This window comes from Pan troglodytes, chromosome 11, assembly GCF_028858775.2.
Source record: "Pan troglodytes isolate AG18354 chromosome 11, NHGRI_mPanTro3-v2.0_pri, whole genome shotgun sequence".
NCBI lineage: Eukaryota > Metazoa > Chordata > Mammalia > Primates > Hominidae > Pan > Pan troglodytes.
Window position 1 is genome coordinate 82,813,163 of NC_072409.2, and position 117,215 is coordinate 82,930,377.

At 46.8% G+C, this 117,215-nt stretch overlaps 1 protein-coding gene, 1 long non-coding RNA gene and 1 other non-coding gene across 8 annotated transcripts; 1 reads left to right on the forward strand and 2 right to left on the reverse strand.

Moving 5' to 3' along the window:
* Positions 1–10,384: 10,384 nt before the first annotated feature.
* LOC101058154 (uncharacterized) lies at positions 10,385–24,123 on the reverse strand. Of its 2 annotated transcripts, XR_001720714.3 has the most exons (4): positions 23,323–23,433; positions 12,894–12,943; positions 11,411–11,472; positions 10,385–11,043 (listed from the first exon to the last, which is right to left on the reverse strand). It is a non-coding gene; the product is annotated as an uncharacterized LOC101058154 (long non-coding RNA). The 2 variants fall into 2 exon arrangements; XR_001720715.4 differs by lacking the exons at positions 11,411–11,472; positions 23,323–23,433 and adding an exon at positions 24,041–24,123 and having other exon boundaries at positions 10,936–11,043.
* Positions 16,044–16,169, reverse strand: LOC112204476 (U4atac minor spliceosomal RNA). The gene has a single exon (XR_002938118.1). It is a non-coding gene; the product is annotated as a U4atac minor spliceosomal RNA (small nuclear RNA).
* On the forward strand, positions 22,840–79,634 carry B4GALT1 (beta-1,4-galactosyltransferase 1). 5 transcript variants are annotated; one of them, XM_003312037.6, is made up of 6 exons: positions 22,840–23,611; positions 54,929–55,164; positions 69,689–69,876; positions 74,174–74,296; positions 76,404–76,508; positions 76,696–79,634. In XM_003312037.6, exons 1-6 carry the CDS (start codon positions 23,200–23,202, stop codon positions 76,826–76,828), a joined length of 1,197 nt encoding a protein of 398 aa, XP_003312085.2. In that variant the 5' UTR covers positions 22,840–23,199; the 3' UTR covers positions 76,829–79,634. The 5 variants fall into 5 exon arrangements, 4 of the variants coding, with proteins under 4 accessions (XP_003312085.2, XP_016816202.1, XP_016816203.1 ...); XM_016960713.3 differs by having other exon boundaries at positions 22,975–23,611; positions 76,404–76,552; XM_016960714.4 differs by lacking the exon at positions 76,404–76,508 and having other exon boundaries at positions 22,975–23,611.
* The last annotated feature ends 37,581 nt before the right edge of the window (positions 79,635–117,215 follow it).

Here is a 117,215-nt window from a genome sequence, read left to right on the forward strand (position 1 = left end):
TCCAGCCTTGGGGAAGCCAGGCTGCCAGAATGAGGCTAATGGGTGGAGAGAGAAGCAGATGCTAGAGTCTGGTATTGTTGGAATCCCTGGTTCCGGCTACCCCCAAATGCATCCTATGAGCCAGCCAATAAATATCCAATTTTCCCTAAGCTTGCTTGTGTTGAGTTTCTATTCACTTGCAACCAAAAAAGAGCTTTAGCTGGGTGCAATGGCATGTGCCTGAACTCCAGCTACTTGGGAGGCTGAAGTGGGAGGATTGCTTTAGCCCGGAAGTTCGAATCCAGCCTGGACAACATAGTGAGACCGCCTGTCTCACGAAAAAAAAAAAAAAAAAAGAAGAGTTTTAATATACCTCTTAAGACATCTAGTAAATCATGAAGTCTCCCATCTGTCTGTCCAGGTCTCTCTGAAAAGCCAAACACTCTGTCCAAGTCCGTCTCTGAGACACACATACACATGCATGCACACACAAATAGAATGACAGCAGCTCCCACTCCAGCTGGAGGGAGCTGTGGCTCCTTCTCTGCCTGGGCTGCCTGCACATGCCTATACTTCTCCACACACACCAAAAGACAGCTGTGTCAATGCCCAGGCCACGGGAACTGCACTTGCTAAACAGAATGTTATCCCGGAAATCTGTGCCCTTCTCTGTATGCCTCTTGTCCTTTTTTCACTGCCCTATTCAGTAACTTCACAAATATATAATGAGCACCTGCCAAGAACCATGTCAGGCCTGGGGCAACAAACAGTCCCTGCTGTCAAGGAACCCGCAGGCTTGTGGGGCCGTCATGCTATCAAAAGGCAGCTCCAAGAGAGACAGCGGGATGAGTGTCAAACAGATGTTTCAGCCAAGTATGGCAGGAGCTCAGAGGAGGCCTCATCACTTGTTGCCTGGGACAGACGTCTGGCTGGTCTGCCCGCCTCCCACCCCAGCCCTCCCTGTGCACTGCTGCCAGAATGTCTTCCTGAACACAGCTATGTAAGTCCCTCTCTCTCTGCAAGCCTGAGTCCACACTCCTTAGCCTGACAAAATCCTAATCCAGATATTGCTTCAACCTATTTTTTCAGCCACACCATCCACTGTTCTCCATTCACAAACCTCACCCACAAGTCTAAAGAGTAAAAAGTAAAAGGATCAGTTTGCAAAAATCCACTATAGACATACAGATTGGGTGTGTGTGTAGGGGAAACAGCACACTTGGGATGCATTTGCAGACCTTGTTCCAGATTCAGGTCTAACGTCACCCCCATCCCCAGGAAACCTTCCTTGCTTCTCCAAGTGAAATTAACCTCTTCCTTTTCTGAATCTATATAACCGTCTCTGTACACCTCTGTTAGAGCACAGATTGCTCCTGTCTTTTTAGGAGTGCACATATTTTTTATCTGTTTGTGGAGACAGATGGTGTCCTATGGAGTATGGTACAAAGTAGGGATTCAAAAGCTGTTTGCTGACTATTTGGAACCATGTGAAACACCATTTGCCATTCATCAGATGGACTCTGGCTGCTGAAGTGCCCAAGTTCCTGTCATGAGCTGGCTTTACCTACTCCTTTGCACTCCGAGGATGGTGTTTTCACTCCTGAGCTGATCTCCTGTATTGTTACCTCTGTCTGATCTGTCGTTTGTCATCTTCTTGTGAACCTGTGGCCACTGAAGTTTGAATTCCCAGCCTCTCTCATTTATTCCTTTATTCAGGAAACCATTATTGATGCCTCATTGGTGGCCAGTTCAATGCTCACTATCAGGAACACAAGGATGGTGTCCTGCCCTGGGATCCCTGACTTGGGAAGGGTAGGGAAGAGGTGGAGGGAAGACAAAGACATGAGTGATGGGATACAAGGAGAAGTGATGTGGCCCGAAGAGAATAGCAGGGAGAGTGCTGAGGGGGTCACAGCAGAAGGCTTGGGTTGGGGAATATGGGTTAGGGAAAGTCGTTGACACACCCACATCCATACCAACTAAATTGTCTCTTCCCCTACACTCCTTAGCGTATTTTAACTGGGCCCTTGATTGCCACAGCTGCAAGCTCTGGCCTCCCAATTCCAGGACCTGTGCTGATGGAGTCAGGAAATATTTGAATAGCCTCGGTACAGCTTATTCCACCGCCCTTCCCAACCCTCCTGCCCATTCTCTCCCATTTCATCCCACACAAACACAGAAATCTCAAGAGCTCAACACTAATCCCTCCCAGACCTGGGATCTGGGATGCTACCCCCTGGACTCTCTTGAATCACCTCTGCTGCAGTTCATACCCAGGACACTGGGCTCAGGAAACCACTCAGGCTCCTGAGCTGTATGGGGGACCTGCTTTTCCTGTCCCTAGGGCTTGGGGCCCACCACACACATCTGTGATGTCCCTAAATTATTATAGGGGCTCTAGATCTACTGGCCAATTTGCTAAGGTGCTTTGCCTCTGTCTCTCTGGGTTCCCGGTCCCACCCTAGGCACCTCCTCCACCTTCCTGCGTGCAACCACTCCCCTCAGCAAACGTGTGAGGCTGCCAGACCCTGCTGAAGAGCTGTAGGCCCTGCTGGCAGGAGACAGGCTAGCTCCAGAGAGTTGGCTGGAGGGGAATGCAGCAGATCACATTTCCTCAGCTCATGCCAAATAGTATTCAGACGTAGCTTTTCAGACAGACACAAATTGCTCATCCAATAAACACAGAAGGGCTAATCCCAGAACATTTATCAACGTGGGGAAAGATGAGAGAAAGGACAATCACAAGAGGCCTTTGAGAGCCGATTCAGTGTGGCTGGCGCAGAGGAGGTGGTGAGACTTCCATGCACTTCTGGGGTTTTCTCCTTAAAGGGCCTGAAACCCAGCACCGGGGCTTTGGGATTTGCTGTTGTTGGGACATACAATGCCCATATTAGTGTATACACTTCTCTGTGGTGAACAGCAATTAAGAAATCTATGTGGGCCAGGTTGCCTTTGTGAGCAGACAGCCCTCACCCCCATGTGACAATTGTCAGGTGGGAGAGCTGGCTGCAAGGACTTCATCAGCTGCCCCCAATGTGCATGCACAAAATGTGCTCATGCCTCTTCCGTATTTCCAGGGTTCACAGGGGACAGTCCCTCCTGAGCTGGAACTTCTTGCTGACAGGTGTAAGAACATGGGGACCAGAGACGCAGGGTCCTCTGCTCGTATCAGAGTGCTGGCCAAGCAACTGAAGTCCTTTGACAGCCCCTTTCCTGCTAGGCCCTTCTAACTAGCTCCATGAGCTTTCCCCCTCCAGGGATTCAGCCTGGAGATTACAGAAATCGGGCCCTGGTCTAAGGCCAGAGAGAGGAAGGACTAGGTGAAGCCTCTGCAGGCAGCCTGGGTCCTCCCACTGCCTGTGCAGAAACTGTGCCATACCACTGGCACTCTGATGTGTACCCAACAGAGTGGGAGGTGGGCCGTGGGAAGGAGGAGGCAATGACTAGATTAGGGTAAGGTCATGAAAGTAACTGCTGACTTTTATATAGTCAGAATATTTTAAAAATTAAAGCTGAGAGAATAAAACTTTCTATGGGGCCAAACTATAGCCTCAGCTGGCAGGGACTCTGTGGCCCCAGAGCTTGATGGGAACAAGGTGCTTTCTGGCATATGGCTGGTCCTGACACAATCAGGAAGTCGAGGGGAATTCCCAGGCAATACTCCCATGATCCCATGAGGCACATGTGCTATTTTGGATATTACTTTCCAGATAAGACACAGTGAAGTTAGGTAACCTGTCCGGGTCACCCAGTTCAAGACTGGGAGGCTTCAGAATCTAATCTGACTCATACTGCACACAGGTCTATGGAGAGATATGGGGGTTTCAGGAATATCCAGTTGTGTGGGACTCCTTAAGAGGGTAGAGTTTGGAGGTCTGGGGTCCTCAGGGTTGGGATGCTGTCTTCAGGGCACAATGCTCAGGCAGTTTCCACTGAGGACCTGGGGTCTCTATAATTAGGGTGACTAACCCTACCAGTTTCCCCAGAACTGAGAGGGTTCTTGAGATTTGGGACTTTTCATTTTATAACTGGGATGGTCCTAGGAAAGGCAGGACAAGTTGGTCGTCTACCTGGAACAAAACGACTGGGCACAGATCATCGCCATGGACTTCGGGACCCACCTGCAGCTCAGCCAAGCCACACATCCCCAGGCTGGGGACCTGGGGAGTGGCATGCTGATTAGGAAAATGGGCAGAGTGGCAGCCAGCTGGGAACAGCTCCCCCAGACACTTGGGAGGGCCAGGCTGTGACTGCAGGCAGCAGTAAAGCAGGGCTACCGTGGCCCCAGAGCTTGACTGGAACAAGGTGCATTCTGGCATGGCTGATCCTACACAAACAAGAAGGTTGAGGGGAGTTCCCAGGTGAGGAATTCCCGGCAGGCAGGGAGCATGAACCAGGTGGCTTCCACTCTGCCTGCAGGAAGGAAATTTCTTTTCTGGTTCCTGAAACTTCACTCCTATCAGGAATGGCCTCTCTCCTACCTACCCACCTGGGGGACTCACACTGACCTGCATTTCTAGGCTCTTAACCTTCTCTCCCTCTCTGACTTTGTCCTGCTTGTTGTAGAACTGTGTTTATTCATCAGTCTCTTTCTTTTTTGTTTTTTTGTTTGAGACAGAGTCTCACTCTGTCGCCAGGCTGGAGAGTGCTGTGGCCCGATCTCGGCTCACTGCAACCTCCACCTCCCAGGTTCAAGTGATCTTCGTGCCTCAGCTTCCTGAATAGCTGGGACTACAGGCGCCCGCCACTGCCCCAGGCCAATTTCTGTATTTTTAATAGAGACGGGGTTTCACCATGTTAGCCAGTCTGGTCTCGAACTCCTGACCTCAAGTGACCTGCCCATCTCAGTTTCCCAAAGTGCTGGGATTACAGGTGTGAGTCAATGCGCCCAGCCAGTCTCTTTGCTTTTGCAGATCTGAAACTCACTGGTACAACACTTGGAAGATTTTTAATATAAGGGGATTGAGTTCTAAGGCACAGAAACCATGGGCAGAAATGCTAATAGGCTTCAGGAAAGACCAGAATGGGGGCAAAGAAGCCTCAGGAATATGGGTATTTCTCTTTCATTTCTATGTCCACTTCTCTGTCTGTGGTCTGTTTCATTCTCTCAGCTTTCTTTGCTTCTCTGTGCATTGGCAGAAGGTGGAATGTTTACATCATCTCAATTCCAGCCACACCCAGAGGCCGACTAGCTTTCCGGAATAGCAAATCTAAATTCTCAGGAGAAATCATCTGATTAGCCCAACTTGGGTCACATGCTCACCCCTGGCCCAGACAGCTGTGGCTGGAGGCTGGGGTCAAGCAGTATCAACATGGCTACCCAGGACCCTTCCTAAAGAGGGGCAAGTTTGTGGAGAAAGGAGTCACCCTGAGCTGGCTAGACATGTTTGCTCTCTATCATATATGTTTCCTGAACTGGTAGGTAACTGTGCCTTCTCTTCCCAGAGTTTATAATATTTCTTTTGTGGCTCCCTGGTGGTCGGCTTGATGTTAGTCTCATTCTGGAATATTTAAAAAATTAATTTGGATAATTGTGGGAAGCTATTTAACAAGCCAGGTCTTAAACAGTGTGGCCCATTATCTCTACCTTATACAGCACCCTATCATTATCTCCTTTGCATGATGGTTTAGGGCGTTGCAGCTCAAAGTGTGATCTGTGGATCAGCAGCACTGGTATTGCCCAAGAGCTTGTTGGAACTCCAGAATGCAGTTCCTACCTATTTGAATAGAGTCTGCATTTTAACAGCTCCCCAGGTGATCCACATTAAAGTTTGGTGAGCACCTGGAGGAGGTTCTTGTCTTTTCTCTCCTATTAGATTGAAAATTCTGAGGGCAGGGACTGTATTTACAAACCTCAATTGTCCACTTCCTATGTGTAAAGTAACTTGCTTTGTCTTGCAGGCGACAGAGCTTATCAAATGCAGTTATGAGCGAATTTTAAGCTCAGGATAGTGGTTGAAGAGGGTAAATTAATTACAGTAGTCCACCCTTATCCTTGGGTATATGTTCTCAAACTCCCAGTGGATGCTGGAAACTGCTGATTGTATTGAACCCTACATACATCCTATGTTTGTGTGTGTGTGTGTGTGTGTGTGTGTATGTGTGTGTGGACAAGAGTGACTTTATTTTATTTTGTTTTATTTTTCAAGATTGATGACAATTCTTTTTCTTTTTTATATTTCCTTTTTTATTATTATTATACTTTAAGTTCTGGGATACATGTGCAGGATGTGCAGGTTTGTTACATAGGTATACATGTGCCGTGGTGGTTTGCTGCACTCACCAACCCATCACCTACATTAGGTATTTCTCTTAATGCTATCCCTCCCTTAGCACCCCCAACCCCCAGCAGGCCCCAGCGTGTGATGTTCCCCTCCCTGTGTCCATGTGTTCTCATTGTTCAACTCCCACTTAACAAGTGAGAACATGCGGTGTTTGGTTTTCTGTTCCTGTGTTAGTTTGCTGAGAATGATGGTGTCCAGCTTCATCCATGTCCCTGCAAAGGACATGAACTCATCCTTTTTTATGGCTACATAGTATTTCATGGCGTATATGTGCCACATTTTCTTTTTTCTTTTTTCTTTTATTATTATACTTTAAGTTTTAGGGTACATGTGCACATTGTGCAGGTTAGTTACATATGTATACATGTGCCACGCTGGTGCACTGCACCCACTAACTTGTCATCTAGCATTAGGTATATCTCCCAATGCTATCCCTCCCCCCTCCCCCCACCCCACAACAGTCCAGAGTGTGATGTTCCCCTTCCTGTGTCCATGTGATCTCATTGTTCAATTCCCACCTATGAGTGAGAATACGCAGTGTTTGGTTTTTTGTTCTTGCGATAGTTTACTGAGAATGATGATTTCCAGTTTCATCCATGTCCCTACAAAGGACATGAACTCATCATTTTTTATGGCTGCATAGTATTCTATGGTGTATATGTGCCACATTTTCTTAATCCAGTCTATCATTGTTGGACATTTGGGTTGGTTCCAAGTCTTTGCTATTGTGAATAGTGCCGCAATAAACATACGTGTGCATGTGTCTTTATAGCAGCATGATTTATAGTCCTTTGGGTATCATCCTATTTTTTTTATTTGATAACCAAAACAGCTACTAATGGGTAGCTATCTAATGAGCAGGAAATATACACAGTATGGATAAGCTGGAAAAAAGGATGATTCATGTCCTGGGTGGGATGGCAAGGGACAGGGCAAGATTTCGTCACACTACTCAGAGCAGTGTGCAATTTAAAACTTATGAATTTTTTATTTCTGAAATTTTCCTTTTAATATTTTTAGGCCACGGTTAACCTCCAGTAACTGAGACATCAGAAAGCGATGGATAAGCAGGTACTACTGTACATGTTATCTGAATTTTCCTTTAATCCTGCAGGAGGTGGAGGGAAGTTGGGGGTATAGATGAAATAAACATGGCTAAATGTTGATTTTTTTTTTTAAGTGGGGTGATGGGAACTTGGAGACTTACACTATTTTCTCTATTTTTGTATATTTTTAAAATTTTCCACAATAAAAATTATAAGGAATGGCTGAAGACATTGTAAGAGATCATCTCGCTTCTCAAAATAAGTTAGTATCCTAGCCAAATGAAGTAAATCCAAGGCACTAAGAGAATTTCCGAATGAAATTGCTCAATCCTTGTCAGAGACTTTTGGAGGATGAATATAGCGGGGAGAAGTTTGGAACATTAGTCCTGTGTAAATGATTTTTTAATTTTGCAAAAGGAGGAGTGGTAATCAGTTTCCTTCTGTTACTTCAAATCAGCTTATGGGGGGAAAAAAGGGAGGAGTAATTCACCAGGTTACATAACTGGTCAGTCCAGGGGGAGTCTGATACAGCATACCAGGGTGTAACCCTCTAGCTTCCTTTTTGGCTTATTTCTCAGATAGGCTCTTTCCATATAATGGCTGTAATGAGATGGACAGCGTACCTCCAAAATTCATTTCTATCCGAAACCTCAGAATTGAGCTTATTTGGAAATAGTCTTTGCAGATGCAATTAGTTAAGTCAAGATGGGGTCATACTGGATTAGGGTGAGCCCAAGTCCAATGACTGGTTTCCTTATAAGAGGAGAGGACACATCAACAGGAGAAAATCATAGGCAGAGAGAAGTCCATGTGAAGATGAGGGCAGAGACTAGAATGATGCTGCTACAAGCCAAGGAATGCCAAGGATGGCTGCGAGCCACCAGAAGCTAGAAGAGGCAAGAAAGAATTCTTTCTTAGAGTTTTCAGAAGGAGCGTATCCAGCCTGGGCAACAGAGTGAGACCTTGTCTCCACACAAAAAAAATTTTTTTAATTAGCTGGGCATGGTGGCATATGCCTGTGGTCCCAGCTACTAGGAAGGGTGACAGAGTGAAACCCTATCTAAAAAAAAAAAAAAAGAAAGAAAGAAAAGAAAAAGAAGAAGAAGCCTGTCCCTGCTGACACCTTGATATTTTGGACTTTTAGCCTCCAGAACTGTAAGAGAATCAATTTCTGTTGTTTGAAGCCACCAAGTCTGAATAATTTGTTAGAGGAGTCCTTGGAAACTAAACTAATATAACACCCTTGATAACTCCAAACTGGCCATTCCAGAGGAAAGGAAAAGCCTTTTACTCAACATTTGCAGCAGAAGTCCTGGGAGAAGAAGGGACATTGCTCATTAGTCCTTCTTGGGCCACATGTTGATCCTTGAACAAATCAACTGTGGCCAGAGGGGTATAGTGCTCTGATTGGCCAGATATAAGTCACCCAGGCCATAGCGACCCCATAGTTAGCCTGTCCCAACCACATAGGGAAGAGTGGGAGTCTCTAACAGAACGAGTAATGTTGAAGAGGAGGCACAAAAAATCAATACCTGTCCATTACAGGAAGACGTTGATTCTGCAAACTACACTCTTATCTAAGAATAGTTTGTGTGTGTGTGTGTGTGTGTGTGTGTGTGTGTGTGTGTGTGTGTGTGTAAGACAGGGTCTTGCTCTGTTGCCCAGGCTGGAATGCAGTGGTGCAATCACATCTCACTGCCACCTCAACCTCCTGGGCTTAGGCAATCCTCTCACCTCAGCCTCATGAGTAGTTGTGACTACAGACACATACCACCACCACGCCTGGCTAATTTTTTTTATTTTTAATAGAGACAAGGTCTCACTATGTTGCCCAGGCTAATCTTGAACTCCTGGGCTCAAGCAATGCTCCTGCCTCAGCCTCTTGAAGTGCTGAGATTACAGGCATGAGCCATTGTGCCTGGCCAAGGATAGACTTTTAAAGATGTAAAGGAAGTGGAGATTTCTCAGAACAAGCCAGAGCAAAGACTATCACATTTCTTTTTTTAACAGGTCCCTAAACTGCCAGATCACAGTGCTGCATTTGATAGTCTGTTGGCAAACTGGGTCGGCCTTTAACAATCTATGGCATGTTATTCCTGTGACTAAAAAGGAAAATATGGGTTGGATGATAGTACAATTAAAGGGAAATTGAACTTTTTTAAATGACTGGAATGAACCTTTGCCATTATACTTGTCACTCAACAGGCAATCCCCCATCTTATTTTGGAAAATTTTCCAGTGTATATAGTACTGGAGGGCTCAATGCCCTAGCTCCCACCATGGAGGCAGAAAGGGGAAGATTCGTTCCTCCCCTACCTAGCAGCTAGGGCTCAAGCATGTGAATTGGCTCAGTCATTCCCACTGAAGACTCTGAATTCTTAGGAGTGACGCTAAGAGGCAGGAGTGGTGTCGAAATTATTCATGGAGGCAGCAGCATGAACGGTCCTGTAGCAGTGATGTTAAATAATCATGGGCAGCTGTGGCCACGGCAGAGCAGTGTTATAATTGACTGTTTTAATAGTCAAAAACTCTGGTTGGTACGTTGACTTTATTCAAAGGATTCAAGTCAACTTATAGGAATGTTTCCACTGTTCCAGGATACTGCCTTCAGCCCTGTCTTTTAGTTTAACATGAACATAAAAAAGTGAATGTTGTTTCAGAAGACATTGATGAAAGTATGATATTGGAAATTGCGGAGATGATGGTCCTGCTCTATTCTGTTGCTTAGACCCTGGCTGGAATGCTGCATTCAGTTATGGACCCTACTAAATGCCCAGGTAGTCAAAGCCCAATCAAAGAAGAATAATCGGGACAGGGAAGGAACTCAATAAGGAAGCATGAAGAACAATGGAAATGGAGCTGGGCATGGTGGTGTGTGCCTGTAATCCCGGCTACTCGGAAGGCTGAGGTGGGAGGATCACTTGAGCCCAGAGTTCAAGACCAGGCTGGGCAACATAGTGAGACCCCATCTCTTAAAAAAAGAGGTAGAATTGATAGGTAGCCTGGTGAGGAGTTGTCTTCAGGTTGGGAGAAGGTACATGGCTGATCTCTTTAAACAACAGAAAGACCATCACGTGGAAAAGGATTCAGTTTATTCTCTGGCTCCAAGGAACAAACTTGATATTACTGAGGAAGATATAGACATGGATTTTAGCTTAATGCAGATGCTCCTTTACTTACAACGGGCTTCATCCCAATAAACTCATCGTAAGGTGAAAATATTGTAAGTTGAAAATGCACTTAACATATCTAAGCTCCCAAAGATCACAGTTTAGCCTAGCCTTCCTTAAATATTCTGAGAACATTTACATTAACCTATAGTTGGGCAAAAGCATCTAACACGAAGCCAATTTTAGAAATAAAAGGTTGGTCTTCATATGTTGCTAGCCTGGAAAAGATCAAAATTCAAAATTTGAAATACAGTTTCTATGGAATGCATATTGCTTTTGCACCACTGTAAAATCAAAAAGTTGTAAGTCTAACAGTAAGTCAGGGACTGTTTATAAAAGAAGGCTTAATAGTTGGTTCAGTGATAGCCACAAGGGAGCAGGCTGCCTCATGACATAGCGAGCTCCCTGCCACTGGAGGTGTGCACACAAAGCCAAGAGAACTCTCAGAGAGTGTATGGTGTGTGGAAATCCTCACTGGATGAAGTTAGGGTCGATGTCCTTCCATATTCTCTCTGATGCTGAAATCTGATGAAGTCCATAGCGCAGGTTGGGAAGAACAGGAAACTGGAGGAAAAGAGACCAGATTTATTACAAATTGTGAGCTGTTTCGGAGTACAATTCCCAGCCACCATTCTAGCTCCAGAAAAAGAAAAATTCATGGAGGGTTGCATTATTCCCAATTCTTCACCATTCCCTATATCCAGTCCCTTTGTCATGTGACTTTGAAGTTTCTCCCACTAGAGGCAGAATATGATAATGTTGGGTTGGCCAATCAACTTGTTTTGGCTGATAGAATGTGGGTGGAAGTGACCATTCCAACCAAAGGCTTTATGAGATATTGGGGCTTTTTGCTCACCCATCGTGTGCCATGTGAAAAACATGCCCTTGGTGGGCATCACAGAAGAAATAGAGACACATGGCATAGACTAACCTAGCCGACCTGCAGAGCTACTACATCCTTAAGCAGAGCTGTCCCAGCCAATCCATGGACACCTGAGAGAGAAATACATGCTTTATTATTGTATGGCACTTCAATTTGGTCATTATTTGCTAAGCAGCATTATTATGGCAATAACTAATTAGCAATTAGTTATGGGATATTCCAACAATTTTAAGATACAGCAATTGAAGGCAGTTGCCAGGCTTCTGTTGGCCTTTCTAGGATCTGAGAAAGCAGCACTTGAGGCAAATAACCTATCCCAACAGACTGTAGACATATCCTGTCTTGGGTATAGATGTTGCTGGAAATGGATGACCAAAGTCACTGAGCAGGGCCTGGACCCAGTGCTATGGCACCTGTGTACAGGTTGGGATAAAGGGGTGAGAGGAGGAAGCAGACCCACTTCGGGTCATGAGAACAAGTATAGTTGAGCACTCAGAACAAAATATAGATGGTAATAGCATCCTGATATGCAGTTTATTTGTGTTGTGACAGATTAAAGATGGCCACAAATTCTTTCCTACATCTCTTATCAATATGTGAAGTCTATTTCCTCTCCCCTTGAATCTAGGTTAGTCCTGTGACTTATGTGGATCAACAGAATGTAGGTATGTATCACTGTATAACTTCTGAGCCTTGGCCTGAAGAGATCTTCTGGGCCAGGCACAATGGCTCACGCCTGTAATCCCAGCACTTTGGGAGGCTGAGGTGTGTAGAAAGCTTGACCCCAGGAGTTTGAGACCAGCCTGGGCAACATGGCAAAACCCCATATCTACTAAAAATACAAAAATTAGCTGGGAATGGTGGCGCACACCTGTAGTTGCAACTACTCGGGAGGCTGAGTTGGGAGGATCACCTGAGCCCAAGAGGTGGAGGTTGCAGTGAGCCAAGATCACACACCAGTACACTCCAGCCTGGGTAACAGAACAAGACCAGACTCTGTCTCAAAAAAAAAAAAAGTCTTCTGTTTCCTCCTATGCATTCAGAATGCTCCTTCTGAGAACCCAGCTGCAATGCTATGAAGAGGCCCAAGCAACTCTGTGGGGGCCCACCTGGAGGAGGAGAAGTGAGACACCTGGCTAACAGTTCCAGCTGAGCTCCCAGTTGGCAACTAGCACCAACTTCCAGCCATGTGAGTAAGGTCATTTGTACCTCCAGACATTCTACCACCCCACCCAACACTCTGTGAAGCAGAAAACCACTGGGTTAATGGTTAATGCACATAACTGTAAGAAATAATAAATTGTTGTTTTAAAAGATTCATTTTGGGTAGTTTTGTTTTGTTTTGTTTTGCATAGCAATAAATCAGGCATTGGCAAACTTTCTGTAAAAGATCAGATAGTCAATATTTTATGTCTTGCAGGCCAGATGATCTCTGTTGCTACTACTTAACTTTGCCATCATAGTATGAAAACAACCGTAGAAAATACACAAACAAAAGAACATAGCTGAGTTCTAATACATTTTCACTTACCAAAACAGACGGTGGGCTAGGTTTGGCCATGGAAGCTAGTTTCCCAACCCCTGCAATAGATAATTAAAACAAATTAACACCCAGAAGTGGGGAGCTTCCATAACAAAAATCTAAAACATATAACATTGACTTTGGAATCAGGAAGCTTGCGGAGTCCTGAAGGGTAGGAAGGAGGATGACAACACAGCGAGGAAGTTGTTGGGAAATTATTCAGGACCTAAGTGACATAGTAGTAACATGTAGTAACATGGATAAGAGAAAATAATTGAACTTGCCGCCTTGGTATGGAGATTTCTAGGCAAAATGTTCAAAATGCCAACTTACTCCCTTTAGCTGCCTGTGAAAAAGTACAGGAAGAAGAAACTATTTTGTTTCAAGCAAAATTTTGAGAAACTATAGAGGGCCCAGGGCATTATCTACAGCCAGAAAAAAGAAATGCTCAAAGTAAATTAAAACCTAGAGGGAATATTAATTCTAAGACCTTCCCCATAAAATGGGGCCTTAAGGTCACGGATGTGGCTGTAAGACTTTTTTGTTGTCGTTTCTCAAATGTTATATTAGTTATTTTTTGTACTCTATTAGTATATTATTGGCATATAGTAATATATGGGTAGCAATTTAAAAAAACAATTTAGATTTGGGGGTACATGTACAGGTTTGTTATATGAGTATATTGCATGATGCTGAGGTTTGGGCTTCTAATGATCCTATCACCCAGTAGGTAGTACCTGATAGGTAGTTTTTCAACTCTTGTCCCTCCACCTCTGCTGGAGTCCCCAGTGTCTATTGTTCCCACCTTTGTGCCGTGTGTACTCAATGTTTAGCTCCCACTTATCGGTGAGAACATGCGGTACTTGGTTTTCTGTTCCTGCATTAATTTGCTTAGGATAATGGCCTCCAGCTGCATCTATGTTGCTGCAAAGGACATAATTTTGTTCTTTTCTATGGTTGTAAGACTGTTGAGATCTCAGAAAGACTTAAAACAGTGCCTCCTAAACCTCTCATGTAGACTAAAGTGCTTCTAAGAGTCTTAAAGTTTTGGTCCACAGCACTGTAATTCACAGCCTAAAGGAGGGAAGGGCTTATCTTGAGATTTGGGGGTATGGTTTGAGTAAAAATAAAATTAATGGAAAGTCCACAGTTTTTTCCCCTACAAGAATTGTACCAGTGTAAGCAGTAGTGGCTTGAGCTAAAACAGACAAAGATAGTTCAACGTGAAAAGAGCACACCAGGTACCTAGTGAAGCATCTTGAACAAGTTACCGGACTGTGAACAAAGCCTATTTCTTTTGGAAGAGGAGGAATGACTCAAAGGATGGAGCCAAGAGCTCCATCCAAGGGTAGAGATAAGAGCCTCAGAGAATCACATTCCCTGCCCCTGGAGCAGGGGCAACTGGTGACAAGTGCATGGTTAGTTCTCACATTTGCTAATGGCTGTTATGTGCCTCTTATTAATCTCCTATTCTAAATGGGAGTGTCTATTGTGGTTTTCTTGTCCTTGTATTTCCATTATATGTTAGATGTGTGGGGGAAAAGTCACTTAAGTAGAAGTTGCAAGTTTAGTACAAATAATTTGTTTAGACTACAGTCATACATTGCTTAATCATGGGGATTCTTTCTGAGAAATGTGTCGATAGTCAATTTTGTTATTGTGCAAACATCAAAGAGTGAGTCTAAATCCAGATGGTACAGCCCACTATACATCTAGGTTATATGGTATGGCCTATTGCTCCTAGGCTACAAACCTGCACAACATGTTACTGTACTGAATACTGTAGGCAATTATAACACAATGATAAGTGTAACTAAATATATCTAAACATAGAAAAGGTACAGTAATAATACACTGTAAAATATAAAAAATAGTATACATGTACAGAGCAGCTTTATTATAATCTTATGGACCCATCATCCTATATGCTGTCCATTGTTGAATGAAATGTTGTTACGTGGCACATGATGGTATTTGAGAGTAAATTTCCGATATGATGCCCTATTACTCCAAAACCCTTTTGTGTATATTTCCAGTGTAACCACAATATAATCATCAAAACAGGAAGTTAACATGGCTACATTATTATCATTTTATGCTTAGTCCCCATCCAAGTTTCACTGGTCATCCCAATAATATTCTTTTTTTTAATTTTTAATTTTTTTAGTGACAGGGTCTTACTGTCATCCAGGCTGGAGTACAGTGGCTTGATCATAGCTTACTATAACTTCAAACTCCTGGGCTCAAATGATTCCCCTGCCTCAGCCTTCCGAGTAGCTAGGACTACAGGTATGCACCACCATGTCCAGATAATTTTTAAAATTTTTCATAGAGACAGGGGTCTTGCTATGTTACCCAGGCTAGTATCAAACTTCTGGCCTCAAGCAACCTTCCTGCCTTGGCCTCCCAAAGTGCTGGGATTATAGGCATGAGCCACCACACCAGGCCTCCAATTATATATATATATATATATATATATATTTTTTTTTTTTTTTTTTAGACAGAGTCTTGCTCTGTCGCCCAGGCTAGAGTGCAGTGGTGTGATCTTGGCTCACTGCAACCTCCACCTCCCAGGTTCAAGCGATTCTCCTGCTTCAGCTTCCCAAGTAGCTGGGATTACAGGTGCACACCACCATGCCCAGCTAATTTTTGTATTTTTACTAGAGACGGGGTTTCACCATATTGTCCAGGCTGGTCTTGAACTCCTGGCCTCAAGTGATCTGCCTGTCTTGGCCTCCCAAAGTGTTGGGATTACAGGCATGAGCCACTGCTTCTGGCCCCCAATAAGATATATATATATAATTTTGAGACGGAGTCTCACTCTGTCACCCAGGCTGGAGGGCAGTGGCACGATCTCGGCTCACCGCAACCTCCACCTCCCAGGTTTAAGCGATTCTCCTGCCTCAGCCTCCTGAGTAGCTGGGATTACAGGCATGTGCCACCATGCCCAGCTAATTTTTGTATTTTCAGTAGAGATGGGGTTTGGCCATGTTGGCCAGGCTGGTCTTGAACCCCTAACCTCAGGTGATCTGCCTGCCTCAGCCTCCCAAAGTGCTAGGATTACAGATGTGAGCCACCATGCCCAGAGAATATTCTTTATAATAGAAGGATCCACTTTAGAATCACATGTTGCATTGTTTTTTTCCTTCAGTTTTTCATTTTTCCAAAAATTACACCAAGCTAAAGCAAAGCTCTAGTTGAGGCGGGTGTGTTGTGTAGATGTTAGCAGTACTGCCCTCACTACATGCTCTTTGGACAGTAGTGCAACCCCAAGAAAAGGATGGTTAGTTATTTCTCTTTATTTTCCTTCAATTGTGATGAGAACATTTTCTCAGTCTTTGACTATCATGACCTTGACATTCTGGAAGATTTCAGGATGGTTATTTTCTAGAATGTCTCACAATTTGGATTTCTCTAATGTTTCCCATTAAAATTATTAGCATTTCTTAAGGCAGTATTTGAAATTAGGTAAATATATTGCTACTCATCAAATTCCATTTATTTATATCACTATGGACTCATAGTTTATTTTGTTCAACTGGTAATAAATTGTTTCTATCAATATTTATTTTCATTCTCAAATTTTTCCATATTTGGTCAATGGGAGCCCCTTCAAACTGATTTCTGTGTCTTTTTGACATAATCTTATCATTCTTTGAGTTCTTCCTCACTTTCTGACACAAGAGTTTCCAGGTTCATCTTGTAATATTCCTAGCCAGTCCCTGGAATCAGCAATCAGCCTTTTCTCCAAGAATACCTAGGTCCTTTTATTGGAGAATGGTGTTTAGAAACCAAGACTTGGCTGCTAGATGTGCTCATGGCCTTGGGAAATTTCTGCTCCCAGACAATACACACACACACACACACACACACACACACACACACACACCATTCTTATTTCATCTATCACTATATTGAAAATCATGAATTCACACCAATTTCTCAAATTTAAATAATGTATCAAAGGATTCATTTTAGTTTTCTCCCTGTCTATATTTGTAACTACTCTGACTGTCAGAAAGTTGGGTAACTCTCATCTATATATAGTTGCTTTTTTTTTTTTTTTTTTTTTTTGAGACGGAGTCTCGTTCTGTAGACCAGGCTGGAGTGGTGCAATGGCCCGATCTCGGCTCACTGCAACCTCTGCCTCCCAGGTTCAAGTGATTCTCCTGCCTCAGCCTCCCGAGTAGCTGTGGATTACAGGCACGTGCCACTAAGCCCAGCTACTTTTTGTATTTTTGGTAGAGATGGGGTTTCACCACGTTGGCCAGGTTGGTCTCTAACTGCTGACCTCAGGTGATCTGCCCGCCTTGGACTCCCAAAGTGCTGGGTTTACAGGTGTGAGCCACCATGCCCGGCCATATGGTTACTTTTTAATCAGCGTTCCTGTGTTCAACATTGTCTTCATCACATCTTGGCTTCAACACCCTGTACTCGGTTGCCCTACTTCACAGGAGACTTCCTACCATGCTCAGGTCCTGAGGCCCTTTTTGCTCTCCTGGGCTTTGACCCTCTTTGCTGGGCTGCTATCCTCCCCACCCCCACCCTTACCCCTCCCTGTCCTGGTTGGGCTTTGACACCCTGTCTATGCTGTTTGGACTCTTATGTTGCTCAACCCTACCTAGTGACTTTTTAACTGAATTTCTCAGGAAAAGGGAGAAAAAAAAAAGGAATAAGGTAATTTGTCTCTATAATCCACAGGTCCCTCTTTTATCTTTATTTTTTAGAGATGTTACCCAGGCTGGTCTCAAACTCTTGGGCTCAAGCGGTCCTCCCACCTCAACCTTCCAAAGCACTGGGATTACAGGCGTGAGCCACTGCACCCGGCTATCCATATCTCCCGTCCCTGAACCTGAGGAATATACCTGTGAAACTGTGTCCCAAAGAGTTAAAGAAACCAATGACTAACAGAAATTCCTGAGTTTGCAGGATGGCAGATAAGAAAAGAAACAATGTGCTGAAATGCCAAAACTCCCTCTGCTTGAGATAAAAGAACTGGCTGAAATCAGTTGGAACAAATAGGGCAACTGGGCTGTTGCACAGAAAGAGCTTTCTGGTGTCACAACCCAAATTTCCACCACGTTTCATTCTAAATCCCCCTGAATTGCACATGTGACCAGTGAAGAGGCATGAAGAAATAATTGTGCATGACTGAGGACTTTCCAGACCTCCCCTTTCCTTCCACCAGTTACTTACTAATCTCAGAATCCACCCCCAAAATTTTTCTGATAAAAACACTACCTTAAAGCCAGCCCAGGGAGACTTGAGCCAGCCCAGGGAGACCTAAAGTCACCACAGGGAGATTTCAGCTGGACTCTTCTATCTCCTTGTTGGCCTACCTGCAGTATAAAGTTTTTCTTTTCTCAAAAACCTGGTGTCACAGTATTGGTTTCTAGAACATTGGGCAGTGAGTGCTTTTGCGCTTTGGTCGGTAACACCTGGATCTGATTTAGACAATACTTTGGACCTGAAGTCTTAATTAGTTGAACCTTTGGGGGATTTTAGGAAGACACTAATGTATTTTACCTGTGAGAAGAATCTAAATAATTTGTGGCCATTGGGCAAACTACTGTGGAATAAAGGTGCCTGACAATTCTTTGTCCCTCCTCCCATCAAGAGGTGGAGTCAGCCAGGTGAAATGGCTCATGCCGGTAATCTCAGCACTTTGGGAGGCCAAAGCAGGAAGACTTCGTGAGCTCAGGAGTTCAAGACTAGCCTGAGCAATATCGCAACATCTCATCTCTACTAAAAATTTTAAAATTAGCTGGACGTGGAGGCACATCCCGGTAGTCCCAGCTACTCGGGAGGCTGAGGCAGGAGAATCACTTGAGCCCAGGAGTTTGACGTTATAGTGACCTATGATCACACCACTGCACTACAGGCTGGTTGACAAAGGAAGATCCTGTCTAAAAAAAAAAGTAAAAACAAGAGGCAGAGCCAGTTTTACTCCCCTTGAATCTGGACTGCCCTATAAACTTGTTTTAAGCAAAAGAATGCTTTAGAAGTGATGCTAAGGCTGGGCTTTCAGGGATCTCCATCTTCTGTATTTTTGAAATGCTCCTTTTTGGAATGCTTCCTCTAGTTTGTGAGGAAACCCAAGCAGCCACATGGAGAGTCCTTTGTGGAGAGATCCAAGTGGAGAATGAAGGCCCCATGACCCAACCCATTCTGAGTTTCCAGCCCCCAGACAGCCCCAACTGCCATTCACATGAGTGAAGCCATTTTGGAACTTCCAACTGTGCCAGTGCCTCAGCTGACACCATGTGAGGCAAAGCTGCCCAGCCAACTGCAAAACTGCGAGAAATTGTTGTTTCAAAACAGTAAGTTTTGGGGTAGGTGTTACGCTGCAATAGATGACTGAAATAACTGTCTACCATGTGCCGGGCACTATTTGATGCCCTTCTGATCCATGAGGGTAAAAACAGAAATGTAACCTGACAGGTGCAGAAGAGGGCGCCATAGGAGGGCAGAGGAAAGCCAGCTGCAGGGAGAAGCAGGGAGCTGGTGATTCTGGGCAGATGAGCACATGGATGGGCCAACGGCCAAGCCCCCATGCCAGCTTTTGGCCAATCTGCACTGCAACTTCCTCCTCCATTTGTCTCGCCGGATGGGATTAATTTTTCACCTGACGAAGTAGAGAGTGGAAAAGAGCTGGAGACAGTGGGGAGAAAGTTTGCCTGGTCTGTCTCACTAGCACCAGTTCATGTCTGGACTGCTGGACAATGTTGTCCCAAAGGTTTCTGGGCCATCTGTATTATTTGTAATTGACTGCTTCTAGGTGCCTGTGGATCAGGGGCAGCTGAGACTAGTGCTCAGGCCTCAGTGGACTCTGCAAGTTCCTGAGGGATAGGCAATCACCAAGTGTTGTTCCTTTTCCTCGATTTCTGGCCACAGTGTGTCCTGGGACAGGTCTGTGATTCTTAATACCCCCCGCAGTCCTGTCTCCTGGCTATCATCTATACCAATGGAAGACACATCCCCATTTCCCCCTCCACTTAATTTTCAGTTGCAGGACTAATCTGACCCACCCTCACTCATTGGCCAGGCCGACTTTACCCCTAGACACAGGATGCTGGGGTCAGCTTCACCTTTACCAACTCCTTGGAGAACTCCACTTTACGTTCTAAACTAAGTTAGCAATAATTTTTCCCTTCTCTCCTTCCCACATCATTAAGATGATCACAGTATTTAAAAAGTATTTTAACAAATATCGGCCGGGCACGGTGGCTCACAACTGTAATCTCAGCACTTTGGGAGGCCGAGGCAGGCAGATCACGAGGTCAAAAGATTGAGACCATCCTGGCTAACACGGTGAAACCCCATCTCTACTAAAAATACAAACAAATTAGCCGGGCGTGGTGGCAGGCACCTGTAGTCCCAGCTACTTGGGAGGCTGAGGCAGGAGAATGGCGTGAACCCAGGAGGCAGAGCTTGCAGTGAGCCAAGATCACGCCACTGCACTCCAGCCTGGGTGACAGAGTGAGACTCCGTCTCAAAAAAAAAAAAAAAAAAAAAAAATCTAGGGGCTGAAGATACAGTAGTGAACAAGAGAGAAATTTCCTGTTCTCATGAAGCTGATCTTCTAATGAGGGAGGCAAGACAACAGAAAATAAATGCATAATGTTGGGTAGTTGATATCCACTCTGAAAAAAATCAAGCAGGTTAAGGCCGGGCGCGGTGGCTCACGCCTGTAATCCCAGCACTTTGGGAGGCCGAGGCGGGCGGATCGCCTGAGGTCAGGAGTTTGAAACCAGCCTGGCCAACATGGTGAAACCCGTCTCTACTAAAAATACAAAAAATTAGCCTGGCGTGATGGCAGGCACCTGTAATCCCAGCTACTCAGGAGGCTGAGGCAGGAGAATCGCTTGAACCCGGGAGGCAGAGGTTGCAGTGAGCTGAGATTGCACCATTGCACTCCAGCCTGGGGGACAAAAGCAAGACTTTGTCTCAAAAAAAAAAAAAAAAAATTCAAGCAGTTTAAGCAGATTTGGGCAGGAGGCCATTCTGCATAAGGTAGTCTGAAAAGGTCTCTGTCATAAGGTGACATTTAAGAGACCTGAATTGAATGAAATATTGGGGACAAGTGTTTCAGGCTAAATGAACAGCAAGTACAAAGGCCCTGAGGCAGGAAGAAATATGGCAAGTTCAAGGAATAGCTATCAGGCTAGTGTGGCTAAGGCAGGTCCAGCATGGTAGAGTGACAGATGTGGGTGGGGAGGGAAATAGGAATCAGATTGAACAGGGCTTCTGTGAATTTGGTTCTGAACAAAATGGCATGATCTGATTTATGCTTACAAAGATTTCCTGGATGCTCTGTGGAAAACAGACTAGGGAGGAGGAATGGAGGAGGTGGAAGCAGGGTGACCAATTAGTAGCTGCCATATAACCCAGGGCAAGATGATAGTGGCTTGATCGAGGATGGTTACATCAGAGTTGGCTGGTGGTGAATTTTGATGTTTTGAAGGTAGCACTGACAAAGCTGGCTGAGGGCTTGCAAATGGCATTGAGAGCAAGAGAAGCACATCAAGGACACCTTTTAGATTCTGGGGAACTGAATAAACAATAGTATCACTCTCTGAGGGAGGTAAGAACGGGAGTGGTGTGTAAGGAGTAGGTTGCTGAGGGCAAGATGTATTGTGTTTGAGATGCCAGTAAAATAAGCAGTTGAATCTGGAGGTCAGGGAAGAGATCTGGGCTGGAGACAAATCAGTGATCAGCATTTGGATATTATAAGTCATTCCGAGGGAGTAAGTGTAGACACAAAAGAACATCATGGACTATGGCCGGGGCCTTCAGCAACTGGGGAAGAAGTCCAGAGAGGAGACAGAAATGGCCAGTGAAGTGAGGAAGATCAGAAGGACCTGGTGTCCAGGAAGTCAAGTGAGGAAAGTTGATTCTGTATGATCACAACCAAAGTGTCAACTCATAAGCCTTATTTTCTCATCTGTGAAATGGACACCATAACACCACCTACTTCATGGCAGATAGTACTGGCACACAGCAAACTCTCAAAATAAGGTAGCTACTGTTATTCCCTGCTGGTTGGCTGCCAGAGCCCTCAGCTTCCCTATCCACATTACTGACAGCAACTCCATGAGTCTTTCTCTGGGGTGAGGTGTCTCTGCTCACTCAGGGCCTGAGGCCTCTGGGTCAAATCGAGGTCAAGTGGCTTCAGTGCCTAAGTCACTCACCCACACAGCCTTCAGCCCTTACTTGCAAATCAACAAAGGGTAAACCTGTGGAAAACATGGGTTTTGGAGCCAGAATTCTGCCTCTTGCCAGCTGTGGGCTCTTAAGAAAGTTTCTTAATTTGCCGGGGCCCCACTCTACGACATGGGGAGAACTGCTACTTCATGGGACAGTGGGTAGCCCAGTGTAGACTGTAACGCCGGCTGATCTCCTGCACGCTGGCCTGGGAGTTAGAGGCTTCTTGCTGCTCTCCTCTTCAAAGTATACAGGGCTCCCGCCACACACACATCTGGAACCAAGCTGGTCTGAGAGCCCCTTATAGCCCAGGCTACCTGATGGGGAGGCACAGAAGTGGCAACCCGTCCACTTTATTTGCCGCAGGACCCCCCGTTAAGCAGCGGGGTCCAGCCGGGCTGAGTTAGGGACGGGGTTTCGAACGTGCCACTCCTCGCCCGGCGTCGAAGCCCGTTTCGGGTAACCTTTTTTCTGCCTCTCTTCCTAGCCCACTAAGGCCCACTGGCCAGAACGCCACCGCGGCCCCAAACCACTCCAGATAACCACCCGCCAGCTGTCCTCTCCGTTCTCTCCGCCGCCGCGCTGCAGGCCCAGGCTCGCACCCGAGTCCCTTCGCACCCCAGGAAGTGGCGCGGCCTGTCGAGGGCAGCGTGGAGGAGGAAGAGGGGGCGCGGCTCAACGCGAGCGAAGCTCCGCCGCAAAGGCTCGGGAGGAAGAGGGCGGTGCGCGGCCAAGCGTCGGAGCTCCAGTCATACTCCGGGGACCCCACGAGGGCGCCCCGCCCGCTGCCCACCCTCCCGAGGCCCCGCCCAGCGCGCCCATCCCGCCACGGGCTGCCCCGCCTTCCCGCCCTCGTCCAGAAAACCCCGCGCCCGGCCCCGCCCCCGCCTTCGCCGGGGCCCCGCCCCTCCCCTCTCCGCCGGCGCCTCGGGCGGCTTCTCGCCGCTCCCAGGTCTGGCTGGCCGGAGGAGTCTCAGCTCTCAGCCGCTCGCCCGCCCCCGCTCCGGGCCCTCCCCTAGTCGCCGCTGTGGGGCAGCGCCTGGCGGGCGGCCCGCGGGCGGGTCGCCTCCCCTCCTGTAGCCCACACCCTTCTTAAAGCGGCGGCGGGAAGATGAGGCTTCGGGAGCCGCTCCTGAGCGGCAGCGCCGCGATGCCCGGCGCGTCCCTACAGCGGGCCTGCCGCCTGCTCGTGGCCGTCTGCGCTCTGCACCTTGGCGTCACCCTCGTTTACTACCTGGCTGGCCGCGACCTGAGCCGCCTGCCCCAGCTGGTCGGAGTCTCCACAGCGCTGCAGGGCGGCTCGAACGGTGCCGCCGCCAACGGGCAGTCCTCCGGGGAGCTCCGGACCGGAGGGGCCCGGCCGCCGCCTCCTCTAGGCGCCTCCTCCCAGCCGCGCCCGGGTGGCGACTCCAGCCCAGTCGTGGATTCTGGCCCTGGCCCCGCTAGCAACTTGACCTCGGTCCCAGTGCCCCACACCACCGCACTGTCGCTGCCCGCCTGCCCTGAGGAGTCCCCGCTGCTTGGTAAGGACTCGGGTCGGCGCCAGTCCGAGGATTGGGACCCCCCCGGATTTCCCCGACAGGGTCCCCCAGACATTCCCTCAGGCTGGCTCTTCTACGACAGCCAGCCTGCCTCTTCTGGATCAGAGTTTTAAATCCCAGACAGAGGCTTGGGACTGGATGGGAGAGAAGGTTTGCGAGGTGGGTCCCTGGGGAGTCCTGTTGGAGTCGTGGGGCCGGGACCGCACAGGGAAGTCCCGAGGCCCCTCTAGCCCCAGAACCAGAGAAGGCCTTGGAGACTTCCCTGCTGTGGCCCGAGGCTCAGGAAGTTTTGGAGTTTGGGTCTGCTTAGGGCTTCGAGCAGCCTTGCACTGAGAACTCTGGTAGGGACCTCGAGTAATCCACTCCCTTTTGGGGACTGACGTGAGGCTCCCGGTGGGGAAGGAGACTGACCTCTCGGTTCACGTGTCTTGCCATAGAGCCACTCTCCTGAGTGGGTTTTTCTCCTGATCGTTTGGGCCAAGTGACTTCTCTCTGAACCTCAGGTTTCTCTTCTGGGATAATAAATGGTCACCCTTTCAAGGGGTTGTTTTGGAAGATTATGTGAACAATGTAAATAAGGGCTTAATTAATGAGGGTAAGCCCTCAGTAAATTGTCACTGTGTGTTCATTTCTTCCTCTGTGTGGATCGTGACCGAGAGCCCTTCCCCCTAGCCTCCTCCCGGTATGGGTACCCAAAACCTAGGTGAGCAGGGATCTCTCCCAGGGGCAGAGAGCTTGTGTACTCTGGGGGCTAGAGGGCTAAAATATAACCAGTCAACACCACGTTGCCCATTTCTGGTACTTCCGGTAGCAGCCTGAGTCTCAATTATCTTGCCCAGATGATCTGAACTCTGACCTCTAGCCTGTTTCAGCATAGGCAGAGAGCTTGAGTAGGTGAGTTTGCATTCCTCATAGCAGCAGGCTGAGCCTAGTCTGGACTTCTCTTTGACCTGTAACCTACAGGCCCACAGGCCCAAGGCAACCACAGGTTGTTTCCAGGGTTACCACACAGGTGGTCTCTCATTTCTAATGCTAGGTTTTAGATAATTGTTGTGAGTGAGGGGCCCTGGCAGGCAGGATGACATCCTGCGGATAGGAGTTTTCTGTCACTTTCCCACAGAGCCCTGGCTACTACATACTCTTGCTCAATTTCGCCAGTAATTGCGTCAATGTGTTCATATCAAGTTTGGGAAGAACATCTTGGAATTGGTCAGACATGAACTGTGGTAATAATGGGGGCTTGTTTTTTTAAGCAGATAATTAAATTCCTTTGCATTTGATGATTATTCTGGGAAGCAGACTAGTCCCATAAAATGAAATGGACTCTGCCTTGCTGCTAAGTGTCTGACTTGAGACATGCTATCGAGTTTCTCAAAATCTCTTCCTTGTGTAAAATGTGGTTGTCGATGATTACCTTACAGGGGTTTTTTTTAAGACTAAATGAGATCGTGTACATTAAATACAGGCACTCAGGCTGGGCATGGTGGCTCACGCCTGTAATCCTAGCACTTTGGGAGGCTGAGGGGAGTGGATCACTTGAGGTTAGGAGTTTGAGACCAGCCTGGTCAATATGGTGAAACACCATCCCATCTCTACAAAAATACAAAAAAGTTAGCCAGGGGTGGTGGCATCCCAGCTACTCAGGAGGCCGAGGCAGGAGAATTGCTTGAACCTGGGAGGCAGAGGTTGCAGTGAGTCAAGATTGTGCCAGTACACTCCAGCCTGGGCGACAAAGCAAGACTGTCTAAAAAAAAAAAAAAAAAATACAGGCACTCAATACACCGCATAATAATAATATAGTAATAATATTTGCTTAGGATCTTTAAAAAGTTTCATTTTTTTCAGACTCCCACGGAAATGGCTCTGCACAGCAGAGTGAAGGGGGAGAGAGACTGAGTCTCCAGGCCAGAAAAAGGCCAGGTTTTTTGCTTTTGTTTTTAGTTGTTGCCTGGATATCGCACAGAAAGAAAAAATAATTAGCAAGTTAAACAAAAGTACCGCAAAGTTGATTACATTGGTATTTGAGTATCACATCTTCTCTCGGAAGCCTAAGAGACAAGGTCGTGACCATATCTCTGCTTAGTTTTGTTTTGTAATGGTGTTGCTAGTGATCGGCTTGTCACCAGTTACTGGTGTTTCTAAATGGACTACAATTGGCTACTTGAAAGGACTTCCTGAGAAAGAACATTTTGGAGGACGAGGAGAGAGTGCCTTCTCTATTTTGGCTGCTTTCATGTGACATGCAAGGGACCATGACGTTTAGGCTGCTGCTGAGGCAGCCCCAGAAATGGGGGCCGAGAGGTCTTTTCTTCATTTTAATAGGGTCTGTAGGTTTGGGTGGTTAGGTACAGTTCTCAGAGTGGAGGTTCCTGGCTATGAGGCCTTGAGAAAGCTGAAAGTCTCCTTGGGAGTGTGTGGGTGGGGGGAGTCGAGCCCATCTGTTCATGGGCAGGTGTCAGCCAAAGCCCTTGCGGGTGGTTTTGAGGTTGGTGGGAGAAAGCATCCGTGGGGTTTAGAGTTGTGGCCTTTTCACTACTTGCAGTTCCTTTCCCCGACTTGGCTTTACTTTCTGGTGTCCAGGGGTCTGGGCCAGATGCTGAGATTCCTCTCAGCTGACAGGTGTGGGTTATGGGCAAACCCTTCCCTGGAGGACATAAGGCACTGCTGATGGGTTGCTGTTGGAGTTGTCAGGGCCTTGGAATAGTCTTCAGATAGACTTGGGTTAGTGTGACCTGGGGCAGGCTGCAGGTTTGGAGCCATAGTACCCTCCGCCCGCACACCGGGCACCCTGCTGTGGGCTAATGTGATGCAGTGGGAAGGGGGGCCTTTCCTGAGGATTCTACAGCTTTCTCCAGGGAATCCTCCCACGTAGTTTAGGCCTGCAGGTGCTATGCTATCCTTCTTTCCTAACCCTGTCTCAGGTCCTCAGCGGGGCCATGCAGCATCCACTTATAACCCTGCAGCGAGGCCCTCTTTTCTGGCTACCTGGGTGTTTGCCTGCTGAGATGGGAGGAACAGTGGCCTTGGGCTTCTTCCCCCTGTCATGTTTATCTCTGCTCAGATTGGGCAGCAGCTCAATGGGACTTGACCAGCTGTGGCACTGCCAGTCTGAAGATGAGTAGGGTGATGGGGGGAGGTGGGCAGTACCTGAAGCTGAACTGGTGAGAGAGGCAGGCTGGCCTGGGGGCTCAGCTGGGGCCTGGGATGGTTGGTACAGTCCCCTCAGGGGGGTAGGGGAGTGAGTGTTAGACTGCTTAAGCCTCAGAGGCCGCTCTTGCCCACCTATGCTTTGAGGAGATCCTCTTCATTTGTTCAAAGGGAAGACTCTGATCTAGAGATGGGCACTTGGACCAGCAAACAGCAGCTACAGGTAGCCAGGGCACCCGAGGAGCACTTGCTCATGAGCCGGTTTCCCTGGTTTTATGGGGGCTGTTGCTGAGCGTCTGCCAGGGTTTGTGTCCTAGCGCTTGCTGGTCTTTGCTGGGCTCTCAGCTCTCAGGTGTTTCTCTACCAGCACGTTTCCCCCTCCCTCATATGCACACATGTGGACACAAGCAGGCTGCCCAGGACAGAGTGTACTTTGAGGCTTGGGAAATAACTCTCTCTCGCCCTTTTGGGGATGAGCCTTGGAACCTCATCACCTTCCGGCTTGGGGTGGAGCTTCATCCTGGGGGTTGAAGCTTTAGGCTCAGATAACTAGTCTTGTAAGCCAGTTTTGTCCTGTTGTTTTTTTCGTGGAAAATAATGTATTGACGTATACACAGACATTCTTTGTCTAACAGTCTGAGATTGAGAAATACCCTCCATGACTATTTGGTTTGCTTTCATGGTGAAACTTGGTCGCTTTCTTAGACACAGCCTATGGCAAAAAGAGTGATCCCTGGCTGCTGTAATTCATTCCAGACTTTGAGCAAACACAAGGCACCTCCTCCACCTGCAGTGGAGCCTCTGATGAACCAAGTGGAAACTCCTTGGGGAATGGGGAGTAAGAGCCAAATGTGGGATTGGAGTTAAACTGCGGCTTCTTAGAACTGTAGCATTCCACGATGGGATTGTCTAGTGCTCTTCCTGGAGGTTACTATTCAATAGTTGGCTAGTGCACAGGTTCAGGGGTGACCTGATATGCCCTAGCATTTCAGAAGAAGATCCCTGCAAGGTGTGTCTTTTGGTCCATCTGAAGGGTCTTGTATGGTGATCTTGTATGGATATCCATGATGGCTAAGGCATCTGATAACTTCATTCCTTCAGTTCCAGCAGTGCTCCTGTATTATGCTGGGCACTAGAGCTACAAAGAAGAAAACAAAGTGCCTCCTCTTCAGGAACTCTTAATTTAGGCAGGGGAGGCATAATTGAACAGTGCTGAGGTCATCTAGGGGAACCAAAGTGTGTATTTATCCCCTTCCCTATCACTCCCCTCCCTCCTTCATTTCTTCCTTTCTTCTTTCAGAAACTCCAAGTTCATATCAAAATTGTCCAGCCCTGGTTTTATTTGGTTGTGTGAAAATTTTCCTCTAATTTCTGAAGCTATGCATTAGTTCTGCTGAGTAATCTTTAACTTGCTGCTTTATAATGATTATAATGAGATATCACTGGGTATTATGGTCTTTGGGTAGCAGCAGGGTAGGGATTTCCAGGCTGGGACTAAGCTAATTTATGGGTTGGGAATTATGGGGCAGTTAATAGCAAGGCAGTCCAAGCTTTCCACAGATTCCACCCTAGGGACCATCCAGACTTAAGGAACAGGGCCGGCAGGCTCATCCCCTTTGCACTCAGCTGGGCTATGGGTGTGTGTTTGTGAAAGAGGTTTATTCAGTAGTCATACCTGCTGATTTCCCTGCTATCTGTTTACCCAGTGCCTCCTGTACCTTGTTTCTTACTCTTTGTTCTCTGCTCTTACTGTGAAGAAGCAGAGACTGGAATTCTGCTTGAACCCACATCTACCTGGAAATTCCAGTTTTTCTTATCCAGTGGAGCAGCAATCCAGTTGTCTTAGGACAAATGGTCTGCCCTTGAAGCTTAAATCCTTTGAGGGCCTGGCATGGTGACAGTTTTACATTTGGCTTTGGTATAGACTGGTGTGGTCCCTGGGCAGTGAGGTCACTGTAAGGCCAGCCAGCCAGACCCTGGCTCCTAGGGGAATTAACAAGGCATGGGATTAGACTCACAGGGTCCCTCCTGTCCCTAAACTTGGTAGGGGTTCCTGGGAGCCAGACTGCGATTGAGATTGTAGAGACCTGAGACCTGAGTTGTAGGGGCCTCTGTGTTGATCTGGGCCATTGCCGGGTGAGCTGAGGCGGTCACTAGCTCAAGGAGTGATCTCAGGATATTGTTCTGTAAGTCAGAGACCTCCAGGTTGGAGAGTGGGGCTTGGGGGTGGGGGACAGGGTTTAGTGGGGAGCTGGTTCTGGGTGAATGTGGCCTAAAGGGATTTGTCCTTAGAAGACAGAGGGGTGAGTCACACACTCAGTGTTTCAGGTTCCACTTTGCGGCTTGGCCTCAGCCCGCCCCTTCCCTGCACAAATGAAGGCCAGGGGCTATATAATTGGCTGTTGCTGAATTCGTTGGCAGTGATTTTAAAGTCTGGTCTGGGTGTGTTATGTAGCTGCTTCTCTATCCACTCCCCACACCCGCTGCTTCTCCAGAGCCCCTCACAAAGCCCAGGCAGAGAGAGAGAGAGAGAGAGAGAGAATGACTTGCCTCACAGAGATGTTCGGGATAGGGATAGGGGTATGGGTCTTTGCTTTTGCCTTTTGAGGGGGGATAATCTCTTCCTTCATTTTAAAAGTAAAAAGTAATGCAGGCTCATTGAAAATAATTTGAAAAGTTGAAAGAGATATAAAAGCACACCCAAATTCCTATCACCCAAAAGAAACATACCGGCATATTTCCTACTAGTCTTTTTCATGTTTAAGAATATAGCTGATATATTTTTTTTCTTTTTCTTTTTGAGACAGGGTTTTTGCTCTGTCACCCAGGCTGGAGTGCAGTGATCACGGCTCACTGCAGCCTCGACCTCTCGGGCTAAGCGGTTCTCCCACTTCAGTCTCCCGAGTTGCTGGGACCACAGGTGCACACCGCCGTGCCTGACTAATTTTTGTATTTTTTGTAGAGATGGGGTTTTGCCATGTTGCCTAGGCTGGTCTCGAACTCCAGAGCTCAAGTGATTCACCTGCCTTGGCCTCCCAAAGCGCTGGGATTATAGGTGTCAGTCACCACACCCAGTGTTATAGCTGTTGTCTTTATAGATGGACAGATAGATTGACATAGATTCATGTAGGTAGCCTGGTGTTCAGCATTTTTCATTTAAGATTCTGTCACAGACTTGACCCTATACCTTTAAAAATCACAAAGGCAGTATCATAGTCTGTCAGCTGAATATGCCATAACTTAAAAAAATCATTCAACTGTTGCTGAACACACACATATACATATATAGTTTTTGTTTTTTCTTAGTGATGTGATGCTTGTGCAGAAAGCTTTATGTACTTTTTGGATGGTTTCTGTAGGAGAGCTTTCTAAAAAAGGAAAAAAAGTGTTGAATGTTTTTTGAGAAGGGCTAGATTTTCAAGCCAGTCTTACAAAAGGATAGACTCATTGGAAATTCCAGATTTGCTTAGTGCTGGCAGATGAGTATCACTTATTGCTGAACAATGTGTCTAGAATTCTGATTAAAAAAGAAACTAGGTCCAGGAAGTGCCTGGGGGCAGGGGCAAAGGGCCAGGCTGCAGGATAGGCTCTTAGGATCTGGCTGAGCAGAAATCTGCTGTGAACAGAATCGGTGGGGGTGATGCTTTCTCAGTAACTTCTCCATTTGTTTCTTTAGCAGCTAAGTCCCTGTGCTGGACTTCTGTGGACTACTGTGGCTCTGGGGCTGTGGTGGTGGGTGAACAACAGCTAGCTAAACCAGTGCTGTTGACATCATTGAGATGTGACGCACAGGAAGGTGGGAGCAAGCTTGCAAATCAGATTCTGAGACATATAGCACAGCTCTCCCACCTCCAGGTGGTCCTGAGATCTAGGGAGGAGCCATAGTGAGAAACTTTAGGTTTCTAGGAATTCTCTTAGGGAGAAGCTCTCTTAGGGAGAGGCAGAACCTGGTTCTCAGTTGGGGCTGATTCAGGTGGGTTAGATCAATAAAGCCTCAGGCCAGTGTGCCAGGCTATTCCCAAGGAGTATACTTTGAAGTTACTCCCTTTAGAATGTCCTCAGTGGAGATAAATTCTCTCTGAGGAGCAGTTTTGTCTGCCGGGGTCATTTGGCCCAAAGCCTGGAGTGCTAGGGCGAGGTTGCACTGAGGGAAGGGGCAGGATTATGTCAGCAGTGTGGCGGATACGGTGTGAGGTCAGGCTCCTTCCTGCCCCACCACGGGGGCCTACAGGTCGTGGGGAGGGTCCCTGGCAGGGGATTCAATCATTGCTTGGCCCCATGACAGAGTATATTCTAAAATTGCCTTAAGTTTTTTCTTTCAAAGCTTCTTCCTGTTTTGCATAATGGCCTTTTGCCTTTGACATCCTGAAACCGCAGAGCTGTCATTGGTGTTGCAGGACACTGCCAGCTTGAAAAAAATCAACAACAAAAAAAGAAACAGGAAAGGATGTGGAGTTCAGGGTGCGGCCTAGGGAAGCTGGTATTTGCGTTATGGGATTGTGGGGATGTGGTATTAAGGTGTTGGGTAGCGCCTGACATTTAGAGGAGTACTCTGGGCAGAGTCGCTGCCTGCCCAAGAATAGGTAGAATTGAGTCTTCACACCAAAGTCAGGAAAGACCCCCTCCCCCCAGGAAGAGAATGAACCGGGACTCATTTCCTCATTCAGCAAACTTTTATTGGTAACTACACTATATGAAGTGTGAGAGATAGACATGAACAAGAGAGGCCCCCACTCTTGGGCAGTCCCTTAGTAGTAGTAGATAGACTCTGGCAATATGGTGTGGTCAGGGAGAGGAAGCCTGGGTGCTTTGAGGGTACTGAGGAGGTGCAGGGAGCCAAATGGGTGGTCTGGGCCAGGGCCAGAGTCAGAATGAAGGACCTCTCTTCCAGACGTTGATTTTAGCATCTCTGTCTCTCAGTATGTTTGAACAGTCTCCCTTATTGGAAGGGCAGGAGTCTACTGCTAAAAGTAACCTGCGATTTCCTCTACTTGCTGTCATGTGGAAAGAATACTAAAGCTGAAATTCCAAAAGTTGCACACCTTTACCAGCAGGGCAGGAGAGGAAAGGAAATGGAGGCAGAGTGAGCTGAAGATGATAAAAGAAAGAGAAGGTGGTGCAGTTTGGACTGTTATGGACAGAGGAAGTCTGAGGGTAGCTGGACTGAGGGATCAAAGGGAGGCAGTTGAAAGGGAAGAGAGCTGCAGAGAGGGATTTCTTGGTCTGCAGAGGGTAGGAGCAAGCATTGAAGGCTGCTGGAGTGAGGATTCCGAGCTCTGGTCTTTATTCTTTTTCTAATTCATTACATCATTTTAGGCAAGTCCTAACTCCTTTGGTCTCTGTTGTCTTTCTGAAATTTGAGTGGGCTGGGCCTGCTGGTCTTTAGCCTCTGTCTTTCTCTACCTCCTAGATTCCAGTTTGGCGAGTGGGGGGGAAAACCTGGTTGTATATGCAACATGAAAGGCCTCTGGAATTCCTTTTGAAGCTCACTACCCATGAGGCTTCTGCTAAGGATTTCATCATGTCTGTCTAAGCAGACATAAAAATTTTAGCAGGTGGATGACCCGTAGAAATGGCACAAGGAATGTTTCTTTCTGTCACACTGTGGTATTTGATTTAAGAAAGTTGTTATCCTCTCTGTGCCTCAGTGTTCTCACTTGTAAAATGGCAATAACAGTATCCACCTCATAGATGTTATGAAATACAGGTAGTAGCCACGAAAGGGCTTAAAACAGTGCCTAACACAGAATAAGTTGTGAATATATGTTATTTATTATTGGTAGTATAATGCTTATTTGTGAAGATTTTGGCTTTTGCTTTATAGGACCTTTTTTTTTTTAGTTGAAAATACAATGTTACCATGTTAAATGTTAAAAAAAATTCTACTTACCATTGTAACAGAACATGCTCCCACTCCTGTAACAGAGCTTGCTATTACTTTTCAAATGCATACATATTCCAATGCATATATTCCAATGCAGTGGTAGAGTGAAACTGTTTGCATGCAGCCATTTTTATCCAACATTATCTTATAAAATGTTATGTTGTTTATGATTATCCTAATTATCTTTTGTTGCTGTCTAGTATCCTTATAGATATTCCATTAGCATACACTATTCTAGGTTTCACTATCGTAGATAATCTAGATATGAACATTTTTGTAGTGTGTAGCTCTTTGCGTCAGTTGAATTACTTTCCTGGGATAAATTCCTGGGGAAGAATTTCTAGGCCAGAGGATATGGTCATCTTGACAATACTGATTCACATTGCTGCATTGCTTTCCAAGAGGTTTGGAATCATTCACAGGTTCTAAATTGGAAAATCCTGGCTTTTGAAGTATGTGGATTCTAAGGGCGAGTTGGATCTAGCTGGAGCCTCACACTGACACTTCCAGCCAGTGTGTGTGTGTGTGTGTGTGTAGTTCCCTATGCTGGACACCGTGTGTGTGTGTGTGTGTGTAGTTCCCTATGCTGGACACCGTGTGTGTGTGTGTGTGTGTGTGTGTGTGTGTGTGTGTAGTTCCCTATGCTGGACACCATGTGGCCTTTCTGGACATTAGGGTTTTCCTGTGATTGCCTCAGAGCAGTTCCTGTTGAATTCACTCTGTGTCCACAAAAGGAGCCTTACTGTGGCTCTTTCAACACCCACCTACCTTTGCCAAGTTGGTTTACAGAAAGTAAGAACATTCTTTCCTTCTTCCTTGATAGGTGGCGCTAAACTTATAGCATGGGGCAGGCTCTGGCTTTAAAAACCTGACTTAAAAATAATGGTGTTGATCAAAAAGTTTGTGGATCGGTTTTTGGAAACACTGCATGTAGCCATCCATAGAAACTTATATTCTGTTGGGCTAGCCTGGGCGCCTGATCATTTAACTCATGTGGATGAACTTCTGTGTAATAGCCCTGGTGTATGGGATCCAGAAACAGGGCCCTAATGAAGAAAGGCTTTTAAATTATGTTGGATAAAAATAAGTTGTTACAATAGCCCAAAGTCTGCAAATATGAATTGCCAGTTCTGTCCTTGTAGTCATCCACCATGTGCCTGCATCTTTTGTAGACTCTTGTAGATTCAGAAGCCCACTGAATTGCATAAATGATGGAATGATTTTAGACTTAGTGATTTCAGTGACTAAAAGTTTACAGATCCTGGCCGGGCACAGTGGCTCACACCCGTATTCCCAGCACTTTGGGAGGCCGAGGTGGGTGGATCACCTGAGGTCAGGAGTTTGAGACCAGCCTGGCCAACATGGTGAAACCTTGTCTCTACTAAAAATACAAAAATTAGCCGGGTGTGGTGGCATGCACCTGTTGTCCCAGCTACTTGGGAGGCTGAGGTGGGAGAATGGCTTGAACCTGGGAGGCGGAGGTTGCAGTGAGCCCACATCAGGCCACTGCACTCCAGCCTGGGTGACAGAGTGAGACTCTGTCTCCACCTCCCCTGCCCCCCGAAAAAAAAAAAAGTTTACAGATCCAGCAGATGGGGCATATTCAATTTGTGACAGCCACTCCCTTCACCTTATAGCTATGTCATATGTCTTCTCCTTTGACTGCATTCTGCAGCAGTCAGTTGTGACTTAATATGGCACTCTGGGCCCACTGAATTAGGTCAGAGCTGCTAGTAGTATATTGTTCCTAGAGACCTAGGGCAAGATTTTCTTACTACATAAAATGAGGGAGATAATTTCTTACCTCAAGATGTTGGTAAGAGGAGTGAATGAGATTAGTTATATGGTAATATCAGTACTCTGAATGTCTTTTGATCAATGCCTAACTCATCTTCTTGGGCACAAAAGGCATACAGTCAGCACCCTTAGGCCACATATAAAATTCCTCCAAATGCAGGTTTTCATCTGCCTTGGGGCAGAGTCAAGAGAAAGAAGAGGAAGAGGCGTGAGGCTCTGACCACAACTTAGGGACAGAATATAGCCCAAAGCGAGTACCCCAGGCCACAAGGAGAAGGCCGCTATCTTGTTGAATCCACAGCACTGGAAACTTGGAGTGTGTGTTCCCCTGTGTCAGTTACACTGGAATTTTATGGCTGCTCACATTCGTCCCTTCAGGTGGACGTTGTTCCATCAGTATCCTGGGCAAGAGGCCATCATAAACCACAGACAGCTGAGTGATTAGGAAGAGGAGCTGAAGAGGGAGCATTAGATGTTTGATTGAGTCTTAGGTGAGAAAGTATATCATTAAAACAAAAAGATAGATGTAGGCGGGCTCAGTCTTGTGTGCCTGGTGTGTTGGTAGAAAAACTAAAGCACAAGCCTGTAGATAACCTGCTTTATTCTACCTCGGGGTGGTGTTGGAATCCAGGATGCCAGACCCTAAAGTCCAGCTCTCTTTCCAACCTACTGAATAATCTGAGAGAAATCATGTTCTCTCTCTGGGCCTCAGTTTGCCCATGTATAAAATGAGATGAAGGATTGGCTTGGATGCTCTCTGGAGTCTCTTCCTGCCTGGAGTTCTGACATAGCCATGTACTCCTGCTCAGCATCGCTAAATGGCTTTGTGGTAGGACCATTGAGTGCTGCCTCCATTAGGGCCAGCTATGTAATGCTGGGGTGGCTGTCACTGGGCCCTAAGAGCCAGGATTGGTCTTACTGGAGAAATCCACATCCACCTAAACTTAAGACCCAGGGGTGTCCAATCTTTTGGCTTCCCCAGGCCACACTGGAAGAAGAATTGTCTTGGACCGCATATAAAATACACTAATTATAGCCGATGAGGTTAAAAAAAAAAACTCAATATTTTAAGAGAGTTCATGAATTTGTGTTGAGCTGCATTCAAAGCCATCCTGGCCGCATGTGGCCCATGGGCCATCGGTTGGACATGCTTGCTTTAGACCTCCGAGCAATTCTAGTCTCTAAACAGGAAATCAAAAGTCAAGATGAATAGATAAGTTGGTCAGTGTGAAAAAGTAATTGGTGGGAGCCACTGTAGATGCAGGGTTCTAGGCTCCATCAACAACCACCTACATCACTGAACAAAAGATAATGCTTGTTCAGCACTTATTACATGCCAACCATGGGAAAAATACTTCAGATGCATTGTTTTCATGAACTCTCACAGCAGCTCTTTTTCTTGCCCAAATGCCCCGTTAGAACCTCCAGTACAATGTTAAATAGATATGCTAAGAGACAACATATGTGTCTTGTTAGGGGGAAAATATCCAGTCTTTGACTATTAAGAATGGTGTTAGCAGTGGGTTTTTCCTAGGTACCCTTTATCAGGTTGAGGAAGTTCCTTTCTATTCCTGGTTTGTTGAGTATTTTTATCATGAAAAGGTGATGGGTTTTGTCAAATGCTTTTCTGTGTCTGTTGAGATGATCATGTTTTTTTTGTCATTTATTCTATTGATATGGTATATTATACATTGATTTTTCAGATATTAATCTTGTATACCTGGGATAAATCCCACTTGGTCATGGTGTATAATTCTTTTTATTTGTTGCTGGATTGAGTTTGCTAGTATTTTGTTGATTTGTATTCATAACAGATAGTGGTCTGTAGTCTTTCCCTCCCTCCCTCCCTCCCTTCCTTCCTTCCTCTCTCTCTCTCTCTCCCCTCCCCTCCCTTCTTCTCCCCTCCTCTCCCCTCCCCTTCCCTTTCTTCTCTTTCATAGTTGTTTACCACTGTCAGAAAAGGTCTGTTCATTTTCTTTCGTTGTGAGATCTTTGTTTGGTTTTGGTATCAGGGTAATACTGCCTCAAAAAATGAGTAGGGAAGTGTTCCTTCCTCTTCTGTATTTTGAGAGAGTTTGTGGTCGGTTTTTATTAATTCTTCTTTAAATATCTGGTAGAGTTCACCAGTAAAGCCATCTGGGCCTGATGTTTTCTTTGTGGAAAACTTTTTGATTCCTAATTCAGTTTCTGGTTATAGGTCTATTCAGACCTTCTATTTTTTCTTAAGTCAGTTTTGATAGTTTGTGTCTTCCAAGGAGTTTGCTTCATCTAAGTCATCTGATTTGTTGGCATACATTTCATAGTGATTCCTTATGATCCTTTTTATTTCCGTTAAAGTTGGTGTAGGGATAGTCCCTCTTTCATTACTGATTATAATAATTTGAATTTTCTTTTTTTCTTAGTCTTGCCAAAAGCTTGTCATTTTTATTGATCTTTTCAGAGGACCAACTTTGAGTTCATTATTTGTTCTCTTTGTTCTTATTTTTCTGCTTCATTAACTTCTCTAATCTTTATTCTTTCATTCTGCTTGCTTTTGGTTAAGTTTGCTTTTTCTGGTGTCTTAAGGTAGAAGGTTAGGTTACTGATTTGAGATTTAAAGATCATGCTCTTTAAACGTTTTGATAGATATTGTCAGTTTGCCCTCTGGCTTTCTCTCATTAACAGTGTATAAGAGTGCTTATTCCTCACACTCATACCAGCCCTGGGTGTTACTAACCTTTATATATTTGCCAGTATCATATTCAGACATAGTATCTTGTTTTAATATGTTTCTCTGATTACTGATGAAGTTAAGCAAATTTTCACGCGTTTATTGGCCATCTGTCTTTCTTTTTTCATTCTTTCTTTCAAGATGGGAGTCTTTGCCATGTTGCCCAGGCTGGACTCGAACTCCTGGGCTCAAATGATCTTCCTGCCTCAGCCTCCTGAGTAGCTGGGACTACAGGCGTGAGCCACCATGGCTGGCTTGCCCATTTGTATTTCTTATGTGAGTATTTTTTCTTATTTTTTGAAGTGGAGTCTCACTCCATCCCCCAGAGTGGAGTGCAGTTGTCTGATCTTGGCTCACTGCAACCACCGCCTCCCAGGTTCGAGTGATTCTCACACCTTAGCCTCCCAAGTATCTGGGACTATAGGTGTGTGCCACCACACCTGGCTAATATTTGTATTTTTAGCAGAGATGGGGTTTCACCATGTTGGCCAGGCTGGTTTCAAACTGGCCTCAAGTGATTCACCTGCCTCGGCCTCCCAAAGTGCTGGGATTACAGGTGTGAGCCACTGTGCCCAGCTGACTTTTTTTTTCTTTTTTTTAACTCCTTTTTTTTTTTTTTTACCCTTTTTTTGGCCCATTTTTTTTTACCCTTTTTCTTTTAACCCATTTTTCTATTAGTTTTAAAAATATGTTTGCAGGAGCTTTTTATATTGTGGATTTTTCTTGTTTATTACATATCATTTGTAAATATGGTCTCTCCATCTGTCACTCTTCTTTATCTCTGGTTTCTTTAGCTATATAGAAGTTATGTTATGTTATGTTATGTTATGTTATGTTATGTTATGTTATGTTATGTTATGTTATTTTTTGGAGAGGGAGTCTTGCTCTGTCGCCCAGGCTGGAGTGCAGTGGTGAAATCTCGGCTCACTGCAACCTCTGCCTCCTGGGTTCAAGCGATTCTCCTGCCTCAGCTACCCGAGAAGCTGTGATTACAGGCACCCGCCACCACACCCAGCTAATTTTTGTGTTTTAGTAGAGACGGGGTTTCACTATGTAGGTCAAGCTGATCTCAAACTCCTGATCTCAAATGATCCTCCCAAAGTGCTGGGGTTACAGGCGTGAGCCACTGCACTCGGCCAGAAGTTTTGAATTTTTATGTGTTTAAATCTATGTTTTCCTTTATGACTTCAGGTTGCTTTCATACTTAAGCAGGTCTTCACCATCCCAAAATGATAAAATTTTTCTCCTGAGTTTTCTTCTAAGTTGGTTCGTTAGAAGCCACCAACTTGGCTTCGACAGCAAAAGATGAACAGAATTTCTGTTCAACTCTCATGCTGCAAGAAGCTTTATGTAATACTCCAGGGACCCTTTAAGGTCCCAGAGTTTTCCTCCAAATCTATCAGTGATTCTAGTGGCTAAGAGTAGAAATGTGAAAATTTAGCCATGTGTGCTGATAGAGCTGTAGTAATTTGTAAGCTTTGAAGTTCTAAGGACTCAGGGGAGAAGGGAAAGTAACATTTATTGAACATCTATTAGCTCAATAAGAACATGCGATAAGTATGTATATGTATTATTTCACTTACATCTGAAAGGAAGGCATAATTATCCCCACTCCTTAGAGAAGGAAATTGGAGCTGGCTACATTTAAAGTAGTCCTGACACCAGAGAGATATTGCCAGGAGTACATGGCTGGCTGAGTGCCCAGATGGCCCATAGGAGTAGTGGGCCCTCCACAGTCCAAGGTCTGGTTCTAGGTGGAGAGAGAAGGATGTGCTCGTAGTCAGCACCGCAGCTCCAGAAAATCTGCTGGGGCTCCAAAACTGATTAGAGGGGCAGCTGACTCAGTAATAAAACTCCCAGGAGACTTACTTACATACTGGAATGCAAAGTTGCAGCTTTACTGGGAAGATTAGAACTGTTGTTGAGTAGCTTAGAAATCTCTGGCTGAATTCACTGCAAGGGAAGCCGCAGGATAAGCTAACTGCTGGTGAGTCAGCAGTCAGAGCAGGGAAGTGAATTTAACATTAGATGGGTCAGTCTCTCGTGGCTGATGAATTCATCCCCACAATACTGTACACCTGCCTTAGGGACCTTTGTCTGGACTAGGGGTTGGGGTCCCCCTCCTTTGTACAGCCCTGGAAGGACACATCCAGCTCCATCCGCCATCTCTCCCTTACTTATTTCCTTCCTTCCTTCCTTCCTTCTTTCCATCCAGCCATCAAGCTTCCTTTCATGGCCAATAATCATCATTGGGGTCTACTCATGGACTCTCTTGCCTCATGTATTTGTTTTATTTTGTCCTCATTCCCACTTCTATTTCCCAGGTATATCATAGGCAACTATTCTAACGTATTTATAGTTTGTGTATCTGTTTTTGCTCTTGCCAAAATGGAAGCCACTGCTTTATACATAGATGTATTCTTAACTTTAAAAAAAATTTTTTTAGATTAACCTACAATAAAATTGGCTTTTTGGCATATAGTCTATAAATTTTAACACATACATATTTTTGTGTATCTACCACCACAATCAGGATACAGAACAGTTCCATCACCCCAAAAAAATCCCTCTTGTAGTCACATTCTCCTCCCACCCTTAATCCCAGGCAACCACTGATCTATTCTTCATTACTATTGTTTTGTCTTTTTGAGGATGTCACATAAATGGAGTCACACAGTATATATACATTTTTTTAAACATATGTAAATGGCATTTTATAGCTCATTTTGATTATATGTTTTTCATCCAGTTCTGGTTTTTTTTTTATTTTTAAAAAGTTTGACATAACTTCAGACTTACAGAAAAGTTGTTAGACTAATACAAAGAATTCCTGGATATCCTTTGGAGTCCCTAAATGTTAACATTTTACTATATTTACTTTTTCCTTCTCTCTCTCTCACTCTCTCGCTCTGTGTGTGTGTGTGTGTGTGTGTGTGTGTGTGTATCTACCTGTAGATAGATAGATATTAATATAATTTTAGATAGATGTATCTAGATCTCTCTCTCATATATATGTGTGTGTGTATATATATGTGTGTGTGCGTATGTGTGTATATATCTATATCTATATCTATATATATCTCCTTTTACCCTTAAATATTCAGTGTATATTTCCTAACAACAAGGTGATTTAAAAATATATATATAAACATAGTATAATTAACAATCAGGAAATCAACATTGAAACATTTCTGCTATGTCATCTACAGGCCTTAGGAAGACTTTGTCAGGTGCCCCAATAATAGCCTTGATGGTAGAAGAAAACCATGTGTTGTATTCAGTTGTCATGTCTCTTAGTGTCTTATAATCTGAAATAATTCCCAAGCCGTTTGGATTTCATGACAGTGACATTGTTGAAGAGTACAGGCCAGTTATTTTGTAGAAGGTCTCTCAGTTTAGGTCTGTCTGATGTTTCCTCCAGATCAGATTCAGGTTATTCACTTTTGACAGGAATACCACTGAAATGATGCTGAGTTCTTCTCAGTGTAACGAGATCTAGAGACACACACTGTCAGTTTGTTCCTTATTGGCAGTGTGAACCTTGAGGATTTCATTGTAGTGGCATTTGGCATTACTCCATTATAGTTACTATTTTACCATTTTAAATTAAAACTATCTGGCCGGGCGTAGTAGCTCATGTCTGTAATCCCAGCACTTTAGGAGGCTGAGGCGGGCAAATTGCTTGAGGTCAGAAGTTTGAAACCATCCTAGCCAACATAACATGGTGAAACGCCATCTCTATAAAAAATACAAAAAATTAGCCTGGCGTGGTGGCACATTTGTAGTTCCAGCTACTCAGGAGGCTGAGGCACAAGGCTTGCTTGAGCCTGGGAGGCGGAGGTTGCAGTGAGCCGAAATCACGCCACTGCACTCTAGCCAGGGTGACAGAGTGAGACTCTGTCTCAAAAAAAAAAAGTAAATAAATAAAAAAAATTTTAAGTATCTTATGGGCATATACTTATCCTGTTACTCCTCAAACTTTCATCCACTTTTTTTTTTTAATTTTTTTTCTTACCTTTCATCGTTTTCTTGATATCCACTGGGTTTTAGCATCTACAAATGATTCTTGCCTGAATCAGTTATTATAGTAGTTGATGGTTTTCTAATTCCATTATTCCTTCTATGTTTGTTAATTTTGGCATTCTTCTATAAGGAAGAGCTTACCCTTTTTCCCTATTAATTCATATATTAATGCAGACCTATGCATTCTTACTTCATTAAATCATAATCCTTTACTATCATTATGTATTCTGATGTTCAGACTATCCCAGATTTAGCCAATAAGATCCCCTTCAGGGGAATGGTCTTTGGGATTCCTCTTTAGAGGTTCCTGGTTCCTGTTTTCTTTTGACATATCCTATTACTCTTTGAGCTTTTTTTTTTTTTTTTTTTTTTTACTTTTAGGCACAGCAAGAAGTTCCATGGTCCTCTTGGTCTTTCCCCAACTCAGCCCTAGAGGCAGTCACTTCTCCAATGAGCTCTAGTTCCTTTTAGTAGAGAATCATAATTAGAAAACAAGAATCAGTGCCAAGTGTGCACCTTTGTTTTTAAGGTCCATCCACGTTGCCGTGTATATGTCCAGCATGTTGATTCTAACTGCTGAATAATACCTCATGATTGTCATCCATCCCAGTGTTTCTTTTTCCCTTCTGTAATGAGGGACTCCTGGACTGCCTCCAGCATTACCTTCACAAATATTGCTGTGAGGAAAATCCTTAAACGTTTCCTTTATGGGCAACGTGTGAGCATGTTTATGTTGATTCAGGGGTGCCAGACACAGCTCCAGAATGGCTGCCTCAGTTTACATTTCCACCAGCAGAGCATGACAGGCTCTGTGTCTCCGTGAATAATCAGCATTAACCAGCTTCCTATTTTTTGCCAAACTAATAGATGTGCTAGGATAACTCTTTGTTTTAACTTGTTTTTCTCTGATTACCAATGAGCTGGAGCATTTCTTCATATGCCTGATGGTCTTTGGGATTCCTCTTAGGTAAATTGCTTATTCATTATAATCCTTTGCCTGTTTTTCACTGGAGTTCTTATATTTTTCCTGAAGATATGCAGGAATTCCTTATACATCCTAGATATTAATCCCTTCCTGGTCTCAGACATTGCAGATATCTTCTGAATCTGTTATTTACTTATTTATTTACAATTTTTTTTTTAAGAGTTGGGGTTTTGCTCTGTCACCCAGACTGGAGTGCAGTGGTATGATCATGACTCATTGTGGCCTCGCAATCCTGGGCTTAAGCGATCCTCCCACCTCAGCCTCCTGAGTAGTTGGGACTACAGGTATGCACCACCAGACTTGGCTAATTTTATTTTATTTTTTAGAGATGGGAGTCTTAATATGTTGCTCAGGCCAATCTTGAACTCCTGGCCTCAGGCAATCTTTCCACCTCAGCCTCCTGCATCTATTATATATATGTTCACTTTGCTCATGCTGTATTTTGTTGGAACATAAAACTGTTTTTCCCATTGTTTTGTGCAGTCTCTCACCAGCACTCTTCTTTTTCTGTAACTGTGTTAATGCCCTTTGTTCTTCCATATGTTAGGTATGCTGGTATAGTTGAACTCTGCTGACTCTCCTCAGCAAACAGTCTCTTTTTATGACACCTTATCCTCTACTGAATTCTCTCTATCAAGAATGACTTGGCCAGGCATGGGGGCTCATGCCTGTAATCCCAGCATTCTGGGAGGCCGAGGTGGGCAGATCACCTGAGGTCAGAAGTTCAAGACCAGCCCGGCCAACACGGTGAAACCCTGTCTCTATGAAAATACAAAAATCAGCTGGGCGTGGTGGCGGGTGCCTGTAATCCCAGCTACTTGGGAGGCTGAGGCGGGAGAATCACTTGAACCTGAAGGGGAGGTTGCAGTAAGCCAGGATGGCACATTGCACTCCAGACTGGGTGATGGAGAGACTCCATCTCAGGGGGAAAAAAAAAAAAAAAGAATGACTTGTCTTCCTCTTAGAGTGTGAGGTCTACATACAAATATTATTCTTGTATTCAGCAAATGTATGTCATAGGCCTAGTGTGTGTTAGGAACTGTGCTATCACCAACAAAGTTTAGAGAGGTTATAAAACTTGCCTGTAGCTTTTTAGAGGGGGAGGAGTGATTTGAAACCTAGGCTGTAATTCCTTCCTCCTGTGATTCCTTCCTACTGTGTTGCCTTCCCTTGAAAATTGCATTTGGGGGCCAGGTGTGGTGGCTCTCGCCTGTAATCCCAGCACTTTGGGAGGCTGAGGCGGGTGGATCACCTGAGGTCAGGAGTTCAAGACCAGCCTGGCCAACATGGTGAAACCCCGTCTTTACTAAAAATACAAAAATTAGCTGGATGTGGTGTGTGGTGACATGCACCTATATTCCCAGGTACTCAGTAGGCTGAGGCAAGAGAATCACTTGAACCCAGGAGGTAGAGGCTGCAGTGAGCTGAAATTGCACCACTGCACTCCAGCCTGAGTGACAGAGTGAGACTCTGTCTCAAAAAAAAAAAGAAAAGAAAAGAAAAGAAAGAAAATTGCATTTAGTTCCTGTAGACTGTGTGTCAAATGTCTAAATCTCTTCTAACAAATGGCCTAAGGAGGTGCAAAGCGAAGCATCCTCACCAGCATCCTGACTTGGCAGTGAGGCATGGGACCCTGGAGGGAGTAGTGGTAAGTGTGACTCTGGAGTTCTTCCTGGGCTACTTGTCAGTGACTGGCTCCAGATTGAGAGGAGAGCCCAGAGGACACAGGTGGCTGCCCCAGCCTGGAGGTGAAAGTCTTAAAATAAAATGCCAGATGCCTAGACCATTCTAATCCTTTCTGAGAAGCTGAAATCATCCCTTCTGGAAGCGCTCTAGTTCTAAAAGGACAGATATACAGCAAGATCTTCCTGGGGCTAATATGGGGTTTATAGGCAAGTAGGCCTCAGAGCCTTTCCCTGGTAGTGATATCTGTGGGCAGGCACAGTTTCCCCACTTTCCAGAAATTCCAGCAGAAGGAGTGAGAAGGAGGAATCTGCCCTTGAGTGAGGACCAAAGAAAGCAGAAATTCCTCTTGGGACTTTTTCCTCCAGAGACCAAACACTTGGGAGCTTGTTTACTGGGCTTTAAAAGCTTGTGACCCCCAGTCACTCTTTCTTGACCCCAAGGCTTTGCATTTCTGTGGCTTCCCCACTGGACAGAAGTGGAACTGTCATGCTGCCTGTTCTGGGGTCTCCCAGAGGTTTCCCCATGTCCTCTCCTTGCTTCTACTGCCCCACAGAATTGGGGATCTGTGACCACATATGGTATAGAATTAATGCTTGAGAATGGTTTAGATCAGTGATGTCAAATAAGATTCACTTTTATGCCACCTCCATCAGTTGAAGGCCCCCCGGGCCCCTAAATTGGAAAAGATTCTGAGACAGAATCCCCGTGGGTACAGCGCAGGGACAGTAAAGGCACGTGTGCTGTGATTTGCTATCCACTGTGTGGATGCATCCAGGAATATCAGAACCCTGGAAGATTATTTAAGGGGAAGTTAGGACAGCTTTTTTGCCAATCCAAGGGTGTTCTTGAGGAAGTCTGTCTTCCTGTATGGCCTTCAGTTTCTTTCCTGTGTAACCATGGGGCCAACACATAATTCCCACAGCTCTATTGGCCCTTGTCTGCCAGGATTCTCTAGGGTCTGGTTCGAGGTGGATCCTGGCCCTTTGAGGTGGCAGAATCTGATCATGGTGCTGTTTCCTTAGATTTAGGCCTTGATACCCTTGGCGAGAGCATCCTGGGCTGAGTGACCACCTGAGGTTTTTCTGGTGATTTTGTGACCCATGTAAAACTTTGAGCTTTGGGATTATTCTCTCAAGGAAATAGTGACATTTGGTGAAGAGCCTGTTTGGTGTGGCTATGTGAGGCTTAGCCAAGAAAATGCACCATTTTTATTAGGAGGTTAGGCCATCCATTGCCACAAAGTGTCAGATGCTAGGCCTAGAGCCTGGAGAAAACTTATTTTAAAATTGATGGGGTGCTGGAGGGGTTGGGGGGTGGTGGCTGTAGCTCATGAATCAGGTGCTAAACCTAGAAACAAAAGGCCTCATGTGGCAGACTGTTTCTGAGCACAGATGAATGGATGAGCAACTGGCGCAACTTTGCCCAGTTGGTCCAGCTTCCCACTTGGCCACCCAGGCTTGCTGTGAAGACCTCGTCTGGCAGAAATGAGAGTGTTTTTGCCCCACCTTGATCCTAACTGTAATTTAAGACTAAAATCTTAGATTCTAAAACATCAAAGGCAAGATGGCTCCCAGCTCTGTGAGCTCAGCTTCTCACCTCTTAGTTGAACAAGTGCAGTGTGGGTCAACACATGATTGCTGCTCTTGCTGCCAGGAACTGTCCCAGCATAGAAAGGAATGGGACACAATCCCTGCCATGAAGATTCTAAGGGAGAAAGCAGGCAGGTCGACTGGTGCCTCATCTCTGCAGGGCTCCAGCCAAGGTTTGTGAAGGATTTTGCAGGCATATGGAGTGGGGACTGATTGATCCCGAGAGGGGACTGGGGAAAGCTCTGAAGAGGGGATGACATTTGGTTTGAACTCCAAAAAATTGTTGCTTTACCTGTTTCCTGAAGTTTTTGAGGTGGCTTATAAGAACACATACCATAAAAAGGACCAATATAAATTTAAAATCAGAAAAAGAGAAAATGGGCTGGGCATGGTGGCTCATGCCTGTAATCCCAGCACTTTGGGAGGCCAAGGTGGGTGGATCGTGAGGTCAGGAGATCGAGACCATCCTGCCTGGCCAACATGGTGAAACCCCGGCTCTACTAAAAATACAAAAAATTAGCTGGGTGTGGTGGCATATGCCTGTAGTCCCACCTACTTGGGAGGCTGAGGCAGGAGAATCGCTTGAAACCTGGGAGGCGGAGGTTGCAGTGAGCTGAGATCGCACCACTGCACTCCAGCCTGGGCGACAGAGTGAGACTCCTCCTCAAAAATAAATAAATAAAGAGAAAATGGAACTTAGAAAATTAAGAGGAAGAGTGAAAAGGTAGATATTTAGTCAGGCACAGTGGCTCATGCCTGTAATCCTAACACTTTGGGAGGCCAAGACAGGAAAATCTCTTGAGACCAGGAGCTTGAGACTTGCCTGGCAACATCTCAGGTGAGACCTTATCTCTACAAAAAATTTAAAAATTAGCTGAGCTGTGTGGCTCGTGACTGTGATCCCAGCTACTCAGGAGGCCGAGACCACAGCCCAGGAGGATCGCTTGGGCCCAGCAGTTTGAGGCTGCAGTGAGCTGGCACCACTGCAATTCAGCCTGGGCTACAGAGCAAGACCCAGTTTAAAAAAAAGAAAATAGATATTCAAACCATGGGTCCCAACGTAGTTATTATATTTGACCATTTGCAAAAGCTGAAAGCAAAACATGTTACACATTTTCCGAGAGGAAAATACACAGTAGTTCCTGAGTGTAAGTTGTTTTTCTTGACCTCATTCTTAAATAGCTTCATGAGGGTGGGAGGGAAGTAGTAGTTAATAAGTGAACCTGTAAACCAGCGTTTCTCAAAATGTAGTCCAGGGAATTGCATCAAAATTGCAGTTACCTACAGTGCTTGTTAAAATGCAGATTCCCGGGCCCCTGCCCCAGGCTTATCAAATCAATCTGGTGAGTAGGACTCAAGAACCTGTAAATTCACATACTTCTGCAGATGATTCTTCTTGCACTGCACAGCATGAAAGCCTCTGCAATAGACAGAAAGCTACCAGCATTGCGAAAGCAAGCTTGAGTGCTTGGCCTTTGAAGGTTGAGTGGGACTTTAATGAGGGAGAGAGCAAGGCATGAGAAATGGCAGTTCCACTGAGGTCAGTCAGTGGTTCATTGCTGACGAAGTCACTTTTAAGTCATGTTTTGGAAGAACTACCAAGTGTGGCAGGTCAGGCATGTGGCAGGACTGTTTCTGAGCACAGATGAATGGATGAACAACTGGCCCCACTGTGCCCAGCTGGTCTAGCTTCCCACTTGGCCACCTAGGGTCTGCTGTGTGGACCTTGTCTGGCAGTCTCCTTTAATTTATTTTTTATTATTTTTTTCTTTTTGAGATGGAGTCTTGCTTTGTTGCCCAGGCTAGAGTGCAGTGGCATGATCTCGGCTCACTGCAGCCTCCACCTCCCAGGTTCCAGCGATTCTCCTGCCTCAGCCTCCCAGGTAGCTGGGATCACAGGCAAGTGCCACCACGCCCAGCTAATTTTTGTATTTTTAATAGAGACATGGTTTTACCATGTTGGCCAGGCTGGTCTCGAACTCCTGACCTCAGGTGATCCACCCATCTCAGCCTCCCAAAATGCTGGAATTACAGGTGTGAGCCACCGCACCTGGCCTATTTTTTTTCAGCAAATTCTTTGTTTTTCTCTCTGTTCCCAAATGCAGGGTACTGAGACCACAGATGTATTCTGTTTCCTGTTGAAAAAATGTTTCTCACTTAGCTGGGTGTGGTAGCATGCACTGCAGTCCCACGGGAGGCTGAGGCGAGAGGATTGCTTGAGCCCAGGAGTTCAATAGTCATGCCATTGCACTCTGGTCTGGGTAACAGAGCGAGAAACTGTCTCTTAAAAAAAAGAAAAAGAAAAAGAGGTCCTAGGGAAAGAAACAAATAGTGGCTTGGATGGTGAGTTGGTGGAAAGAACAGTGGGTGTTGGGGGTGTTGAACTTGTGTTTGTGTGTGGTGTACCCAAGACATATCATGTCAGCATTAAGAATAGACTATTCCTGTTTTCTGGTCACTGAGTTATATGTTTTGACATCCTTATTTTGGAAGATACTTCCTTATTAGGAATGGGATAGGGAGGGGGTCACCTTTCCCATCTGTGGGTCATATTTTAAAATATTTATTGTTCAAGTTTAAAGATATAACCAAAGGTATAAAGAAAAATACCACAAACATCTGATTTAAGAAACAAACCAGCCGAGCGCGGTGGCTCGTGCCTGTAATCCCAGCACTGTGGGAGGCCGAGGCAGGCAGATCATGAGGTCAAGAGATCGAGACCATCCTGGCCAACATGGTGAAACCCCGTCTCTACTGAAAATACAAAAATTAACTGGTCATGGTGGTGTGTGCCTGTAGTCCCAGCTACTCGGGAGGCTGTGGCAGGAGAATCGCTTGAACCCAGGAGGCGGAGGTTGTAGTGAGCCAAGATTGTGCCACTGCATTCTAGCCTGGCGACAGAGTGAGACTCCGTCTCAAAAAGAAAAAAAAAAGAAAGAAATCATTTCTTACACCTTCGAAGCCTTCATGAGTTAGATTTTGAAACAGTGCAAAATGCTTCACGTGAGAATCGAGAGTCCCTTCTGGTGGCTCTCCATCCCCTGCTCTTCTGTCAGGTTTTCTTGTAGGTTTATGGAAACCTTTGTTACTTGTGCAGGTGGCAGAGAAGCAGAGAGGATAGCTGCACGCCACCCACACAGCTAGGATTTATTGGCGTACTCCCATGTGCATGGCAGCCAAGTGGACACAACTCTATGATGAATCCTCCCAAGAGAACTGAGGGGCCCTGATGGAGGAGCTGCTTCTTTGCAAAGCTTTCCTTGACTCTCTTCCTGTCCCCTAGTTGATTCCCCTTCTGTGCTAGTTTTAGCTTGTTGTTTGTTACCTGTCACACTCAGCAGTACTGTTGGCTTTGCTGGTCTCCTTGACTACTGGGGGCAAAGACCTTTTTTTGTTGTTGAGACAGAGTCTTGCTCTGTCGCCCAGGCTGGAGTGCAATGGCGTGATTTCGGCTCACTGCAACCTTCACCTCCCAGGTTCAAGAGATTCTCCTGCCTCAGCCTCCTAAGTAGCTGGGATTACAGCTACACCACAACCGGTTAATTTTTGTATTTTTAATAGAGATGGGGTTTAGTAGAGATGGGATTTCACCATGTTGGCCAGGCTGGTCTCAAGCCCCTGACCTCAAGGTGACCTGCCTGTCTCAGCCTCCCAAAGTGCTGGGATTACAGACGTGAGCCACCACGCCCGGCCTGAAAGACCTCTTCTTTACTTGCTCACCCTGCCGCCCACTCCCCCACCAACCCCTGCATGCCCTATACCACCTGGCACATGATACATACTAACTGGGTACATGTTTGAATATGAATGGATGTGGTGCTGTGAATGCTTAGGGGAAGTGGGTGAAATGCTTAAGAACCAACCTTGAGTGGTCTGGGAAGGCTTCCTGGGGGGGTGGTGTTTGAGCTAAGGCCAGGCAGCTGTTAGATTTGTTAGATTGAAGCCCTTGCAGACTTAGAGAGCTTGTGCTCTTCCCAGAATGACGGGTGAGCCACGTACAGTAAATGGTGCTTCTCATTTCTAGCCCAAGGGGCCTCAAGGGGCACCGTGATTTCACGAGAATGCTGCAAGCAAATCTTTTCTCAAGCTGGGGAATTTGGTGGTAATGCGTGGCTCAGCTTGCGGTGCGCACCTGGCCTTTGGAAGACTGGTACAGAGAGAAGCGGCCCATCCACATGAGCCTGTGGAACAGCACTGGTGGGGGAGCTGGTTTGTGAAGAGGGGCTGTGCAGTGTACTGTCAGGTCTGAGACCCAGGAAGAAATTCCAATATCCCAACTCTCAGAATCACAGAGTTCTAGGCACTGCCTAGTTCCACGTGTTCCCAAATGTTTCCTGAATACTTGAATTTCCTGTCCAGGGAATTTTCAAAAGAAACTTAGAGGCCTGACCCATGGCTGCCAAGGAAGGATTTTTTTTTAAATTAAATTTTAAAAATCAGTCCAGCATGAAAATCTATGATGATTTCATAAGAGAAAGGACATTTTAATATTCAAAGAGTAAGAAGCACTTAATCTTGGAAGAAAGGGCATTCCTATACTTTGATTACCTTTAGTTTAATGAAAAAACACCTACATGGTCTTTACTTCTGTGATTTCATTCCTGGGCTAGTGAAACATTGTCACAATAAAGCATCAGGCCAACGCTTCTTTCGACCTACTGGCCAATCAGTTGACAAACAGTGACTAGATGTTTCAGCCTATTTTGCTGAGGCTAAAGGATTGAACTAGTGCTTCAGCCAGCATGAAAACCAGTCAGGAGTCCGTGCTGGTGTTGGCTTAGATTAGCAGGGCCTTTGATGCAGGGACATGTATGTGTTTGGGTTTGCTGTGCCAGGCAGGGGAGCAGTGGAATTTGTCTGAATTGAGCTCACACATTGAAGTTGTTGAGCGACTTACATGCAAGGCCATGACCTGGACTCCCAGCCGAGAGGCCCACGTGGCGGGGCTTGAGCTGGGGGAGCCGAGGACAGCTTACATCTGCTCATCTGCTTACGTAACCCTGCCTCCCAGCTTCCAGAGCCAAGAAAACACACAAGCCAGCCCAGCGGGGCCGAGAGCCTGTGGTAGCACACGCCATGCGCCGCACAGCAAGGGCGCCTTGGCTCGGCTTGAGGCCTGTCATGAAGCCCTCAGCCCTCTGCCTCCTCCCAGAGCCTCTCCCCACCACCCCAGGCAGTGGCTCTGAAACCTGGTCACAGGTCTGCATGATTCTGAACAGAGATAGCCGTTGCCTTCCTGGAGTCTGAGCTCTCTGGAGTTTCTCACTGGGACAGAGCCAGGTGTGTAGCAGAGCATGGTCCCTGCAGTATGGCAGGAGGTGTGCAGGGCATTCAGGAGGCCTCCTGGCTGGCACTCGACCCAATTAGTCATTCAACGCCAGGTCTGGGGCTGCTGTCTGTTGTCTCAAAGGTGTGAGCTGCAAGATCCTTAGAGTTGTGGAGAAAAAATTGCCAGATTGGCAAGAAGGGCAGGATTGGGGGTCAAGGTGTCTCAGTGTGTTGGAAGCATGATGGGGGTTGTGCAAGGGGCACAGCGAGTTCAGAAGGGAGCAGGAGAGTGAGAAGAGGCTGTTCAGTGATAAAGCTCTGTACAGAGCCATTGGAGGAGCAAGCTCCTTGACCATCCTTAAACCAGGGTAATTTTCATTTAGGTTCTGCCACACGCTCAGCAGGGAGCTCCTGGAAGGCAGGATTTGTCTTGTCCATCCTCCCTCCCTACCTCAACCCACTCCTCCTTGGGCTGGCACACAGTAGGTACCCAGAAAGTATCAATTGAAACAAATTGAAAGTGGTCTTGATACATATCACAGGGCAAGTTTGCAGTTAACAGACATTTCAGAGTAAAGACTCTCTGGCTTGGTGCTCGATCGGCTTCTGTGGGTTGTCAGCATGCTGTGGACAGCCCCGGCATGGGAGTGAGTGGGCGTGTGTGTGTGTATGTGAGGGTGAGAGAGCGTTAGTGTGTGTGTTGGGGTTGGGGAGAGAGGAGGGGGAATAGAAGATGGACCACCCGGGTATCAGCTTCTGCCCTGGGGAGATGGTGGTGTCAGTTGCTGAGGGAATCCTGAGAAGCAGGTCTGGCTGTAGGTGGTGATGGTGGTGGGGTTGCATGAGAGTCCATTTGGGGCAGGTTGAGTTTGAGGTGCCCATGACATATGGCTAGCCATGTTCTGTTGGCTGTGAGGTCAGGAGAGAGACATGAGATGGAAACAGAGGTTTGGGAACTGTCATGTGCTTAAACCAAAGACCTGGGTATAGGGAGAGTGAGAAGAGAAGGGGGCAAAGATGGACATCCAAGAAAGAAGCTGAGAAAGCCTAGGAATTTGAGGTAAGAGGAGACGTAGGTAACTGTGACGCTTGGTGATCAAGGCTTCTTTCCACCTCTCCTATGCGGGACACTCACGTCTCCTGTCTGCTTGGAAATTCATGCTGAGGGCAGGGAAGGTGGGAGCAAGGATTTGTCTAAAGATCTTGCTTTGGATCCCTGCACTCCTCCTGGTTTACCAAGTGTCACTGGACACGTCAGGGCGTTCTGAGACCTTAGAGAGCATCCAGTCCAGTCCCTGCAGTTTACAAATGAGGAAACCAGTACCCTGAGAGTGGCTGTACTATCCACTCTCAGGATACCAAAGATCATCTGGAAAGTCACTGGTGGAGCTGGACCGGGGCCCAGGCATCTCTTCTCCTGTCCGGGGCTCTTGACTTCAGGACCACCTTTCTGAAACCCATGATGGGGCAACACCAGGACACTTTCCAGCCTGCAGGTGTCTGTCCCGCGGAAGCGAGCCAGGCCACGTGTGAATTCCTGTTTTCTGGGTGGGTTTCAGAAGGTACGAGCAAGTCGGCAGGGTGACAGCCCAGGTGCTTCTTGGGTTCCCCAAAACGCGGTTATGTTTAGCAGCATCCTCAGAACCAAAGGTGGGGTGGGGGCTGCAGATGTTGTGGGGGCCCTCTGAAGTGAAAAGAGCCCTGTGACAGATCTTTTCTTCATGTTTTTCACAAGTTCACTGTGCAGCAGGGCACCCCCAGTAGGCTTTGCCCAGGGTTGGGTGTTGGGCAGCCCAGGCCTGGCTGACCTTGTGGGGAAGGGTGTGAATGGTGGGAATCCCCGAGGGCCCTCTTTGCCCGAAAGCCCTAAGCCTTGACATCAGATGCCCATCAGATGGTCCATCGGAGCCCTACTACCCAGCTTGCCCAGTGAGAATCATCTGGGCTCCTTGTTAGGTAGCCATTTAGGTCCTTCCCAAAATCCACAGACTCTCTAAGGGAAGGGCCCGAGATGCTGTACTTGTACTAACTTCCTCAAGCAATTCTGGTGATAGGTTTGGGAAAAACTTGTCCAGGGTGACCACTGACTGAGTCCTGGTCTTCTCTGAAGAGCACAGTGCCTGCTCACTTTAGGGCACCTTGGGAGGTGGGAGCTGGCTCAGCAGGCAGTCTTATAAGGGACTGAGCTTCAAGGCCTCTGTCCCTCCAGGAGGGAGGTGCATGACCAGAGAGGGAGGCCTGAGGATCTTCTTCCCTGCCCCAGAGGGTCTGCTGCCTGAGCTCTGTGATAGCGCAGAGAGTAAAAGGATCAAGCTTGATTGAGGCCTATCTCTCAATGCAAAAGTTTGCTAGTTAAGAGGAGAGTGGAAAGGGCATTTCTGGCAAAGAGAAAAGTGTGGACAGGCATGGCTTAAGGGATGGGGAGGGAGACGGACAGAGCTGAGAGTGAAGGGCCTTTTGCTCAGCTGTGGGCCTTGGCCTTCCCTTGTGCAGGGCCACACAGCCTTAGAGCCACTGGAGGTTTTAGTGGGAAAGTAATATGGTCGGGGCTGTATCTCAGAAGAAAACAAACTAATGGGAACAGGTCCTGTGATGGTGGACCTGGGTCAGCTACGGAGGGAGGAAGGATGTGAGATGTGTACTGGGGAAGGGGATGGAAGTGGCAGCTATCTGGTGAGAGGAACCAGGCCCACAGCTTTTTTTCTCAAGCTGTTCAATTCAGAAGGGCGAGTGATTCCGGGAGTAGGGGGTGCTTGGAGAGCCACGCGTTATTGATAAACAGGGCAGGCTGAAGCCTGCTCACTGGCCCTGGGCGGGTTCTCACCAGCATGTTTCAGGTTTTGATCTGTGCTTATGGTTGGTGTTCCTACCTGTTCTCTAGGTTCCTTCCTTTGTTCTTGTGGCTCATTTGCTTCACAGGTGAAGCTGGTTACACTAGAGTAACAGTTCCCAAAGTGTGTTCCCTGGAAAAATGGTTCTGTAGCCAAATAAGCTTGGGAAATGGTGGGTTAAATATAACGAAGGGGGTTTTTCGACTGCACAACTTCTCAGAGCCTTTGGTGTGTGTTGTGACTTTGCAGAAGCAGGATTTAATACGCAGCATTCCCGTTCTTATTTGACCACGAGACATGTTTTTCCATTAAGCATCTTGCTGGGTCTGATGTTTTCTGGAACCCATTTTGAGGCGGTCTGGTCTGCAGAGAGTATGGGGAGCCTGGGTTCAAGTCTTGGCTCTTGACTCTCAGCAGAGCCTTGATTCCCTGTGTTGCCTGGACTGCACCACGTGTACCACATACCCGGTATGTGACCTTTTCCTCATCCCTCTTCCCACCTGCCGTTACCTCACAATCCACAATCTGCACCTCATCCATTTTTCTTCTGAGGCAAGCACTCTCTTACTAACTTACTTCTCTCATCTGCATCCATGTTCTTCTAGGCCAGAAACTTGGGAGTCATCCCTCCCTCTTTGTTACTTCTTCTTCCTCTTTGTTACTTTATCCCCTCTGTTACTAAACATTCTTCTGTGTTTCCAGCTATTTCTTTTATTTTCCCTCAGTCTCCTTTGGGGTTTCTTTGCCTCCATCTCTCCCAGACCTAGGTTCACCTTCCGTCGAGTCCCTTCCTGGGACATGGGCACTCATGCCACTCCTGCTACCTTCCACTTCGAAGCTAACTCCCTCCACACTGACGTCCCCAACATGCATGCATACACACACACACACACACACACACACACACACACACACACCCTTCCCCAGTTAGGCTAGAATCAGAGAGATGATGTCAGCCATTTGTCCAAGGCCACGCAGCTGGGAGGTGGCAGAGCTAAGTCTCAACCTCAGGGGTTTTGAGAAATTGCCTTCTCATCCGTGATCACTGATTTCTACAACAGCCTGTCAGGAAGTCTGGGTAGAAATTACTTCCATTTTACAGTGGAGTCAGAGCGGGGAGGGTCCTGGGCAGGCGAGTGCTTCACAGAGTGACCAACCATCTAGGTTTGCCCCGCACTGAAGGGGGTTTCTGGGGATGGTTGGTCACCCTAATGCTGGATGTGGTGCCTGATGCTGGGCAGGAGGGCCCTCTCCGTGGCCATGTTGCCTCCCAGGAGGAGACATTTCCTCTGCAGCTGCAGCCTGGCCATCTGATGCAGCCTGTGGAGCAGTGGCGAGTCCTGTGGCCTGCTAACTTCTCCCTCCCTCCACCTCTCTAGTGGGCCCCATGCTGATTGAGTTTAACATGCCTGTGGACCTGGAGCTCGTGGCAAAGCAGAACCCAAATGTGAAGATGGGCGGCCGCTACGCCCCCAGGGACTGCGTCTCTCCTCACAAGGTGGCCATCATCATTCCATTCCGCAACCGGCAGGAGCACCTCAAGTACTGGCTATATTATTTGCACCCAGTCCTGCAGCGCCAGCAGCTGGACTATGGCATCTATGTTATCAACCAGGTGAGGCCTGGGAAGGTGGAATGAGAGAGGGTGTGTGTGCGTGCAGATGTGTATCAGATGTGTGTGTAATGAGGGCAGGGGAAGGGGAGTGATTTCACAGACACCTGGCACTTACAGCGAGGAACCAGCCCCCCAGCCACCACCAGTGCAGATGAGGTAAACGCCAAACAGTGTGCTTGCCTGTTGCTGTCAACTCTATAGCCAAGGGAAATGCTGGAGTGTTTTCGTTGTTCTGTTTTTGTTTTCTGGAAGTAGCCTTCCAGCAAGATTGGGAAAAAAGACAACCCTAATTATTCCAAAGTACACACTGATTATTCCCTGGCTTTGTGTAGCTGTGTATTTTCCTTTTAAAAATAAAACCACCATTTAGATGTCAGACTTTTAGGTAACTAAAAGTTTATCCAGTCAGTCAGAGTGTGTCTCCTGGGGCACCTGGAGACAGTGCCCTTAGTTCAGGCCACATGCCTACATGCCAGTCCCTGGTGAAATATCTGGAGAAGTCTGATTCGTGGGCCATCTGAGAGTTATGTGGACTGGGCCGAGTCTGAGAAAAAGTTTCTCACTGCTCGTCTGATCCATATGTGTTGGGCTTTAGCCCTGCTTAGGAAAGTAATGCTAAGGATAGGTCAACTTTCATCACCATGGCATGGAGAATCAGATTGATCTAAGAGGCATCTTTATTGAAATAAATTTTTCAGTTTATTTGAGGAGCATTATTTTCCCAAGAGTATAACTTTGATATTTCAAGATTACCCCTAACACTTAAATTCATGTTTTTAGACTATAACCTCCTAGGTGCAATGACACATCTAACTTATCTAAGCACCCAGTTTCATTGAAATTCATTTGAAGAGTCTGAGTACGCCCATTTCTACAAGGCCCAATGTCCATTTCATTTCGAGATAAACTCTGCTTTAGGTAGGAGGATTGTTGGCAGTTTACGGCTTCCATCAAGGTCAAGGAACTCTGTGCACCTTCCCTATGACCCCAGGGGAAGCACTCGAGGACTGCTGTGGCATTGTGCTGCATCACTTGCTGCAGGGAGATTCTGAAGAAGTGTAAGGTCTCAGTCCTGCCCTGTCCCGAAGCCTCCAACCCACTTCTGGCAAGTGGGACCTTCCCAGGGAACAATTTGTTAACAGACTCAAATATCCTGTGATTGGATGGTGGCTGCCAAATGCTTTGGAAGCTCAGAGGAAGGAGAGAGAGCAATGGCTTGGAAGAACCAGGATATAAACTAGGTTCTAAAGTCTGCAGGGAGATGGGCTTCTCAGCTGGGGCCAGTGAGCAGGGACCTCAAGGCAGAAAGGAGCCTTGCATGTTCCTGGAAATTGAGATGCCCACTGGGGTAGGAAAGCACCAGAAGCTCTGGGGCCAGGTGTCAGAGTTAAGCCTGTGAGGCAGGAGAGAGCAGAACAAGCCCTGTTACAAGGAAACTGAAGCAGGAGAGCAGGTGGTGGGCAAACCCCTTGAGGCTGTTTGAATTCTTTGGCCAAGTGAGGTACAGACCAGGGCCCTATGAACACCTGCAAGCAAGACAGCCACGCAGTTGTGGGTCACCTTGGAAGAATATTGGAGAATGCAAGAGAGAACAGGTAAATGTCCTGCAAAGTGCAGGTCACTTTAACCCAACACATATTCATTTAAGAAAAGCTCTGTGATCGAGAAACATTTGTCTGATGCCAGTTAGCACATACCAATGACGGCAAGATTCAGGAGCCTGTTATTAAAGCAGTGGCAGCGAGCACCTGGAAGAGGTGGCCACCATCACCAGGAGCCAGCAGGGATGACTAATAACAAGCCGTGCCAGCTGCATCTCGTTTCTCTCTTGACAGTTGCTATGCCAGTAGGTGAGGGATGTACTGTGGATACAATGCTGTCATATCTTATTCAGCAGGGCATCTGATAGCATCCCACAAATCTGCCTGAGTAGAAGACACACAGCTGTGGTCTGGGTGCCATATAGGTAGGTTAAAATATATATTTGGGCCTAGGCGCAGTGGCTCATGCCTGTAATCCCAGCACTTTGGGAGGCCAAGGCAGGCGGATCACTTGAAGTCAGGAGTTCAAGACCAGCCTGGCCAACATGGCGAAACCCCGTCTCTACTAAAAATACAAAAATTAGCTGGACATAGTGGTGGGCGGCTGTAATCCCAGCTACTCGGGAGGCTGAGGCAGGAGAATCTCTTGAACCCAGGAGGCAGAGGTTGCAGTGAGCCGAGATCATGCCACTGCACTCCAGCCTGGGCAACAGAGTGAGACTCTGTCTCAAAAAAATAAAATAAATAAATAAATAAAATATATACTTGGGTAAAGAGGATAAAAGAGTTAGCGATGATGCTGAATTTTTGAACTGAGGTGGCTGTTTTCAAGGAAGACTGGAGGGTGGGATGCTACGTCTAGATATGTTGCAGTTTAGGTGAATGTGAGACTTCCCTGTTTTGAAGTCAAATATTGGACCAGTAAAATCTAGCCATCAGCTTAAATTCCTATGATACAATTTACATACTCCCCAGGCTCAACACAGTAGATTTCTGAATGTCCTCTGCCAGCTACATGCTCCTGCCCACCTCAATCCGAGTAGACGGAACAACTAACCAAGCCAGCTCAGACCGGTGGCACAGCTGTGCTGGCTAACACTGCGCACCACCTAAGAGAGTGCTCCTCCAAAAGTGTGCTTCCCCAAATGGAGCCAAATACGCTTGAGGAATGTTGGGTTGAACCATGTAAAGCAGTTCTCATTCCCGCAGAGCCTTTGGTACCCCGGTGTACACTGTAACCCCAGAAGTGTTTCCTGAGCTTGCCTGACGAGAGAACTTTTCCAAGAACCGTCTCAAGTGATGAGTGTTTTGTGAGTCACACTTTGGGGAAAGCGGGCCTAAGTTAGCATCTCCTCCCAACTGCCTCCCTGCTTTCCCTGGAACACTAGGAACTGTCCATCCTCCCTCCCTCCCTCCTCTTCCCACTTCACAACTTAGCATCAGGAATATTTTAGTTTTGGTTTTTCAAACATATATACCTCCTTTTTTCTTATCTTGTCAATATCATCTTTTTTTTTCTTTGCTTTTCCTCATACTTTTTTTTCTCTTCATCCTTTCCTTCTCCAAGGGTTAACTTTCCACCTTAGGAGAATCTTTTCCGCTTTTTCTCCCACTTCCCCAGCTACTCTCTTATCATCTGCTCCAATCTCACCCTAATTGATCATTTTGGGAAAATATGGTCAGAGTCCAGATAACTAAGTTGAGAAATGCTTAAACTCTGCCATACCTTTCCAGTAAAGAATATTACCTAATAAATAATAAAATGGTAATGGGAAACCTGAACCCTGAAAAAAAAGAGGTGGAAGGAGAAACATTTGGAGCACATCCTGTCTACAAATTAGGAACTGCCTGTGTTATCTGTTTTATGGTTATATTCTAGAAGAAGAAAGGGATTTTGTAGCACCTGGTTTTGACCTTTCTGCACTGTTTGTTGAGCAAATAAACCTTATGGGCTGTTAGCCCTCTTTATAGCCTCTCAGCTTATCCCTGGCCCAGACACCCAGCTGTCATTTTGACTTTTCATTCCCACACACACATACACATGCACACACATGTACACACACACACATACCATTTAAGATTAGACAGAAGTAATGCTCAAAATGGAGTGGCTTCTGAGACATTTAGTCCAAGGGTTCCCAAACAGGCTTTTCAGTATCAGATTTCTTTCTGCCCCATTGAAATGCTACACAACCTTCCGCTTACAGCAGGTCACAAGGGTTTCATTCTACTTGAAGTAGGGGCCATGTCCCATTTCCACTTCCTTAGCTTCCCATTCAGTCACTGCTAGGATTTGCCTAGACCCCTGAGGCCAGACAATGTAGAAACTTCTGCTCCATGTCACAGGTGAGGAAACAGGCTCAGAGAGGGACAGGCTCCGAAAGTCACATAGACAACAGTAGGGCTGCGGCTCAAACCCCAGCGTCTGACTCCAGATTTAGTGCCTTCTCAGGGCATCAGTGACACTCCTCATGGCCAGGGTGCCGCCAATGTTGCTCACAGTCTGGTATCCAGGGCTGAGAGTGTGCTGTGTGCTCAGACTGCCTGGGTTCAGTCCTGGCACTGCCACTTTACAGTCAGTGACCTCAGGCAGGTTACTTAAGCTCTGCAGGCCTCAGTTTCCTCCTTGGTGGGGAGGGCTATGAGGCATCCTTCTCATGGTAAACCTTCAGTAAATACCAGCCGTTACTAGGAGGGTCCACTCCTGCCTCTCCACTCTCCATTCATCCTGCCTGTTTCCTCTGCCTGCTTCCTCTGCCTGCTTCTGTGGTGGTGAATTCTTCATGGCTCCCACCGCCTCCTGCTGCACCCCCACTCAGGGCCCGCATCAGGACCCTTCCTCCTATTGGTTTGAACTCCTTGGAGTCAGAGGGTAATGGATAGTGGAGTGAGCCAGGTGGCAGAATCTCAGAGGCCATCCCGGGCCTATAAGCCTCTTCAAAATAGGGCCACGTATCAAGCTTTACACACAGGAGTGAACTTTCACAAGTTGTTATGACTCATACTCTGTCTATAGTAAGCTATTAACCACTCCCATTTGGCTTATGCCTCTGTAATTATTGTACTAACTTATATCTTAAAATAAGGATATTGAAGGAATGAGCCGGGAGAGGCTTTCCTGGTTGAGATATAGAAGAACAAGAGTTGCTCTTTTTCCTTAAGGTCTCTCCTCCCACCCCTGACCTTAGCTCACCAGCATGGGAGAATACTATTTGGCTCCTTGTACTCTGAGACGTGGATTTCAAGATATAGCATTCCAACTTCAACGGCAGCAAGAAAAGAAGCAACAGAAGGAGAAGACATCATAGCAAACAGGGATGCATGCTGCATTTCCTAATACTCAAACCTGGAAACGAGACTTCACTCAAGATGAAGGGAGGGCAGGTCACCACCTGGTAGCACTAGCCCTAAATTAAGGAATGCAGAATGTTTGTGGGATTGCCCATCATAAAAATTACAAAATGAGTAAGGAATGCAGGCACAGCTGGCCAGGTGGGTTTGTCACAACCATGGCAGCCCTTTGCCCCACAGCCAGTACACAGAACTGGTCTCTCCAATTCCGATTGCATATCTTCTGGCACCTCTGTTCCTCTCCCTCAGCTGCCCAGGATTTTTCTGGTTCTGACCATGTTACTTCCTCTTTTAAACCTGTTAGCATTTCACGACTGCCTACAGGCAACGGTCTAAATGGTCGGAAGGCCCAAGCTTAGCATCCGAGACCCTGACCTACCTCCAGCCACTTCCTCCTCCTCTCCACTTCACTGGACTCCCCATCTCCACCCAGACACCTCTGTTCTCCCCTCTGTGTGCCTTTGCTTATGCTGTCCCCTGTGTTCCTAGTGTGTCTCTGGCTATCTTTTAAGCTTCCCTCCCCAACCTCATTAGTTCTGTGGAGCCCCTGGAATAGAGCTGACTTCTCCTTCCCTGCTGCTCCCAGGCTGCTCAGAACTTTCTGGAAAGGGATGATTATCTGAGTTCCAGCCTCACCCCAGCCCCCGGACTCTGAGTCCCTCATGTCTGCCTCCCTTCTTTCTCCCTGACCACACAGCTGGTACATAGTCAGTACAGACGCAGTCAGTGAGTGGAGCACGGGGCTTCTCTCCGGGATTCCTGCCCCTTTGTTTATCCCTAGTCTCAGGACTCCCTACTCCTGGTCTTCTGCCTAAATCTGTGCCTCTTGGAAGTGAAGCCTCCATTCCCAGTGGGGCCAGGTCCTGACCCTTGGGAACTTGCAGGATCCCTCCCTTAGGCCTCTCCCCGAAGCTTCCAGCTCAATGCTGACCAGAGCACAGGCTGCCTGTGACAGTCCTTGGGGTGACCTCCCTTATCAGGAAAAATGCAGAAAACCTATTAATACCTTAGCCTTGTGATTGTTAATGGTCACAAAACTCCTTTAGGGTCCTTTGGACTCAGCACCTTTATGGTCTCACTTTGAATTTTGAACCTCCCACCTCCCCCCCATCCCCCAGAGTAAGGCAAATGGTTTTCTGATTGTTCCTGTGGAGGGAAGGCTCCACGGGTAAGCACACGATGGCCAGGAAGCAGAGCTGGAGCCTGCCTGAAAGGCTGTGGAGAAATGGAGGGAGGGCTGCCCTGAGGACTCTGTCTGGCTTTGAAGTTTTCTCCTGTTTCCTTTTCTTCTGTGCACTGTTTTAGGATGATGGGGTGGCAGTTCCAGGCTGGTTGAGGATGGATTTGGAGACAGTCCTTTGTACCCTCAGTGAGCAAGAGTATCTGTCACCCTACCTCAGCAGTTGTCTCTGTCACTGGTCCAAGCAGCTGGTTCCTACACAAGGTCAAGATCAACTGGGGAGAAGCAGACTCCTGGGTCTATCCCATTAGTGAGGACAGCTGCCTGGGCTTATGGCCCCATTGGTTTGGTTTCTATCTTGATCATCTCTACCATCCCCCCATCCCGGCCTTCCATTTTCTACCTCAGCTGTCAGTGCACAGATTGATGTGTGTGGGAACGGAGCTTGGGAGGAATGGGGTAGGGCTGGTCCTGTCCTGTAGCCTCCCCTTCCTTCGGGCACTTGGACCCTTTGGAGCTTGCCGAGGTGGGGAGTGGGAGTGGGAAGGCCAGGGAGTGTCTCTGCGCCATCACTGTTTGAGTGTTGCCCCTTTGCTGTGTGCCCCACCTAGTCTGTGTGTGTCTCTATTCTCTGGGGACTCAATTTGCTGGTGAATTGCTTCCATGGACATTGTTCTGGGAAACGCCATTTTTTCTGCTCACCCATGACTCTGTGACAAGGAATGACAGCTTATTAGGAATTTGTTTTTGCATTGGAACAGTGGTCATCAGAATGGGCCCCTTTTCCCTTGCAGCTTTGACATTTGCCTCTCTTTTCCTCACCTCTCTCCCTTGCATCCACCCTTTTCTCTTTTTCTTCTTTTTTGTTTTCCTTCTAGCAGGGGCCTTTTGCCTTTACTTGTTAATCCTGTTTGTAGCAAAGCAAGTGGAAGGAGGAGTTCCTCTCTGATCTGCTTCTTATTCTCCACCTACCTTCTCTTCTGTACTTTCCGCCTCCTAGAGAGAGAGAGAGAGAGGAATGCCGACCTAACTACCGCTGCCACTGCTGCTGCCACCACCGCTGCCACCACCACCCTGGTAATGTTCACATGTCCTCAAATCAACCCAGAGCCAGGGCCCTGCTGGTCAGGGGGAGGCTATGTAAATAATCCCATGAGTGTGCCATCCTCAGGCCCTGGGGTCTCCTAGGCAAGACCAGGGCCTCTGTGGGCTCTCTCGGAAATGCTGAGGTTGCTGGAAGCCAGCCCGTCATACAGGGTCTGAGAGTTTAACTTCTTTTAAATTAAACCACAGTTGAGCTCATGCTGTGTGTGTATAAACTTTTGTATCCTGCTTTTTCCTTAAATTCTTTATCATCAGCATCTTCCCATGTTATTTCATAGTCTTCATCATTGTCACTTTCCATACCTTCATAGTAGTTGATCGTAGAATTCCATCATAATTAACTTGTCTTTTCTCTCTTAGAAGTCCTTTAGGTAATGTCCAATTTTCCGTAAGTAATACCATAATGGACATCTTGGAGTCTGAAGTTTATTCTGTGTTGGTTTGTTCCACATTTAGGATCATTTTCCCAGGCTAGATTTTCAGATGTGGGATTATGGGTTCAGATATGGTTTAGACATTTTTATAGTTCTTAATACAGATGGCCAAATTGCTTTCTGAAGGAGAAGCTTTTCTTAAGTATTTTTCTCCAACTTGTATCTTAAACATCCTGAACATGCTTAGCACCACTGTCTTGATATATCTGCGGAAAGCCACATCTCCACTTTTCAGTGTGTCGGGCCCTGGGAGAGGCAGGCATCCTGCGCTGGCTCCTTGGAGCTGGGTTTAAAATTGTCTCCTCTGGCTGGGCGTGGTGGCTCACACCTGTAATCCCAGTACTTTGGGAGGCCGAGGTGGGCGGATCACTAGGTCAGGAGATCGAGACCATCCTGGCTAACACAGTGAAACCCCATCTCTACTAAAAATACCAAAAAAAATTAGCCGGGTGTGGTGGCGGGCGCCTGTAATCCCAGCTACTCGGGAGGCTGAGGCAGGAGAATGATATGAACCCGGGAGGCGGAGCTTGCAGTGAGCCGAGATCGCGCCACTGCACTCCAGCCTGGGTGACAGAGTGAGACTCCATTTTAAAAAAACAAACAAACAAAAACTGTCTCTTCTGTGCTCACTTCACCCAGAATCCCTGTTGGGCTCTTCAGGGAGCTCAGTTCTCTCTGAAACCAACTTTATAGCCTCAGTCCAGTCTGTGTTCCTGTGTGGCAGGGGTCAAGGGTATGCTCACTCTTGAGAGTGGTGTCTTTGGTTGACCAAGAACCACTCCCATAGCCTCGTCCCTAACCCTTGAAGGCCCATCTCTCTCACTCACTGGGGTGAAGAGTTTAAATCTCAGATCCAAGTTTTGTTGAGAGCTCTGAGCTACCATATTGCTATGGTTAACAATAGTTAACAATGTTTAACAACTAGAGCCCAGCTGGGCGTGGTGGCACGTGCTGACAGTCCCAGCTTCTCAAGAGGCTGAGGTGAGAAGATTGCTGGAGCCCAGGAGCTCAAGGCCAGCCTGGGCAACATGGCGAGCCTGCAAAAAAACAACAACAACAAAAGCAAAACTAGAGCCCAACTGCTGTGAACTCATGGCTGAGTAGATATTATTAGCCCTCCACAAACTCAGCATTTGTATAATCCCAGGCTCTTTCCAGTAATTCTCTGGGGATCATCTCCCAGCCTGTCCACTGTTCCAGGATCCACACTTAGGCCTATAGGAATGCCCAGTCAGAGCTTCTGCTGCCGCTGATCTGTTACTGTTTCATGCAACCCACTCGGCCTAGTTCCTTCCTCTTACTGTCTCAGTGGGCACAGAAAAGCATACAGAGGGTGTTTCAGCAAACATTGCCACTGGCTGCAGACCTGCCCCCGGATCTGTCGTGTTGAGAGCTTAGTGCTGCGTTCTTGCATGGTGGGGAGGGGTGTGGCTCTGTGATGAGCCAGGGCATGTGTATAGGAGCAACAGTGTCTCTCTTATCACGTAGAAGTTCTGACTCATTGCGAGTCTTGGCTTTGGGTTGATGGTTCCAGCCATGTTGCTGCTGTGTCTTTTGGTGCAGGAGAGGCTGGGCACAGTTGGTCCCTAAGCCATTATGGATAAGGGATGTGTCTGCTGATATACACACATGGACCTGACATCCAGGGAAGGCAGGGTGATTGGACAGAACAGTTCTTCCAGAAACTGTTGGGACTTGGACAAGAGTGGCCCGTGGCTTTCTGTAGTTGGTCATCTGTCCCCTGTTGCAATCAGGGGAAGGCCACGCTTGCCTTCCTTAACCACAGTTAGGATTTTCTTGGGGATTAGACCAGATTCTAGCACCTGTCCTGAACCTCTCGCCCCGCCCCTACAAAGGCTGCTTGCAAGTGTAGTGCACATACACCGGGAGCAGGTGAGGCATGGAAGTGGAAGTGGAGCCCCTGCCTTTAGCCCTTGGGGGAGGCACTGTCTGCTTACCCACGGTTGTTGCCTCATAGGAGTCATACAACAGCTTCCTAACTGGTCTCCTTGCCTTCAGTTGGATTGGGGCACAAATCCCTCCTTGACATACAAACCATGGTTTAAGGCTCCTTGTGGCCTAAATAAAGATAAAGCTTAAGTATCTTAACAAGCACCTAACCCTTCTCCCCAGCCTCTGTGATTTGGCTCATCGCTGCCTTCATGTTTCATTCTGGCTTCACTCATTCGGAATTTCTTGTAGTTCCTTGGCTGTTCTCTTTTCCTTACCGCCTTTACAAATGCTCTCACCATGCATGCTTTTCTCTGCTCCTACAGAGAAGGCGGTGCCTTCTCTCCCAGCACCGCCTCCAGAGTCTACGTCTGGTCGATTCTGTCTGCTGTCTCCAGTCCCCATCTTGTAGCAGTCTCTGCTCAATCATTTGGGGATTTTATATGTTTTCTGGCCTTTCTTTTGGGGGCCTGTCTTCTCCTTCTAAAAGCAGCCAGTTGACCTAGAAGGAAGGGATAACTGTAACTCTTGTCTACCAACATAAGATTAGGCCCACCCTTTAAAAGCTGCGTCTTTGAAAGGGACACCTGCACCCAGCATGCTGGCTTCTCTTCACCAAGCGTGACTTCCTGCGCATTTCACAGGCCTCCAGAGGTCCCCCTGACTCTCTTCTGCTGTGAGAAACTCTAATCATGTAAGCCACAGGCTAATTCCCTTGAGCCTTAAATGTTTTTAGTAATTTCCCATTCATCAGAGAAGCAGGATTTGGGAGGAATTTTGAAGCAAACACTACAGAAGGCAGTCTCCAGGTAGGATATCTAAGAGACATTTGGAATGGTCTGACTGTTCAAGATGGATGGGAAAGCCTCTTCCTGTAATGATAGTAGCCAACATTTGTTTTCAGGCAGTGGGGCCCCATTTTTGAGATGGGGTCTCTGTCACCCAGGTTGGAGTGCGGTGGTGCTGTCATGGCTCACTGCAACCTCAGCCTCCCCGGGCTGGGTCTTCTTAATTCTGAAAAACCCAGCTTTTTAAGGGTGGACCTAATCTTATGTTGGTAGACAATGTTGTCTCATTTAATACAATGCACATGCTCTCCCCATAACACAAAAGAGGGAACTGAGGCCTGGAGGTGTGATGTACCCCAAGTCACATAGCTAATAAATAAAGAAGCCAGCATTCCTGGGATTAAAAATGCATGTTTCTGTCACTGTGGTGTATTTGGTGCTTGATCGATGTTTACTTGAGCAAATGGAGTGGCAGAGGTACGGATGAGTGGGCTCAGTGAGGAGGGCAGGAGTGAAGCTGGGCGTCTTCCCACCTCTTGCGAGTGGTGGGGCTTGGTGAGCTTGCCAGGGCCTGTCTTTCTTATCAAAGAAGGTGTGTGCCCCGGTGTTACAGCATTTCACCCAAAGCAGCCTAGAAAATGCTTGACTTTTCTGTCATTCCGGGGGAGGACACTTTCCTCCTCCACCGTTCTGCTGGCCTGGTGTACCCACGGCCCCTGATAGGTGATAGCACTTGCTAAAGTGCACCATGCCCTTCCGTCTCACTGCATCCCACAGATGAGGCCAGGCTGGGATGAGGGAGAAAGGGAGGGATATGTAGTTCAGGTTATTTTGGAAAACTGCCTGACCAACTTTAAGTCTGGGCCGGACACTGGGGCATCTCACCACGTTGAAAGGGCCGTGGCACCCCGCACGGTGAAAGGGGCTGGAACCAGGTCTGCTTCTTGGGCTTCTCCTCCAGGGTGCCATTGCTCATGGGCCTTGGCTGTAGAGGTGCTCATTTGTGGTTCCAAAATTCCAATTCCTGGGAGAGGAAAAATGCTTAGTTCAGTCTCAGTTAGGCCTCTGCTTAGATCAAACAGCCAAGGCCAGTAGGCCCAGTCCTATGGTAGAGACATGGCCTCAAAGAGCCCTCTGCCGCAGTTGTTGGGGATTGTACCAAGAGAAGGGAGCATTGTCCTGGGCTGGGCAGCCCTGGGGGTCTAGTGCACAGGTGTAGAAAGGCTCTGTTGGTATACCTCCCTTTGCTTGTTGGAAAGTGCTCAACGGGGCTGAATTGTGTTTGACAGTGTAAGTCTGGGTTGGGGTGAGGGTTGTTACAAGATTGTCAAGATGATTAAATGAAATGCCATTTGAAACACTTATCCATGCCTTGTGTACGGTATCCCTACCAGTGAATATTCACACTATATTATAATAATTCCAACAACTTCATAATTTTCATATGCAATTTCTAAACTTTGAACTTTTTTTTTTTTTTTTTTTTTGAGACAGTGTCTCGCTCTGTTGCCCAGGCTGGAGTGCAGTGGCGCAATCTCGGCTCACTGCAACCTCCACCTCCCGGCTTCAAGTGATTCTCCTGCCTCAGCCTCCTGAATAGCTGAGAATCCAGGCGCCCGCCACCACACCCAGCTAATTTTTGTATTTTTAGTAGAGACGGGCTTTCGCCATGTTGGCCAGGCTGGTCTCAAACTCCTGACCTGAGGTGATCCACCGCCTTGGCCTTCCAAAGTGCTGGGATTACATACGTGAGCCACTGTGCCCGGCAATTTTTTGTGTTTTTAGTAGAGATGGGGTTTCACCATGTTGGCCAGGCTGGTCTCGAACTCCTGACCTCAAGTGATCTGCCCACCTCGGCCTCCCTAAGTGCTGGGATTACAGGTGTGAGCCACCACGCCCAGCCTAAACTTTGAATTTCTTTGAACCCATGACTTACACAGAATTAGCTGAACGCAGAATTCCAAATCAACTCAGCCTGTGGGACAGCCAAAAAACACAGTGTGCCTTTGGGCTCCTTCACTCACCACGCGGGGTTAGAAAACTTTGTCAGGGGCTTTAAAAAAGGAGCTCTTGTGTGTAAAATGTTTCCTTGATTCTCTTTCTGGTGCCTCTCTTTCTCTTAAGTGGTTTGCTTCCCTGAGTTCCCCACCTGAGTCTGGGTGGCTGTGGCACATCTGTGCATTCTGTACGCACACAGGCAGCCTTTTGGAGTGCCAGTTTCCAGGTCTTGGTTTTATTTATTTATTTATTTATTTTGAGATGGGGATCTCACTCTGCCGCCCAGGCTGGAGTGCAGTGGTGCCGTCATGGCTCACTGCAACCTCAACCTCCCTGGGATCAGTTGAGCCTCCTACCTCAGCCTCCAGAGTACTAGGGACTACAGGTGTGCACCACCATGCCTGGCTAATTTTTGTAATTTTTTGTAGAGGCAGAGTCTCACCATGTTGCTCAGCAGGCTGGTCTCAAGCTCCTAGACTCAAGTGATCTGCCCACCTTGGCCTCCCAAGTGTTAGGATTACAGGTGTGAGCCACCACGCCCAGCCCAGGTCATCTTTTGAGGGCATGGAGAGAAGACTTTGAGCATCCCACTTTTGAGATTGTGTACCAGTCGCAATCCCCTATGACACACTTTTTCCCCAAAGTAGAGGGCTCTGACTATGTTGATCCCAAGAGAGATGGGAAAGAGCATTGAATGAGGATTCCAAAGTATTGGGCCTTAGTTCATTTCCTCATGTTGGTGTTGTGAAGATGCCGGTTAGGATGACAGCATGTGTGCAGGAGGCTTTGTGAACTGCTGAGAGTGAGGCGTGGCAATGTCGGTGCTAGGTTTGTCCTTACTAACCTGGGGCCATGGGAATTGATAAGACCAGATTCCCAACTCTACCCCACAATGTGATCCCTGTGGTGACCCCTCACAGGGCTCTTCGGTGGAGCTTCCCAGAAGGGATCATCATCTGCCATTGTATGTTGAACCCCATTCATTCATTCATTCATTCAGCCAACCAGCAACTATTTGTTGAGCTCTTATTGTGTGAGAAGCAGTCTTCAAGGAACTGGGTGAATAAAAAAAACAAAACATCCTAACTTTCATTGAGCTTACATTCTTACTGAAAGAAAACAAATAAAACATACATGTAATCCTAGCACTTTGGGAGGCCGAGGCAGGCGGATCACTCGAGGTCAGGAATTTGAAACCAGCCTGGCCAACATGAAACCCATCTCTACTGAAAATTAAAAAAAAAAAAAAAAAAAAAAAAAAGCCGGGCATGGTGGCACATGCCTGTAATCCCAGCTACTCGCGAGGCTAAGGCAGGAGAATCACTTGAATCCTGGAGGCAGAGGTTGCAGTGAGCCAAGATCATACCATTATACTCCAGCCTCAGTGATGAAGCAAGACTCCATCTCAAAAATAAAAAATAAAAATAAAAATATGCATTCCCCTTGCACCAGCACACTTGGTGCCTGGGGACCTCGTGGTTGGCACCCTGAAGCAGGTGTCCCTCTTCTGTCTTGCGTACCTTGCTTCTGTCCTGGTGTGTATGGCATGGCCTTCTACCCTCCATGGTGAGCACTGTGAGGGCAGAGGTTGAGTTGGATTTCCTGTATTTCTCAGGTGCCTAGGTTTGTGCTTGACAGGTAGATGGAAGGCACACAATGTGGTCATCAAACCTCAGTCAACCATATAAGGAAGGTAGAAGTGAAAAGTCTCATAGGTACCCAACTAATGTCACCAGTTTCCTGGATACCTTTCCTGGAGTTTATTTATAGTGTGTATAAATAAATGATGTATGTGTTTAAATGCCTTTTTCACCTTTCGTTTTAGAGCTGCCTCTTTTTAACAGTTCCATTCCATTGTATGGATGTACTATGATTTATTGAACCAGTTCCCTACTGATTCTGTTTTTTGCAGTCTTTTGTTATGATGAACATTCCACAGTGACAATGTTGTTCATAGTCATTCACACACATGCAAGTCCTTCTGCAGTATATATTTCTAGAGGGGAATTGCTGACTGAGAGGTTTTGGTACTCTGTGTTGATTGTAGAGTGACGGCAGAAAAGTGAGGCCCAAGAGTTTCCTAGTGACCATGTATAGTGGACAAGTCACCAGTCCCTGTGAGTGTTTGGCCCAAAGGCTTTAAGGCATTTGATATCACTGTTTTTGTTTCTGCACCAGGCGGGAGACACTATGTTCAATCGTGCTAAGCTCCTCAATGTTGGCTTTCAAGAAGCCTTGAAGGACTATGACTACACCTGCTTTGTGTTTAGTGACGTGGACCTCATTCCAATGAATGACCATAATGCGTACAGGTGTTTTTCACAGCCACGGCACATTTCTGTTGCAATGGATAAGTTTGGATTCAGGTAAGAGATACTCAGTCAGAATCTGTGGTAAACATGTCTCTCTCATGTGTTGACTAGGAAATGCAGTCCTGGCAGCCCAAGAGTGCTTCTTTAAGCTCTGGAGCAGAATGCCTCCTTTGAGAAATGGGTGCTTTGTATTAGTTGAGATGGAAAGAAGAGACCAGAAATGCCTGTAGTCTCTGCACATCCAGACAAAAACAAATTTTCCCCTTTTTTTTTTTTTTTTTGTTTGTTTTTTGAGACAGGGTCTGGCTCTGTCACCCAGGCTGGAGTGCAGTGGCGTGATCTTCGCTCACCGCAACCTCTGCCTCCCGGGTTCAAGCCATCCTGTCACCTCAGCCTCCCGAGTAGCTGGGACTACAAACACTTGCCACCATGCGCAGCTAATTTTTGTATATTTTGTAGAGATGGGGTTTTGCTGTATTGCCCAGTCTGGTCTCGAACTCCTGAGCTCAAGCAATCCATCTGTCTTGGCCTCTCGAAGTGCTGGATTATAGGCATGTGGCACCATGCCTGGCCTAAGAACAGTTTTTAGCATTTGGGAGGGGCTCTCATCTTTAAGCTCCAAACGATACTGTATTTTCTTACTTTTTTCTTTCTCTTGCCCCACAAGTTTTGGAAAGTAAATTGGAATAGTTTTCCCCCACTGAATTATTTAGCTTGTATACCTCAGCAGATGTTCCTTGGCCTGTTTTGTTTTGTTTTTGAGACAGGGTCTTGCTCTGTCACCAGGGCTGGAGTGCAGTGACACAATCATGGCTCACTGCAGCCTTGACTGCCTGGGCTCAATCCATCCTGCAGCCTCAGCCTCCTGAGTAGTTGGCACTACAGGCATGAGCCAGCATGTCCAGCTAATTTTTTATTTTTAGTGGAGATGAGGTCTGGCTATGTTGCCCAAGCTGGGCTTGAACTCTTGGGCTCAAGTGATCCTCTCACCTCAGCCTTCCAAAGCATTGGGATTACAGGTGTGAACCACTGCTCCCGCCCTTGGCCCTATAAGAAGGAATGTGATTCTGTTTTCCAGCAGGGCACAAACTTCTGCTTAAATACAAAGCCCAAATTTTTCCACCAAAATGCCCCTAGTGAAGAGGCCAGCCCAGATGCCCGACTAGGGTATTATCCAAAGCATATTGTCATTGGTGGAAAATGGCCTTATAGTCCATTGTTTTGTCTTAAAAATAAATATATAAATAAATTTGTATATTGTTTCCTAATTCCGTGTTTATATTAACATAAAAGTGTTTTAAATTACCTGTCAGTGGCCAGGTGCAGTGGCTCGTGCCTGTAATCGCAGCACTTTGGGAGGCCGAGGCAGGCAGATCACCTGAGGTCAGGAGTTCGAGACCAGCCTGACCAGCATGGTGAAACCCTGTCTCTACTAAAAATACAAAAATTAGCCAGGTGTGGTGGCAGGTGCCTGTAATCCCAGCTACTCAGGAAGCTGAGGCAGGAGAATTGCTTGAATCCGGGAGGCAGAGGTTGCAGTGAGTTGAGATCGCGCCATTGAACTTCAACCTGGGCAACGGAGCAAGACTCTGTCTCAGAGAAAGAAAAAAAAAACCTATCAGTTGAATAACAAAACCCTTTCCTTCCTTGCTTTAAGTGAATCTGAAGATCCAGGAGCTGTGCTGCAGGTACCCTCTATGTTGGGTACCCCTGGTTTAGGCTGACTAGTACAGTGTGGTTGGCTCATGTAGACAGCAGACCCTTTATTTTAGATACAACTTTTTTTCTTTTTCTTTTATTTTTTTTGAGACAGAGTCTTGCTTGTCACCCAGCCTGGAGTGCAGTGGCGTGATCATGGCTCACTATAGCCTTAAACTCCCTGGCTCAAGTGATCCTCTCACCTCAGCTTTCCTAGTAGCTGGGACCACAGGTGTGGGCCAGCACCCCTGGCTGATTTTTTAAAAAAAAAATTTTTTTTTAGAGATGTCTCACTATGTTACCCAGGCTGGTCTTGAACTCCTGGGGGCTCAAGCAATCCTCCTGCTTTGACCTCCCAAAGTACTTGGATGACAGGCATGAACTACTGCACCTGCTAAGATGCAACAGCTTTCTGTCAGACTCATTTTATTCTCATCATTTCTTCCTGTCCTCCCTTGCTGGGAGCATGAGAGCTGTGATGGGAATATAGGAATGTATGAAGTCCTTCTCCCAGATCAAAAATCCTAACTTCTTGTCTTAAAGGGAGGAAAATTTGAATGTAATCTTACTTTTAGACTCTTCAGAAATCCTTCTATACCCTTCCGTCCCCGCTTTCACCCTTCCTCCCTCTCCGTGTGTGTATCGTCTTCTCTTGAAACACACAGGTTTATACCCTGACCCCTCTTGATTCCTCCCTTGAAGCACAGTGGTGAACAAGGAAGGGGCCCGTGATGCCCTAATTCTTTGCCACAGCACCATGTTTGTTTCACAAGGAGCCTGGCAGGTTTGGGCTTGGGGCAGATAGGGAAGAGAAAGCAGCAGAGACAGCAAAACCAAATCATGTCAGCTTGGCATGTACTTCCCTCTGAAATAGCTAAGAATCCATTTCTGTAAAAGCACTGATTATCAAAAAACCTTATTGGCCTGGCCACCTTTGGTTCAAACCCTCACATTAATAATGTGGACAGTAGTATGAGGTGTGCCAAAGGTGGATGACTCGGCACGTAAGTGGTGACACCTAATTACGAATAGGTTCATTAAAGCAGACCCCCTGGGGACCTTTGCTTGAGGATCCTTACAGTTAGAATTCCTGAATATATTTGAAAATAATAATTGCTTCTTTATTTTCATATGTTCTGTATGGTTTGGCTGACTTCCCCCTCAAAGTCTGAGTTAGAGTTTTCCTTAATTTATGTGATGGGTTTGGTCTTTTTGGATTCCAGAAAGAGCTGGGTGTGGTTTGGAGCTGCACTCAGAGTCACACAAAACCACAGCCTTTAGAGAACCCACAGGAAGGCTTTGGGGCACGTCCTGATTCTTGACATTTCTCATCAGTGCTGACTTTGTATCCCTTAGGAGTTCACAATTCATAACCACTGAAATATTAAAATACAAAAAGTTTTGGAAGGATGAGAGCCCAGATGCTCTACTACTTGAAAATATGTTAAAACATAAGTTCATCATTATACATTTTGCTAAATCAGAATAAAGTCGAAGTTTCAAAGAAGTTTTATTTTAGCAAATTTTCAGAAACACTGCCTCAACTGTTAGGGCCAGTGTTCTAGTCAGTACGCCTTTGGAAGCATGAAAGCTGGATTGGTCGATAGGATGGGTGTGGAAGGGGGGCTGTGACTGGGTGGGTACAGAGAGGCTCTGAAACAATCTCAGATTCCAGGAGTTCCTGGATAAGGACTTCATGTGCGGGAACAGAGCACAGGAGAAGCAGATTCCTGAGCCACTCAGGAAGAACTGGGCTTAGGCCTGCTCTTGTCACTGACTGGCTTTCTACATAACCACAGAAACAGCGCTGTGTTGTGGAAAGAGGAAGATCATACTTTTTGATATCTGTGTCTAATTTAAGGTCATCTGAGCCCTGATACAAAAGCAAAACAGACAAAACCCTTGTAACTGCTCCCTCCCACCCCACCCACCATCAAAAAAGCTCTAGAGAGGCTGGACATGGTGGCTCTTGCCTGTGATCCCAGCACTTTGGGAGGCTAAGGTGGGTGGATCACCTGAGGTCAGGAGTTCAAGACCAGCCTGACCAATATGGTGAAACCCCATCTGTACTAAAAATACAAAAATTAGCCAGGCGTGGTGGCACACGCGTGTAGTCCCAGCTACTTGGGAGGCTGAGACAGGAGAATTACTTGAAAACCTGGGAGGCGGAGGTTGCAGTGAGCCGAGATCACGCCATTGTACTCCAGCCTGGGCTACAGAGCGAGACTCCCTTTCAAAAAAAAAAGACCCGGTTTGGTGTCTCACAACTGTAATCCCAGCACTTTGGGAGGCCGAGGCAGGTGGATCACGAGGTTAAGAAATCAAGACCATCCTGACCAACATGGTGAAACCCTGTCTCTACTAAAAATTAGCTGGGCGTGGTGGCAGGCGCCTGTAGTCCCAGCTCCTCAGGAGGCTGAGGCAGAAGAATCGCTTGAACCCGGGAGGCGGAAGTCGCATTGAGCCTAGATCGCGCCCCTGCACTCCAGCCTGGCAACAGAGCAAGACTACGTCTCAAAAAAAAAAAAAATAAAAACTCTAGAGAAGCAAAAAGAATAACTTTAAAAGTGTTTATGTTCTCAGCAAGCTTTATTTTGGGGATGTCAGAACTTAACTAACCAGTGCTCCTTCTGTGTGTATGTTTTTCCTCCAGCCTACCTTATGTTCAGTATTTTGGAGGTGTCTCTGCTCTAAGTAAACAACAGTTTCTAACCATCAATGGATTTCCTAATAATTATTGGGGCTGGGGAGGAGAAGATGATGACATTTTTAACAGGTAATGGTCATAACTTAGATATCTTTCTCCTCTGTCAACCTTCACTTCCAGTTTTTTAACCAATGCTTGGTTGTTCCCCAAGGACTGACCCTCAGATGGGATGCACCCCTAGTCAGCCTACATTCTTAGGTGTGGCTTCCTACAGGTCCTGCAGGTGCTAAAAGGGATCTGTAGGAAAATGAGTTTCTGAGATTTTTGTATTGGCCTGGAAAAATGTCAAATGGGAACCAAGTGACGGGGCAAGTTTACTTTGACTTGCTGCATGCCGTTTTGTACTCAAGGAGTAAACCAATGTCCTTTGTAAAAATCCCTCATTTCATTATGGTCCCCTTTCACTGTGAAACAAGTTTCCTTGAGCAGAATCCTGTCTTCACCGAAGCTTTGTGTTATATTTTTATTTTGGAGTATTTTCACATATACAAAAGAGATACTGTAGTATAATAAACCTTTGAGGACCTATCCAGCCCCAGCAACCATTATGGCATGGTCAGTTCTGTCCCATCCACATCCTGGGGCTCTTTTTAAGCTGGTAAATCATTATGATGTGGGTTGTCATTTACAGTGGTAAAAAACATCTATCAGTAGCATTTGAAAGAACATTCTGCTCAGTCCTCTGGCTGTAGAGGCTTCAACCCCACCAGCCACCGATGAGCACCTCCCTCCAGGAGCCAGTCTGAACTCATTACTGAGTTTAATATCAGAATACACCCTGGTGCAGCCTTTCTGAATTGCAGTACCAGTTAACAGAAGGTGTCTGTCAGAGCAGCACCCAAGTCATTCAAGTTACCATTGTGTGCAAACTTAACAGAGACCCAAGTCTGCAATATAAGCCTTGAAGGAAACTCCAGTTTTAGTATGTAGATGGGGTATCAAGTGTGTGCATATTGAACATCTGCTGCATACAGAGCACTGTGCCAGGCAGGCCCAGGACACTGAAAACCTGGACATAGGGTCCAGACAGAAGCAAGCCTGCTTCCACAGAGGCACTCCTGGGCAGACACTCTGGACCGATATGACAGTGTGCAGGGCCGACAGGATACCACAGGTCTGAATGGTCAGAACAGCTGGGGAGGGAGGGAGCATCCGCAGGCATCTAGTCCCATGCTAAGGCAGTGGCACTAGAAGGATGGGTGGTGTGTGGAGCAACTTTCTTGAAAGATAAAGGACCTAGCACTTTCTATGCACCACTTACTGTGTGCCAGGCAAGGCCAGGAATGTTTAAGTGGTCTGGGATCAGCCAGTTCTGCCTCTTAACTAACTTTGCTGTCCTGCTCTCCAGGCTTTCATTTTGGTCCTCATTCCTTTTCCTTGGACCAACACAGAATCCTCCACCCTGTTCTGGCTGCCTCTAGTCTTGTTCTCAGCCCTCCATTTGTTTTTTTCTGCCTTTTCCCACATGTTCTGAAGCCCTCCATTCGTATACTACTTTCCAGAGAGACTTCCCCATGGCTAAAAGCATTTTGGAAATACTGTATATTAGGCCCCTTTCAGATACTGGCAACCGTTTGTGGGATGCTCTGAGAAGGCCTCTGTGACTTAGCCTGGCCCTTTTCAGCCCATCATCTGCCACGTCCTACCCCAGACCCTTGTCACCAGTCCCCAGGAGCTTACGTTGCTCCCTGAGGGCACTAGGCTTGCTCTCACTTCCATGCCTTTGCCTGTGCCATCCTGGCTGCCCAAAATGCTATGGCAGATACCTGTTCATCCTCAACTGGGCTCTGCTTAGGCTTGCTCCAGCAGAGGTTACAAACTCTATGCTTCTTCCTCTGTGTCTCCAACCTCATCTTCCTCTTCTCACCTCCATCCTGGCCCTAAAGGCCCTATGTTTGAAGCATTCACACTGTATATTCTGTGGGGCACACGCCCCCAGTGTCTGGCACATGGTAGTCAACACCACAAACTGCAGAACCAGTTGTAAAAGGACATGGAGTCGGAATGTGAGTTTTAACCAGGGTCATGCTGGGCTGGGTTCTGGCATGATGCTGGGTTGTGGGCTGAGTGAGAACAGCAAGGATGATGGTGGATGGAGCAACAGTCTTGCAGCCGGGGCTCTCAGGCCAAGTGTATGGCAGCTCTGTGATAATGACTTTCCCTTTACTCTTTGCAGATTAGTTTTTAGAGGCATGTCTATATCTCGCCCAAATGCTGTGGTCGGGAGGTGTCGCATGATCCGCCACTCAAGAGACAAGAAAAATGAACCCAATCCTCAGAGGTGCATTCTTTGTTTATTCATACTCCTTCCCCCTTTAGGATGAGGTAGGCTGCAGGTCCCAGGCTCTGGGCCTAGAGGGAAATTGAGGTGGTCAGGTTACAGTGGAGAGGGAGGAGGAAGGACGTGTGATGATTTCTTCTTAAGATTTTTGTTTTAAGACAATCTCCTTGTGCTCTTTTCCTTGTAGGTTTGACCGAATTGCACACACAAAGGAGACAATGCTCTCTGATGGTTTGAACTCACTCACCTACCAGGTGCTGGATGTACAGAGATACCCATTGTATACCCAAATCACAGTGGACATCGGGACACCGAGCTAGCGTTTTGGTACACGGATAAGAGACCTGAAATTAGCCAGGGACCTCTGCTGTGTGTCTCTGCCAATCTGCTGGGCTGGTCCCTCTCATTTTTACCAGTCTGAGTGACAGGTCCCCTTCGCTCATCATTCAGATGGCTTTCCAGATGACCAGGACGAGTGGGATATTTTGCCCCCAACTTGGCTCGGCATGTGACTTCTTAGCTCTGCAAGGTGTTTATGCCTTTGCGGGTTTCTTGATGTGTTCGCAGTGTCACCCCAGAGTCAGAACTGCACACATCCCAAAATTTGGTGGCCGTGGAACACATTCCCGGTGATAGAATTGCTAAATTGTTGTGAAATAGGTTAGAATTTTTCTTTAAATTATGGTTTTCTTATTCGTGAAAATGTGGAGAGTGCTGCTAAAATTGGATTGGTGTGATCTTTTTGGTAGTTGGAATTTAACAGAAAAACACAAAATTTCAACCATTCTTAATGTCACGTCCTCCCCCCACCCCCTTCCTTCAGTGGTATGCAACCACTGCAACCACTGTGCATATGTCTTTTCTTAGCAAAAGGATTTTAAAACTTGAGCCCTGGACCTTTTGTCCTATGTGTGTGGATTCCAGGGCAACTCTAGCATCAGAGCAAAAGCCTTGGGTGTTCTCACATTCAGTGGCCTATCTCCAGATTGTCTGATTGCTGAATGTAAAGTTGTTGTGTTTTTTTTTTAATAGTAGTTTGTAGTATTTTAAAGAAAGAACAGATCGAGTTCTAATTATGATCTAGCTTGATTTTGTGTTGATCCAAATTTGCATAGCTGTTTAATGTTAAGTCATGACAATTTATTTTTCTTGGCATGCTATGTAAACTTGAATTTCCTATGTATTTTTATTGTGGTGTTTTAAATATGGGGAGGGGTATTGAGCATTTTTTAGGGAGAAAAATAAATATATGCTGTAGTGGCCACAAATAGGCCTATGATTTAGCTGGCAGGCCAGGTTTTCTCAAGAGCAAAATCACCCTCTGGCCCCTTGGCAGGTAAGGCCTCCCGGTCAGCATTATCCTGCCAGACCTCGGGGAGGACACCTGGGAGACAGAAGCCTCTGCACCTACTGTGCAGAACTCTCCACTTCCCCATCCCTCCCCAGGTGGGCAGGGCGGAGGGAGCCTCAGCCTCCTTAGACTGACCCCTCAGGCCCCTAGGCTGGGGGGTTGTAAATAACAGCAGTCAGGTTGTTTACCAGCCCTTTGCACCTCCCCAGGCAGAGGGAGCCTCTGTTCTGGTGGGGGCCACCTCCCTCAGAGGCTCTGCTAGCCACACTCCCTGGCCCACCCTATGTTACCAGTTCTTCCTCCTTCCTCTTTTCCCCTGCCTTTCTCATTCCTTCCTTCGTCTCCCTTTTTGTTCCTTTGCCTCTTGCCTGTCCCCTAAAACTTGACTGTGGCACTCAGGGTCAAACAGACTATCCATTCCCCAGCATGAATGTGCCTTTTAATTAGTGATCTAGAAAGAAGTTCAGCCGAACCCACACCCCAACTCCCTCCCAAGAACTTCGGTGCCTAAAGCCTCCTGTTCCACCTCAGGTTTTCACAGGTGCTCCCACCCCAGTTGAGGCTCCCACCCACAGGGCTGTCTGTCACAAACCCACCTCTGTTGGGAGCTATTGAGCCACCTGGGATGAGATGGCACAAGGCACTTCCTACCACTGAGCGCCTTTGCCAGGTCCAGCCTGGGCTCAGGTTCCAAGACTCAGCTGCCTAATCCCAGGGTTGAGCCTTGTGCTCGTGGCGGACCCCAAACCACTGCCCTCCTGGGTACCAGCCCTCAGTGTGGAAGCTGAGCTGGTGCCTGGCCCCAGTCTTATCTGTGCCTTTACTGCTTTGCGCATCTCAGATGCTAACTTGGTTCTTTTTCCAGAAGCCTTTGTATTGGTTAAAAATTATTTTCCATTGCAGAAGCAGCTGGACTATGCAAAAAGTATTTCTCTGTCAGTTCCCCACTCTATACCAAGGATAATATTAAAACTAGAAATGACTGCATTGAGAGGGAGTTTTGGGAAATAAAAAGAATGAAAGCCTCTCTTTCTGTCCGCAGATCCTGACTTTTCCAAAGTGCCTTAAAAGAAATCAGACAAATGCCCTGAGTAGTAACTTCTGTGTTATTTTACTCTTAAAACCAAACTCTACCTTTTCTTGTTTGTTTTTTTTTTTTTTTTTTGGTTACCTTCTCATTCATGTCAAGTATGTGGTTCATTCTTAGAACCAAGGGAAATACTGCTCCCCCTATTTGCTGACGTAGTGCTCTCATGGGCTCACCTGGGCCCAAGGCACAGCCAGGGCACAGTTAGGCCTGGATGTTTGCCTGGTCCGTGAGATGCCGCGGGTCCTGTTTCCTTATTGGGGATTTCAGGCCTGGGGGTTCAGGGAGCATTTCCTTTTCCTGGGAGTTAATGACCGTGAAGTTGTCATGTGCCGTGCCCTTTTCTGTTTCTGTGTATCCTATTGCTGGTGACTCTGTGTGAACTGGCCTTTGGGAAAGATCGGAGAGGGCAGAGGTGGCACAGGACGGTAAAGGAGATGCTGTGCTGGCCTTCAGCCCGGACAGGGTCTCTGCTGACTGCCAGGGGCGGGGGCTCTGCATAGCCAGGATGACGGCTTTCATGTCCCAGAAACCTGTTGTGCTGTGTATTTTGATTTCCTGTGTATGCAAATGTGTGTATTTACCATTGTGTAGGGGGCTGTGTCTGATCTTGGTGTTCAAAACAGAACTGTATTTTTGCCTTTAAAATTAAATAATATAACGTGAATAAATGACCCTATCTTTGTAACTGCAGGTGGTTTCTGTTTGCCAGGTGTAAGGGTTGTCATGGCTGTGGGATGGGGTGGGGACAGGGTCATTCCCTGGTCTGTGACCCATACAAATACACATGCCTCCCTGGAATCAGACATTTCCCCATCTGAACTTCATTCTCTTATCTGTAAAATGGGAATAATAACACATAGGGACTTTTTTGAGGCTTAAAAGTGATGATATATGTAAAACAATGACTAATGCCTCACAAGTACTCACTACATAGTAGCTAGTGCCATTTCAAAGTAGAATTTTTTTCCCCTAGCAGTTCTCGGGCCACATTCTGCTATTTTCAACAGATACCAGGATCATTCAGATGTAGATCTCAGGGCCATTTGCACCAGGTGCTCACAGTGTAACTTGAAGGGAATTATCCAAAATGAGGTTTCTTGTCAGTCTCAGGAAACGTAACCATAAGCTCTAAAGGGTCTTAGTTTTTACCCAGGTGCCTCCTCCTTGGTGGCCCTGGGTCAGGCTGGTTGGATTGAATTGGCACTCCTGAAGAAGGGCCGCAGGAAACCAGTGAGCAGGAGAGCCACCCTTGGCAGGGAGCTGCAGGCCCTGCCTGCATGCCACTGCTGGAGGGATCCCTGGTGACCTCAGGCCTGTGCAAAGGTGGCCTGGGATTCAGATCTGGCCTTCAAACAGGACAACTCTGGTCCTTTGGACAAAATGCTGCCTTAGAGGGTCTGACAAAATTAAAAACAAACAAAAAAAACCTGTTTCTTTCCTTCTCACACACCACCACTCACAACACTTCAGTTCTGCCCCCAGATATGTAGGGATTTCTCCCCACCAACAAGCAGTTTTCTAGTGGACACTAGCTGGGTGTCCTACAGTTTAACTCAATTCTGCCACTGTCTGCCTGGAGATAGCAACGGATCCCACAGGTTGAGGGCTCAGTCTCACAAGACTGCCTCCACTGCAGATGCCAGGCACAAGTAGTTGGTTGTGACCTATGCTTTACAAAAATGTTTTTTGGATACAGGGCCTTGCTGTGTCACCCAGGCTGGCCTCAAACTCCTGGGCTCACGCAATCCTCCCGCCACAACTTAGAAGTAGCTGAGCTGCAGGTTTATACCACTCACCCAGCTATAGTTGTGACCTATACTTCTGACCAACCAGCTATAAATTGGGGTTTCTATGAGCCTCTTCTTGGGTTGAATTTGCTAGGTCAGCTTACAGAACTCAGTGTAACACTTAACATTTACTGGTCTTATTATAAGTGATATTAGAAAGGATACCGATGAAGAACCGGATGGAGAGATGCATAGGGCAAGGCATGGGGGAGGGGGAGAGAAGCTTCCATGCCCTCTCCAGGGGCTCCACCCTCCAGACACCTCCACGTGTTCAGCTATCTGGAAGCTCATCTGACCCTGTCCTTCTGGTTTTTATGGAAGCTTCATCACATAGGCCTGATAGATTACATCATCGGCCATTGCCAGTCAGCTCAACCTTCAGCCCTTTTCCCCTTCCTGAAGGATGGGAGTGGGACTGAAAGTGCCAACCTTCTCATCATGGCTTGGTCTTTCTGGTGACCAGTCCCCATCCAGGAGTTCACTGAGAATCATTTCATTAAAACAAAAGATGTTCCTATCACCCGGGAAATTCCAAGGGATTAGAAGCTCTGTCAGGAACCAGGGTCAAGCACCAAATATTAGAACAAAAGATTCTCCTAGCATAAATATTAGAACAAAAAATTCTCCTATTGCTCAGGAAATTATAAGAGTTTTAGGGGCTCTGTACCAGGAACCCAGCGCAGAGGCCAAATATATATATTTTATTATCTCACAGTGCCACACAGGACTTTGCAAGCTGTCAGGTCTGAGTGAGATGGAGCACACCAGTGAAAGGTTAAGTTCACCCCTTCACTGGTGTGCTCCACTTCACTGAGACACATATCCACCCAGACGCACGCATCCACCCACACACCTCCACACATGCCTACACACTAACATGCATAACACAGCTGACATATGCCTATGAGAGGTCAGAATACCTGGATTCAAATCCTGCCACTGCCTCTTATTCTGTGACCATGAGCAAATGACTTGGCCTCTGTGTGCCTCAGTTTCTCACAAAATGCCTTTCAGAATTTTGTTTTTTTTTTTTTTAGAGACAGAGTTTCAATATGTTGACCAGGCTGGTCTCAAACTCCCGGCTTCAAGCAATCCTCTTGCCTCAGTCTCCCAAAGTGCTGGGATTGCAGGTGTGAGCCACTGCACCTGGCCCCTAGTTTTTCTATTATTTGTTTGTTTTTTAGAGACAGGGATCTCACTATGTTGCCCAGGCTGGATTCAAACTCCTGGGCTTAAGTAATCATGCCTCAGTTTCTGGTTCTGTGTAATGGGAGTTATAACAGAACCTATTTCATAGGGCTGTTATGAAGATTAAGTGAGTTAATACCATACTTATGAAACACTTAGAACATGCCTGGCTCATAATAAGCATGACAAGTGTTATGCTTGTTTAATTGTTTGAAATTCACGTGGGCATATGTGTTGACATATACAGACTGCCATGTACATATTGCACAGATATACATATGCACACACTCAGGTGCTGGGGATCTTCCCTTTTCCTCTTCTGGGGCACACGTCTTGAACTTTGCTATGTGGCAGCTGGGTGAGTAAACCTCAGGGCGAGTGACTGCTGCTATTCTGGAGACACCCAGGACCTCACCAACAGTGTTTCCCCCACCCTTCCACTCCCCACCTGAGTGAAGGTGTTTAGGATGGCAGCCTTGGGGAGGGAGAGAGGTTGAACCCCCTCCCCATGGGCTCCAAGGGACCAGGGAGGGAGGAAGGAGGAAGAGGGCCAAGGACAGGCTCCTAGGCTCAGCCATTTCCTCGAGAAATGCTCTGTTTCTAGTCTCACACAGGACCCAGAACAACCAAGTCTGAGCCAAGCAGAGCCCCTTAATCATGAGAGTAATCACCAGATCCCCCACATACCACCTCTTTTCCATGGGAGAACGTGGCCCAGGTGCCAAATCACTGGCCTACAGCTGTTCTTTGGAGGCAGGGCCAAGGGGCCCAAGGAGGCGGCTGCCCCTGGGGGTGAATGAGTGGCGCCTCCCTGGGCGAGACATGTTTGCTGCTCTCGACTGAGGCCAGCTGTGTGGGGGTGGGGGGAGAGGGGAGGAAATGAGGATGATCACATTGACCACATTCTGAAGGTTACCAAGTTTCTGCCACATATCCAGGCTCCTTCCCTCTTGTTTCTTCCAGGAGGTGGGATTTCAGACATTCCTAAGGGCTGGTTTCTTCTTAGAACTGGAACTTCTTACCATGCCAGAAAGGAAATGAGGTTTGTCTGGCTGAGCCGGTCATGGCAGGCAAGCCTCATTTCCGTCTTTGGCAGTGTCCCCAGGCAGGGAATGTGGCTACTGCCTTTTTCTGGGCTTCAGGACCTGTACCCAGGCTGTGAGGCAGAGGAACCCCAGGTGCAGAGGAGGTTGTTATGAGTGACAGGGTCAATAGACTGGAAACCAGAGGAACATGACACCCCAAGGACATTTGCCCTGCAGCGAGATGTGTTCCAGGGTCACCAAGAGTAGAGACAGGGCACAATGATGTCACGGTGTATTTGGGGAGAGTAAGTGCCAGGTCACCAGGCAGGGAGCCTGGAAAGACAAGCCAGGAGGAAGCCATACAATGACCATTACGTGTGGCTGTCTCTGACTCCCCACTTGCTGTGTGACGCTGGGCAAGTTGGTTCCCCTCTCTGTGTCTCTGTGTCTTCTGTAGGAAGTGCCCTGCTGTTGACTTTTCCTCTTGCCCTGCGACTAACCTTCTCTGTCTTCTTGAGGGAAGTCCATTTATTTCTGGGTCATCATTTGTAAAAGCAGCAGGATCACCCCTTCCTGCTCTCCTCCCTCCCTGCCTCCCTCCCAGGGCTTCCTGGAGCATCACGGGGTAAGCTATTAAAGTTCTACCTGGTGAGGGAGGGCTGGCATGGCGTTGGAGACATCTCCCTCTTGTGCCCAATGCCATCCACGCTCCATTGCTGTCCCTCAGAAGTGCTTCTTTGTCTCCATCCTTCCTCTCACCTGCTCTTCCTTAACTTCCAAAACTCAGGCTTCCTGATCATCCCCTACCAAGCTCAGCAGGGTCAAGAGTACCCAGGGGCCTGAGGGAGAAGCACAGGGATGCGGACAGGGCGGCTGTGCCTCTGCTCAGCTCCCAGGAGTAAGAAATAGGGTTAAGAGGAGTGTGGGAGCCAACTCCCTACCCAGGCTTCTTTCGGCTGGGCCATCTGTCCTTTGACAAAGGGATCTAGGATTTCCTGACCTTAAGAAGGCTCCCAGTGGAAATGCAAATAAAAACCACAAAGAGATACACCAATTTGGATGGTTATTATTTTAAAAACCAGAAACACAAAATAAGTGTTGGCAAAGATATGCAGAAATTGGATCCGATGTTAGTCATTGTTGATTCAGGGTAAAAGAAAAGAAGAAATTGGAATACTTGTGCATTGCTGGTAGGAATGTAAAATGGTGGAACCCCTATGGAAAATGGTATGGAAATTCCTCCAAAAATTAAACATGGGATTACCATAGAATGCAACAAGTCCATTTTTAGCTATATACCCAAAAGAAATAAAAACAGGAGCCTGAGCAGATACTAGTTCCTAGCACTATTATTCACAGTAGCCAAAAAAAAAAAAAAAAAAAACCCACGAGTCCATTGATGGATAAACAAAAGGCAGTATATACATACAATGGAATATCGGTCAGACTTAAAAGGGGAGGAAATTCTGACATATACTACAACTCGGATGAACCTTGAAGATATTATGCTAACCGAAATAAGTCAGTCACAAAAGGACAAATATCATATGATTGCACTTAGACGAGTCAGCTAAAATAGTCAAACTCACAGAGACAGAAGGCAGAATGGTGGTTGTCAGGGGCATGGGGAAGGGAAGGGGAATGGGGAGTTATTGTTTAATGAGTACAGAGTTTTAGTTGGGGAAGATGAAAAAGTTCTGGAAATGGATGGTGGTGGTGCAACAATATGAATGTACTTTATGCCACAGAACTTTACATTGGCACTCTGCCCCCGATGACTGACTTTTCAGTTGCTACCTGTTCCCATTTAAAAATGGTTAAAATGGGCCGGCTTGGTGGCTCATGTCTGTAATCCTAGCACTTTGGGAGGCTGAGGCAGGAGGATCACCTGAGGTTGGGAGTTCGAGACCAGCCTGACCAACATGGAGAAACCCTGTCTCTACTAAAAATACAAAATTAGTCAGGCGTGGTGGTGCATGCCTGTAATCCCAGCTACTAGGGAGGCTGAGGCAGGAGAATCGCTTGAACCTGGAAGGCGGAGGTTGTGGTGAGCCGAGATTGGGCCATTGCATTCCAGCCAGGGCAACAAGAGTGAAACTCCGTCTCAAAAAAATAAATAAATAAATAAATAAGGTTAAAATGTAGAGGCCAGGCTCAGTGAGTGGCTCACGCCAGTAATCCCAGCACTTTGGGAGGCCAAGGTGGGCAGATAACTTGAGGTCAGGAGTTTGAGACCAGCCTGGCCAACACGGTGAAACCCCGTCTCTACTAAAAATACAAAAATTAGCTGGGCATGGTGGCACAAGCCTTTAGTCCCAGGCACTCAGGAGGCTGAGGCAGGAGAATTGCTTGAACCCAAGAGGTGGAAGTTGCCGTTCATTTACTTAGCACGTCACTGCACTCCAGCCTGAGCAACAGAGTGAGACTGTCTCAAAAAAAAAAAAAGGGTAAAATGATGCATTTTCTGTTATGTGTATTTTACCACAGTATGAAAAAATAAGAAGACTCCTGTGGTGAAGGCTTTGCCTGGTCTGTTCTGCTCTGCAGGTGGCAGCGCATGGTGGTTAGTCCCAGCATCTTCCTGGGGATTTGAGCGTGAGACGTGCTGGCTGTGTGGGCTGTGCCACCTGAGGAGGATTGGCCAGTAATAAGGACTCAGCCTGGTTGCTGAATCCAGCTGGGGACCTTGCCCCCAGTGACTGGCTTTTCAGCGGCTACCTGTTCTCAAGACAAATGCTGTCCTCCCCTAAGGAGTCTAGGCTGTGGCAAAGCTATGACATAAGTACAACCGTCCTTTTGCCAGGTGGAGAAGTTGAAGCCTGGACTCAGTCAAGATCTCAGGACTGAGAGCAAGGAGCCCCTTACTCCCAGGGTGCCCACTTGGTTCCCACTGACTGTTGGTGGAAACTAGGGGCTGAGCTAGAGGCTTTTTAGAGGAAGAAATGACAAGCTGGGGGCTGGATTATCCCTGGGGGTGAAAATGGAGTCAGCTAGATAGGTTATGTCTTGAAGGAGAGGAGGGTCCCCTGGAGTCAGGAAGGAGAGCCTGAACTCCATGTTAGACCCTGGATTGGAGAGCGGGCAGGACACTTGGGAGAGACAGGACTTGGTACTGGCGAGGGTACTACCACACCCATCCTGGGAGTGGACTATAGAGAAATAAATCTTAAAAGTGGACCTATCTTTTGACCTCACAAGTCAACTTCTAGGAATTCATCCTAAGAAAACAAAGTCACACCCCAAGATGTATGTGCGTCAGTGTTCGCCCTAGTGCTGTTTGTAGCCCTGGAAAATGAGAAGCCACCATCAACAGGGGACTGTGCTAAGTAAAATGAAGTACATCCAAACAATCAAGTACTATGCAACCATTGAGAATGATGAAGTGGATCTATATTTATCGATTGGAAAGAGGCCTAAGGAAACAAAGGAAACTACAGAATGGTCTTTCCATATGAGGCAGGGAAATGTATGAATAATTTAGTGCAGAAATTACTCTGTGTTTCTGGGAGCAGATGCAGATGCATGAGCAAAAAATTGAAGATGATTTTCCTTCTCTACATAGCCTGGGACCAGGCCCCTGTTCTAAGCGTCCCCGCCCCACCCTGGGCTGAGGCCTTTGTTCAGAATGTTGGCCCTGTTGAGAGGACATGCTGGGTTGTCTTCTGGGAGGAGCTGCATTCCCCATAAGTCCCCCAGTCTTGGAAGGGCGATGCAGGGTTCCTCCCCTGGGGGAATGGTGGAGGCCTGAACTCTGTTCACAGATGGTGGGAAATGGCATGGCTGTAGGAAGGTCTGAGAAGGCAGAACGGGAGCTCAACACAGGCTGGGGGGGCTTCTGGCAATTCTCTCAGGTTTAGAAAAATAGTTACGACATTTCTTGCCACTCTTTTGTGAGGGCAATTGAACTGTCAAGCCTCACGACACTAAAGAATGGAAAGAATGCAGTAGGAGAGGAACACTGTCTTGGCTTTGGAGGGGCGAGATTCACCTCTTGTGCCTGATCAGAGCTCGACAAGGGGGACCCCTTTTCTAGTAGATCTTTGACTCCAGAATCTAGGAGCCCTGTTGCAGAGGGAGGCCCTGACACCTGGATTTTGACACAGACCTGAGCCTGGAGCTGTTGGAAACTTATTTCTGGGACAGATGTGGAACGCTGGACAATCAAACGTCGCCGGGGCCTTTGGAGTGCTCCCTGTGTCCTGTTGCGGTGGCCGCAGTGACTTTGGTCTCCCCTGATGGCAGAAGCACATGAGAAAGGCCAGCTCCGTGGCCCAGCTCTTAGTTCCCACCTTCCTCCAAGGCGGACCTGTGGGGCAGGGAGGGTGCAGGTGGACTCGTGAACCCCTCACCCGTGTTCACCCTCCATGAGCACACTCGGCGCTTTCCCACGTACCGTGTGTTGCTCCTTACAATAATCCCAGCATGGGAAACTTAGGCTCCGGGAGCTCACATGACTTGCACAAGGTCACACAGAGTTTGGGTCTGACGCAGATCTCCTGAGTCCCAGGCTAGGGCTCTGGCCACTGGACCATGGCCCAGCTCCTCATCCACACAGTGTGGGAGCAGGGCGATGGAGGCTGTGAGGTGCCTTGTCCCAGCCAGGGAAGCTGTGGCCTCAGCAGCACTGCCGAGAGAAGTACAGCCTGGATCCAGGGCTGGAGCCAAGAGCACCTTTGGGATGAGATTGTTTGTGTTTTGTTTTGTTTTCCCTTTACTGTTTTAGAGGACTTAGGAACCTAGTAAACTTGACAGCAACAGTTCCGTATACCAGGGGCATTGCATTGGTGTCACCACGGTCTGGGAGATGTACAGGAATGGTTAACACTGAAACAATCCATGAGGATGCAAGGAGGCCTGAGGCGTGGGGAAGAGGGAAGAAGGGAGACTCCTGAGGCCTGGGGATGCAAGTGGACCTGAAGACATGGGGTTTTCTGCCTCTGAAGCATCACTCTGGGCAGCAACAACCAGTTCCTGCTTCATGGACAACACAGCTTCTTAATCCTCCTGGACCTGCCCTGCCTGGGCCAACACCTGGTGCTCAGGAGGGCTCAGCACAGTGTCTGTCTGAAGACTGCGGGGACCCAGAAGTCCAGGTGGAGACCTAGGATTCCCCAATAAGGCCTAGATGCCTGCTTAGTTCTCCCTTTCTCTTCTGGGCACCTTTCCTCCCCGACTGTACACCCTCTTCCCAAAGGAGGGCAATTGCCACACTATTCCAAGACCCCCTGTAAGTTCTCAGCCAAAGGCATTTTCCTAAGCGAAGCCAGGGGCTGTGGTTTGTTTTGATGACAAGCTGAATCAAGACTGCTAAAAAGCAGGCTGTTGGGTTTAACTTCATCAACTCCAAGCCTCAATGATTTGTGTTCCATGTGGTTTGCTCTGGATAGACACTGACCTAGTGACAATGAGACTATGGAACGGGGAGAGAAGAATTGCATGCTGAGGACAGGAGAAATCTTCCCCATGAACAATTTGTCTGTTGGGCATGACATCTCATATGTCAGCTTGGGCCATTCCTACTAGCTTGGAATGCTCTGTGTCTGACTCAGATGCTGTGTGTGTCTCAAGGGCGCTGGGCTTGGTGGCCTCTGTGAATTTGGCTGGCAGATCTTGGCCCTGCTGGCTCCCAGGATCCATGGGCACTCTTCCTGTCTTGGGTCTACCCTGTCGTGCAGGTTCACTGCCCACAACCTCCAGGAGGCTGTTCCAAGGGTTTTCTTTGTGGGAGACAAGGCCTGCCAGGCCTTTCCCTGGCCCCTCTCCAACCCTGATGTCAGTACACATCCTAGCATACTGCTGGGAATGCCTCAATTTGAGGGAGTGCAATTAGTTGAGGGAAATGAGGAAGTGCTGTACTGGGAGTCTAGGGTTGACCCCTGGGTGACCAAGGCCAGAATGTCAAAGGCGTTTGAACCAGAGCGACTCCATCTTGAATTGGGGCTGGGTGAAATAAGGCTGAAACCTACTGGGCTGCATTCCCAGAAGGTTAGGCATTCTTAGTTACAGGATGAGACTGAAGGTTGGCATAGGATACAGGTCACAGACCAGGCGTGGTGGCTCACACCTGTAATCCCAGCACTCTGGGAGGCCGGGGCAGGCGGATCACCGGAGGTTAGGAGTTTGAGACCAGTCTGGCCAACATGGCGAAACGCCATCTCTACTAAAAATACAAAAATTAGGCATGGTGGTAGGCGCCTGTAATACCAGCTACTCAGGAGGCTGAGACAGGAGAATCGCTTGAACCTGGGAGGTGGAGGTTGCAGTGAGCCGAGATCACACCATTGCACTCCAGCCTGGGCAACAAGAGTGGAACTCCATGTCAAAAAAAAAAAAAAAAAAAAGACACAGGTCACAAAGACCCTGCTGATAAAACAGGATGCTGTAAAGAAGCCAACCAAAACCCACCAAAACCAAGATGGTGATGAAAGTGACCTCTGGTGTCCTCACCACTCACTATATGCTAATTATAATGCATTAGCATGCTAAAAGACACTCCCATTCCCATCAGTGCCACGACAGTTTAAAAATGCCATGGCAATGTCTGGAAGTTACCCTATATGGTCTAGAAAGGGGAGGAACCCTCAGTTCTGGGGGAAATCCCCACCCCTTTCCCAGAAAACTCACGAATAATTCACCTCTTGTTTAGCATATAATCAAGAAATAACTATAAGTATACTCAGTCAAGCAGCCCACACCGCTGTTCTGCCAGTGGAATAGGCTTCTTTTATTCTTCTGCTTTCTTAATAAACTTGCTTTCGTTTTACTCCATGGACTTGCCCCAGGTTCTTTCTTGCACAAGATCCAAGAACTCTTTCTTGGGGTCTAGATTGGGATCCTTTTCCTCTATGGGACAAGATCATCTCTCTAGTCCCCATCTGGAAACGGGGTCAGGAGGCTACGAGGGCCTTTCAAAGCTGCCATTTTGTATTTCTAAGAAAACTCTTCAGCCTGATTATAGTTACTGCTAGGGTGCTAAAGACAGGAATCTCATCCTCCCTCAAGGTCTCAAAGCCAGAAACAAAGGTCTACTTTGTCAATCCAGGAAACTAGGGAAGGGAGGAATGGAGGAAGGGCAGTCCCTGGTAGTTCCGAGGGATCCCCCAGGGCATGGCCAAGAGGCCAAAGGGAACTAGGCCTCCGCTGCGTGTTTTCCTGGAAGGCTCTACTGCTTTTCCTTCTTCAGCTGGCTTCTACCCCTGAACCAAAGCCACAAAAACACAAAGTTCAGCTTAAAAAGTAAAACACAAAACTTGTCCCAAGAGTCTCTGGTGACCTAGTTCTGGTGACCAAATTCTGGCCTGAGGCTGACCCCAAGGGAACCTCAGAGCATCAGCCTGTCACAGCGCCCTGGGGGTATTCAGTCCTGAGTACCTTGGCTGTAAGGCCAGCCCCCTGCTGAAGTCCCCCTTGCCAGAGTCAACCAGAGGGCCACTCTTTTTCAAAGGGACTTGGTGGTCAGGTGCCAGCTATACTTTACCAGAGAGGAGGGGAACCCAGTAGGAGCTTTAGGGCTATGGGCCAAGGAGACCCTGCCAACCTGGAAGGCAGTAATTATCTCCTCCGCAGGTATTCACAACATTTTCTGGGTCACAGAGCACCTCCATAGCTTGGGAGGCCTGTTGCTCACCACAGCTTTGGGACGTGACATGGCGGTTGGCCAAATGTAAAGACTATGGACTTTAGAGCCAGATACGTTTGGGTTTAAAGACTTGGCTTCAGGCTGGGCATGATGGCTCATGCCTGTAATTCCAGCATTTTGGGAGGCCGAGGCAGGCAGATCACCTGAGGTCAGGAGTTCAAGACCAGCGTGGCCAACTTGTTGAAACCCTGTCTGTCCTAAAAATACAAAAATTAGCCGGGTGTGGACTCTATCTCAAGACAAATAAAAAAATAATAAAGACTTGGCTTCACCACATAGTCACTGGGGAACTGTAGGCAAACTGCTTTTTTGTGGACATCCACAATTATCCCAGTACTGTTGATTGAAAAGCTGTTGTCCTTTCCCCACTGTACTTCAATGCCACCTTGGTCATAAAGCAACTGTCCTTTCCTGTGAGGGTCTGTCCCTGGACTCTATTCTAGTTCATGGCTTTATTTATCTATCGTTGTCCCACTACCATACTGTACCTTTTTACTGAAACTTGTTCTTTTTTTATTGAGTGTCTTGGCTCTTGCATTTCCATAAGAACTTTACAATCAGCCTCTCAAGAGCCACCAAAAAATCCCACCATAATCACCCCACTTTTTGAGATATTGATTGAAATGCTGGCAAGTTTATGGATCACTATAAGAGACCTGATATCTTTAAAACATCGAACCTTCAACGTATAAACAAGATAGAATCCTCTTTTGGTTTAGGTCTTCTTTCATTTCTTCACAGGGATCTTATACATTTTTATTATTTTTTCCCAGGTATTGTATATATTTTTACTCTTTTTTATTTTTTGAGACAGAGTCTTGCTCTGTCGTCCAGCGGGGAGTACAGTGGCATGATCTCGGCTCACCGCAACCTCCACCTCCCAGGCCCAAGTGATTCTCCCACCTCAGCCTCCTGAGTACCTGGAACTACAGGCACATGCAACCATGCCTGGCTATTTTTTTCTATTTTCTGTGGAGACAGGCTTTCACCATGTTGCTCAGGCTGGTCTCGAACTCCTGGGCTCAAGTGATCCACCTGCCTTAGCTTCCCAAAGTGCTAGGATTATAGCCGTAAGCCATCGCGCCCAGTCTATTTTCACTATTTTTAAATAAATGATAGCCTTTTGAAACATATTTTTCTTTTGTTGCTCATATATGTAAACACAATTTTCGTATATTGACTTTGTATTCAGTAACCTTGATAACTAATTCTAATAATTTTCTCCACATTCATTTGAATTTTCTAAGTATCTTCTACGAAGATTTCCTGTCATCTTTAAATGTTTCTTCCGGCCGGGCGCGGTGGCTCACGCCTGTAATCCCAGCACTTTGGGAGGCCAAGGTGAATAGATCGCTTGAGCTCAGGAGTTTGAGACCAGTCTGGGCAACATGGCGAAACCCCATCTCTACTAAAAATACAAAAATTAGCCACGGATGGTGGCACGCGCCTGTAGTCCCAGCTACTTGGGAGGCTGAAGCAGGACAATCACTTGAACCCGGGAGGCGGAATTTGTGGCGGGCCGAGATCGCACCACTGCACTCCAGCCTGGGCAACAGAGCAAGAATCCGTCTCAAAAAAAAAAAAGAAAAGAAAAAAGATGTTTCTTCCTTCCCAATCTCAAAGCTTTTATTTCGTACCTTCCTGTGCCGTCTAGGACTTTCATTACAACGTTGAATAGCGATAGTAGAGAGGTATTTTCATTTATTCTAAGTCTAGATCTCTAAAGGAAAACTAAAGTTTCACCATTAAGAAGGGTATTTGATATAGTTAAGAATGATGGTTGAAGGCCAGGCACGGTGGCTCACGCCTGTAATCCCAGCACTTTGGGAAGCCGAGGCAGGTGGATCACCTGAGGTCGGGAGTTCGAGGCTAGCCTGACCAACATGGAGAAAACCCGTCTCTACTAAAAATACAAAAAAATCAGCCAGATGTGGTGGTGCATGCCTGTAATCCCAGCTACTCGGGAGGCTGAGGCAGGAGAATCACTTGAACCCAGGAGGCAGAGGTTGTGGTGAGCCAAGATCATACCATTGCACTCCAGACTGGGCAACAAGAGTGAAACTCCATCTCAAAAAAAAAAAAAAGATATTTGATATAGTTTTATGTAGACTTTCATTATACTAAGAAAATTCCCTTCTATTCCTTGTTTGGTAAGAGTTAAGTTTTTTGTTTTGTATTGTTTTGGTTTAATCATGAATGGATGTTGAATTTTATTAAATGCTTTTTGGCATCTATTAAAATGATCACATGATTTTTCTCCCTTATTCTGTTAATGGGGTAGATTTCTTGGATTGGTTTTCAAGCATTAAGCCAAACTTGCATTCCTAGAATAGAAACAATTTACTCATTATGTAGTGACCTTTTTATCTATAGCAAGATTTGGTTTGCTGATCTACTATTTAGTATTTTTACATTTATGTTCATGACCAAAATTAGTAGGTAATTTTCCTTACTCATAATATCCTCCTTAGATTTTCATACCGCTGAAAAAGTCTTTTTCCTTTTTATTTCAATCTCATAATTATGTTCAAAGGAAAAAGTTTTGTGGCCAAGCACACTGGCTCATTTCTATAATCCCAGCACTTTGGGAGGCCGAGGCAGGAGGATCATTTGAGCCAGGAGTTTGAGGCTGCAATGAGCCATGATCACACCACTGCACTCCAGCCCGGGTGATAGAATGAGAAGACCCTGTCTAAAAACAACAACAGAAAGGCCAGCAATGGTAGCTCAGGCCTGTAATCCCAGCACTTTGGGAGGCCAAGGTGAGCAGATCACTTGAGGTCAGGAGTTCTAGACCAGCCTGGCCAACATGGTGAAACTCTGTTTCTACTAAAAATGTCTCTCTCAAAAGATCTTACTGTACTATGCTTACCTATTTTCAGATTGCAGTTGACCATGGGTTAATGAAACCATGGAAAAGGAGACTGTGGATAAGAGGGGACTACTGTAGTCAGAATTTTAGGGGACAGTGTTCTGTGTATGTCTCTTAGGTCAAAGTTGTTCATTGTATTGTTCAAATCTTCTATTTCGTTAATGATTTTTTTTTTTTTTTTTTTTTTTTTGAGATGGAGTCTCACTCTGTTTCCCAGGCTGGAATGCAGTGGTGCAATCTCGGCTCACTGCAAGCTCCGTCTCCCGGGTTCACGCCATTCTCCTGCCTCAGCCTCCTGAGTAGCTGGGACTACAGGCACCTGCCACCATGCCCGGCTAATTTTTTGTATTTTTAGTAGAGACGGCGTTTCACTGTGTTAGCCAGGATGGTCTCGAATTCCTGACCTCATGATCTGCCCGTCTCAGCCTCCCAAAGTGCTGGGATTACAGGCGTGAGCCACCATGCCCGGCCCTACCTTAATGAATTTTGAAATCAAATCTTCTATACTCTTTGCTTGTTGAAAATTTCCCACTAGGCTTGTAGCTTTTTCTATTTGTCTTTGTAGTTCTATCAGTTCTTACGTCTTGTGCTTTGAGACTATGTTATTAGAGATTTAGCAATTTAGGATTGTTGTATCTTCTGGGTTTAAGACTTTTTGGCCGGGCGCAGTGGCTCTCAGCTGTAATGCCAGCCCTTTGGGAGGCAGAGGTGGGCGGATCGCCTGAGGTCAGGAGTTTGAGACTAGCCTGGCCAACATGGGGAAACCCCATCTCTACTAAAACTACAAAAATTAGCCAGGCAATGGTGGTACACGCCTGTAATCCCAGGTACTCGGGAGGCTGAGGCAGGGGAATTGCTTGAACCTGGGAGGCAGAGGTTGCAGTGAGCCGAGATCGTGACACTGCACTCCAGCCTAGGCAACAGAGTGAGACTGGGTCTCAAAAAAAAGAATTTTTGGGGAGCCGGACGAGCTGTCGGGTGGCGGCGCCGCAGCCATGGAGGGAGGCCGCGGCGGCGGCGGCGGCGGCTCGGGTGGCTGCGCTGGGAGGCGGCGATGAGAGGCTCGCACGCCTCCAGCCCGGCCCCGGCCCCCCGGGACGGAGAGCCGAGCAGCCCCGGCTCTGGGCTACGGACTATGGGCGAATAGCTCTGACCACCCGGCGAAGCATGCCGCCTGCCTTGGCCTCCCAAAGTGCCGAGATTGCAGCCTCTGCCGGGCCGCCACCCCGTCTGGGAAGTGAGGAGCGTCTCTGCCTGGCCGCCCATCATCTGGGACGTGAGGAGCCCCTCTGCCTGCCTACCCAGTCTGGAAAGTGAGGAGCGTCTCTGCCCGGCCGCCATCCCATCTAGGAAGTGAGGAGCGCCTCTTCCCGGCCACCATCCCATCTAGGAAGTGAGGAGCGTCTCTGCCCAGCCGCCCATCGTCTGAGATGTGGGGAGCGCCTCTGCCCCGCCGCCCCGTCTGGGAAGTGAGGAGCGCCTCTACCCGGCCGCGACCCCGTCTGGGAGGTGAGGAGCGTCTCTGCCCAGCCGCCCCGTCTGAGAAGTGAGGAGACCCTCCGCCTGGCAACCACCCCATATGAGAAGTGAGGAGCCCCTCCGCCAGGCAGCCACCCCGTCTGGGAAGTGAGGAGCGTCTCTGCCCGGCAGCCACCCCATCCAGGAGGGAGGTGGGGGTCAGCCCCCACCAGGCCAGCCGCCCCATCCGGGAGGGAGGTGGGGGGGTCAGCCCCCCACCCGGCCAGCCGCCCCGTCCGGGAGGGAGGTGGGGGGGTCAGCCCCCCGCCTGGCCAGCCACCCCGTCTGGGAGGGAGGTGGGGGGGGTCAGCCCCCTGCCTGGCCAGCCGCCCCATCTGGGAGGTGAGGGGCGCCTCTGCCTGGCCGCCCCTACTGGGAAGTGAGGAGCCCCTCTGCCCAGCCAGCCGCCCCGTCCGGGAAGGAGGTGGGGGGGTTCAGCCCCCCGCCCGGCCAGCCACCCCGTCCGGGAGGGAGGTGGGGGGGTCAACCCCCTGCCAGGCCAGCCGCCCCGACCGGGAGGGAGGTGGGGGGGTCAGCCCCCCGCCCGGCCGGCCGCCCCGTCCGGGAGGTGAGGGGCGCCTCTGCCCGGCCGCCCCTACTGGGAAGTGAGGAGCCCCTCTGCCCGGCCAGCCGCCCCGTCTGGGAGGGAGGTGGGGGCGTCAGCCCCCCGCCAGGCCAACCGCCCCGACCGGGAGGGAGGTGGGGGGGTCAGCCCCCTGCCCGGCCAGCCGCCCCGTCCGGGAGGTGAGGGGCGCCTCTGCCCGGCCGCCCCTACTGGGAAGTGAGGAGCCCCTCTGCCCGGCCAGCCGCCCAGTCCGGGAAGGAGGTGGGGGGGTCAGCCCCCCGCCAGGCCAGCCGCCCCATCCGGGAGGGAGGTGGGGGGGTCAGCCCCCCGCCCGGCCAGCCGCCCCGTCCGGGAGGTGAGGGGCGCCTCTGCCTGGCCGCCCCTACTGGGAAGTGAGGAGCCCCTCTGCCCGGCCAGCCGCCCCGTCCGGGAGGGAGGTGGGGGGGTCAGTCCCCCTGCCCGGCCAGCCGCCCCATCCGGGAGGTGAGGGGCGCCTCTGCCCGGCCGTCCCTACTGGGAAGTGAGGAGCCCCTCTGCCCGGCCAGCCGCCCGGTCCGGGAAGGAGGTGGGGGGGTCAGCCCCCCGCCAGGCCAGCCGCCCCATCCGGGAGGGAGGTGGGGGGGTCAGCCCCCCGCCCGGCCAGCCGCCCCGTCCGGGAGGTGAGGGGCGCCTCTGCCCGGCCGCCCCTACTGGGAAGTGAGGAGCCCCTCTGCCTGGCCAGCCGCCCCGTCTGGGAGGGAGGTGGGGGGTCAGCCCCCCGCCCGGCCAGCCGCCCGGTCCGGGAGATGAGGGGCGCCTCTGCCCGGCCGCCCCTACTGGGAAGTGAGGAGCCCCTCTGCCCGGCCACCGCCCCGTCTGGGAGGTGTACCCGGCAGCTCATTGGGAATGGGCCATGATGACAATGGCGGTTTTGTGGAATAGAAGTGGGGGAAAGGCGGGGAAGGGATTGAGAGATCGGATGGTTGCCATGTCTGTGTAGAGGGAGGTAGACACGGGAGACTTTTCGTTTTGTTCTGTACTAGGAGAAATTCTTCTGCCTTGTGATCCTGTTGATCGGTGACCTTACCCCCAACTCTGTGCTCTCTGAAACATGTGCTGTGTCCACTCAGGGTTAAATGGATTAAGGGTGGTGCAAGATGTGCTTTGTTATACAGATGCTTGAAGGCAGCCTGCTCGTTAAGAGTCATCACCACTCCCTAATCTCAAATACCCAGGGACACAAACACTACGGAAGGCCGCAGGGTCCTCTGCATAGGAAAACCAGAGACCTTTGTTCACTTGTTTATCTGCTGACCCTCCCTCCACTATTGTCCTATGACCCTGCCAAATCCCCCTCTGTAAGAAACACCCAAGAATGATCAATAAAAATAAATAAATTAATAAAAAAAAAGAAAAAAAAAAAGAATTTTTGCCTTAAAGTAAATTTTATCTAGGAATTATATAGTGGTGATGGCTGCATAATATTGTGAACATACTGAAAAAAAATTGAATTATATACTTTAAAAGGAAGGAGGAAACCAACCTTTTATTTTATATATATATATACACACACTATATATATACATATATATATACACGTATATATACACACATATATATATAAAATACAGCTATGTCAGCTTTCTTTTTTTAATTCATTTATTTATTTATTTATTTTTATTGATCATTCTTGGGTGTTTCTCGCAGAGGGGCATTTGGCAGAGTCACAGGACAACAGTGGAGGGAAGGTCAGCAGATAAATAAGTGAACAAAGGTCTCTGGTTTTCCTAGGCAGAGGACCCTGCGGCCTTCCGCAGTGTTTGTGTCCCTGGGTACTTGAGATTAGGGAGTGGTGATGACTCTTAACGAGTATGCTGCCTTCAAGCATCTGTTTAACAAAGCACATCTTGCACCACCCTTAATCCATTTAACCCTGAGTGGACACAGCACATGTTTCAGAGAGCACAGGGTTGGGGGTAAGGTCACAGATCAACAGAATCCCAAGGCAGAAGAATTTTTCGTAGTACAGAACAAAATGAAAAGTCTCCCATGTCTACTTCTTTCTACACAGACACGGCAACCATCCGATTTCTCAATCTTTTCCCCACCTTTTCCCCCTTTTCTATTCCACAAAACCGCCATTGTCATCCTGGCCCGTTCTCAATGAGCTGTTGGGTACACCTCCTAGACGGGGTGGTGGCCGGGCAGAGGGGCTCCTCACTTCCCAGTAGGGGCACCTCCCGGACGGGGCGGCTGGCCGGGCGTGGGGCTGACCCCCCCGCCTCCCTCCCGGACGGGGCGGCTGGCCTGGCGGGGGCTGACCCCCACCTCCCTCCCGGACGGGGTGGCTGCCGGGCGGAGACGCTCCTTACTTCCCAGACGGGGTGGCTGCCGGGCGGAGGGGCTCCTCACTTCTCAGATGGGGCAGCTGCCGGGCGGAGGGGCTCCTCACTTCTCAGACGGGGCGGTTGCCAGGCGGAGGGTCTCCTCACTTCTCAGACGGGGCGGCCAGGCAGAGACGCTCCTCACCTCCCAGACGGGGTCGCGGCCCGGCAGAGGCGCTCCTCACATCCCAGACGGGGCGGCAGGGCAGAGGCGCTCCCCACATCTCAGACGATGGGCGGCCGGGCAGAGACGCTCCTCACTTCCCAGATGGGATGGCGGCCGGGAAGAGGCGCTCCTCACTTCCTAGATGGGATGGCGGCCGGGCAGAGACGCTCCTCACTTTCCAGACTGGGCAGCCAGGCAGAGGGGCTCCTCACATCCCAGACGATGGGCGGCCAGGCCGAGACGCTACTCACTTCCCAGATGGGGTGGCGGCCGGGCAGAGGCTGCAATCTTGTCACTTTGGGAGGCCAAGGCAGGCGGCTGGGAGGTGGAGGTTGTAGCGAGCCGAGATCATGCCATTGCACTCCAGCCTGGGCACCACTGAGCACTGAGTGAACGAGACTCCGTCTGCACTCCCGGCACCTCGGGAGGCCGAGGCTGGCGGATCACTCGCGGTTAGGAGCTGGAGACCAGCCCGGCCTACACAGCGAAACCCCGTCTCCACCAAAAAAATACGAAAGCTATTCAGGCGTGGCGGCGTGCGCCTGCAATCGCAGGCACTCGGCAGGCTGAGGCAGGAGAATCAGGCAGGGAGGTTGCAGTGAGCCGAGATGGCAGCAGTACAGTCCAGCTTCGGCTCGGCATCAGAGGGAGACCGCGGAAAGAGAGGGAGAGGGAGACCGTGGGGAGACGGAGAGGGAGAGGGAGAGGGAGATCAGCTTTCTTTTAGAGTCTTCCAATTTTATATTTCTCTGTCCTTTTACTGTATCCTTTTTTCCATATCCTTATGCCTTACCTGTATCCTTAAGCCTTACTGTATCCTTATGCCTTACCTCTGTCTCTGGTAAATAGCATGTTGTTTGTTTTTTAAACCTGTCTACTAATCCTTGTATTTTAACTGGAGAATTTCTTTTCCATTTATATTCACTGTAACTATTGGTATATTTCAGTCTGAATCTATACTTTTATTAAGTTCTTTCTTTCTGTCTTTTTTTTTTTTTGAGACGGAGTCTTGCTCTGTTGCCCAGGCTGGAGTGCAGTGGCGTGATCTTGGCTCACTGCAACCTCTGCCTCCCAGGTTCAAGCTATTCTCTGGCCTCAGCCTCCCAAGGTAGCTGGGATTACAGGCGCATGCCACCACGCCCGGCTAATTTTTGTATTTTTAGTAGAGATGGAGTTTCACCATGTTGGCTAGGCTGGTCTTGAGCTCCTGACCTCATGATCCACCTGCCTCGGCCTTCCAAAGTGCTGGATTACAGGCGTAAGCCACCGCGCCCAGCCCTAAATGCTTTCTATTTGTCTCCTCAGTCATCCTCAGTCATCATCAGTGGCTTTGACGTGAGAAGACTTTGTGGAATGGTAGAAAGGAAAGTCATATTGGAATAGGGTGGGAGTGAACAGATTGAGGGAGCAGAAATAGCATTTTGGGGGCAACTCTTTCTAGAAGTTTCGCTATGAAGGAAAGCAGAGAAATGAGGTGGAGTATGAAAAGAAATAATAGGCCAAGGAAGAATTTTAAGAGTGAGAGATACCAGAGCATGTTTGTATGCTGAAAGAGCACTCTTTATGTGCTCTATATTCCCTTTTCTCTCCTTTCTTGCCTTCTTTTGAATTGATAATATATTTTTAACTTTTCCACATTTTTTCTCTACCGGCTTGGAAATTATGCACCCTTTCACTATTCTTTTAGTAATACTACAGGGATTACTATATCCACCCTTGACTTATTTAAGTCTAATACGAATTTATCTTCTTCCAGGATAGTGCAAGAACCTTGGAACACTTTTACTCCATTTACTGTCTTGGCTTTTACGTCATTGTTGTTATACGTTTTAATTTCATTTTCAACCTCATGTTATTATTATTGCTTTATACAGCCAGCATCAATTCAGGTTTATAAACATATTTACCATCTTCATTGTTTTTCATTCTTTTCTGCGTTTGCAAGCTTTTTTTTTTTTTTGAGATGGAGTCTTTCTCTGTCGCCCAGGCTGGAGTGCAGTGGCACAATCTCGGCTCACTGCAAGCTCCGCCTCCCGGGTTCACGCCATTCTCCTGCCTCAGCCTCCCGAGTAGCTGGGACTACAGGCACCCGCCAGTATGGCCAGCTAATTTTTTGAATTTTTAGTAGAGATGGGGTTTCACCGCGTTAGCCAGGATGGTCTCGATCTCCTGACCTCGTGATCCGCCCGCCTTGGCCTCCCAAAGTGCTGGGATTACAGGGGTGAGCCACCGTGCCCGGCCATTTGCAAGCTTCTGTGTGGCATCATTTTCCTTTGACCTAAAGAACATTTTTTAGTATGGCTCAACCAGTGACAGATTTTCTCATTTTTATTTGTCTGAAAATGTCTTTATTTTACTTTCATTCTTTTTGAGAAATTTTTACAATGGAAAACTTCAAACATATGCAAAAGTAGAGAGACTAGTATAATGAACCTGTATATCCATTATTTAACTTCAACAATTATCAGCACCTATCCAATCTGTTTCCCACCACACAGTCCCCACCCAGTTCCAGGTTATTTTGAAGAAAGTCCCTGGCATCATAATATTTCAACCGTAGGCCGGAAGCAGTGGCTCACGCCTGTAATCCCAGCACTTTGGGAGGCTGAAGCGGGCAGATCGCCTGAGGTCAGGAGTTCAAGACCAGCCTGGCCAACATGGTGAAACCCCATCTCAACTAAAAATACAAAAAAATTAGTTGGGCATGGTGGGGGGTGCCTGTAATCCCAGCCACTTTGGGAGGCTGAGGCAGGAGAATCGCTTGAACCTGGGAGATGGGTTGCAGTGAGCCAAGATTGTGCCATTGCACTCCAGCCTGGGCAACAAGAGTGAAACTCTGTCTCAAAAAAAAAAAAAAAAATCATCTGTAAATTCTTTAGTGTCTATCCCTAAAAGATAAGTTCTCGTTTAAAAAAACCACGACAATTTAAAATAAATTAAATTACTTAATATCAAATATTCAGTCAGTATTCAAATTCCTCTGATTTTTTCTTATTCTTTTATTTACAGTTTTTTTTTTGAATCAGAATCTTACCTTTCTCCTTGAAGGGTATTTTTGCTGAATATAGAATTCAAATTTGGCAGTTATTTTCTTTCAGTACCTTAAATATGTAATTCCATTGTCTGCTAGTTTTCATTATTTCTGAGCAGAAGTCATTGATTAAATTGTTGCTTTTTTTTTTTTTGGAAGATAATGCATCTTTATTCCTTTGACTGCTTTTAAGATTTTCTCTTTGTCACTGGTTTTGATGTGTCCCATGTAGACTATGTGTCCAATGTACTATGATGTGTCCGGGTGCAGACTTCTTTTTATTTATTCTGCCTGGGTTTCTAGGATTTCTTGAATCTGTGATTTGATACCTTTCTTCGTTTTTGGAAAGTCTTCAGCAATTAATCCTTCAGGCTTTTCTTCTACCCCGTTATCTCTCTCTTCTGTCTTACTGGAACTTGAATTATACATGTGTTAGAACTTCTCATCACACTCTTTATGAATCATTTCCTCTCTTCTGTATTTTCCATACTTTTGTCTCTCTGCACTTATTTCTGTTTTTTTCTGACTTATTTTCTAATTCATACATTCTCTCTTTAGTTTGTCAGATCAACTGGTAAACCTATCCATAATTACTTATTATTGATGATTGTACAGGTATACCTTGGAGAGATTGTGGGTTCAGTTCAAGACCACCACAATAAAGTGAATATTGCAATAAAGTGAGTCAAACAAATTTTCTGGTTTCTGAGTGTATATAATAGTTTATGTTTGCACTAGAGTCATTAAGTGTGCAATAGCATTATGTCTAAAAACCAATGCACATGCCTTGATTTTTAAATATTGTATTGCAGCCACGAGGTGGCTCATGCCTATAGTCACAGCTACTCAGGAGGCTGAAGTGGGAGGACTGTTTGAGCCCAGGAGTTTGAGGCTGCATTGAGCTATGATTGTGCCACTGCACTTCAGCCTGGGTGATAGAGTGAGACCCTGTCTCTAAAAAGAAGAAGGAGGAGGAGGAGGAGAGGGACAGAGGGAGAAGGAGGAGAAGTAGGAGGAGGGGGAGAAGAAGGAGAAGAAGAAAAACATTGCTGAAAAAGGCTCTCACTTTGTGAGATAAAGAAACAAAGTGAGCACATGTTATCAGAAAAATGGCCTTGATAGATGGTCCAGGAAGGGTTGCCACAAACATTCAATTTGTAAAAAGTGCAATTCCCCAAATAAATAAAATAAAATAAAGTGGTGCACAATAAAACAAAACATGCATGTGTTTTTGGTTCTTGAATTTCCATTTAGGTCCTTTTTTATTATTCCCAGTCCTCTGCTGAAATTCTTAACGATGCCTTTGAGCATGGTAAACATAGTTACTTTAAAGTTGGTTTGTTATCATGCCAACATTTGGAGCCCCTGTGGAGTTATTTCTATTGTCTACTGGTTTTGCTGGTTTTCTTTCATGCTATATTATCTCTTCATGAGCCAGAAATTGTATTTGCAAAATACAATGCAAAAAATTGCTTATAGCAATAAGTTGAGGCCTGTGATGTCTTCCTCCAGAAAGGCTTTAAATTTGCTTCTGCCAGGCTCTTCAGAGTCAATGGCATTCCAGAATTACCTTATTCTAGTTGCAGGGATGGAGATGATTTGAAGCTGATTCCAATTAGGGTCTGTCTACTTGTAATTCACCCTTACTTCCAAGGTTCAGCTGTTCCATATCTCAACTTGGGGAGGTTCATTAGGGCTCCTTTTTTTTTTTTTTTTGAATACTTTAAGCTCTAGGGTACATGTGCACAACGTGCAGTCTTGTTACATATGTATGCATGTGCCATGTTGGTGTGCTGCACCCATTAACTCATCATTCACATTAGGTAATTCTCCTAATGCTATCCCTCCCCCCTCCCCCCACCCCCAACAGGCCCTGGTGTGTGATGTTCCCCGCCCTGTGTCCAAGTGTTCTCATTGTTCAATTCCCACCTGAGTGAGAACATGCAGTGTTTGGTTTTTTGTCCTTGCGACAGTTTGCTCAGAATGATGGTTTCCTGCTTCATCCATGTCCCTACAAAGGACATGACCCATCCTTTTCTGTGGCTGCATGGTATTCCATGGTGCATATGTGCCACGTTTTCTTAATCCAGTCTGTCATTGATGGACATTTGGGTTGGTTCCAAGACTTTGCTATTGTGAATAGTGCTGCAATAAACATACGTGTGCATGTGTCTTTATAGCAGCACGATTTATAATCCTTTGGGTATATGCCCAGTAATGGGATGGCTAGGTCAAATGGTATTTCTAGTTCTAGATCCTTGAGGAATTGCCACACTGTCTTCCACAATGGTTGAACTAGTTTACAGTCCCACCAACAGTGTAAAAGCGTTCCTGTTTCTCCACATCCTCTCCAGCACCTGTTGTTTCCTGACTTTTTAATGTTCGCCATTCTAATTGGTGTGAGATGGCATCTCGTTGTGGTTTTGATTTGCATTTCTTTGATGGCCAGTGATGATGGGCATTTTTTCGTGTGTCTGTTGGCTGCATAAATGTCTCCTTTTGAGAAGTGTCTGTTCATATCCTTTGTGTAATTTTTGATGGGGTTGTTTGATATTTTCTTGTAAATTTGTTTAAGTTCTTTGTAGATTCTGGATATTAGCCCTTTGTCAGCTAGGTAGATTGTAAAAATTTTCTCCCATTCTGTATGTTGCCTGTTCACTCTGATGGTAGTGTCTTTCGCTGTGCAGAAGCTCTTTAGTTTAATTAGATCCCATTTGTCAATTTTGGCTTTTGTTGCCATTGCTTTTGGTGCTTCAGTCATGAAGTCCTTGTCCATGCCTATGGCCTGAATGGTATTGCCTAGGTTTTCTTCTAGGGTTTTTATGGTTTTAGGTCTAACATTTAAGTCTTTAATCCATCTTGAATTAATTTTTGTATAAGGTGTAAGGAAGGGATCCAGTTTCAGCTTTCTACATATGGCTAGCCAGTTTTCCCAGCACCATTTATTAAATCAGGAATCCTGTCCTCATTTCTTGTTTTTGTCAGGTTTGCCAAAGATCAGATAGTTGTAGATACGCAGCATTATTTCTGAGGGCTCTGTTCTGTTCCATTGGTCTATATCTCTGTTTTGGTACCAGTACCATGCTGTTTTGGTTACTGTAGCCTTGTAGGATAGTTTGAAGTCAGGTAGCGTGATGTCTCCAGCTTTGTTCTTTTGGCTTAGGTTTGACTTGGCAATGCAGGCTCTTTTTTGGTTCCACATGAACTTTAAAGTAGTTTTTTCCAATTCTGTGTGGAAAGTCATTGGTAGCTTGATGGGGATGGCATTGAATCTGTAAATTACCTTGGGCAGTATGGCCATTTTCACGATATTGATGAGCATGGAATGTTCTTCCATTTGTTTGTGTCCTCTTTTATTTCGTTGAGCAGTGGTTTGTAGTTCTCCTTGAAGAGGTCCTTCACATCCCTTATAAATTGGATTCCTAGGTCTTTTATTCTCTTTGAAGCAATTGTGAATGGGAGCTAACTCATGATTTGGCTCTCTGTTTGTCTGTTATTGGTGTATAGGAATGCTTGTGGTTTTTGCACATTGATTTTGTATCCTGAGACTTTGCTGAAGTTGCTTATCAGCTTAAGGAGATTTGGGGCTGAGACGATGGGGTTTTCTAAATATACAATCATGTCATCTGCAAACAGGGAAAATTTGACTTCCTCTTTTCCTAATCGAATACCCTTTATTTCTTTCTCCTGCGTGATTGTCCTGGCCAGAACTTCCAACACTATGTTGAATAGGAGTGGTGAGAGAGGGCATCCCTGTCTAGTGCCAGTTTTCAAAGGGAATGCTTCCAGTTTTTGCCCATTCAGTATGATATTGGCTGTGGGTTTGTCATAAATAGCTCTTATTAACTTGAGATACGTCCCATCAATACCTAATTTATTGAGAGTTTTTAGCATGAAGGGCTGTTGAATTTTGTTGAAGGCCTTTTCTGCATCTATGGAAATAATCATGTGGTTTTTGTCTTCGGTTCTGTTTATATGCTGGATTACGTTTATTGATTTGCATATATTGAACCAGCCTTGCATCCCAGGGATGAAGCCCACTTGATCGTAGTGGATAACATTTTGATGTGCTGGTGGATTCAGTTTGCCAGTATTTTATTGAGGATTTTCGCATTGATGTTCATCAGAGATATTGGTCTAAAATTCTCTTTTTTTGTTGTGTCTCTGCCAGGCTTTGGTATCAGGATGATGCTGGCCTCATAAAATGAGTTAGGGAGGATTCCCTCTTTTTCTGTTGATCGGAATAGTTTCAGAAGGAATGGTACCAGCTCCTCTTTGTACCTCTGGTAGAATTCGGCTGTGAGTCTGTCTGGTCCTGGACTTTTTTTGGTTGGTAAGCTATTAATTATTGCCTCAATTTCAGAGCCTGTTATTGGTCTATTCAGGGATTCAACTTCTTCCTGGTTTAGTCTTGGGAGGGTGTATGTGTCCAGGAATTTATCCATTTCTTCTAGATTTTCTAGTTTATTTGCATAGAGGTGTTTATAGTATTCTCTGATGGTAGTTTGTATTTCTGTGGGATCGGTGGTGATATCCCCTTTATCATTTTTTACTGCATCTATTTGATTCTTCTCTCTTTTCTTTATTAGTCTTGCTAGCGGTCTATAAATTTTGTTGATCTTTTCAAAAAACCACCTCCTCTATTCATTGATTTTTTGAAGGGTTTTTTGTGTCTCTATCTCCTTCAGTTCTGCTCTGATCTTAGTTATTTCTTGCCTTCTGCTAGCTTTTGAATGTGTTTACTCTTGCTTCTCTAGTTCTTTGAATTGTGATGTTAGGGTGTCAATTTTAGATCTTTCCTGCTTTCTCTTGTGGGCATTTAGTGCTATAAATTTCCCTCTACACACTGCTTTAAATGTGTCCCGGAGATTCTGGTATGTTGGGTCTTTGTTCTCATTGGTTTCAAAGAACATCTTTATTTCTGCCTTCATTTTGTTATGTACCCAGTAGTCATTCAGGAGCAGGTTGTTCAGTTTCCATGTAGTTGAGTGGTTTTGAGTGAGTTTCTTAATCCTGAGTTCTGGTTTGATTGCACTGTGGTCTGAGAGACAGTTTGTTGTGATTTCTGTCCTTTTACATTTGCTGAGGAGTGCTTTACTTCCAACTATGTGGTCACTTTTGGAATAAGTGCAATGTGGTGCTGAGAAGAATGTATATTCTGTTGATTTGGGGTGGAGAGTTCTGTAGATGTCTATTAGGTCTGCTTGGTGCAGAGCTGAATTCAATTCCTGGATATCCTTGTTAACTTTCTGTCTCGTTGATCTGTCTAATGTTGACAGTGGGGTGTTAAAGTCTCCCATTATTATTGTGTGGGAGTCTAAGTCTCTTTGTAGGTCTCTAAGGACTTGCTTTATGAATCTGGGTGCTCCTGTATTGGGTGCATATATATTTAGGATAGTTAGCTCTTCTTGTTGAATTGATCCCTTTACCATTATGTAATGGCCTTCTTTTTCTCTTTTGATCTTTGTTGGTCTAAAGTCCGTTTTATCAGAGACTAGGATTGCAACCCCTGCTTTTTTTTGTTTTCCATTTGCTTGCTAGATCTTCCTCCATCCCTTTATTTTGAGCCTATGTGTGTCTCTGCACGTGAGATAGGTCTCCTCAATACAGTACACTGATGGGTCTTGACTCTTTATCCAATTTGCCAGTCTGTGTCTTTTAATTGGAACATTTAGTCCATTTACATTAAAAGTTAATATTGTTATGTGTGAATTTGATCCTGCCATTATGATGTTAGCTGGTTGTTTTGCCCGTTAGTTGATGCAGTTTCTTCCTAGCATCGATGATCTTTACAATTTGGCATGTTTTTGCAGTGGCTGGTACCGGTTGTTCCTTTGCATGTTTAGTGCTTCCTTCAGGAGCTCTTGTAGGGCAGGCCTGGTGGTGACAAAATCTCTCAGCATTTGCTTGTCTGTAAAGGATTTTATTTCTCCTTCATTTATGAAGCTTAGTTTGGCTGGATATGAAATTCTGGGCTGAAAATTCTTCTCTTTAAGAATGTTGAATATTGGCCGCCACTCTCTTCTGGCTTTTAGAATATCTGCCAAGAGATCCACTGTTAGTCTGATGGGCTTCCCTTTGTGGGTAACCTGACCTTTCTCTCCGGCTGCCCTTAATATTTTTTCCTTCATTTCAACTTTGGTGAATCTGACAATTAGGTGTCTTGGAGTTGCTCTTCTCGAGGAGTATCTTTGTGGCGTTCTCTGTATTTCCTGAATTTGAATGTTGGCCTGCCTTGCTAGGTTGGGGAATTTCTCCTGGATAATATCCTGCAGAGTGTTTTCCAACTTGGTTCCATTCTCCCCGTCACTTTCAGGTACACCAATCAGACATAGATCTGGTCTTTTCACATAGTCCCATATTTCTTGGAGGCTTTCTTTCTTTTTACTCTTTTTTCTCTAAACTTCTCTTCTTGCTTCATTTTGTTCATTTGATCTTCAATCACTGATACCCTTTCTTCCAGTTGATCGAATCAGCTACTGAAGCTTGTGCATGCGTCACGTAGTTCTTGTGCCATGGTTTTCAGTCCATCAGGTCATTTAAGGTCTTCTCTGCACTGTTTATTCTAGTTAGCCATTCGTCTAATCTTTCTTCAAGGTTTTTAGCTCCTTTGTGATGAGTTTGAACTTCCTCCTTTAGCTCAGAGAAGTTTGTTATTACCGATTGTCTGAAGCCTTCTTCTCTCAACTCATCAAAGTCATTTCCCGTCCAGCTTTGTTCTGTTGCTGGTGAGGAGCTGTGTTACTTTGGAGGAGAAGATGTGCTCTGATTTTTAGAATTTTCAGCTTTTCTGCTCTGGTTTCTCCCCATCTTTGTGGTTTTATCTACCTTTGGTCTTTGATGGTGGTGATGTACACAGGGGGTTTTGGTGTGAATGTCCTTTCTGTTTGTTAGTTTTCCTTCTAATAGTCAGGACCCTCAGCTGCAGGTCTGTTGGAGTTTGCTGGAGGTCCACTCCAGACCCTGTTTGCCTGGGTATCACTAGCAGAGCCTGCAGAACAGCAAATATTGCAGAACAGCAAATGTTGCTGCCTGATCCTTCCTTTGGAAGGTTCGTCTCAGAGGGGCACCCAGCTGTATGACGTGTCAGTCTGCCCCTACTTGGAGGTATCTCCCAGTTAGGCTACTCAGGGGTCACAGACCCACTTGAGGAGGCAGTCTGTCCGTTCTTAGATCTCAAACTCCGTGCTGGGAGAACCACTACTCTCTTCAAAGCTGTCAGACAGGGACGTTTAAGTCTGCAGAAGTTTCTCCTGCCTTTTGTTCAGCTATGCCCTGCTCCCAGAGGTGGAGTCTACAGAGGCAGGCAGGCCTCCTTGAGCTGCGGTGGGCTCCACCCAGTTCGAACTTCCCAGCTGCTTTGTTTACCTATTCAAGCCTCAGCAATGGCAGATGCCCCTCCCCCAGCCTCACTGCTGCCTTGCAGTTTGATCTCAGACTGCTGTGCTAGCAGTGAGTGAGGCTCTGTGGGCCTGGGACCCCCCCGAGCCAGGCGTGGGATATAATCGCCTGGTGTGCCGTTTACTAAGGCCATTGGAAAAGTATAGTATTAGGGTGGGAGTGTCCTGATTTTCCAGGTACCATCTGTCACGGCTTCCCTTGGCTAGGAAAGGGAATTCCCTGACCCCTTGTGCTTCCTGGGTGAGACAACACCCCACCTTGCTTTGGCTCACACTCCGTGGACTGCACCCACTGTCCAACAAGCCCCAGTGAGATGAACCTGGTACCTCATTTGGAAATGCAGAAATCACCGTCTTCTGCGTCACTAACGCTGGGAGCTGTAGACTGGAGCTGTTCCTATTCGGCCATCTTGGAACCAGGAACCAGGAGCCCTTTTTTTTTTTTTTTTTTTTTTTTTGAGACGGAGTTTTGCTCTTATAGCCCAGCCTGGAGTGCAACAGTGCAATCTCGGCTCACTGCAACCTCCACCTCCCAGGTTCAAGTGATTCTCCTGCCTCAGCCTCCTGAGTAGCTGGGATTACAGGTGCCTGCTACGACACCGGCTAATTTTTGTTTTTTATTTTTTTGAGATGGAGTCTCACTTTGTAGCCCAGGCTGGAGTGCAGTGGCGTGATCTTGGCTCACTGCAAGCTCTGCCTCCTGGGTTCATGCCATTCTCCTGCTTCAGCCTCCCGAGTAGCTGGGACTACAGGCACCCACACCACGCCCGGCTAATTTTTTGTATTTTTAGTAGAGACGGGGTTTCACCGTGTTAGCCAGGATAGTCTCAATCTCCTGACCTTGTGATCCACCCGCCTCAGCCTCCCAAAGTGCTGGGATTACAGGGGTAAGCCACCATGCCCAGCCCAGGGCTTCTTATTTTGGCTAGCCCTAAACTTCAATAACTGTCCTCCTGTTTAAAAAAGCCATCTTCCTCTGGTCATTCATTCGAGCATGGACAAATTCCCTCCAGGTAAAAAGTAGTCCCAAACACCAATTTATTATCTCTTCTATGCCTATAAGCAGATTTGTTTCTTATTTTCCAGTTGTCCTCATGAGGGGGCTGGACCAAATTGCAAGAAGTGAAACTCTGTTTAACCTGCTGAGTCTCCATTTCCTCTAGATGAAGAACTAGGTAAGCCTCTTGGATTTGCCAACAGGAAAATCATCAGTGACTTTGGCATGAGAAGATCTCATGGAATAGTAGAGATGAAAGTCAGATTGGAATAGGGTGGGCGTGAACAGATTGAGGGAGTAGAAACAGCATTTTGGGGGCAACTCTTTCTAGAAGTTTGGCTATGAAGGAAAGCAAAGAAATGAGGTGGAGTATGAAGAGAAATGATACAGGTCAAGGAAGAATTTTAAGAGTGAGAGAGACCAGATCATGTTTGTATGCTGATGGGAACGCCTATGCTAATGCATGTATTTCCCATCCTCATGACAGGTATATCTCTCACAGTAAATTAACAAGCTGGCTTTCTATGTCTGCCTTAGTACTGTTTTAATTAGCATGAGTCAGAGCCCAGGGTCTCAGCTCTAATCAGCTTTTTTTATTCACCATTGCCCAGGCTGGACTGCAGTGGCATGATCTTGGTTTGCTGCAACCTCTGCCTCCCAGGTTCAAGCAATTCTCCTGCCTCAGCCTCCCGAGTAGTTGGGATTACAAGCGCCTGCCCCCACACCCGGCTGATTTTTGTATTATTAGTAGAGATGGGGTTTCACCATGTTGGCTAGGCTGGTCTCGAACTCCTGACCTCATGTGATCCACCCGCCTCGGCCACCCTAAGTGCTGGGGTTATAAGCGTGAACCACCACGCCTGGCCTAAACAGCCTCTCTTATCACATCCACAGTCACTTCCATTTCTTTCTCTTTTCACTCCTACCTCATCCTCAGCCCCAGAGCAAGCCCCCACCCAACTCTTACGTGATCGGATGCTCCTGACTGAGCTTCCTGCCATCAGGGCCATCAGTTTCCAGCCCCCTTTTCATGAAGCTACCAGAGCCATTCACATTTATTGTGTGTCAGGCACTGTTCCAGGTGTTGGGCACTCAAACGTGGAAATTTAAACATGTCACCCCCTTACTTAGTCATACCTCTTGCCCCCCAACCCCATTTTCTTTTTTTTAAAATTATTATTATACTTTAAGTTCTAGGGTACATGTGCACAACGTGCAGGTTTGTTACATATGTATACATGTGCCATGTTGGTGTGCTGCACCCATTAACTCATCATTTACATTAGGTATTTCTCCTAATGCTATCCCTCTCCCCTCCCCTCACCTCACGACAGGCCCTGGTGTGTGATGTTCCCCACCTCATGTCCAAGTATTCTCATTGTTCAATTCCCACCTATGAGTGAGAACATACGGTGTTTGGTTTTCTGTCCTTGCGATAGTTTGCTCAGAATGATGCCCAACCCCATTTTCTAACCTATCTCTCCAACCTCACCCTCCTCACCCTTGGTTTCGCCTCCGCAGCAGGCTGCTACATGAGGTAAGGCTGGCCTGTGTGGGAAAGAGATGCTTGGGTTGCAGACGGTGGGGGCTCTGAGCATCAGAGCTTGAATGTTTGGTCTGGGCCAGCTGGCCCAGTGGCATTCAGTGCCTGGGCAGGCTCTGTTTTCCTTGGCTGAGATCCCCTGGGGCACCATTTGAGCCAGAACTACAGTTCCAGGAGATGAAGGTAGGACAGGCATCCTGGACTGGTGAGCCAGGGCTGGGCTGTGCCAGGGCCTTTGTTTCTAACTTGGTAGAGGCTTTTTGCTTCTGTCCTTTTTCTAAGAACTGTGGATGTGCCACGTGGGCACCACAGTGACCAGAGTCAACAAGAAAAACAATACCCGGGGGAAAATCTTACTTCCTTAAGCCACAGGATTGTGGGGGTGTGTGTGTGTCTTTGTGTGCGTCAAAGTTTCCATGTCTGCCACATTATTTTATGTGTTTCTGTATAGGCATGTCTTACCTGTGTATGTGCACATGCCTATATGTGTATTTCTTACCTGTTCCTGTGTGTGTATCTTTAGTGACCACAGGGTGGGGTTGCCGAAAGCCACATTTTATCAAAGTACTTCTCTTCTCACTATACATGATAGGAAGGAAGAAAGGGGAACTGTGAGCTTGCCAGACACCCCCAAAACTGTTCATTGCAATTAGAGAATGGAGGATCCCAGACTGCTCCAAGGGTAGGGATAAAATGGGGAACGAGGCTGGAACCCTCCCCTCTGTCTTGTGAAAGGAAGATCAAGCGTCCCAGGCATACAAATTTAAGACTTATTCTGTGCCCTAGAGTCCCTGGAAAGTAGAAAAGCAGTCTGAGTAGGGAGATGAGAGATGCTATTTTAAAAAAAGGACAACAGTGGGAAAGCACTTTCCCTGTGGGGAAAGTGCAGGTAGCTGCTGGCACTCTTGCGGCCTGGCCCAGTGTATTCTGTTTGTACAGATCCCAGATCAAAGGTGTGCTAAGGGAAGCCTCTGGAACCACAAATGCTAACAAGTCGTGATGTGGGAAACAGGCCCCCATTTGAGCCCCAGCCTTGAGGGAGGAACCCTTTCTGTGTAAATAAAGGAGATGCTGGCTACACACACCATAGCGGCTTTGCATCACAGAGGCTGAACTGGCCAGTGAGACATGGACAGGGATTTCAGGGGTCCAGACAAAGTGGACTACTGGAGACCAGCCAGCTTCCAGCTGGTGGAGCATGAGCAGGGTACAAGCCCATCTGTGACAGCAGTATCACACTAAAGAGAGGAGTTCCTCACTCCAAAACAGACCAGTTTTAGACTTTATTTTGACTTATAGTATTTATTTTCTTATTGTGGTAAGAAGCATAAATAATAGAAGGGCTTTGACATCTTAATATATAATAATAGGCCAGGTACGATGGCTCACACCTGCAATCCCAACACTTTGGGAAGCCGAGGAGGGAGAATGGCTTGAGGCCAGAAGTTCAAGACCAGCCTGGGCAACATAGCAAGACGCTATCTCTACAACAACAACAACAACAACAACAACAAACTCTTACTTAGTGCTCACTACATGCCAGGCACTGTTGTGTTTTGTATGAATTAACTCATTTAACTCTCATAACTTAAAATTCATGTTCTGCAAAAAGCACATAGAATTATGTGATTTTTTTCTCTGCTTTGCCTTGTTATATCCTGTTAGAAGAAACTGGTCTAGTTTAATAGAAAATAAAACCAACCTTTTGCCCCATTTTGGCACTCAAATATTGACTTTCCCTTCTACAGTACTTCCTTTACCCACAGGACCAAGAATCTCTCCCCCCTCCACCTCTTTTCCTTAACCAGTTAGACATTTGGAGGCTAGGTTTACAATGGTAGTTTTTCTGTGACTGTCCTGCCCTCTGCTGGATTCAAGAGATAGATTGCTGATACATGGACTTATGGGAGGGGGCCCATTTACAGGAAAGCAGGGCGGATCAGGAGACCGGATTTCCCTCGGGGTTACTTTTGTTCACTAGAAATTTGGTCTAGGAGGTTGTGATCCAGCCTGTGAGTATGCGGTGGAAAGATTCTTGGTGAATACAACTGCCTGGTTTAGAGTTTAGAAGTTGTCTGTGTGCCTGCTTGTTTCTTTATTTATATATGGATGGAGAGATGTGAGAGACCTCATTTGTCTAGTGTTAAAAACAAAATTTCCTATACAAATTGATCTTTAGGAATTGGCAAAATTTATCAACTTGTGAACAAGAGATCAGCAAGGTGACAAAAGCTATACTTTTGGGTATGGGAAAAGCATGGAAATGGATGGATTGTTGGAATACAGAATACTTACATAAGCAACCAGTTCAGGAAGGAAAAAAATCCTCCCCAACTAGGTAAAGATTGTAATTTCTTATACATGGTAACAAAAACATCATATTCCACTTTTTTATTACAGAATAAACATGAATGAGGAGGGTTTGCAATGCCAGCAGCATCGACTGTCAATCAGGTGTTAAAAATCCAATATATCGAAGAAGCGAAGGATAGGTATACCTCTGTGGCTGCTTGCTAGTCATGATAAAGTTTCATTTCTCAAGAATGGTGCCCATGATCACATTGATGTGAATGCATAAACCACAGGCACAGCAGCAAATAACAAGTTCTGACTTGAAACAGGCTACTTGGCACCAGGGATTATCTCAAGCAGCATGTGATGCAGACAGAGTATAGTTTACACTCCCCACCCTCCACTGCCCCACGTTTTCTTTCTTTCTTTTTTATTTTTATTTTTATTTTTTGAGACGGAGTCTCACTGTGTCACCCAGGCTAAAGTGCAATGGTGCAATCTCGGCTCAGGCCAAACTCCACCTTCCGGGCTCAAGCGAATCTCTTTCCTTAGCCTCCTGAGTAGCTGGGATTACAGGCATGTGCCACCATGCCCAGCTAATTTTTGTATTTTTGGTAGAGATGGGGGGGGTTTCACCATGTTGGCCAGGCTGGTCTCGAACTCCTGACCTCAGGTGATCCACCCACCTTGGCCTCCCAAAGTGCTGGGATTACAGGCGTGAGCCACCATGCCTAGCCTATTTTAATTTTATTATTATTATTTTCTTTAGAGACAGGGTCTCACTTTGTCTCCCAGGCTGGAGCGCAGTGGTGCGATCATGGCTCACTGCAGCCTCAAACTCCTGGGCTCAAGCCAATCCTCCCGCCTCAGCCTCCCAAGTTGCTGGAACTATGGGCGTGTGCCACCATGCCAGGCTAATTTTTCTGTGAAGAAGGGGTCTCTTGCTATGTTGTCCAGCCTTGTCTTGAGCTCCTGGTCTCAAGCAATTTTCCCACCTTGGCTTCCCAAAGTACTGGGATTATAGGTGTGAGCCACCACACCTGGCCAATATGTGCTATTTTTTAGAGAAAAATTAATCAATTTAATTGTACCTGTAATTGACTGAATAAAAGGAAACTGAAGTGAAACCAAAAGAATTGTTGAACTTATGTAAATGTTTCTTTATCACAAAATATATTATTTTCTAAAAGATCTTTCCAAGGTTAAAAAAGGAGAGTAAGAAAAGTATTAAGGGATTGGAGTTATTATTTTGGAACAATGGCTAATAGGCATCTCTTTAACATGTTCTTGTCAATACTATTAGGCTCAAGGACCTCCAAATCTCTTGTAACATCCCTTTTAGTGTTCTGAAATTCATAAGTAATATAATCTACTTACACATTGGGAGGCCAAGGCGGGCGGATCACTTGAGGTCAGGTGTTCGAGACCAGCCTGGCCAACATGGCAAAACCCGTCTCTACTAAAAATACAAAAATTTGCTGGGCATGGTGGTGCGTGCCTGTAATCGCAGCTACTTGGGAAGCTGAGGCAGCAGAATCACTTGAACCCAGGAGGCAGAGGTTGCAGTGAGCTGAGATGGTGCCACTGCACTCCAGCCTAGGCAACAGAGTGAGACTCTGTCTTAAAAAAGAAAGAAAAATCTACTTACGCAGATAATGAAAAAATCAATATAATGCTAAATATATAGGAAAAATAAAAATAAATTAATTTGTTATAAAATAAAGTAATATGTATTTCAATATCAAAATCCTAGGATTTTACTACAAAAGACATAATGAAGCAATAAGATGCTCACATCTATAAATAATGAACAACCTTGGATGTAATAGGAGTCATAAGAAGAGAAGCCATTCCATTCAAAATGAAAGCAGAGGTGTGGTGGATATTAGAATAAAACCTGGTGTTAAGTAATCATAGAGAAGATTTATTTGTATAAACAAAATAGAGAAGTAACCTGAATTTAAGAGTAACATGACAAGTACTAGGTAGAGAAAATGAGGACATATGCTATTGTTGTGATGAGCTGGGTCTTCTTTTCAAGGAAGAGGTTATAATAATTTTGTGCTGTTATGGGATAGAATAGTGAAGGAGTATCTCATAAACCGTATAACCCATGTTGATATCTCACTACATGTCAAGGCAAGCATGGAGACTCTAAAACATTTGAAACCTTGGAGACCATGTCCTTCAAGAATTGATAGGAAATAGAGGATGATTTGAAAAAAGAAGCAGTATTTAAGAGGTTATGGACAAGTTGTATGGCAGACCTTTAGGCACAGAATCAGATAAGACTGAAAGCCATCAGGAAATCTCCAAATACGTCATTTCAATATGTAATTTTGGAACACAGATTTATTTTATTTATTTATTTATTTATTATTTTTTGGTCACTCGGTCACCCAGGGTGGAGTGCAGTGGTTCGATCTCTCCTCACTGCAAACTCTGCCTCCCGGGTTCAAGGGATTCTCCTGCCTCAGTCTCCCGAGTAGCTGGGATTACAGATGCACACCAATCTGCCCGGCAAATTTTCTTATTTTTAGTAGAGACGGGGTTTCACCATGTTGGCCAGGCTGGTCTCCAACTCCTGAACTCAGGTGATCCACCCGCCTCAGCCTCCCAAAGTGCTGAGATTACAGGAGTGAGCCACCACGCCTGGCCAGATTTATTATTATTGTGCTGCAAATAATTTTTACAATTTATATACAACGGCAATAAAATATTTAAAAATAGGTTTTATGTATGAAGTTCACAGATATCTCTACATTTCATTTGTCACTACAAATGTAATAATGTGTTTGACCTAAAGTCCCGTGACAGGGCGTGGTGGCTCATGCCAGTAATCCCAGCACTTTGGGTGGCTGAGGTGGGAGGATTGCTTGAGCCGGAGGGGTCGAGGCTGCAGTGTGCCACAATCGAGACACTGCACTCCAGCATGGGCAACAAAGCGAGTCCTTGATTCAGAAAAACGCAAAACCAACCAACCAACCAAAATCCTCAATTAACTCTTCCTATAAATTTTGGCTAGTGTTATGTTGGTTTTGAATGTATTAATATCCCATCAGGTATTGCATATTCAGCCTCATCTTAAATCTAATCAACTAATTACATCAAACGAAAGCAACATTGGCTGGGCGCAGTGACTCACGCCTGTAATCCCAGCACTTTGGGAGACCGAGGCGGGCGGATCATGAGGTCAGGAGTTCGAGAACAGCCTGACCAACATAGTGAAATCCCATCTCTACTAAAAATACAAAAAATTAGCCGGGCGTGATGGCAAGAAACCTGTAATCCCAGCTACTCTGGAGGCTGAGGCAAGAGAATCTCCTGAACCCGGGAGGCAGAGTTTGCAGTGAGCCGAGATCGCGCCATTGTGCTCTCCAGCCCGGGCGACAGTGCGAGATTCCGTCTCAAAAAAAAAGCAATCTTTCCAAACCAGTGCTCTTTCTTTTCTTTCTTTTCTTCTTTATTTCTTTTCTTTGCTTTTCTTACTACAATCTGATCACCACTACTTTTCTTTTCTTCTTTTGAGACGGAATTTTGCTCTCCTTGCCCAGGTTGGAGTGCAATGGTGTGATCTCGGCTCACCGCAACCTCCACCTCCCGAGGTGAAACGATTCTCCTGCCACAGACTCAGGAGTAGCTGAGATTACAGGCGCCCCCGCCACCACGCCCGGCTAATTTTTGTATTTTTAGTAGAGACGGGGCTTCACCATGTTGCCCAGGCTGGTCTCGAACTCGCGCGCTGGGAGTACTGGCGCGACCCACCGCGCTCCGCCCCAGCGCTTTTCTTTTCAGTACATTTGTGAGCTGTATGGCGCCCGGTGCTTTTTTTCTTTTTCTCTTCTATCTTTCTTTTTTTTTTTTTTTTTTTTTTGAGACG

What these genes read in the sequence shown, in the direction of transcription:
- B4GALT1 (XM_003312037.6), top strand. Translation starts at nt 23,200, where the DNA reads ATGAGGCTTCGGGAGCCGCTCCTGAGCGGCAGCGCCGCGATGCCCGGC. An exon ending in TGAGGAGTCCCCGCTGCTTG is followed by an intron (nt 23,612 to 54,928) that starts GTAAGGACTCGG and finishes CCACCTCTCTAG; the next exon opens with TGGGCCCCATGCTGATTGAG. An exon ending in GATGATGACATTTTTAACAG is followed by an intron (nt 74,297 to 76,403) that starts GTAATGGTCATA and finishes TACTCTTTGCAG; the next exon opens with ATTAGTTTTTAGAGGCATGT.